Source organism: Saccopteryx bilineata, chromosome 6 (assembly GCF_036850765.1).
Source record: "Saccopteryx bilineata isolate mSacBil1 chromosome 6, mSacBil1_pri_phased_curated, whole genome shotgun sequence".
NCBI lineage: Eukaryota > Metazoa > Chordata > Mammalia > Chiroptera > Emballonuridae > Saccopteryx > Saccopteryx bilineata.
In genome coordinates this window covers 200,134,162-200,247,897 of record NC_089495.1, presented here as the reverse complement: position 1 = coordinate 200,247,897, position 113,736 = coordinate 200,134,162, and the positions used below count along the sequence as shown (strand labels likewise).

At 51.3% G+C, this 113,736-nt stretch overlaps 2 protein-coding genes and 1 pseudogene across 3 annotated transcripts; all 3 read right to left on the bottom strand.

The window, feature by feature from the left end:
• Positions 1-1,857: 1,857 nt before the first annotated feature.
• LOC136309545 (protein-glutamine gamma-glutamyltransferase 2-like) lies at positions 1,858-77,618 on the bottom strand. 2 transcript variants are annotated; one of them, XM_066237862.1, is made up of 13 exons: positions 77,486-77,618; positions 25,910-26,089; positions 22,829-23,071; positions 19,402-19,520; positions 17,787-17,915; positions 16,584-16,761; positions 13,855-13,990; positions 13,044-13,147; positions 11,314-11,556; positions 8,977-9,309; positions 4,283-4,443; positions 3,089-3,225; positions 1,858-2,371 (listed from the first exon to the last, which is right to left on the bottom strand). In XM_066237862.1, the coding sequence occupies exons 1-13, from the start codon at positions 77,493-77,495 to the stop codon at positions 2,065-2,067; spliced, it is 2,280 nt and encodes a 759-aa protein (XP_066093959.1). In that variant the 5' UTR covers positions 77,496-77,618; the 3' UTR covers positions 1,858-2,064. The 2 variants fall into 2 exon arrangements, with proteins under 2 accessions (XP_066093959.1, XP_066093961.1); XM_066237864.1 differs by lacking the exon at positions 77,486-77,618 and adding an exon at positions 28,893-28,904.
• LOC136308246 (tubulin-specific chaperone A pseudogene) lies at positions 39,055-39,600 on the bottom strand (annotated as a pseudogene).
• On the bottom strand, positions 48,819-77,570 carry LOC136309547 (protein-glutamine gamma-glutamyltransferase 2-like). The gene is made up of 13 exons (XM_066237866.1): positions 77,486-77,570; positions 74,030-74,209; positions 71,531-71,773; positions 68,122-68,240; positions 66,289-66,417; positions 65,091-65,268; positions 60,901-61,036; positions 60,090-60,193; positions 58,357-58,599; positions 55,907-56,179; positions 51,254-51,414; positions 50,059-50,195; positions 48,819-49,331 (listed from the first exon to the last, which is right to left on the bottom strand). The coding sequence occupies exons 1-13, from the start codon at positions 77,493-77,495 to the stop codon at positions 49,181-49,183; spliced, it is 2,064 nt and encodes a 687-aa protein (XP_066093963.1). The 5' UTR covers positions 77,496-77,570; the 3' UTR covers positions 48,819-49,180.
• Positions 77,619-113,736: the final 36,118 nt, after the last annotated feature.

Sequence of the window (113,736 nt, the reverse complement as noted above, 5' to 3'; positions counted from 1 at the left end):
AGGATGTGGAGGCACAGAGAGGTTGAGAAACAGCCTGAAGCCACACTGTGAATCCGTGGCAGAGCCAGGCTTTGATCCTGTGTCAGTGTGATTCCATAGCCCGGGCCACTAGTGGGCGGTCCAGCTTTCATGGTGGGCCAATCGCAGCGCTGTTTGGTTGCACGGTAGGGACCAAGTTGACCAGCACTGCAAAAGTGGGCGGTTTTTATAAAAAGTTTGAAGACCCCTGCCAGTATTTATATAGAACATACATCCATCGGCTCATTTTGTGATGCTTTTCTGTGCAAAGCAGCAAGTTCTAAGTGCATCAGCGTGACTGTCCCCAGGGCCCCCTCAGGGCTTTGGGGGGCCCTGGAGGCTTTGACTGCACTCCAGTCAGGGAGTGCTCCCTTCCTCCCTCACCCAGCCTCAGGGAAGCCAGGTCCCCGGAGAGTGTGGGTGATGAAGTCCGAGATGACAACCCGCGGGCTCCCCGCGCTGTCTTTCAGAGCCCTGGTCCTGCAAAGAGGGGGCGGCCGAGCGGCTGCATCAGCAGCTGAGGCTCTTGCGAAGCCCAGGCATTGCAGGGGGAAGGCTCATGGGTAGGACAGGGGCCTCCGGACTCTTTTCCCATAGAATTTGGGTCTGACGGGAGGTGCCTGGAATAGGTGTGGGACCTGGGTAGGGCTGGGAGCAGAACGGTGGTCCTGGTCATGGTTCCACTCATAGAAACGCCCTGTGCAGGTGGCCTAAGGCTCTGTGCAGCTCAGGGTAGGACTTGCTGTCATTGGCAAGGCTGGGTCAGGGCATCGGAGTACAGAGCTCAGAGGGCCTTGGACATCAGTTGGTTTAGCCATGCCACTGACCGGTGGGGACGCCTGTCCCAGGGAGGAGAAGCCAGCAGCTGGCTGGGTTTGGATTGACCCTCTCTAATCCTTTCCCACTTTTTTCTTTTTCTTTTTTCTGAAGCTGGAAACGGGGAGGCAGTCAGACAGACTCCCGCATGCGCCCTACCGGGATCCACCTGGCACGCCCACCTGGGGGCGATGCTCTGCCCCTCAGGGGCGTTGCTCTGTCGTGACCAGAGCCACTCTAGCACCTGGGGCGGAGGCCAAGGAACCATCCCCAGCGCCCGGGCCATCTTTTGCTCCAATGGAGCCTCGGCTGCGGAAGGGGAAGAAAGAGAGAGACAAAGAGGAAGGAGAGGAGGAGGGGTGGAGAAGTAGATGGGCGCCTCTCCTGTGTGCCGTGGCCGGGAATCGAACCCGGGACTCCCACACGCCAGGCCGACGCTCTACCACTGAGCCAACCGGCCAGGGCTCCTTTCCCACTTTCTCATCCCAATGGGCTCCTCTTGGATCAGGTCCCCAATGGCCCCACCTGGCATTCTCAGGTCAGGGCTGGTGTCACAGACCAAGCACCGGACTCGGAGTCAGAGGCCTGGGCTCCGTTCCCATGCCTTCACAGTGCCCAAGCTTTCGAATAGCCACAGGCCCTCCCATGCAGAACGGGCCACCCCTCTGTCTGAGGCTCAGTCTCCTCACTGAGAAAGCAGCTCCCACTCTGCAATTTCCTGTGGCAATTATATGGGTTGGCAGCTGTGTGAGCACCAGCAAGGAGAGGAAGCACCTGATGCATAGTAGGTGCTTCACATTAGTGAGGAGGGTGGGACTGTGGGCCAGAGCTGCTGGGATGTGGGAGGAGCTTAAGCCTAGCCTATGCTTGGGACCCACCCCAGCCCCACCAGTGCTGGCTATCCCGAGGGCTCCAGGGGCAGGGCATAGTCCAGGAGGGGACAGGACGCACAAAGATGTTGAGTTCCTTGATCAGGCCAATTGCACACTGTTTTTTTTATTCTGTTCCAAGGGCTATGACTACATCAGGCAATACAATGGGTGATAGGTGATCCGTTGCTTTCCAAATGGCATCTGGGCTGGAGAGGGAGACCCGAGTCCCTTCTCCCCCATCCCCAGCCCAGTCCACCGGGGTCAAGGCTCCCCCTGCTGAGGCACGGGACATTGCTCACAAGTAGTGGGGTGGAGGACCAGGCTCAGGGGACAAGATGGGCCAGAAGTACATTCTATTCTAAACAGCACCCCCCCGCGCCCAGGGAGAGCATTCCTGCCTTGGGATTGGGGGTCCAATGAGGGGCAACTTTTTCTCATTAGCTTGGGATAAATCTTGGGGGTCCGGGTGAGGGCTCTTGGTTGGCTGAAGAGGGACATGGCTCAGGAGCTCCTTAGGATGGGGGCCAATGATGATGTTCTGGTAACCCTTCACGGCCTTGAGCTTGTTACTCTCGAAGTTGACCACCAGCTTGTGGCAGCCCACGTGGAGAGGCAGCAGGTACACCCTGACCTTGGCCACCTCCCCCGCCTCCACGCGGTATGGGCTGTGGAGAGAGAGGAGGGGTTAAGGACACACCCAGGCCTGGTCCCCATGATGTGGTCAGGCCAGGATGACGCCTGACTACTCAGAACTTGGCACAGAGCCTCTGTACCCCACAGATGTACCGCTTAATGAGGATAATCACGACAGTAATACTGGGCCCACTCACTGCTCTCTGAGGGCCTGGGCAATCTGTCCTGCTTATATGGCGGGGCCTGTGTGTGTGTGTGTGTGTGTGTGTACACTCAATGCACACATGGGAGTGGATGGTGTGCCTGGGGTAAGAGGTCAGAGTGCATGTGATCGGGTGACATCAGTGAAAATGCATTGAACTGTACATGTGTGATTTGTGTTTCTTACTGTATGTTGGTTACATTACAAGAATAAAGTAGAAAAGAAGAAGTGTACATAGATTTGTTCCTAGGACCCACGTAGGGACATTCAGGGTGCAGGTGCTTGTGTTAGGTCAGGGCCTGTGCGTTGGGGGACAGGTGCTGCGTGGTGGAATGTGTACTTGTTCAGGTTTGTAAAGACACCACGTGGTGTGGGTGTTAGAGGATGAGCAGGTGGGAACTCGGCCCTGAGGTATTTAGGAGGGGACACAGGTGTATTAGCAGCCATGTGGGAGATGAGAGGACGGGTTATGGGCCAGTGTTTGGTGGCCTCCATCAGCCTCTGCTCTCTGCTCCCAGGTCCCCAGGCTGGAGTGACCCACACTTACAGCTCCACGGTCTTCTGACCCTTGGTCAGGCCAGCGCCCTCCACAGTGAAGGTGCAGCCTTCGAGGGCCACAGCGAGTGGGTTCCGCAGGGACACCTCGGCCACCAGCTTGCGGTTCTGCTTGGGCTTTCCCAGCACCTGGGACAGGGCACAGCACAGATGTAAGGGGCGGCACTGTGGGGGGGCGCCCAGAGCCCCTCGAGGGCAGGGGCGATCCCAGCTGGGCCACCGCTGTATTTGCTGCAGTTTGGTCCAATGTTTGCTGAGCAAAGCTATGGCCACTCTCGCTTCCTGCCTCTGTGCCACAGTTTCCTCATCTGCAAAACACGGGTGGTGATACCAGCCCAGGCCTCCTTCATGGACCTGCAGGGAGGCTCCATGCAACCTGAGGGGGCATAGCAGCTCCTTTGTTCTAGGGTGTGAAGCCAGCTGATCTCTGCCTCTTCCTCACTGTGTGATGGCTGCAGACGTCACTGCCCTCTCTGAGCCTTGGTTTCTTCATGGCAGGGAAATGCCTGGCCGCAGGGTTCTCATAAGCATTACTGAGCTAATAACGTGCACACTCCTAGCTACTGGGACACAGTGCTCCCTCCCTCCCCCTCCATCCTTTATCTGTAGCTGCTGCGCTTGGGGGTTTAGGGCTGTGGCTCCTAGAAGGGAATCACCACGATGCCCATGTGGACGGTGGCAATGGCCAGCTTTTATTGTGCCCTTATAATGCAATGGATACGGCTCTACATGTTTGTGGATGCACATTTAACCCTGATGACACCATCTTACAGGTGAATAAACTGAGGCACAGAGGGGCAAAGTCACATGCCCAGGGCCACCCAGCCACAGAGCCAGGCAGTCAGATGCCAAGGTCTGTGCCCTCAACTCCTCCACCCTCCGGTCCCACCAGGGCCCCAGGCACTGGGGATCTAGTTTTAGGAGTTTAGCTCTGAAGAATCCGTGATTCTGAGATCCCTAAGTTCCATGACCTTCCCACTCTGAGACTCTAGGAGTCATTTCTAGAAGCTACAGAGTTCCAAATCTTGTGGCTTCACAAAGCTTTTCTTTGATAAAGCCGGAATTTGAGGATCCCTGAGGTGTCAAAGATTTGAGGGTGCGGGGACACCGGTGCAGGAGGCCAGCCCACTCCCTGCCCTGGGCACACCCTGTGCCCCGCCCCACCCGTGCCCAGCCCGTCCCTTACCCGGATCTTGATTTCTGGATTCTCCAGATAGATGTCCCTCTCGGCCAGCAGGTAGATGTTGGCAGCGGGCTCGAAGAAGAGGCCCTGCACCTTGATGAGGTTCGACTCGGTCAGGTAGTCACAGTACTTCTCATAGAGGATGTTGAAGGGGACGCTCTTCTCTGCGGGGTGGGGGGGGGGGCACGTTCAGGGACTGAGACTCAGCCCCCGCCTCTCCCCTTGCATTCCAGAGGGGCGAAGAATGTGCCCGCTCTCACTGGTTGGTGAATGGCAGGGCGCATTCCGGGCCTTTCCCCCACCTGCCCTGGCGCTGGCCTGCCAGGGAGGAGCTGGGCAGGGGAAAGCCCAATAGGCCTGGGTTCAAATTCTGCCTCCACCCTTTGCACATGGTGATGCTGGGCAAGTCACTCCACTGTTCAGGACCTCACTTTCCCCCCACGAGGTTGGCAAGAGTGTATGCCTTTTATAGATGAGGAAATACTTCTCAGATCAGGAGACCCGGCCCTGCTTGGCTACTGACTGGCTGCATGAGCCTGAGAGTATGACCACCCAGCCCTGTTCTTCCTGTTTCCCCAGACAACCAGCACCCTTAGCTCTGGCAGAGGTAAGACCAGAGGTCTTTGCAGAGCAGAAGCCTCACAGTGGTGGGGGAGGGGTAAGAAAAAAGGCAGCAGGATCAGCTCCTCCCACTGCAGAGAAAGGAAGTGTGAGTTTAGCCCATTTTTCTGACAAGAACACTGAGGCCTGGAGGCACCAGGGGGTCTGCCTGTAGGAGGCAGGAAGGAGCAATGAAAAGAGCACAGGACTGAGACTGCAGGCCTGAGCCAGGCCCAGCTTGTCCCCTCGGTCACAGAGACACTTGGGCAGATCCTTCTGTCCCTCAGACTCCACTGTCAAACAGGAGGGTGGAGGGACAGTCCTTGGGCCCCTACAGCCCTATCAACCTCTCGTCATGTCCCAGGGCCATGACTGGGACGCTGTTGCCTCTTTTCTGCCACCTGCCTCCCCCCCCCCAGTGACCAGCCATTCACATGATTTTTCACACATCTGAGTGTATCCTAATTATTCACTCATTATTTTTCTTTCAAATCCACTCACTTTGTATTTTCTAAACCAGGGAAAATTTTTATCATTATTTGCAGCAAACCAGTCCCGTCTGCCATAAATAGATGGTAAGCGGTAAAAATAAACACAAGCTAAGTCATGCTTATTCAAATCCTGTGAGAAGTAGAAGGTTTGCAGTTTGGAACCTGAGCTGACAGTTCACAGGGGAGGTTATTGAGGGCTGGGATGCTGAGACCCCGATTGCCCGCTGGGGGACGCCCCCCGGGAGGTCAGCTGAAGGCCTGTGAGGCCCGAGAGAGCCACTCTGTCACCATGAGTCAAGGTCGGGCTTGGCAGGCCCCCTGATGCCCCACCTACCACCCTTTGGGAAATGCTGCCTTGGGGTGCCCGGCCCTGTAGCCATTCACTCCCAGGATGGATCTGCCCGGCCTCTGATCGGATGACGACGTGGGCTGGGGGGGGGGGGGGACACACAAACCAAAGTCCTTCCAAAAAGGACAAAAAGCAGTGAGAATTCCTGTGGAGCGAGTGCAAAATCTGACCAGCTCACAGGAAAGAAAGAAAATATTGTCCCCCAGGAGCGTGGAGGACATGGCCCCAACTATTGACTTTTCCAGGAGGCTGAACCAGGGTGGGGCAGGACTTTTGAGGATTGCTTTCTGGTGGGACACAGCCTGGCCTTGGGCCAGGTGCTAACTGGGGGGAGGAGACATGTGAGCTCATCTCGGTAATTCCTTAGATGATGTGCCCTGTTCTGGAAGGTGCCGTGGGCAGATCACCAAGGCCACACTGGCTGCATTCCCGGTGACCCACCTGGAGGGGGGAGGGAGGGGAGGGAGAAAGGGTGGGCAGGAAGGCGGGGAGAGAAGCAGCAGGGCAAGGAGACAGGGATGGGGTGGGGCGGTGACTGGATTCGGTCCTGCTGCCCACGCCTTGGCTTCCTGGTCATTCATTAGCACACGGAAACCCCCGTCTCATCATCTCAGAATAACGCGCGACTCGGCCAAAGTGTGAGGTCTTCCAGGGTGAAGTCTGTCGCAGGTTGAGCTTGGCATTAGGGTACCCTGCCTAGCCCCGTCTTGCAGCCTGAGGATCACACACAGGACCGCCACCCTCCTCGGCTCTGTCCCTACAGCCTGTGCCTTTCCTGGGTCAGTGATGTCACCAAAGGGACCCCTTTTGCGGACACATCCCCAGGAAGGGAAGACACACGAACAAGCTTGGCTGAGGCCTCGGCAGAATGTGGCCCCAGGGGCCCGGTGCTGTCTGGGAGGCGGTGAACACGGCAGAGGCCCAGGAGAAATCGGTGTGGCATCACCGGCCCAGGCTGAAGTTCACTTCATGCCACACATTCCAGGAAGGACACTTCCTCCCTTTGAGGTGGTTCTGAGCCCAAGAAGGAAATGACATGCACGCATTCTAACAAAGGGACTAGTCTAGGAGCTCCTCAAAGAGAAACCAGCCTGACCAGGCAGTGGTGCAGTGGATAGAGCATCAGACTGGGATGCGGAGGACCCAGGTTCAAGACCCTGAGGTTGCCAGCTTGATCGTGGGCTCAACTTGTTTGAGCAAAGCTCACCAGCTTGGACCCAAGGTTGCTGGCTCAAGCAAGGGGTTTCTCAGTCTGCTGTAGCCCCACGATCAAAGCACATATGAGAAAGCAATCAGTGAACAACTAAAGTGCCATAACAAGAAACTGATGATTGATGCTTCTCATCTCTCTCAATTCCTGTCTGTCTGTCCCTATCTATCCCTCTCTCTGACTCTTTCTTTGTCTCTGTAAAAAAATAAAGAAAGGGCCCTGGCTGGTTGGCTCAGTGGTAGAGCATCGGCCTGGCATGCAGAAGTCCCGGGTTCAATTCCCGGCCAGGGCACACAGGAGAGGCGCCCATCTGCTTCTCCACCCCTCCCCCTCTCCTTCCTCTCGGTCTCTCTCTTCCCCTCCTGCAGCGGAGGCTCCATTGGAGCAGAGATAGCCTGGGCGCTGGGGATGGCTCTTTGGCCTCTGCCCCAGGCGCTGGAGTGGCTCTGATCGCGACAGAGCGACGCCCCGGACGGGCAGAGCATCGCCCCCTGGTGGGCAGAGCATCGCCCCTGGTGGGCGTGCCAGGTGGATCCCGGTCGGGCACATGAGGGAGTCTGTCTGACTGTCTCTCACCGTTTCCAGCTTCAGAAAAAATACAAAATAATAATAATAATAATAATAATAATAAAATAAAATAAAATAAAATAAAGAAAAAGGGGAACCCGAGTTGGAGATGAGAAATACCCAGCAGCCCACAGCCTGTCCGCAGAATTGCTGGAACCAGAACTTAGAAGTCCTGACCACCCCACACACCTGACGCTTATGGCCTGGATGCCCAGGTCCTTCTCAGTCATCAAGGTTAGCAGGGACTCAGGCACTACTGAGCCCAGCGCTGAGACCACCATCTAGCACAGAAAGTGGTCAAGAAAGGTCCCTGGGACTTGGGGGAGACACGCCTGTTTGCACTTCTGCTCAGCGAGGAGGGAAAGCCCTTCCACAACCAGGCGCGGCCACAACCCTCTCAGCGTCTCGGGATGATTTTAAGGAGGATAACCAGGCATGGTGACAGAGATGGGCACCAAAACGGACTAACCAGGTCATCTACTGACCTCATTTTACCCCCAAGCATGGCAGACCCGGAGCTAAGGAGTGAGGGGAAAGGGCTCTGCCTCACAGGGGGGCCGGCCCAGGCTCTGGGACATTTACAGGGAGACGACCAAGGCTCGGAGGAAAACCCTTCTCTCCACACAGGAGTGGACAGTCTCCCCTGTCACTGTGACGGCTACACTGTCCAGGATGGTGGATTCTGGCCACATTTCAAGTGCTCAGTAGCCACATGGAGCTAGCCACCACCGCTCTGCCAGCACAGACACAACAACCCCAGGGTCTTGGAGAGTTCTGTGGGCAGCATTGGTCTAGCCAGGGGTCGGCAAACTCATTACTCAACAGAGCCAAATATCCACAGTACAACAATTGAAATGTCTTTTGAGAGCCCAATTAATTAAAGTTAAACTATATAGGTAGGTACATTGTTATTAACTTAATTAGGGTACTCCTAAACTGGCCTTTGCTAAACACTCAAGGGGCCAAAGAGCCACATGCAGCTTACAAGCCACAGTTTGCCGACCCAGGGTCTAGACCCTCATCTCTTGGAGGCAAAGAACCGCCAGAGGGGAGAGGCTCCCACGCTGGGCGTGACATAGCCGGAGAGAGAGGAATTTGCTGGGAGAGAGCACTAGGGAATCTGGGGAAGCGGTCAGGAGTCTCAAGAGCATGAGATGGAAGAAAACAGCATATAGTTGCTGAGAGTGCAGGTTCGAGTCTCAGTCCTGTCGCATCCTGACTGTGTGGCCTTGGGAAAGTTACTTAACCTCTCTGTGCTCAGTCTTCTCACCTGGAAAATGGGGGAGGCAATAAAAGACTCCAGCTCTCACTTCTGTTATAAGAATTAAATGGGTTGATATCTATAAAGTGCCTAGGACAGGGCCTATGAATGAGGGGGATGCAAGTGTCGCGGAGGCAAATTTTACACACTACGCGCTCAGGGAGCGACCTAGCACGTCGATCTGTGATCAATAACTGGTCCAGGAACACAGGGCCTTACCGGAAAAGGGCTCCAGGGAGAGATCGAGCAGCTCCTGGGAGGCACACACGGGTCCTAGGAGCCCGGTGTAGCTGACAGTGTGGGCGCAGAGCAGGAGGCGGCAGGCACGGTCCAATGCAGTGTTGTTGGTGATGTGGGCAAAGACTTCAAAGTCACTGCCCATTTTCACGTTCTGGGCCACACGGATCCGCATGGCCACCCCTGTCTGCTCCTTTTGGGTCTGCTCCGTTTGGGTCTGCTCCTTTTGGGTCTGCTCCGTTTGGGTCTGCTCCTTTTGGGTCAGCTTGTTCAGGTGGTTGGCCCTCTGGAAAGCCGCTCTCTCCTGTGGGGACCCTGTGGGAGGAGGCAAGAGAGCTTCATGGCTGGAACCTGTTCCAATGGGGAGGAGGCTGAGTTAGAGCAGGGGTCCCCAAACTACGGCCCACGGGCCACATGCAGCCCCCTGAGGTCATTTATCCAGCCCCCGTCACACTTCTGGAAGGGGCACCTCTTTCATTGGTGGTCAGCATCCATATCCTGTGCTCCTGGAGTACTGTATGTAGCAGCGTCGCTCACGTACAGTACTACTTCCGGTGACGCGGATTGCACGCGTCACGGCTCTGGAAGCTCGTCATATCACTTGTTACTGCTAGCAGTGACAAATATGGAACCGGACATTGACCATCTCATTAGCCAAAAGCAGGCCCATAGTTTCCATTGAAATACTGGTCAGTTTGTTGATTTAAATTTACTTGTTCTTTATTTTAAATATTGTTTTTGTCCCCGTTTTGTTTTTTTACTTTAAAATAAGATATATGCAGTGTGCATAGGGATTTGTTCATAGTTTTTTTTTTATAGTCTGGCTCTCCAACAGTCTTGAGGGACAGTGAACTGGCCCCCTGTGTAAAAAGTTTGGGGACCCCTGGGTTAGAGCATCCTGGCCTCTCAGATTCCTGGTGACTCAGAGCAGCCCCAAAGGAACTCCTTCTCTGCATTTCTGTGCCAGGAAGAGACAAGAAGGTTTTCTTCATTTTCCAAAGTGAACTCCTATGCATCCCTCAAGACCTAACCGAAAATGACCCCTTCTCCAGGAAGCCTTCTTATTCACTCCTTCCCCAGGATGAATCCGTCTTCTGGAGTCTCAAAGCCACCTATGGCCAGTTACAGTGTTTTAGCTCACCAAGTTGTTTCCTGTGTATGTGATTACCCTCTTGAGCTGCTTGAGGACTAAGGCTGTGTTTATGTATCTTTATGTCATACCCAGTGCCTGCAATAGTATCTGCACAGGGATTACTTCTCCCAGAATTCCTTTCCCTCCACCTGAGGAGTGCTCCAGCAGAAATGACTGCCTTTCCTTTACAATCAGTTACCTCTCTCCTATGCTCCTTTTATTATTCCCCCCCCCCCAAGTGTTGTGAAGTACATATCTCTTTCTTCTCTCAAACTATCAGCTCTAGACCTTTGAGAGGCCTGGAAAAGCATCGTTTTCTTTTATCCTTTCCACCTAGAGCATGGCCACTTAATAGCCCAACCACCCAGTCAGCCCTGGAAAGTTGGTGGGAGTCAGATTGGGCAGGGACTGCGGTTTCTTCGTCGTCTCTATGAGCCCCACTGTGCTCCGGCACACAGTAGGTACTTATAAAATACCTATTGTATTGGATTGGCGGCCAGTGGGCTCAAATCTGATTTTAAAAATAAGCCCCATCCATTTGCCCCTACTGATTTAACATTAGTGGCAGAAAGAAACCTCGTTTTTGTATCTGGTTGAATCCATCTTATCTTTACATTTCTCTTGGTCCATTTCCCTTTCCAATAACCCCTTCCCGTCCACCTTCATGCCCACTTTCTCAGCTGTACCGGAAATCCTGCAAAAATAGACATTACTACGTTCTAGGACCCTGTCCTCCGTGGCCGTTCTGGATTTCCAAGCCTCTCTCGTACACATACGTTGCAATGAGAAAGTGACATTGTCGATCTACACGTGTAGGTCCTGCTATTAATACACAACATGGGCATAACTGATTTTCTGTTCTGATGCAGGCTTCTCCTATATAGCAGTCATCTCCAAAAAGCAAGGCTTAACGACCAACTGGAATCTTGTTGTGGAACATAGAATTCTTTCCCTAAACCAATAATCCTCCAACATCGTCTTCCAGTGTGTTTGGTAAGATGCACTTGGAATTTTTTGGAATGGAAAGTAACCCACAAGTCATTTATGGTGGTATGCAGGCTGCCAGGTAACACAGACACACACAGACACACACAGACACACACACACACACACACACACACACACACACTGGGCTGGTAAGACAGGCGACTGCTCTGCAGGGCAGTGTGGAAGGCTCGGGCACCTACCCTCCGGGTACTTGTAGGTGTGGGTGATGTCCTCCCGCACGTCACGGCCCACACTCTTAGTGCTGATGTTGAGCCCCACGATCACGGAGTTACTGGAGGACATGTGCATAGAACCATCTTTCTTCCGGATCCAGTTCACCACATCGGCGTTGACCTCAGCAAAGACAAAAGGTGCGTCGTACTTGGTGGTCAAGTCGCCTTCCTTGATGGCACGGACGGGAACCGGGCCACAGCAGTATGTCCCTGGTTGGGGGGAGAGAGGAGGAAGGAGAGATGCGTCGGGATGAGGGTAGGATGGTACCTTCCAAAACCTTCCACAGTTCAGCCTCACATGGTAAAAAGTCTTGAGACCATAAAGCCCTTTGAGGATTCCGCTGCTAGAAAAGCAGCATAGGGTAGGAATTAAGCCTGGATGGAGACTCTGGAGCCGGGCTTTTTAGTTCACATTCCAGCTCTCATTAGCTGTGTGATGTTGTGGTAGTTACTTAACTTCTCTGAACCTCAGGTTCACGTGGGGATGATATTTATACCTACTTGATGAGCATTTGCATACACTAGATACTAAGTAAGTGCTAAACAAAATAGAAGGCTATCGCAAAGCGCCCTAAGGAACTGAGGGAGCCAAGCAGCTGGCCTGTATTGGAGAAGGCAGGGCTTCTGTCTGGTGTTAACAACTTGTTTATCTCAGTGTGGTTCACAACTGCCTCCAACCGGCCACAAATTTGCAAGTTGAGGACCAGAGGCTGCGTAACTCTATTACAGTGTCTCCATTTGCTGGAACATGGTAACATGAAATTAAAATTCAATCACAGAACACTACCTGATGGAGAAATGCCAGTGACATGCAGAGATGTGACTGAGCCAGCATAAAAGGCTACATACAGCCAGAGTTCTCAACCCCGGGGTCCATGGACCCCCTCAAGGCGCAACAAATAGAATTCAGGGCTCTGTGAACTTGGATGGGAAAAAAATGACATCTTTATTTCGCACTGTACTTTGATAGCCCTTCCTTCCATTGTGAAAGCGGACACACCATAGTCTTCAGTGCCCTATGACTCACCGCCCATAAAACCACAGATATTTTCATATCGCTCTGGCATTGTCACCAATCCCAGGAGTTAATTGTTTAGGCTCACCTCTGCCACTAAGTTATCAAGTTCATTACTTCTATCGTGAAATCTTGTTATGTGAAAAGTCTGTACTATTATTATATTACAAATTTATTTTTCATTTTTTTTGGATAACTGTATTTGAATGTCATTGCTTAACTTTGTAAATGCTGGGTATTCTATTCTATGAGTTTAAAAATTTTAAGTTGAGAAAGGATTTATTCCCCAACTTTGCTTTGGTGCTCTCTCTCTCTCTGTCTCTCTCTCACCGACGCACACATATACAAACAAGTATATAATTGGAAACTACTGGAAGCTGTGTGTGAATGTTAATGATGCTTCTTTGAAGGGAGAGGACTGCGTTGCTATTTGATATTTTCTTTATGTTTGTCCTTATTTTCTGCTTTTCACAATGGACGGAAGTGACTATTCAAATGGTAAAGGAGCGTATTGTAAAATATCAGTGAATTCCCCCACCCTCGGGTGGACCAGTCAGTGATCTTTGGAGTCAGCCAGACCGGGTTAGAAAACCAGCCCCGTGCTTTCCAGCTGAGGGACGCACGGTGAGTGCTCTCTGAGCCTCAGTTTCTTCATCTGGGAAATGGGGACACACCGACCCACCTTCGCTCTTCTCCTGGGGCGTGGGGTCGAGGGCCTGCCACCCGTCATACCCCGGCTGCAGGTCCGGCCTGGTCATCCACGACTCCACCCAGCAGTGGTAGTTCCTGTTGGGAAACAAAGCCAGACGTTGGCCAGGACTCACACTCAGACTGTCAGTCCTTCCCAGCCCCCACAGTCTACTCGCTGTGTCCTCCATGGAGCCCAGCATGGCCCCTGACACTCTTCTGTGCTCTTCCTCCTGGGCCCTCGCCAGCTGCTCACTCCTGCACTGAGAGTCATTCTCAATGCCTCTCCTACATCCCTCGCCTCACAGTGGCTCCTCAAGTTCAGCTGAGAGGACCTCCTAATCACTTGTCTCCGCCCTTTCTTTGCCAGCCTCTGGAAACAGGTTCCGCCTTGGTTCTGGACTCATCACCGGCAGCCTGGACCCCACCCCAGCTCCCACCTCCGATCTCTCCCTCCAGACCTTCTGCTCCTAGGTCATCATCATGTCCCTCTCCCAGTCTGAAGCCTTTGGTGCGGTGACAGCCACTGTCTTTGAAAGCCCAGAGCCCCACCCTGGTGTGCCACACTCCCTCTGACATTCTCCCCGACGCCCTTCACGCATCAGTGTGCGTCACTTTCCCTCCAACTGGCCCTTGCTCATGCTGTCCCCTCAGCCTGCAGAGCTCTCCCCACCCCTGTTTCACCCTGTCCAAATCCTCTTCAACCTTTAAACCCAACTCAAATGTGACCTCCTCTCAGAAGTCTTCCCAGGTTTCCTCTCCAGAAGACCTCTAAGCCCTACCCCCTACCCTGGGCCCCACCTCACCAGATCGACTCGCTCTCGTCATGCTGGATCTCCCCACACTCATTGTGGACGTACTCAATGAGCAGGTTGCTGTTGTGGTCGTGGGCCGAATTATAGTTGGTCACAACTCGGGAGGGGATGCCCAGGCAGCGCAGCACTGAGGGGGAAGGAGGGGGACACAATGCAGAGAGGGATTAGGGACTGGGCTGAGGATCTGGAGACATCTTCCCTGCTTTGGGACTCCACATGCCCGTCTGTACCCCAGTGAACAACGTACCCACTGTCCAGGTGGTAAGGGTGTGTGCCATCCCTTTACCTGGACAATGGTACCACCCTGCTAGTCGTCCCTGTCCACTCTATCCCCTTCATATCACAGCTAATAGAAGACTAAAATACAAATCTGACATCAACACTCCTCTGCTAAACTTTCAGTGGCTCCCCATTCAGTGGCAGGGGTGTGACCTCTGCCCGCCATGAGCCAGGGCAGCAGCCTCCCAGATGGCCCTGGATTCTGGCCCGGAGTGTGGGAGCTGGGGAGGGCAAGGAGCAGTTTTGAATCTCCACCTCTTGTTTGGTTCCTGTGCCCTGAGGCTTGGGCAGAGGCCAGACTCATTGCTGCCCTTAGCGAAGGCTGGTATCCAACCCTAGGCCTAGCTCAGCCATGCCACCAGACTCATGTTCCCACTGCTCAAGGAGCAAGACATCACTCCTATCCCCAGGGACGGTGTCCTGGGAAGCCTCGTCAGCACGGTCTAAGGCCAGGAGGCTGCCCCAGAGTCAAGCACACCTGGTTCCAAGCTGTGCCGCTCGCCAGGTGTGTGACCTTGGGCAAGCCACTTCCCCTCTCTGAGCCTCCACTTTCTCCTCTTAAGAGGAGCTAATAATAGCAACTTGTCAGGATGTTGTGGTGATTCAGACAGGCGCTGGGTGTGGGCGGTCTCGTCTGCCCAGTGTCCAGGGTGGACCCGCAAAATGTGTCACAGCGCCCATCACTGCCATCGTCTGTCGGGTCAGTGTTGGCCAGCTCGCAGACATTGAGAAAACGCCCCAGAATTCGGCTGAGGGATCACAGCTTCCCCTGAAAACCTCTAACCCGAACCTGACCTGAGCCAGATGCTCAGGGACATCTTCAGGTCCCACAAGCTTCCCGTGAATTAGTCAGTCACCATTGTCTCCATTCTACAGGTGAGGAAACCGAGGTCTGAAGACAAGAATTCTCTTCTCCAAGGCCACCCAGGGATTGGAGGTAGAGCTGGGGTCAAAGCGAGCAGTCAGACTCAGTGCCCATGGAATTAGGGTTCCCAAAGAAACCCTGGGATGATGGGAATAAGACAGCCCCCATCTGCCCAGCTTCTCCTGGCTTTATCACATACCTCTCCTGGGAGGAGGCTGCAAGGACCCCGACTCAGCCTTGGCCATGGGGAGAGGATAGCCACGGGCAAGGTCAGCAGCTAACCCTGCAGGCGGTCACAGCCTAGGGTGAAGGAGGCGTGTGCAGGGGAGCTTGGGGACCCAGGCTCGGGTGGTAAGGTGTCTCCAGGAGACCCATGGGGTTCTCTGAGCAATCGTCTTTTTAGGCCCTTCCGAGGGTGGGGGAGTTTCCGTGGGAAGGGGGAATTCAGAAGTCATGGGGCAGACAGTCGTGGTGATGGGGAAGGAAGAGCAGTGACAGTCTAGCTGGGACCCAGAGCCAGGCTGTCCCCACCCGCCCGCTAGTGTGCAGGACAGTGCGAGCGCTCCAGGGACTCTGTACTGGGCCTGAGCACTGGTCTTGGAGTCAGAAAGACTGAGAACCCAATATCAGCACCTTAGATTTTCTGAGCCCAATAATAATAATCATTGTAATAATAGGCAGCAGCAACTGTATAAGTATTTGCTGTTGTGCATCTGAAATAATTTTAAATATTTCACATATGTTAACTCATTTCATCTTCACCACTACCCCAGGGTAAAGGCACTATTATTATGCCCCTGTTATGTATAGTGATACCGAGGCTCAGAGGAGATAAGTGACTTATGCAGGGACACACCGACAGTAAGGAGCCATGCTGGGGTTTGAATTCAGGCCTCGACTCCAGATTCTAGGTTTCCAACCGGCATGCGACGCTAACCCATTTCATAAGCACCCTCATCACCCTGGAACAATCTTCAGCCTTTTTTTTTTGGCTAATTTGTTAGCGATTTCCACTGCCTCCACCCTTTCCTTTGCTTTCAAATTGCTTCACCTTTTCCTCCTCTGCATTTTAGAAAGTGCTTTCTCTTTCTGGACATTGACGATATTCTTATCAACTTATTAATAGGTCATACTTAGTAAGACCAACACTGGGCCAAGTTCGGTTCTGAGCAGCTTTATGTCACACCCATCCTGGGAGGTAGGTCCCGTCATTGTCCCCCTTTTTACAGAGGAGACAACTGAGGTTCAGAAAGAAGAAGTCCTTTCCTCAAGGTCTCGGAGCAGATGAATGGAAAAGTGGGGATTTTCAACTCGGGCGTATCTGGCTCCAAAGTCCGTATTCTCAACCTGAGCCTGGGCTGCCTACCATATGATATTCTTTATTGTTGGAAAAAGGAACAGAGAGGCACAGCCACTGGCTCCGGGCCATACAGCAAATTGATAGCTTTGGTGGCAGAGGTAGGACAAGACCAGGGTCACTTGATTCCCATTCCAGGGCTCTCTGTGCTCCCCTTGTAAGGTTCACGGAGCTGAGGGAAGGTTCCAGGCCTTCCCCACACCCCAGTGTGCAGCTCACCCGTGCAGGCCACAGCAGCGAAGACCCAGCACTGGCCGTACTTGACCTTCTGGCAGCCACTTCTCTTCCAGAGCTGCAGGATGTCCACACTGCCGATCCAGGACATGGGGCAGATGCCATCCATGTAGCTGCCTTTCCAGCGTCCCTGCAGCACACCCTGGTCGTCGTTGCAGTTGACCTGCAACAAGCAGGGCATCAGAGGGACCACGTCTGGGGAGAGGGCGGTGGCTGCGGCAGGTTGTGTGCAAGTTCAGCATTTAGTGAAAGGCAGGGAAGGGAGTGTCAGGCTGAGGGAACAGCAGGTACAAAGGGACCAACGTGTGACAGACTGTGGTACATCGGGATAGTTGGGGCTGGAGCCTGGGATACAGGAAAAAGAAGGGGGAGGTAGGAGGTAGAGAGAGGTCAAGGTCATGAAGGCGATGCTGGAGATGTGAATTTGTCTACGGGCAACGAGAATGACACAGCCTGATCTGAATTGTACATAGGCCAGTTCTGGCCCCTGCCCTGATTGTGTCATTCCCCCAACTCCCATTCTTTCAAGAATAAATCCAGGCTTCTGACCACCCCACAAAGCCTGTGTGGCCTGGCCCCCGCCCAGCTCTGCAGCCCTGCTAGCACCCTGCCCACCGCTACCCCCCATACCCGCTCACTCTGTTCTGCCACACTGGCCTCCTTTCTGCTCCTCAAACCTGTCAGAGTTGGATCCTCCTCAGGGCCTTTGCACAGGCCATACCCGCTGTCTGAATACTCTCCTTCTAGTCATTATATCAACTCAGGGATTGTCACTTAGGGAGGTTCCCCTGACCCCTCACTGAGGTTAGGCCCTGCGGTCAGACACTCTCACATCTGGGTCCCTTCAGCGCCTACATCATTATTTATGACTACGCACTAATTCACATGACACGCTGGTTAATGTCTGCCTCCGCTCATCCTCCCACTAGAATATAAACTCTATAAAGTTACCGACCACACATGTCTTATACCCGACTGTTTCCCCAGTGCCTAGGACATAGTGGCACTTGATAAATATTTACTAAATGAATGAATGAATGAATTTATTTGAGGAATTACATGGCATTACTGTCATGTGAGTAAATTTTCTCTTTTAAATATAAAGTCTCTTAGCTGAGACTCACCCATCTCCTAGGTATCCCCACAGCACCCTGTCATGGCCTGGGGTGGGCCATGCTGCTCACTCACCATGGCGCTCACCACCCGGCCCACATAGATGGGACTGCTGCGGCGGGAGCAGTCATGGCCACTGTTCTTATGGAACTTGGGGTTGACATCCAGGAGCAATAGGCAGGTGTCTAGAATCTCATCTTCAAACTGTATCAAAGGAAACAAAAGAGGAGTAGGGGAAAAGGTGAGAAGTCACCTCCTCCAGGAAGTCTGCCTTGAAGCCCAGAAGCTGTAGGAGCTCTGTCTCACACAGACTGGCAAGCTTAGGTGAGGTCTAGCCCATCTCTGTGGTGCCCGCTTCTCCTGGACCAGGAGGGAGGTGTCAGGTAGAACAAACATCGAGTTGTAAGGATGGGAAAGGGGGTGCCTGCATTTAGGGCTTGGTTGGAAGGTCCTGGGAATTTGGAGTAAGGACGACAGAGTGGGGAGCTTAGCGTCTGTGGGACTTCCCTACCCTCAGAGTCACCTCAGGCCCTAGTTCCCACTTCCGCTAAAGCCTGATTCACCCTGCAGAGCAGATGAGTGTCCCCTCCTCCCCCACCACACCCCCTCATAGTGCTCTGATTGGAACTGATGTAGATTATAGAGATATACATCTAATCTCATCACCCTTCTGTTTCTGCGACACTCAGAGTAAAATCTAGAGTTTCCCCTGCAAGTCCCTTTGTGATCTGTGCCTGGGGAACCCCCTTGTTGATCTCATCTCTCCTCACTGTCACCCACTCTCACTTGGACCTCAGGGCCTTTGCACTTGCTATTTCCTTTGCTTGCAGTGCTCGTGCTTCCACTCTGTATGGCTCACACCTTTACATCCTTAGAAACTCAAATGTTATCTTTATTAAGAGTAGGACGCCCTCCTTGTCATCTCCATTGGACCACCCATCTGTCATGTTCAAAGGATCTCTTGTCTGTTTCCTGTTCCCCATCTCTGTTGTCTTGTCCCAAACCAGGTCTCACCACAGGTCTCCCTCCATGGCTTCAGTCCTTCTGTGGCTCCCTGTTGCCATCAGCCTGACAGGAAGACCAGTTTATAGCCTGAACACGGCTGAATTCTCCCACATCGCCTCCTGTGGCCCCTTCATAAATATGGTGCTGCCGTAGCTACAGCATCTCCAAGCTTTTGCTCATGCGCTTCCCTTTGCCTAGTGGACTATGCGCCCAGGTCCGTCAAAGCCCCGCCCAAGTGGAGCCTATTTCAGGAACTGCTGCCCTGAGCCCCGTGGACAGTTATTCCCTCCCTTCACACCAGGACGTTGAGGGGCCAGGGGTGACGTGATTCCTGCTCATGACTCTTCTCAGCAGTATTTCAAAAATTTTTGTAGGAGGCTGGATGGTCGAGGCACAAAGCACTGGTTCGGAGAACCAGCCCAGGCTGGCCTGCTGGGGGATGGGCAACCTCATGGAACAGGAAGGAGCCGTCCAGCTGAGGTCAGACAAGACCAGCCTAGACAGCCATGCCCGGGCTGACCCAGAGGTTTATGAGAAAGAATGAATGAGACCTTGAATCCTGACAGCATGGGGGCGGACGACTCTGAGACCCAGCCAATCACACCTTTGCAGTTTGACGGCCTCAGACCCACAGCCCAGCACCAGTGGGTCTGAGATGATTCGTGGGGACAGGGTATGGCCCTACCTGCCCGAAGTTCCAAGGTATACTCTTGATGAAATTGGCCGAACCCTGGTAGATGAAGCCCTGTTGGGTGAGGACGTATTCCTGCCGCTCCTCCTCTGAGTCCAGGTACACAGCGTCCGCTGCGGGAGCGAAAGAAGGGGCCTCAGATTTGGTTTGGTGACCCCAGGGTCCCCGCAGACATGGCAGCCGTGGTGCCAACTCTCCAGGGCCAGGTTGGCGTCTCAGGGACCTCTCTATCTTTTAATCTGAAAAACTAGTCATTAACGAATAATCCCACGTCAATAATGTAAGGTGTTATCAATTAGTGACAGCAGTTGCTGGCTGTCTTTTATCCAACATTTGTCAAGTGCCAGGAGTTGTGATAAGCATGTGGCATACATTAACTTGCTTATTCTCCACAAGAGCCCTCTGCGGAAGGGATCCATGAAAACCCCACTTTACAGATGGAAAAACTGAGGCTCACGACAATTTGCCAATGGGAGAACTGAGGCCAAAATAAGAGGCGGAGGAGCCCTGGACAGGAGTCAGGAGCCCCCTAGCTCTGATCCTAACTTGGCTGTGCGACCCTGGGGAGGGCACCTCTCCTTCTCTGCCCCCCTCCCTGTGTGCCCTGTGAGTACATGTGATCACATATCTGAGAACTGCCTTGTAAGCAAAAGCCCCGAGCGAGCGCAAGGCTGGAGCATGATTCAGGGTGGAGCGGAAGCCAAGAAACGGTGACAACAAATCCAGAAAGGTGGGGTCCTATCCGGCCAGGGACTCTGGGACAGCCACCTGTAACAGGTGGCAGCTGATGCCTTGATGGCATTCTAAGCCGAGGACCAGGGACAGCAAGGTCGCTGCTGGAAAAGGCGGAGCACTGAGCTCCCTGTGACGGGTGAGGACAGAAGAGGGGACCGAGGGTGCCAGGGCTGATGGCAGGAGGTCTAATGTCAGGCTGGCCTTTGCCATCTCTATTTCACAGATGAGGAAACTGAGGCTGGCAAGGGGAAATTCAGAGCCACATTATGCCTTTAGTGGGTCAAAAGATATTTTATGCTGCCTTGGATTAATGATAAACATATTCATATTCTATATTAAGGCATATTCTCTGGCCTAAACATTGACTGTTTTCTCCTGATTGTAAAAGCAATTAGAAAAGCAATGAACATATTTTTACAGGTCCCTGAAAGTATGGTGACCCCAGGCCCTGTGCCTACCGAAGTCAATCTGAAACAGCACATTCACACTCCGGCCAAGGCTGGGCCTCCAGTACTGCTGCCCGGACCCCCAGTCCCCCAACCCCTCGCGCCCCTGGGCTCCATCGATTCACGTGCAGTGACCAGCACCCCACTCCTACTGCATGGAGGACGGCCAATGTGGAAATGGCTGTCTTATGTATCCTACTCTTTGGTTCCAGAAATGGGGCAATAAAAATTAGCCTTATGATAAGCCAACTATGTGGTTATAAATCAGTGGCAGTCTGAGAAAAGGAAAGAAAGAACTACCCACAGTGTGTTCCCATCTGAGTCAGGTTTCCATCTCATAAGGGAGGGGGCACTGGGGACAGAAGCCTCACATAGAATTGGCATGTGATCCCCTCCATGATGGAGCATGGGGACAGGAGGGTCCTATTTCATAGGCAGACCCTGCCCTTTGCCCCAGAGGGAGCACAGTGTCCTTGCCTAGCGCCCCTCCCCCACAGAACCCAACTTCCTGCCTCCCAATCACCAGCCCCACCTCTTCCTCAAGGATCCCGCCCTGGGATGTGGGTCAGTGTAGTCACTGTTCTGCTTGGCTGACCGCCACGCCAACCCATTGGGCAGGGAGGGGACAGTTCAAGAGGAAGGAAGACATCCCCAGAACCTTGCACCCTGTTCTCCGGACTCTGAAATCCCACAGTGTTGCGAAGGGGGGAGGTGGTGGAGACACCGCCTGTTCCTGATCTGCGGGCTGGGCTGCCCACCAGCTGTAAGCGCTGTAGATTGTCCAAACTCAAAACCAGCATCCGGGGGCGTCCAGCAAGGTCGAGTCTGTCCTGAGAAGCCATTTCATGTGGTCATGGGAGTGAGGGTGCTCTTTACAACACCCTCCCTGTAATGAGCCACTGGGAAGAAATACCAGCTGCATGGGCAAGATCCAAGCACTGGGGCCGCTTAAAAAGAATGAGCCGCCGACGACACAGATGAGTGTAGAAAGGTCGTCAAGACGGGTCGTAGAGCAAACAACGCCCAGCAGCTGTTGTATACGTGGGGTCCTTCTATGTGTAAGAGAGGCAGAGCACCTCAGGAAGGCGGTGACGTGTCCAGGCACGTGCACCCTAATCTGAGGGGATGAGCCCTCCACCATGGCTAATAATGGGGCTCCCCGGGGAGGGGAGTCCAGGGCTTGCTGTTTCTCTGTAATGCTTGAGGCTTTTATAATGGGGACGTCCTCCTGTCTTACGGTTATAATGAGAAATAAAAGCCCAAGTATGTAAAGGAGAAAATTAAAAAAAATCTTTCTGCTCAAATAGGCGAGAAAATGCCCCAAAATAGAGAAGAAAATAAAATGAAGCCGTGTCCCTGTGAGAAGCTGGCTCTCTGGTGCCGCAGAGGCCAGACTGTCTGCCCTGGGCCCTGGCTTTGAGGGGGACACCCAATGCCTAGGCGGAGGCCCGCCCGCAGGCATCTCTCTCTGCTTTGCTGTGTAGGAGCAGGAAGGAGACAGCTCTGGCTGCCTTGTTAGTCAGATGGGGAACCTGAGGCCCAGGAAGTGCCGTGGCGGCCCCGTGCCTTCTCCCATCTGCTCGAGTCGGCCCCAGTCCTTCCCCGCTCTTCCCTCTGACTCTAGGTCTGTCCAGCGTGGTCCTCGTGCTTACTCAAGGAGCTGCCAAAAAAGCCACTCAACTTCCCTGAGCTTCGTGTCCTGTCCGTGACACGAGGACGCCGACCTGTCCCCTCGGGATGGAGGGGGAAATGATGGCGAGCATGGGATGAGGAGACACTAAGATAACACTACTGCTCCCGCCCACCTCTCCTGGCTACCCCACCCCTCCACCTGCCTCAGTTTCCCCTTCCCCCCAGCCAGCCTGGTGAGATGTAAAACAGAGCCCCGTGGCGGGGAGCCGTGGCCCTGGGCACCCCATTCCTGAACCGGGATTCTGAGCCCAGGCCTCCTCCATGCCAGCTCAGAGTGCCATGGGAACATATGGGTCTAGACATGGGATGAGGTCACGTGGTAGCCGTGAGGCTGTGGGCAAGTCCTTTTGCTTCTGCTAGTCTGTCTCCTTTGCAAATGGGAAAAAGTGTCGTAATCTAGGGTTTGGGAAGCAGTGCATGGTGCTGCACAGAGTGGGCCTCACTCATCCACACTCATGTCTCTTCTGCTCCGTTCCCCCGCCCGTGGCCCTCATGGGTGGGTCTAGTCCTGCCCATCCCCACCCTCCCGTGGGCACAGTGCGACTCACCTGGGCACCAGGTGTTGAAGAGCAGGGTGAAGTTGCCTATCACGTAGCTAGAGCCCTGGTAGCCGGTGGAGGTCTCCAGGCTGAGGTGGTAGAGGCCGATGGGGGCGTGGGCCGGGGCGCAGAGCTGTAGCAAGAGGACACGGTCCTGCTGGTCCACCACAGAGGCCGTCCAGGTGCCCCCCTCCACAGCGTCGGAGAGTGGGAAGCGGGCCTTGGTCCCAGCCTCCTCGCTGGGGGCTGGGCCTGCAGAAGGAGAAAGCAGCGACCATGAGCCAGGGGTGGGCAGGCAGGGAGGGAGGGAGCCGCGGGTCCTTGGGCCTGGATTCAAGGCCTAGTTCTGCCACTAACCATTGAGAGAACTGCAGCGAGAGATTTCATCTCCCTGAGCCTCGGTGTGCCCATCTGTAAAGTGGGGATCGAACCCCAACCTTGCAGGGTAGTTTTGTGGCAATGCATGGAAACCTGCAGGTCCTCAAGCAGTCCCATCCCTCCCGGGAGGGGGTCAGAACGGCAGGGGGCAGGGTCTCCATCACACTGCTCTGGGCTGGCATGACACTGGACACGCCCACCCCTCGCAGTTTGCCCACTGGGAGCATGGACAGGAATCAGGTGGGTGCTCCCCATGGACCCTCCTTTCCTGCCTGGCTCCTCCACCTGCCTGCGTCCTTCTTCCCGTTCAGAAAAAGAAGCCCAGGCTCTGAACAGGATGTGACCCTGGTCCTCTGCCATCCCCACGGAGCCCGTCTGAAGCCCCCTTGCTATTGGACCCACAGACCTCTAAGTGTCTGTCTCCCCAGCTCCCCTCCAGCCTCTGGCCGCTGGACCTCCATGGGTAGCTCTAGGAGTGGTCACAGCCGTCACTCATTCCTCGCTTCTCCTAGGCCCCCTTGGAATGGGGAAACTGAGGCTGAGAAAGAAGGGGCTACCCGGCTGCCCCAGGGGCGTATGGCAGAGTTAGCACCCGAACTCAGGTTTCTGGTCTCCAGGCTGCCCCCAATGGCACCTCTCATTCCCAGAGGATGCTCCCCAGTGGGGGTCTCCAGGCTCAGGAGGCAGGGAAAAATGAAAGCAGGAAATCTGGGGCTGTCCAGGCTGGTAACTCCTCCACCATCCCATTTCACAGAGGAAGAAACTGAGGCCTGGCAGGCACTGGGAGGTGCCTCCTGTGGGGTCACAGTCATGAATAACTTCAACTCTGGGGTCGGCTTTGAATTCTATTTTGCCCCTGCTCACTGGGTGACCTGAGCAAGTAACTTGACCTTTCTGAGCCTCAGTGTTCCCATTTGTAAAATGGGAACTCCTTAGGCTTCCAAGATGGGCACATTTAGAATGAGCACAGAAACAGTAGGTGCTCCATAGATGAGATTTCATCATTTTACACTTGACACTTCTCAAAGCACCACTGTCCTATACTCTGAACTGCCCCTTTACAGAAGGGGAACTGAGGCTGGGAAGATCAGATACTAGCTGGAGGTCCCTCCATTTATTTATTTATTTATTTATTTTAAAAAAATTTTGGTATTTTTCTGAAGTTGGAGACGGGGAGGCAGTCAGACAGACTCCTGCATGCACCTGACCGGGATCCACCCCGCATGCCCACCAGGAGGTGATCTCTGCCCATCTGGGGTGTTGCTCTGTTGCAACCAGAGCCATTCTAGCGCCTGAGGCAGAGGCCACAGAGCCATCCTCAGTGCCTGGGCCAACTTTGTTCCAGTGGAGCCTTGGCTGCCGGAGGGGAAGAGAGAGACAGAGAGGAAGGAGAAGGGGAGGAGTGGAGAAGCAGATGAGCGCTTCTCCTTTGTGCCCTGGCTGGGAATCGAACCCGGGACTCCTGCATGCCAGGCCAATGCTCTACCCTTGAGGCCACTGGCCAGGGCCATGGGGCCCCTCCATTTAAAGATTTTATTTATTCATTTTAGAGAAGGGGGGAGAGAGAGGAGGGGGAGGAGCAGGAAGCATCAACTCGCATATGTCCCTTGCCTGGGCAAGCTCAGGGTTTCGAACCGGTGACCTCAGCATCCAGGTCGACGCTTTATCCACTGCGCCACAAGAGGTCAGGCTGGACCATTCCATTTAAAGGGGCCCACTGGGTGCTGGGTGTGTGGGTCCCCTTAGGCGGTGGGTGTGTCCCTGCCTGGATGAAGGGGGAAGGAGGGAGGAAAGGGATGAAGGGACATCCCTGCCAGTCTGTGAGCCCAGATAAGCCTTATCAAACGGCTTCCCAGGTAAATGCAGACCCCGGCCAGGTGCTACAGGTCCTGTTTGCTTCCCCGGCTGCCCTCAGGGACCTCAGATCAACCTGGCCTTTTTGCCCTTGGGCTGGAGTTCCAGTCAGTTGGCCCTTCACTGACGTTGAGGGAGTGGTTCCCACCAGAAACCAAAGCAAGTGATTTGGCATTCAAGGCCACTTTCCCAGGATTGGGAACTGGGCATCTGGAGACAGGGTGGCTGGGGCTTAAATGTCCCTTTGCTCATCGCTGGAGCCCCTGGAGCAAGATCAGCAACAGCTGCTAACGTCTATAGGGCACCCCCCTAAGTCTGGCCCTTCTTCCTTCACCATGACTGCTTTTCACATGATAAAACTAAGGCTCAGAGAGGGTAAGTAACTTGCCTCAGGTCACAGAGCAGGTAGGTAGCCCAGTCTGCACCAGAACCCAGGGTGTTCATGCAGCCCCGGAGCCAGAGGCAGCCTCCCAAGGGCTGGAGTGAGCTGGGTTCTCTCCAACATCCAGACCTGATCTGGGCTTGATCCCAGAGGACATGGATTTTGGGAAGCAGCTATTGATAAAAGTTGGAAAGGTCGTTTTGATGTGGGAATGAAAATGCAAGATCTTGACCCCAACTCTGATGACAACAGGTTTTTAGGAATCCAGGTGTCCAAGAGCACAGACTTATTTAACAAAGCCGGGTGACATCTCTCAACTTTCCAGACATCAGTGCCCTCATCCCTGAAACGGCACTAGTGACCAGTGGGAGGTTTCCAGGGGGCAAAGAGGAATGGACCCCCCTGTTCCATCATCTCTCAGGGAACAATGAAATCAGAGAACAAGACAAGATCAGGGTGGAGGGGTGTGTACTTACCAGTCACAACACTGAAGGTGAAGCTGTCCACGCCAGCCTCGTAGTTTCTGCCCTCAAAGTACAATGTGAGCCGAAAGGGCTGGCCCCGCCGCACCACCAGCCTCTCCCGGCACAGGTCAGCCGTGTGGTGGTCACGGCCGTTGGCTTCCAGCTCCAGGTCCCATCTCTCCACAAGCAGATCTACAGAGACAGGGAAGGGCGTGAGCCTGGGTGGCCTCCCTCAGTCGCTGTGACTCCCAGCACGCACCTTGGCTTAGCGCAGTGCCAGGTGAATAATAAATGATTAGTACACGCGAGCTATACTGCTGTGACTGGTGGTGGTGATGGAGGTGGTGGTCGGGGTTCTTTTGATTAAAGCAGGGGTGGTATTTAGTACAATTACCCAGGTATTGCCTTTCAGTTACAATTTCCCATTGATGGGAAATACAGAGGACCCTAGCCAGGACCATGGTAAACAAAGAACCAACACAACCAACACTTACACTCAGCAAACTAAACTGCAAGAAACAAAAATGGGAAAGTTGAAGGGAGAACCTGTAGATGAAGAGGAATTTAAGGGACATTCTAACCCCTTGTGCTGCGTGAGTCTTATTTAGATGAAAAAAAAAAAACTATTTAAAAACATTTATTACTTACATGAGACCACTGGAAATTTGAATACCGAGGCAGTAATGGTAATACTGAGGAATTTTTGTTATTTGTTTATGTCTAAAGAAGAATCTATAGAGACATATACTGAGATATGTACGATGAAGTAATAATGCTTCCAAATACGTAATGGGGGAGGCGTCATAGGGGGGTGAGGAGGTTAGTGCTGGTGGAGATTGATGAGAATATACACATTTATTACACCATTCTCTCTACTTTATGTATGTTCAGTATTTTCTATTCAAAAAGGTGTTGAAAATGGTAGGGATTCTGGAGTCTTCCGGACCTAGGTTTCAGTTCTGCTGTCCCGCTGTGTGACCCTAGACGGGTGTCTTTCCCTCTCTGTGCCTCCTTTGCTGAAGCCTCAAGGACTGCCATGAGTTAAGCTGAGGATGTGGGGTCACTCTTTCCCCAGGGTCTAACCCAGGGCAGGAGCTTCATATGTGAAAGTTCTATTTATATTTTCAGAGGGCGCTGAAGACAAGGGCAGGGGTCGGGGTGATCAGGTGGGTAGGAGTCTCAGGCAAACACAAACCTCATAAACCTAGGCAAGCTCAAGGGCAAGATTGGGGACGTGGCCAAGGCAGACTCTCAGAGTTGTGGGGCCCTTGGGGACTATGTGGGCCAACTGAGGCCCAAGGGTAGGGATCACCCAAAGTCACCCTGTAAGTCAATCCTGCCACTGGGCCATTGACTCAAGTCACCTGCCTCCTGCCACAGAATGTCCCAATGGTGAGGGGCACATTGCCCAGAGGCTACAGAGAGAGACACCACGGGGCCCAGGGTCCACGGCAAATGGCCGCTTTGGGAAGCAAAGCCAGGGTGGTAGATTCCGGAGCCTGCACTAGTAACCACGTCACTCACAGCTCAGGGTTTGTTCCCATCCTCCCTGCTCCTCCCTTCCTCTCTCCCGTGAAGTCTTGTGTTATTCTCCAGCTGGGGAGGGGCATCCAGAAGCTGACCACTAGCAATCACAGCAGGAAGGACGTCCACAAGAAAGCAAGAACTTCCGTGGCTGCTTAAGCAGGAAAGAGAACCCTGCTGTGTCCCTGGGAGACCTCAGAGAGATGGGCAATCCCTGCTCTCAGGCTATTGTCCGAAGAAGGCTCTCTGAAAGTCGTGCCCGGCTCCAAAGGTGCAGGAACACGAGGCTCTGGATCATGGGATGTCTGCACTGAGGAAGGACCCGAGGTCTTCCCATCGGGGGGACTCCTGTAGGAAGTGGCCCCTCTGGCAATGGGGCAGGAGGCTCATCACAACAGGCATCTACAAGCTCTAGGTCCCATGGAGCCCCACCATTGGGGACAGCAATAAAAGCTGCACTAGGGACAAGTGGCCACATTGGCAATATGTCCCAGCCAGCCTTGAGTTGGTTTTTGATGCCAAACATTGGGAACTGGGTCTCAGAGAGGGACAAAGGAGGCCTGAGATGACAGCGCAGGTCAGGCAGGTGCATAGTTCCTCCCACTCATCCCTGCTCCGGATGCCCCATGTCCCTCTCCACCTTCCTTCTCCCCGCAGCTCCTTCCTGGGACAGCAGGGGTGCAGAGGTCATTTGCAAATGGCCTTGACCCAAGAGCCAGTCGGGATGCTGGCTCCAGGAGCATCACTGCAGGGACATCCTTCATTGTAGAAATTCACTCCCCTAGGATGGTGGTGCTGCCTGTGTGTGTCGGAGGTGGGTGGGGATGGCAGGTAGGAAATTAATCGAGCCCCTTCTCCACTCCTCCTCATCCTCACAGATGTGCCAAGGGCTGGCACCAGCACCCATGTTTTACAGAAGGGAAAACTGAAACTCAACAAGTGGCCAAGGACGAGGGTTGCAGAGCTTGGGAGCCGGAAGGGACCTGACAGAACATGCCTGCTCTCAGCCACAACCCCACTGGATGCTGGAAGCTTCTCTCTGGCCCCTGGGTCCAAGTAGTGAGCCAGGTTTGGCATGGCACTACTAGGGGCAGAGTGCACACCTCACAGCTGGCTAAGTGTTCTGAGGCCAGGCCAGCCACCCCTGCACAGCTTATGGCACGTGACACACAGCAGGGACCCAGCCCGATTAACTATGGACACCAGCAATGGACCCGCTGGCACAGTACTTTACAGTTTACAACACACCTTTATGTTCCATTGCCTCATCTGACCCAGGGAGGCAGGGGTTAATGATTCTGTCCTGGGGATGGGGAAACCGAGGCCCCAAGCCAGCCAGGACTCACATTGCTCTCCAAGATGGAGCCCCAGCCTGTCCTGACCCCCACTGCATGGCATACCATGGCAACCAGGGAGGGACAGCGAGGCACAGAGGCCCCTGAGTGGCGGCAGCTCTGACCCTGATACTCACCCTCAGCCATGATCGGATGCTGGTGCTGTTTCCTCATACTGGTCATGGGACTGGTGGTAGGACCTCCAAATGCAGACCACAGGTAGCGGGCAATGTGGAGGAGGCTGAGAGCAAAGAACTTATAGCCCGCTTTGGGGCGGGCCCGGGGCGGGGAGGGCGGGGCGCGGAGGGGTGGAGCGAAGGCGGGGACCAGGTTAGGCTGCTATTGTGGGGTCTGAGCCCATGCTCTGGGCGGGCTGTTGGCTGGGGCAGGAACCCTAAGGAGGGAGGGAAGGAGCGGTGGCCAGGCAAAGCTGGGCAGCAAGGACAGGGACAGATAATTAGATCAGGACACACAGACACATTTCGATCCACAGCGTCAGACCTTGGGACACAGAGACACCTGATCAGAAAAATACATGCGGATACAGACATACAATCAGAGACAGACAGATGTGTCTACACAGACAGACACACTTCCACAGATACACAGACAAACCTGGACATACAGTGACATGGACACAAAATCCAACCAGGGCGCCCACAGACACGCAGAGATGCGGACACTCGGAGATGGCGCACATGCGCACTCACTCATGCCGCCATGCAGACGTGCCTACAAAGAGAGGCACACCACACCTCTTCCTGGAGCTAACCCAGATCATCTGCCCGTCTCATCCATCCTCAGTCCATCTATCATCTCTCCATCCATGCACCCATTTATCCATCTATCTATCCATTTACCCACTCATCCACTCACCCCTTCCATTACTCACCCTCCCTGCTCCCCATCTTGACTCCCTTCCCCTTTCCTCTCTTAGTTACAGACCCACTTGTGCCAGAAAGGAACAAAGCCAACTTTCCAGAGACTTAACCTCTGACCCCTCCCTCCTACCATCCTGGTAGCGTGGTCCGCCAGATGCCTATGCTTCTTCTCTACTGTTTCGTCACCAAAGGAGGAATGCACAAGACCTGATGAGTCTTAGAAGAAGTTTATTCGTGCATCTGCACACAGACGGGCTGGGACCCTAGCAGTTTCAGCAGTGAGGGGAGGAGAAGCCTCATCCTATATAGGACTGACTCTGGCTGTATTTCTTGCCCCCGGAGGTGGGGGACTTCTGTTACCTGTAGTGGTGAAACCATGGAGCAGGTAGAGACTAATGACCAAGCAACAGAATGTCTAGATAAGTGAAAATGGTATGTGTGTGTGGGGGGGGCATAACTAACTGGCAGGATGTCCGACGGTCAGGCCAGGTTAGATATTAATCAGGATTGCTCAGGTGGAGAGTTACGGGAACTGCCCTCTGCTGGGTCACATCAAGTTCCACCTGGCTAGCTGAGGCTTTTGTTAGGGGGTCCTGGACATGACCCTAACACCCACCATGAGTCCTGAGCAAGGAGGGTCCCCCGAGAGACAGGGGCCTGCGGGCCTCCCCCAGCCCCTTTTATGGAATAAGTTCCATAGATATTGATGGGCGTGGGCTCCAGAACTGGCCCCGGTTTCCATTCCTGGGTGACACAGTGCAGGGAACAGACCTGGCAAGAGCTCAGAGGAAGGAGCAGGGCGATGAACACAGTCAGGAAGCCTGGGTTTGAATTCCCACTCTGCCGCTGATCAGTTGTGCGGCCACGGGCAGGCATTTCGGTTCTCCAGGCCTCAGTTTCCCCCTCTGCCAAATGGGGGAAAGAATTTGTCCCTAACAGGCCTGGGGTAAGAATCAATCAAAATGACTGAGGCTGGGGCCTGACCTATGGTGGCGCAGTGGATAAAGCGTCAACCTGGAACGAACCCTGGAACGAAAGCTAAGGTCGCCGGCCATAACCCTGCACTTGTCTGGTCAAGACATATTTAGAAGGTGATGCTTTTTGCTCCTTCCCTCCTTACACTCTCTCCTCTCTAAAAAATGAATGAATGAATGAATGAATAAATAAATAATTTAAAAAGTTAAAAAAAATGACTGAGGCTGGGCACCTAGTATATAGTGAGCACTTGGTAACTGGGGGTCCTTGAGTTTTGGAGCAAAAAATGCCAAGTGTCCCAGAATGTGGCCCCAAGGGACAAGGAACTCAAGGAGAAAAAGGGGCCTGGGGACCGTGAGGCTTTGCAGACTGTATGGTCCCCAAGGGTCAGCCCAGCCCTAAATGAAAGGATAGATTTTGCATTTGTTCATTATTTCCTTTGAAAATTACATGTTCTTCTGCACCGGGTGCTGATTTTCCTTTAACACGCCCCCTCCCCGGAGCTCCCTGGGGGACAGGAATACAGTCAGCAGGTTGTTTCTGGTGCAGGCGTGGGGCTTGACACGGAGCCCCGGCCTGTCCCTGACTCAGCCGCTGCCTTCTCTTCCTTCCTCCCCCCTTTCCAGAGAACCATGACAACCTGAGTGATGCAGTGTCTTGAGCAACCCCAGGACAGGACCAGCCGGGGTCAGGACTGGCTTCTGAGAAGTGGCAGGCAGAAGCCAGAGCCCAGGCCAGGCCCAGAGACCTGGATTTCAGGCTCGGGGACCCGGGGACCCTTGTCTCACTCTGTGTAAAGGAAGAGGGTGCAATGGTTAGAGCAGGCAATACCTGAGGTCACTCTTGGCTGTGTGACCCTGGGCAAATTATGAGACCTCTCTGAGTCTCAGTTTCCTCCACTATAAAGTGGGTATAATAAGATTCCTCGCCTCTGGGACTGAGAGATAATGTCTGTTTTCAATGCTGAGCACATGGTAAGTTCTCAATAAATAGTACCTAACACTTTCTAACGAGGATGCTAAGCGGCAGGACTCCCTGCAAAAGGGAGGCTTCTCTGTGTAGGTGAAGCAGGTTGCGAACAATGTAGAATATTTGAGGAGTGCTCGGAAGAACTCTCTGCCTCCCAAATAAGGCTTCTACCCAAGGACAGGGAGGCCTGGACCCTGTCATTAGAGAAATCTGTCCTTCACTTTTGTAAGGATTTCCAGGCCTCAAGGTAGAGACAAAGGTGAAATTTTTTTAGGTTACTCCATAAGCAGGCAGATGTCCCATTGAAATCTCACAGTGTAATCTTTGTCATTTGTTAAATAAGGGAACGGGGCTCAGAGGGGGTAAAGTGACTGGCTCAAGGTCACGCAGTCAGGAAGTGGGGCATAGAGTCTAGCCTTGGTTCAAAAGCTTGCACGGACTCTTCCACACTTCAGGGGTCAGTCTACACTCTGCCACACACACCCCTTCACCCCTGAGGTGCCGTTTCAGAGGCCTTTGTCATGAGTCCTCCAGCCCTTGGCAAGGGAGGCTCCAGGGACAGCGATCTATGTTTCTGATACATGGTGTCTGGTTCCAGCGGATATTCGATAAATGTTTGTGACATGAGAGAGAGACAGGGAGGGAGATGAGTCGGAGAGAGCTGAAGGGAGAATAGAAGGAAGGGAAGGAAAAATGATTAAGGTTCAGAGAGGTTGGGGAAACTGCCTGAGGTCACACAGCATAATTGGGCTCCCAGGCCCTGGCTCAGCTGAGCAGTTCCCCAAGGATGAGGGGCCCGTAGGCGAGAGGTGGCCCCGGACAGCTGAGCTGAGGGGAAGAGAGGCCAGAACGTCAGTGGGTGGGACTGTGATAGGGCATCTGAAGATTTTCTACCCACTGGTGACTAACGGCCGATGAGCAGTGTCTGGCATGAGCATGTCCGAGGGAAGGACCAGGCTTCCCTGAGGTAGGATGGACTGAGGTAGGCGTGAGAACAGGGGAGTGGAGAGAAGGTCAGGAAGTAGGTGTGACTTTGCACGTCTCTTGAGAGGGAGTGTGGCTGGTGGCCTGTCGGAAGCAGGATCTATGATCTTCAGGTTGCGGGGAGCAGAGAACGGTGTACTTGATCAGGGTGGCCCTCCCAATGTTTCCATTCTGCAGATGAAAAAACTGACTTATGCATGGTTGATGGATACATAAATTTACCAAAACTTCCAAGCTGCCCTTTGCTGTTCTGTTTGTCTATCTGACCCCACCCTTGCTGAACTATCGCACCTGAAACAGAAAAGTTCTAGGAAGCTGCTCAGCCACCCCGAGGAGAAGCATTCCAAGAAGCCGATATCGTAAAACTACAGAAGGCAGCGTACCAGAACTGCTGATGCAACACACACTTGCTCAAAGCTCTCCCTTAACCCTATACAAAATTTGCCTCAGAATCTGGGTGCACTTCTCCTGGAGGAGTGCCCCGGCAGGTTTTTCTCCTCTAATAAAGCCTGCACACCTGGTGTTCGAGTGCCGTCTCATTCTTACATCTGGTGCCGAAACCCGGGACAGGGTACTAACTGCCTGGATGATCCCTCTTTGCCGTCCAAACTTACAACCAGGGAAGCAATGGGCAGCGGCAGCTCGTCCTGGGCTTACTCCCTGATTCTGTTTGGACGTGTAATTGTAGGTCTAACCCTGTCCTGAACCCCTGCTGGACCAGGAAGATAAGGAGTTTTTTCCTTCCCCTTCCCCGGTTGGCCTCTAAATTTCTCTCTAAAAACACCCCTTTCTGGTCGGACGGCTTTCTCTGACATGCCTCACATTTTGAGGGGTTTGACTTTCAGTCTCAGTGGACTGCATGGAAGAATAGGCGCCTAGCCAAACCTCTCCACTCTCTCGGACTTCTCGTCCTCAGAGCTCCCTGACAGGTGGTGACAACCTCTATCAGGGACGACTCCCCCACACAGAGATTCTCTCCTCTTGGGACAGTGACAAAAGGCAGGGACGCCCCCTCTTGCTCACCTGTCTCCACTATGGGCTCTTCAGAGTCTAAGCCTTCTGACCAGACCCCTCTAGGATGTCTCATAAGAAAACCTCACTAAGTTGGGCCTCTCTGTCCTTAAACCAAAAAAACTCATTTTCTTCTGTAACCTGGCACGGCCTCAGTACAAATTAGACAATGATTCCCATTGGCCTGAAAATGGGACATTCGATTACAATATCCTAAGAGATCTTGACAACTCCTGCCACCGGACGGGGAGGGCAACAGAAATCTGACCTTGCCCAAGTTGAGCGCCGCCTAGGGTCCTTCTCCTCAGACTCGGACACTTACATGAAAGAATTCAAATACCTTACACACTCCTATGACTTAACCTGGCACGATTTAAGTATTATTCTCACCTCCTCTCTGTTGGCCAGTGACAAGGACCGAATATGGACCACTGCCCAACAAATTGTAGATGAGGCAAACAGTAGGAACAACCTCCCCATGGGTCATCTAGCAGTTCCCTCGGACGATCCCAATTGGAATTACCAGCTCAATCATGCTGATCGAAAACTCAGAGATCAAATGATTGATTACCTACAACAGGCCCTCAGCAAACTTGCCAATAAGGCTGTTAATTATGACAAAATTAAGGAAATCATTCAAAGGCCCCAAGAGAACCCTGGGGAATTTCTGGAACGCCTATCCCAGGCTTTTCAAAAGTACACTCGCCTAGACCTAACAACTCCAGCAGGGACCACCCTCTTACACTCACACTTTATCTCCCAATCTGCTCCAGACATCAGGCGCAGGCTTAAGAAACTTGGGAACAGGCCTGAGACTTCCCAGAGAGACCTCTTAAATCTAGCCTTTAAGGTCTTCAATAATCGGGAGGACACGGAGAAGGAGGAACAACAAAAGAGGAATCAGGAGAATTACCTAACGCTAGCGAAGGCCCTAAAAGGGAACCCTGCTATGGGCTCAAAGACCAAACCCTTCCAGGGTCAGTCTTTTATTTACTTATTTTTAAATTTCATTTTTTTTCAGGGTCAGTCTTTTAAATCCGGGCCACAGGATCCTCCAGGTCCTTGTTACCGTTGCAAGCAGCCAGGCCACTGGGCTAAGGAACGCCCTAACCTTCGACCACGGCCAGGGCCTTGCCCGCATTGTCACCAGGAGGGTCACTGGGGAGTCGATTGCTCCAGTCGCCAGAGAGGGATCAGGTCAAACCTCCCCACTAATACCCAGTCAGTGACTGATTTCCTAGGCCTGGCAACGGAGGACTGAGGAGGCCCTGGGACACCGGCCCCAGTACGCATCACCAACAGTGAGCCCAGGGTAACACTTCGTGTAGCGGGTAAGGTAATCTCCTTCCTCATTGACCCCGGGGCCGCCTACTCCACCCTCCCTGAATTCGGAGGACCTCTGAGTCCCTCTAATACCTTTATAGTCGGGGTCTCAGGTCTACGCACTAGCCCTCTTATAACTCCACCACTTACTTGCATACTAGGACAGACATCATTCACACATCAATTTCTAGTTATTCCACAATGTCTCACTCCATTCCTAGGACAGGACATCCTAACTAAACTCAATACTACACTCCAATTATCTCCATTTGGCTCTACTCAAACATCACAACAACAAACTTCCAATATTCTCCTTCTGTTGGCCAGTGGTTCATCACCTCACCTTACTGACTCCCCATTTCTCTCCCCTCCCCTTCCTTCCGCTCTAGTAGACCCATCGGTTTGGGACATTCAACACCCATCCATAGCTAGACATCATACTCCTGTCTAAATCTCCCTTAAGGATCCCTCCCTCTTTCCTAATGTACCCCAATATCCCAATTCCCACAAACACCTCCAAGGACTAAAACCCCTTATCACAAAATTCCTTAATGCAGGACTTCTTATCCTGACCAGTTCACCATACAACACGCCTATCCTTCCGGTAGTCAAACCCAATGGCACTTATAGGCTGGTGCAGGACCTGCGAGCCATTAACTTGGCAGTTCTTCCCATCACTCCCGTAGTTCCTAACCCCTACACTATCCTATCTACCATACCCACCAATACTACACACTTTACAGTGTTAGATCTTAAGGATGCCTTCTTTACTATTCCCTTACATCCTGACTGTCAAAATCTCTTCGCATTTACTTGGACTGATCCTGACACTTTACATTCACAACAGCTAACCTGGACGGTCCTACCTCAGGAATTCCGGTATAGCCCCCACTTTTTTGGACAGGCATTAGCTAATGACCTCAAATCACTAACTTTGTGCCAGAGCACCATCTTACAGTATGTGGATGATCTTCTTTGCAGTCCATCCTTGGAAACTTCTAAATTACACATCATTCAACTACTCAATTTCTTAGCTCACCTAGGCTACTGGGTAGCTCCCGCTAAGGCACAGCTCTCCCTATCACAGGTCATGTATTTGGGGCTACAGTTGACCCCAGGACAAAAGGCTATCACCACTGATAGAAAACATTTAATATCCTTCATACCAATACCCTCTACCAAAGAGGAGCTTCTCTTCTTCCTGGGAATTGCGGGTTTCCTCAGAGCATGGATCCCTAACTATAGTCTGTTAGCAAAACCTCTCTATGAGGCCACTAAAGGGGACCTCACCGAACCTCTAGACCCTAAATTCCCAATACAAACACCCTTCACCAAACTCAGACAGGCTCTCCTTCAAGCACCTGCCTTACAGCTTCCAGACTTAAACTCAGAATTCATACTCTATGTTATGGAAAAACAAGGGCTTGCCCTTGGAGACCCTCCTTAGCACCAGTCACTTATCTCTCTAAACAGCTTAACCCCACTTGTAAGGGATGGGCACCCTGCCTCAGAGCTCTGGCAGCCGACGCCCTGTTAGCCCTTGAAAGCAAAAAGTTCTCATTAGGACAAAGGTCATCATCAGGTCTCCTCACAACCTACAAGACCTTGTTATTCATAAGGCCTTAGCCCATTTATCACCCTCTCGATTACAACAAGTTCATATCATCTTTCTTGAAAATCCTGAATTCTCTTTTCAACCCTGTTCTAGTTTAAATACAGCCACACTCCTCCCTCCATTCTCCTTACCCCCAGCACTTTGCTGCATTGAAACTCTCACACGTTTTGCTACCCCCTTTTCTCACCTCACTCCTACACCTCTTTCCACTCACCCTCTTCATTGACAGGAGTGCACTTAAGACCAGACAACAGTCCACTCCGACAGGCTGTGCAGTCATCACCGACCAACACCTCATCCTCGAGGCTCAGCCCCTACCACAGGGTACTACCTCACAGCAGGCTGAGCTTATAGCTCTTATAAGAGCTCTGACTCTCAGCTCTAACAAAATGGCTAATATTTACACAGATTCAAAATATTGCTATCATATTCTTCACTCAGCTGCAGCTATCTGGAGGGAGCGCGGATTCCTTACTACCAAAGGCGATCCCCTCCAAAACCACACGTACATACAAAGTCTTTTCAATGCAGCCCTACGTCCCAAACAAGCAGCCATTATTCCTTGCAAGGGACATCAAAGAAGCAGCTCTCCTATATCCACTGGAAATGACTTAGCCAATCAGGTAGCCAGGAAGGTTGCCACCCAGTCTCCTGACTCACAAATTTACTTCTTCATCTCACTTACTCCACAGTATTCCACTAAGGAGAAAACCACTCCTCTCTCCCACAAAAGGAGGAATGGTTTCTCAAGGACGGTAAACTCCTCCTCCCGCAATCCCAGACTCAGACCATCTTACAGTCCATACATGAGTCTTTCCACGTAGGCTACCAAGCTCTTCTAGTCTACATCTCCTCCTTCCTCACGGGTAATAGTATTTCTACAATTTTGAAACGCATAACCTCATCTTGCCATGTCTGTACCTCTTGCACCTCACAGGGAGGAATACATCCCAAATCTTTCCCTGCCCACCAGGCTCGGGGACAACTACCAGCCCAAATTGGCAAATAGACCTTACACATATGCCTAACTATAAGGGATTCAAATACCTCCTCACCATAGTAGATACCTTTTCAGGATGGATTGAGGCATTCCCCACTAAACAGGAAGGTGCTGGCACCGTTGCCACCATCCTAACTGAACACATTATTCCCCGATTTGGCCTTCCTTCTGTGCTTCAATCTGACAATGGCCCTGCCTTAATTTCTCACATTACCCAAACCCTCTCATTTTACCTAAAACTTAAATGGTAGTTACACATTCCATACCATCCTCAATCCTCAGGGAAGATCAAACAAGGAAACCAGGTCCTCAAAAATCATCTCACAAAACTCATTCTAGAAATACACCTACCTTGGACTTACCTTCTTCCCTTAGCCCGCATGAGAATTCGAGCTATGCCCAAGAAACCAGTGAACCTAAGCCCCTTTGAGATTATGTACGGTAAACCCTTCGTCTTAGACTCTAGTCCCCTTACACCCTCTGATCCGGCTATAGGGTCCTACTTTCCTGCCCTGGCTCACATACGAGCCACCCTACACGCTGAGGAGGTCAACAAACTGCTACCTCAACCTTTCCCCACAACTAAAACACATTTTTCCCTTCTGCCCGGAGACCAGGTGTACAAGAGGACTCGAGGAAAAACACCACTCCAACCAGTTTGGACGGGACCCCACACAGTCATCCTGAGTACTCCCACAGCTGTTAAAATAGAAGGAGATACCCACTGGACTCACCTCTCTCATATCAAACCCTACCTTAGCAAACCTCCTAAATCCTCTCTGTCCACCCCTACAGGACCTCTAACTCTCAGACTCTCCTCTATTCCGGAGGAAGGAGCCCGCTTCTGTGCCGAGTCGGCTTAGCTCTCTACACTCTCCTGTCATTCTCTTGCTCCCAATCCTGTGGCCAACGGCATGTCTGGAGATTCTTTGTAAATGAAACGTTGGGCCTTCACATCCACCACAACCTCCACGCACAGTTGGAACTGCGGATTGTTCCCACGCAGGGTGCCAGTCTTCCATAACTGTCCCAATTCTATTACAAAATCTCCAATCCCTACAAAAATCTACCTCCTCAGATCCTACCTTATGTTTTCCCCATCTACAAAGCAAACCTCACTGCTCTGCCAGGAAATCTGGACCCTGGGGGGCATGCCCTGGGGGACCCAAAGAGGCCATAACCACTAGCTGTGAATTCTCACTCCTTCCCCCTACAGACTATTTCAATTTCACTCTAAATGACCCCTGGGCCCCATTTTGGGAGAGAGGCATAACAGCTTCTATCTTCTGATCCTCATCATCGCAGAACCTCTCTGGAATACTTTCTTTAAACCGACAATGGGTGAGGGAAAAGTCTTCTACAAAACTTCTAGAGGAGCTAATTCTATCCTTACCCATGAGGATAAACTTAAAACACAAGCATCTAACCCCTACTCCCAACCTTTCTCATGGCTAGGACTCATCAAGCAGGGCATCCAAGTTCTCAACCTCACTTCTGTATACAACACTTCTCACTGCTTTCTCTGTGCCTTTTTTTTTTTAGACGAATTCATTTATTTGACACATTAAATTAGACAAAGAAAAATATATGTAATTGCATAAAAAGAATCACATTCTCATACTACTTGAACACATAGAAGGTCAAAAATAATAAAATGGAATGAATTCCAGGATTAATTGCAAAAACACAATGTCCAGAAGAATGTCAGGCTTCTAACTTCACTGACTCCAGTACTGAGCGTGCTTCCTCATACTCCTCAGCCTCCTCCAGCTCCTTTTCATTCTCTAATGTCTGCAGAAGATCGGCATATGCTGCTTCCAACCTGTGCTGGCAATCTGGGATCATCATCGGGGACTCTTGCAGGATCTCTGCCTGTTTCTTAATGGTATAATTTTCATCATCTTCAGCTTTCATTTTTTCAATCTTTTCTTCCTGTTGTTTTGCTTCTTTTTCATACATCATTTTTTCTTTGGCCAATCACTTCACCACGCCGGTTTTGATCTTGATCTGCCTCACGCGAGGGTCGGCCATGGTCCTGGGAGCGCGGCGGGAAGGAGGGCGGAGAGCCGGGGTAACGCGCGCGGCAAGAGAGCCTCTCTGTGCCTTTTTAAACAAGCCTCCCATCACCACGGTTCCTTTACCATACCCACTCAACGCCACCAAAATTCCAGACCCATTTTATCTCTCTGGAGTTCCTCTCTTCTTAGAAGACCCCACTTCAACCCTGAATGTCTGCTACACTAATCGGCCCACCCCATCATGTAATAATATTATCCCAATCAAAACTTCTCTAACCAACCCTAACGGAACTCACTTCTGGTGCAATAGAACTATTCTAAAAACGGTGAACGCCTTTTCCCCCCTCCCTCTCCCTTGTGTCCCGGTAATAATTGCACCACAATTAACATATTATGGAGAGGAAGAATTCTCAAACCAGCTGAGGACAGGTAGAAATAAACGGGCTGCCTTCCTCCCGGTCCTCCTTGGCCTTACCCTTGCCACCTCTATAGCGGCTCTAGGGATAGGCGGGGCTGGCCTGGGCCATAGTATTATATATGGACTACTAACCAACTAAAGGCAGACCTGGAACAGGCCCTTGATAATTCAGCCACCTCTCTAGCCTCCCTCCAGAGACAACTGACCTCTCTAGCTCAGGTCACCCTACAAAACCGAAGGGCTTTAAATCTACTAACAGCTGAGAAAGGCTAGGTACTTGTCTCTTTTTACAGGAATAGTGTTGCTACTACATCGACGAGTCTGGCCCGGTTGAGGAGAATGTCAACTCTCTCCAAAAACTTCAAGAACGAATCCGCAGTGGTTGGGCTGGTGCCAACCCCTACTCCGAACAATGGTGGAAAAGCCCCTTGTTCTCCATGCTAGTACCAATTATAGGACCAATCCTAATTCTGTGCCTAATACGAATACTTGCTCCTTTCTTTATCAAGTTCCTACAGGCCCAAGTGAGAGTAATCTCCAGGATTACCTACAATCAAATGCTTTTGCAACCCCTACTCCAACTGCCCCAGGGAGAGGTCCCCGAAGGAGGCCCTAATAGGGGTAACAGCAGGAGGTGGCTCCAGAAGAAGGCTGATCCAAGCCAAACCTCCTTCCTGGACCTCACACCCCCTTATTTTTCTTTTTTTCTTTTCTTCCCCTCACCTCTTTTTCTTTTATCACACCACAGAGTTGAGAAAGGATGGATACATGAATCTACCAAAACTTCCAAGCTGCCCTTTTGCTGTTCTGTTTGTCTGTCTGACCCCACCCTTGCTGAACTATCGCACCTGAAACAGAAAAGTTCTAGGAAGCTGCTCAGCCGCCCCGAGGAGAAGCATTCCAAGAAGCCGATATCGTAAAACTACAGAAGGCAGCGTACCAGAACTGCTGACGCAATGCACCTTGCTCCATCGTCACAAATGCATCTCCCTCCCCAGTGTTTCTGTCCCCTGCGCAGGCTCTCAGCTGCCACTCTGCACTGAAGCTCTGTAAGCTGTGAGCTCTGAAGTTCACCCCACTGAGGGGTCAGTTTCTTTTCTGCAGAAGCCCAATCACAGCCCAGGCTGGTGGAAAGAAGAGGAGCCTTGGACACCTGGTCTGAGCTTGCCCCGCCCCTACTGAGACCCTGCAGGGGAAAGTTAGGGCTCCTGGGCGTGGCACCCAAAGGCCCTGCAGGTCTGGCCCAACTCACCCTCCTATCGCACCTCCCACGTTTGTCCCCTGTGGTCTGCATTCTCCTAGCCCCCAAATGCAGGCTGCAATTTTATCCACCTTCAGGAGTTTCCTGAAGCTGTGGCCCCTACCTGGGATGTCGCCTCTCTTCACCCAGCAGAATTTCACTGGGGCTTTAAGCCCCACCCAAAAGGCACCTCCTCCCGGAACCCACCTAGGGCAAGACTTTCCCCTTGCCCCAGAACCATGAGACACTGTCACAATCTGCTTGTCTGAGTACCAGGGTGTGTGCTTCAGTGGCTGCTCAATAAATGTTTGTTGAGTGAATAATAGAGAGAGAGAGAGGAGAGAGAGGTCCAATCCTGGGTCAACCTCTGGGGATTAGTCCGGCTCAGAGCCTTGGCTATCAATTTGCGGTGCCATTTGCCTGGGGCAGGACCAGGAGCCGAGGTGTGGCGCTGGGGCCTCTCACAAGCCTGTTTCCTCCATCAACAAGGTCTGAGGCCGGCTTACTCTCCAGTCACACCTTTGACAACCCCAGGAGTAGGAAGACCCTCAGCTGAGCCTCAGAGACCTGGGCAAACAGTTTTCCCTAGGCCGCTCAGCAAGTCAGGGCAGAGCTGGGTGCTCCAAACTCTCTAGAAAAGTAAATACTGGCCCTATATATACGGCTGTCCTCCATTTCTAAATGTAGAAGGCTGCTCTTACTTAATTTGCAAATGGGAATTGCATCGTACCGGGCAGTGGGATGGAACACGAGGCTTGCGTGGTGTCCTCGGCGGTGAGCTGGTGGTGTATGGGCTGCCACGGAGTCCAATGGCTCGAGGTTCCAACTCTGGACCCCGCTTATTGGCTGTGTGGACTCAAAGTCTCCAAAAGGAAGCTCCTTGCAAAGAGAATAAGTTGATTCTATTATTGTTGTCACCATTAAGAACTTCCATTTCTTAAGTGTCCAGACTTAACTCCCCAGGGAATGGGTAGTTTAGGATTTTTGGAGAGCAGAGTTCTGACTGTTTCAGGCAGTGAAATCTGCTTTACTCATAGAAAAAGCTGCTTCAGACCCTTACTCACAACCAATTGTTACTAACTTGGTGTACAATATTAATCAAGATGTAACATCCTAACCAACCTCTCGAGAGACGGCAGACACTGTTGCCTCCATTCTCGTTGAAAACATCATCCCACAGTTTGGACTGCCGGCTACCATCCAGTCAGACAACGGCCCGGCCTTCACTGCCCAAATAGTCCAGCAGGTTGCTACCTCTCTTAACATTACCCGGAGACTCCACATACCCTATCACCCTCAATCGTCGGGTAAGGTGGGGAGGGCCCATGGCATCCTGAAAGGTCAGCTAAATAAACTTTACATTGAGACCAGACTCTCCTGGCCAAACCTCCTCCCCCTGGCACTCACCAGAATCAGAGCAACTTCTCCCGCCCGGGGGTGGGGGGTGGAGGGGGAGGGGTGGTGATTTATAGCATTGGTAGGATGGTGGTGGGTTGATATGTCATGGTGAAATTTCATTGGTTGACAGATTTTTTTCAAAAGGCTCCTGGACCGTTTCTTTTGGCGGTCATGGGTGTGGGTAATTTCAGCCAAAAGTCCCTGGACCCGGTTCCTCCTGTGACCTCCCCCCATTGCCACCGACCTCACAGTCACCACTATCACACTTCTAACATCAGAGATGAGTTTGGCCTGGCGTTCAACTTCAGATGAGTAAAACCATTCAGTGTGTACCTGTGTCTGGCATCTTTTGCTTAATGTGTTTGTGAGATTCAAGTAATTGTTGCACTTTTATTAAACTATGTGCTTTCCCCTTCTGATATTTCTCCTTCTGATACTGTTACTTCGAATGATTATACCTGTACCGCAATGTAAACATCCATCCTGCTCCTGTCTGACTTTTGGGCCTTGTTCAACTCTGGGGCACTATGGAAAAACGCTGCTATGAACATTCTTGCACATGTCACCGGGGGACCCACCGACGGGGCATTTCTGTTGGGTGAACATCCACCAGAAGAATTTGCTGCCTCGTGGGAATCAATGAACGTTCTGCCTTGGGAGATACTAAGGATGGTTTTCCACGTCCGCTTCTCTCTCCACCGCACAGGAACGTGTGTGTGTGTGTGTGTGTGTGTGTGTGTGTGTGTGTGTTGGGGGTGGAAGGGGCTTCTCAGTTTACCCGATCTGGTGAGCAGCCATGTTAGAACACCATGGTTTTTATTTTCCTTTGGGGGCACCATCTTTAAGAAAAAGAATATAAAATTGTGACTATGCAATCGGGTCCGAATCGCTGGAGATCCTCACACTTCGGATTCCTTTCTCCTGAGATTTCTCAGAAACGCTTCCGTGGAAATGCTTGGCGATAGCAACCTGGCTCTCCCTGCTGGGAACAGTCAGCAGCTGGCTCTGTGCACAGGGGCCCATGCGAGGAGGGGCCCAGATCCTCAACATCCTAGGAAACACCCCTGCCTGGTCCTTACCACCTCTGGCCCCATCCCCCGCCTTTCCCTGGCCGGACTCGCCGTCCTTAGGCGCTTCCACATCAGCTTGCTAAAGGGGCTCCTTCGCTGACTTCCTTGTCTAAGCAGACCCTCCAAGTTCATAAGTCCACGTCGGGGGACAGTCAACCACAGAGCAGGAGGCTCAGGGCAAATGCTGTGGGCCCAGCCAGCCGGCTTGGTGTCCTGGCTCCACTATTTTCTAGCTGTGGGACCTGGGAGCTGTCATGGAGCCTCTCTGGGCCTCAGTTTCCTCACCGAGGGCGCGGAGAAGGGAATGCCAGCTCCGGCCCCAGCACGAGGTGAGGGCCCAGCAAGGTAAGGCAGGTGAGGCGTCCAGAGGATGCCGGGCGCCCTGGCTCTCAGGACGGTCGTGTTGGCCGCACTGTCCGGCGCCCCAGGCCCTCCTGGCACATCTCCCTTCACACCGGCGACCTCCTGTCTCCATATATTTGCCTATTCTGGACATTTCGTATGAATGGAGGTATACAAGATGCGGTCTTTGGTGACTGGCTTCTCTCATGGAGTGTGATGTTTCCAGGTTCGTCCATGTTGTAGCATGTGTTGGTACTCCACTCACTTTCATTGCTGGATAATATTTCATGTTATAGATATAACTACATTTTATTTAAACATTCATCAGTTGATGGACTTTGGGGTTGTTTCCACTTTTTGGCTGTTATGAGCAATGCTGCTATGAACATTCGTGTACAAGTTTTTTAAGTGGTCACACGGTCTCTCTTCTCGTGGATGTTTATACTTGTAAGACCGGTGGCTGAGGCCAGGCAGGTTCACATTGGATTCGGGCAGACGGCAGAGGAACTGTGGAGCCAGAAAGCATCGGGATCAGGAACACCTCCCCTCAAAGTGGTGGTGGTGGCGGTGGCTGAGGGTGGCTGAGGGAGTCAGGGAACCGCACCCCCGTGGTGGGAGGCAGGGAGACTATCGGGGAGAATCGCTACAGAGGGAGAGAGAAAGCAACCCTAGCTTTCCTTTATTTTTTTTACAGAGACAGAGAGAGTCAGAGAGAGGGACAGACAGACAAGAATGGAGAGAGATGAGAAGCATGAATGATTAGTTTTTTGTTGCAACACCTTAGTTGTTCATTGATTGCTTTCCCATATGTGCCTTGACCGTGGGCCTTCAGCAGATGAAGTAACCCCTTGCTCGAGCCGGCGACCTTGGGTCCAAGCTGGTGAGCTTTATGCTCAAACTAGATGAGCCCGCACTCAAGCTGGTGACCTCGGGGTCTCGAAACAGGGTCCTCCGCATCCCAGTCAGACGCTCTATCCACTGCGCCATCGCCTGGTCAGGCACCCCTAGCTTTTCATAGAGACACACTCGTGTCTTTCTTTAACGTGCTCAGGCACTAATCGTGCAAAGTGCTTGCAGCCGGGAAAGCAGTGAGTAAGCCTAACACAGCTGTGTATCCTTAAGAGTGGAATAGTTGGGTCATGTGATAGCTATGTTAATGAGCCCAGCCTTCCAGCTCTGGCTTTCCCAGACCCCTGCAGTACTGACGCTGAGAGGGAAACACTTGCCATTTCCATTGTCCAGGGTCCGAGGACCAAGTCCTTCCTTCCGCTTTCCAGGCCTTTCTGTGGGACGCCATGTTTGAGAGCCAACTGGATTCTAATTCCTGCTCTGCCATCAACTTGCTGGGTGACGTCGAGTGAGCCGTGCAACGTCTCTGAACTTCGGGTTCCCCTTTGGAAAGCGGGACGATCATCCCTACGGCCTGTTCTGAGGATCAGCTGAGAGCACGAAACCCAGCTTTACGTTTATCCGTTCAGCATATTCACTGCTGACCGCTGCGCCGCGCACTGTTCACAGCCAGTGAGACCCGAGTCTGTTACAGCCTTGTGTTTACATGCGCAGCGTCCTGTTTAGACCTCGCCCATCCCTGGAGGCCTAACCCCACTGGTGTCCCGTCTCCAGAAGGAGAAATGGAGAGAACTCTGCAGCTGAGTCCCCCTTCTTTGTGGCCCCTTTGGACTTAATTTTAGAAGCTTCGCGTACAGAATTTTATTGAAACTTTATTGAAGTAGAATATTCATACAAAAATAAGACATATATATATTGCACATTTTTATAGGCTGAATGTGCCAGTCTACCCAGCATCCAGAGGAAGAAAATTAAAACCATTCCAGTCCGATCTTTCCCGCCCACCTGAAAAAACAGTCCTGACGTCTGACACACAGATGAGATATGCCTGTTCGTGAACTTCGTGTGAGTAGCACCGTGTTGACAACAGTCTTTTTGTGTCACCTCCCTTTGCTTAACTTTGGGTCTATGTCATAGATGCATCGTGTTGCTTGTCTTTATAGATCCTGTGTTCTCAAGGCTGGGCGCACCACTTTTAAGGGGGTTTCTTTTTTTTCCATTGCTTCTGCTTTTAATGGGACCCTTTGGACTTCGGCTCCTGAAACAGAACATGGTTTCCCCGATGTGTGTTTTGGTGTCTGTCCCCAGGCCTATGGCGGAGGGCACCGGGGAGGCCAGGAGAGTGAGCTGACCCCGGCTTGGCCTCACGGTGCACATGCTTCCCTGCCTGGCCCTCCCCCCTCAGCTTCTCCTCCTTAGATCCTATCAACATTCTGTTCTTCTGGGCTTGGCTGGAGGCCAAGGGATGAGCTGGCCGGCATTCTAGGCAAGCAAGAGCAGCTGCAGCGCAGAGGAACCTGAAGGGTGGGGAGCTGGCCCCAATCAAACTTCCCCACTCCACGGCGGTCATCAGGGCTTGTATGGAGGCTTCTGCCCCGTGCATCCTGGGCCAGATTGGGTGGAAATCGGGCCTCCTCTGGGCTAGGCTGTGCTCTGACTCAGGCAGGCAGGCAGGCAGGCAGCCTGGATTCAATCCCAGCTCTGCAGTGATCCCTGTAAAATGAGGGAAACAAGCTGAGAAGGTTGAGGAGTAAATAACAAAGCACTTAAAGGTTTCTGACCTGGAGTGAAGTCGGCTATGAGGGTGGCAGGAGCCAGGAGCAGCTCAGTATTTTATATGCACTGTTTTCACTGAACTTACACATTGGTCCTGAGAGTAGACATTGTATCATCTGTTGGGAAAACAGCTGTGTTAGGCTTGCTGGCTGCTTTCCCGGCTGCAAGGATGTTGCAGGATCAGTGTGGGCACGTGACACAAAGCCACCTGGTGTCTCTGTGAAAAGCAACGGGTGCTTTCCCTCCGTGGCAGTTCTCCCAGATCGCTCCCCCACCACTGCAAGGTGTGGATCCCTGATTCCCTTAGCCGCCACCAGTCACCGTGACCCTAGGGGCGGTGTTCCTGATCCCAGCCCTCCCCTGTGGAAAGTGTTTTTCTTTGCTTATTTGCTCATCTGACTCTGTGAGCCTCTGATAAATGGGGATGGCACAGCGCTTTCTGGCTCCACTGTTTCTCTACCATCTGCCCGAATCCACTGTGAATCTGCCTGAATCCACTGTGAATCTGCCTGACCGTGGCCACAAGCATTACATCATCCTCACTCAACAGATAAGGATGTGGAGGCACAGAGAGGTTGAGAAACAGCCTGAAGCCACACTGTGAATCCGTGGCAGAGCCAGGCTTTGATCCTGTGTCAGTGTGATTCCATAGCCCGGGCCCCTGACAGCAGAGCTGAGAGCCGAGGGTGAACAGGGAGCCAGACTGTGTAAAGCCTTGAACGCAGGTCAAGTTTAGACCTGGCTGGACCCGGTGAGAATGAGCTCACCCACCCACCCACCTTCCTCAAATCATGACAAGAACCAGACCAGACCTTGTTTGAATGTAAAAAATAAACTTTTATTTCAGTGTTTGCTCCCTGGGGTTCAAAAGTGTATCTACTGCCTGCTTGGAACTCAAAAGCATCTATAAAACTGTAGAGAAACATAGCAGTATTTATATAGAACATACATCCGTGGGCTCATTTTGTGATGCTTTTCTGTGCAAAGCAGCAAGTTCTAAGTGCATCAGCATGACTGTCCCCAGGGCCCCTCAGGGCTTTGAGGGCCCTGGAGGCTATGACTGCCCTACAGTCAGGGAATGCTCCCTTCCTCCCTCACCCAGCCTCAGGGAAGCCAGGTCGCTGGAGAGTGTGGGTGATGAAGTCCGAGATGACAACCCGCGGGCTCCCCGCGCTGTCTTTCAGAGCCCTGGTCCTGCAAAGAGGGGCCGGCCGAGCGGCTGCATTAGCAGCTGAGGCTCTTGCGAAGCCCGGGCATTGCAGGGGGAAGGCTCATGGGTAGGGCAGGGGCCTCCGGGCCCTTTTCCCATAGAATTTGGGTCTGACGGGAGGTGCCTGGCATAGGTGTGAGACCTGGAGAGGGCTGGGTGCAGAACGGCGGTCCTGGGAGGGCTGGGTGCAGAACGGCTGTCCTGGTCATGGTTCCACTCATAGAAACGCCCTGTGCAGGTGGCCTAAGGCTCTGTGCAGCTCAGGGTAGGACTTGCTGTCATTGGCAAGGCTGGGTCAGGGCATCGGAGTACAGAGCTCAGAGGGCCTTGGAGATCAGTTGGTTCAGCCACGCCACTGACCAGTGGAGACGCCCGGACCAGGGAGGAGAAGCCAGCGGCTGGCCAGGTTTGGTTTGACCCTCTCTAATCCTTTCCCACTTTCTCACCCCAATGGGCTCCTCTTGGATCAGGTCCCCAATGGCCCCACCTGGCATTCTCAGGTCAGGGCTGGTGTCACAGACCGAGCACCGGACTCGGAGTCAGAGGCCTGGGCTCTGTTCCCATGCCTTCACAGTGCCCAAGCTTTCGAATAGCCACAGGCCCTCCTGTGCAGAACGGGCCACCCCTGTGTCTGAGGCTCTGTCTCCTCACTGAGAAAGCAGCTCCCACTCTGCAATTTCCTGTGGCAATTATATGGGTTGGCAGCTGTGTGAGCACCAGCAAGGAGAGGAAGCACCTGGTACATAGTAGGTGCTTCACATTAGTGAGGAGGGTGGGACTGTGGGCCAGAGCTGCTGGGATGTGGGAGGAGCTTAAGCCTAGCCTACGCCTGGGACCCCCCCCCCCCAGCCCCACCAGTGCTGGCTATCCCGAGGGCTCCTGGGGCAGGGCATAGTCCAGGAGGGGACAGGACACACAAAGATGTTGAGTTCCTTGATCAGGCCAATTGCACATTGTTTTTTTTATTCTGTTCCAAGGGCTATGAATAGATCAGACAATACAATGGGTGATGGTGATCGGTTGCTTTCCAAGTGGCATCTGGGCTGGAGAGGGAGACCTGAGTCCCTTCTCCCCCATCCCCAGCCCAGTCCACCGGGGTCAGGGCTCCCCCTGCCGAGGCACGGGACATTGCTCACAAGTAGGGGGGTGGAGGACCAGGCTCAGGGGACAAGATGGGCCAGAAGTACATTCTATTCTAAACAGCACCCACCCTCAGGCAGCACACACCTGCCCTGGGGTTTGGGGTCCACGTATGGGGCAACTTTTCCTCATTAGCTTGGGATAAATATTGGGGGTCAAGGTGAGGGATCTTGGCTGGCTGAGGAGGGGCTGGGCTCAGGAGCCCCTTAGCGGGGGCCGATGATGATGTTCCGGTAACCCTTCACGGCCTTGAGCTTGTTACTCTCGAAGTTGACCACCAGCTGGTAGCAGCCCACGTGGAGAGGCAGCAGGTACACCCTGACCTTGGCCTCCTCCCCCGCCTCCACGGGGTCTGGGCTGTGGAGAGAGAGGAGGGGTTAAGGACACACCCACGCCTGATCCCCATGATGGGGTCAGGCCAGGATGACGCCCAACTACTCAGAACTTGGCACGGAGCCTCTGAACCCATGAATGTACCGCTTAATGCGGATAATCACGACAGTAATAACTGTACCGACTCACTACTCTCTGAGGGCCTGGGCAATCTGTCCTGCTTATATGGCAGGGCCAGTGTGTGTGTGTGTGTGTGTGTGTGTGTGTGTGTACACTCAATGCACACATGGGAGTGGATGGTGTGCCTGGGGTAAGAGGTAAGAGTGTGTGTGATCGGGTGACCACATGCATGAAAATGCATTGAGCTGTACATGTGTGATTTGTGTTTCTTACTGTATGTTGGTTACATTACAATAAAGTAGAAAAGAAGAAGTGTACATAGATTTGCTCCTAGGACCCACATAGGGACATTCAGGGTGTAGGTGCTTGTGTTAGGTCAGGGCCTGTGCGTTGGGGGACAGGTGCTGCGTGGTGGAATGTGTACTTGTTCAGGTTTGTAAAGGCACCACGTGGTGTGGGTGTTAGAGGATGAGCAGGTGGGAACTCGGCCCTGAGGTATTTAGGAGGGGACACGGGTGTATTAGCAGCCATGTGGGAGATGAGAGGACGGGTTATGGGCCAGTGTTTGGTGGCCTCCATCAGCCTCTGCTCTCTGCTCCCAGGTCCCCAGGCTGGAGCGACCCACACTTACAGCTCCACAGTCTTCTGACCCTCGGTCAGGCCAGCGCCCTCCACAGTGAAGGTGCAGGCTTCGAGGGCCACGGTGAGTGGGTTCCTCAGGGACACCTCGGCCACCAGCTTGCGGTTCTGCTTGGGCTCTCCCAGCACCTGGGACAGGGCACAGCACAGATGTAAGGGGCGGCACTGAGGGAGGGCGCCCAGAGCCCCTCGAGGGCAGGGGCGATCCCAGCTGGGCCACCTCTGTATTTGCTGCAGTTTGGTCCAATGTTTGCTGAGCAAAGCTATGGCCACTCTCGCTCCCTGCCTCTGTGCCTCAGTTTCCTCATCTGCAAAACACAGGTGGTGATACCAGCCCAGGCCTCCTTCGTGGACCTGCAGGGAGGCTCCATGCTACCCAGAGGGGGCATAGCAGCTCCTCTGTTCTAGGGTCTGAAGCCAGCTGATCTCTGCCTCTTCCTCACTGTGTGACGGCTGCAGACGTCACTGCCCTCTATGAGCCTTGGTTTCTTCATGGTAGGGAAATTCCTGGCCGCACGGTTCTCATAAGCATTACTGAGCTAATAACGTGCACACTCCTAGCAGACTGGGTCACAGTGCTCCCTCCCTCCCCCTCCATCCTTTATCTGTAGCTGCTGTGCTTGGGGGTTTAGGGCTGTGGCTCCTAGAAGGGAATCACCATGATGCCCATGTGGACGGTGACAATAGTCAACTTTTATTGAGCCCTTATAATGCGATGGATGCAGTTCTACATGTTTGTGGATGCACATTTAACCCTGACGACACCGTCTTACAGATGAATAAACTGAGGCACAGAGGGACAAAATCACATGCCCAGGGCTACCCAGCCACAGAGCCAGGCAGTCAGATGCCAAGGTCTGTGCCCTCAACTCCTCCACCCTCCGGTCCCACCAGGGCCCCAGGCACTGGGGATCTAGTGTTAAGGAGTTTAGCTCTGAAGAATCTGTGATTCTGAGATCCCTAAGTTCCATGACCTTCCCACTCTGAGACTCTAGGAGTCATTTCTAGAAGCTACAGAGTTCCAAATCTTGTGGCTTCACAAAGCTTTTCTTTGATAAAGCCGAATTTGAGGATCCCTGAGGTGTCAAAGATTTGAGAGTGCGGGGACACAGGTGCGTGAGGCCAGCCCACTCCTGCCCTGGGCACGCCCTGTGCCCCGCCCCACCCATGCCCAGCGTGTCTCTTACCCGGATCTTGATTTCTGGATTCTCCAGATAGATGTCCCTCTCAGCCAGCAGGTAGATGTTGGCAGCGGGCTTGACGAGGAGGCCCTGCACCTTGATGAGGTTCGACTCGGTCAGGTTGTCACAGTACTTCTCATAGAGGATGTTGAATGGGATGCTCTTCTCTGCGGGGTGGGGGGGGGGAGCACGTTCAGGGACTGAGACCCAGCCCCCGCCTCTCCTCTTGCATTCCAGAGGGGCGAGGAATATGCCTGCTCTCTCTGGTTGGTGAATGGCAGGGCGCATTCCGGGCCTTTCCCCCTTCTGCCCTGGCACTGGGCTGCCCAGGGAGGTGCTGGGCAGGGTAAAGCCCGACAGGCCTGGGTTCAAATCCTGCCTCCACCCTCTGCTCATGGTGATGCTGGGCAAGTCACTCCACCATTTAGGACCTCACTTTCCCCCCACGAGGTTGGCAAGAGGTGTATGCATGTTTTAGATGAGGAAATACTTCTCAGATCAGGAGACCCGGCCCTGCTTGGCCACTGACTGGCTGCATGAGCCTGAGAGTATGACCACCCAGGCCTGTTCTTCCTGTTTCCCCAGACCACCAGCACCCTTAGCTCTGGCAGAGGTAAGACCAGAGGTCATTGCAGAGCAGAAGCCTCACAGTGGTGGGGGAGGGGTAAGAAAAAAGGCAGCAGGATCAGCTCCTCCCACTGCAGAGAAAGGAAGTGTGAGTTTAGCCCATTTTTCTGACAAGAACACTGAGGCCTGGAGGCACCAGGGGGTCTGCCTGTAGGAGGCAGGAAGGAGCAATGAAAAGAGAACAGGACTGAGACTCTGCTGGCCTGAGCCAGGCCCAGCTTGTCCCCTCGGTCACAGAGACACTTGGGCAGATCCTTCTGTCCCTCAGACTCCACTGTCAAACAGGAGGGCTGGAGGGACAGTCCTTGGGCCCCTACAGCCCTATCAACCTCTCGTCATGTCCCAGGGCCATGACTGGGACGCTGTTGCCTCTTTTCTGCCATCTGCCCCCCCCCCCCCCCCCAGTGACCAGCCATTCACATGATTTTTCACACATCTGAGTGTATCCTAATTATTCACTTATTATTTTTCTTTCAAATCTGCTCACTTTCTATTTTTTAAACCAGGGAAAATTTTCATCATTATTTGCAGCAAACCAGTCCCGTCTGCCATAAATAGATGGTAAGCGGTAAAAATAAACACAAGCTAAGTCATGCTTATTCAAATCCTGTGAGATGCGGAAGGTTTGCACTTTGGGACCTGAGCTGACAGTTCACAGGGGAGGTTACTGAGGGCTGGGATGCTGAGACCCTGATCGTCCGCTGGGGGACGCCCCCCGGGAGGTCAGCTGAAGGCCTGTGAGGCCCGAGAGAGCCACTCTGTCACCATGAGTCAAGGTCGGGCTTGGCAGGCCCCCTGATTCCCCACCTACCACCCTTTGGGAAATGCTGCCTTGGGGTGCCCGGCCCTGTAGCCATTCACTCCCAGGATGGATCTGCCCGGCCTCTGATCGAATGACGACGTGGGCTGTGGGGGGGAGGGGGACACACAAACCAAAGTCCTTCCAAAAAGGACAAAAAGCAGTGAGAATTCCTGTGGAGCCAGTGGAAAGTCTGACCAGCTCACAGGAAAGAAAGAAAATATTGTCCCCCAGGAGCACGGAGGACATGGCCCCAACTATTGACTTTTCCGGAGGCTGAACCGGGGTGGGGCAGGACTTTTGAGGATTGCTTTCTGGTGGGACCACGGCCTGGCCTTGGGCCAGGTGCTAGCGGGGGGGGGGGGGGGGGAGGAGACATGTGAGCTCATATCGGTAATTCCTTAGATGATGTGCCCTGTTCTGGAAGGTGCCGTGGGCAGATGTGATCACCAAGGCCACACTGGCTGCATTCCCGGTGACCCACCTGGAGGGGGGAGGGAGGGGAGGGAGAAAGGGTGGGCAGGAAGGCGGGGAGAGAAGCAGCAGGGCAAGGAGGCAGGGATGGGGTGGGGGCGGTGACTGGATTCGGTCCTGCTGCCCACGCCTTGGCTTCCTGGTCATTCATTAGCACACGGAAACCCCCCATCTCATCATCTCAGAATAACGCGCGACTTGGCCAAAGTGTGAGGTCTTCCAGGGTGAAGTCTGTCGCAGGTTGAGCTTGGCTTTAGGGCACCCTGATTTTGGCTTTAGGGCACCCTGCCTAGCCCAGCCTTGCAGCCTAAGGATCACACATAGGACCTCTACCCTCTTTGGCCCTGTCCCTGCAGCCTGTGCCTTTCCTGGGTCAGTGATGTTGCCAGAGGGACCCCTTGTGCGAACACATAACCAGGATGGGAAGAAAAAGGACAAGCTTGGCTGAGGCTTGGAGGAACGAGGCCCCAGGGGCCCGGTCCTGTCTGGGAGGCGGTGAACATGGCAGAGGCCCAGGAGAAATCGGTATGGCATCACCGGCCCAGGCTGAAGTTCACTTCATGCCACACATTCCAGGAAGGACACTACCTCCCTTTGAGGTCGTTCTGAGCCCAAGAATGAAATGACATGCATGCATTCTAACCAAGGGGCTAGAAGAGCTCCTCAAAGAGAAACCAGCCTGACCAGGCGGTGGCACAGTGGATAGAGCGTCGGACTGGGATGTGGAGGACCCAGGTTCAAGACCCCGAGGTTGCCAGCTTGAATGTGGGCTCATCTGGTTTGAGCAAGGCTCACCAGCTTGGACCCAAGGTCACTGGCTCAAGCAAAGGGTTACTCTGTCTGCTGTAGCCCCACGGTCAAGGCACATATGAGAAAGCAATCAATGAACAACTGAAGTGCCACAACGAGAAACTGATGATTGATGCTTCTCATCTCTCTCAATTCCTGTCTGTCTGTCCCTATCTATCCCTCTCTCTGACTCTTTCTCTGTCTCTAAAAAAAATAAAGAAAAAGGAACGCGAATTTGTACAAATGAGGAACCGGAGGCCTGGGATGGAGACGAGAAATACCCAGCAGCCCACAGCCCGTCTGCAGAATTGCTGGAACCAGAACTTAGAAGTCCTGACCACCCCACACACCTGACGCTTATGGCCTGGATGCCCAGGTCCTTCTCAGTCATCAAGGTTAGCAGGGACTCAGGCACTACTGAGCCCAGCGCTGAGACCACCATCTGGCACAGAAGGTGGTCAGGAAAGGTCCCTGGGACTTGGGGGAGACACGCCTGTTTGCACTTCTGCTCAGCGAGGAGAGAAGGCCCCTCCACGTCCAGGCGCGGCCACAACCCTTTCAGGGTCTCGGGATGATTTTAAGGAGGCATGGTGACAGAGATGGGCACCAAAAGGGACCAACCGGGTCATCTACTGACCTCATTTCACCCCCAAGCATGGCAGACCCGGAGCTAAGGAGCGAGAGGAAGGGGCTCTGCCTCACAGGGTGGCCGGCCCAGGCTCTGGGACATTTACAGGGAGACGACCAAGGCTCGGAGGAAACCCTTCTCTCCACACAGGAGTGGACAGTCTCCCCTGTCACTGTGACGGCTACACTGTCCAGGATGGGGCGGATTCTGGCCACATTTCGAGTGCGCAGTAGCCACATGGAGCTAGCCACCACTGCTCTGCCAGCACAGACACAACAACCCCAGGGTCTTGGAGAGTTCTGTGGGCAGCATTGGTCTAGCCAGGGGTCGGCAAACTCACTACTCAACAGAGCCAAATATCAACAGTACAACAATTGAAATGTCTTTTGAGAGCCAAATTTTTTAAACTTAAACTATACAGGTAGGTACATTGTTATTAACTTAATTAGGGTACTCCTAAACTGGCCTTTGCTAACACTCAAGGGGCCAAAGAGCCACATGCAGCTTACAAGCCACAGTTTGCCGACCCGGGGTCTAGACCAGGCGTCCCCAAACTACGGCCTGCGAGCCGCATGCGGCCCCCTGAGGCCATTTATCTGGCCCCGCCGCACTTCCAGAAGAGGCACCTCTTTCATTGGTGGTCAGTGAGAGGAACATAGTTCCCATTGAAATACTGGTCAGTTTGTTGATTTAAATTTACTTATTCTTTATTTTCAATATTGTATTTGTCCCCATTTTGTTTTTTTACTTTAAAATAAGATATGTGCAGTGTGCATAGGGATTTGTTCATAGTTTTTTTTATAGTCCGGCCCTCCAACAGTCTGAGGGATAGTGAACTGGCCCCCTGTGTAAAAAGTTTGGGGACCCCTGGTCTAGACCCTCATCTCTTGGAGGCAGAGAACCGCCAGAGGAGAGAGGCTCCCACACTGGGCGTGAGATAGCCGGAGAGAGAGGAATTCGCTGGGAGAGAGCAGTAGGGAATCTGGGGAAGCGGTCAGGAGTCTCAAGAGCATGAGATGGAAGAAAACAGCATATAGTTGCTGAGAGTGCAGGTTCAAGTCTCAGTCCTGTCGCATCCTGACTGTGTGGCCTTGAAAAAGTTACTTAACCTCTCTGTGCTCAGTCTTCTCACCTGGAAAATGGGGGAGGCAATAAAAGACTCCAGCTCCCACTTCTGTTATAAGAATTAAATGGGTTGATATCTACAAAGTGCCTAGGACAGGGCCTATGAATGAGGGCGATGCAAGTGTCGCGGAGGTAAATTGTACACACTACACGCTCAGGGAGCGACCCAGCACGTCGATCTGTGATCAATAACTGGTCCAGGAACACAGGGCCTTACCGGAAAAGGGCTCCAGGGAGAGATTGAGCAGATCCTGGGAGGCACACACGGGTCCTCGGAGCCCGTTGTAGCTGACAGTGCGGGCGCAGAGCATGAGATGAAAGACATGGCCCTTGGCGGTGTTGTTGGTGATGTGGGCAAAGACGTCAAAGTCACTGCCCATTTTCAAGCTCTGGGCCACACGGATCCGCATGGCCACCCCTGAATACTCCTTATGGGTCAGCTTGTTCAGGTGGTTGGCCCTCTGGAAAGCCTCCCTCTCCTGTGGGGACCCTGTGGGAGGAGGCAAGAGAGCTTCATGGCTGGAACCTGTTCCAATGGGGAGGAGGCTGAGTTAGAGCATCCTGGCCTCTCGGAGTCCTGGTGACTCAGAGCAGCCCCAAAGGAACTCCTTCTCTGCATTTCTGTGCCAGGAAGAGAAAAGAAGGTTTTCTTCATTTTCTGAAGTGAACTCCTATGCATCCCTCAAGACCCAGCCCAAAATGACCCCTTCTCCAGGAAGCTGCCTTTTTTTTTTTTTTTTTGTATTTTTCTGAAGCTAGAAATGGGGAGAGACAGTCAGACAGACTCCCGCATGCGCCAGACCAGGATCCACCCAGCACGCCCACCAGGAGGCGACGCTCTGCCCACCAGGGGGCGATGCTCTGCCCCTCCAGGGTGTCGCTCTGCCGCAACCAGAACCACTCTAGTGCCTGGGGCAGAGGCCAAGGAACCATCCCCAGCACCCGGGCCATCTTTTGCTCCAATGGAGCCTCGGCTGTGGGAGGGGAAGAGAGAGACAGAGAGGAAGGAGAGGGGGAGGGGTGGAGAAGCAGATGGGCGCTTCTCCTGTGTGCCCTGGCCGGGAATCGAACCCGGGACTTCTGCATGCCAGGCCGACGCTCTACTACTGAGCCAACCGGCCAGGGCCCAGGAAGCCTTCTTGATCACTCCTTCCCCAGGATGAATCCGTCTTCTGGAGTCTCACAGCCACCTATGGCCAGTTACAGTGTTTTAGCTCACCAAGTTGTTTCCTGTGTATGTGATTACCCTCTTGAGCTGCTTGAGGACTAAGGCTGTGTTTATGTATCTTTATGTCACACCCAGTGCCTGCAATAGCATCTACACAGGGGTTACTTCTCCCAGAATTCCTTTACCCCCCCCTCCCTGAGGAGTGCTCCAGCGGGAATGACTGCCCTTCCTTTCTGATCAGTTACCTCTCTCCTATGCTCCTTTCATTTATCCTCCCCCCTCAATTGTTGTGAAGTACGTATCTCTTTCATCTATCAAACTATCAGCTCTAGACCTTTGAGAGGCCTGGAAAAGCATCTTTTTCTTGTTTTATCCTTTCCACCTAGAGCATGGCCACTTAATATCAATAGCTCAACCCTCAGTCAGCCCTGGAAAGTCGGTGGGGGCCAGATTGGGCAGGGGCTATGGTTTCTTCATCATCTCTGTGAGCCCCACTGTGCTCCAGCACACAGTAGGTGCTTAGAAAAATACCTATTGTATTGGATTGGCGGCCAGTGGGCTCAAATCTGATTTTAAAAATAAGCCCCATCCCGCCTGACCTGTGGTGGCGCAGTGGATAAAGCGTCGAACGGCAAATGCTGAGGTCGCCAGTTCGAAACCCTGGGCTTGCCTGCTCAAGGCACATATGGGAGTTGATGCTTCCAGCTCCTCCCCCTTCTCTTTCTCTGTCTCTCTCTCCTCTCTCTCCCTTTCCTCTCTCTCCCTCTCTCTCTCCTCTCTAAAAATGAATAAAAATAAATAAATAAAATAAGCCCCCTCCCTTTGCCCCTACTGATTTAGCATTAGTGGCAGAAAGAGGCCTTGTATTTGTACCTGGTTAAACCCATCTTATCTTTACATTTCTCTGGTCCATTTCCCTTTCCGGTGTCCCCTCCCTGTCCACCTTCATGCCCACTTCTTCTGCTGTACCGGAAATCCTGCAATAAAAGATGTCACGACGTTCCAGGAACCTGTCCTCCGTGATTGTTCTGGATTTCCAAGCCTCTCTCATACACATACGTTGCCATGAGAAACTGAGATTGTCAATCTAAAGGTGTAGGTCCCGCTATTAATACACAACATGGGCATAACTGATGTTCTGTTTTGATGCAGGCTTCTCCTATATAGCAGTCATCTCCAAAAAAGCAAGGCTTAACGACCAACTGGAATCTTGTTGTGGAACATAGAATTATTTTCCTAAACCAATAATCCTCCAGCACCGTCTTCCAGTGTGTTTGGTAAGGTGCACTTGGAATTTTTTGGAATGAAAAGTAATCCACAGGTCATTCATTGTTGTATACAGGCTGCCAGGTAACACAGACACACACACATAGACACAGACATACACACACAGACACACACACACTCACAGACACACACACACAGACACACACACACACACTGGGCTGGTAAGACAGGCGGCTGCTCTGCAGGGCAGTGTGGAAGGCTCGGGCACCTACCCTCCGGGTACTTGTAGGTGTGGGTGATGTCCTCCCGCACGTCACGGCCCACACTCTTAGTGCTGATGTTGAGCCCCACGATCACGGAGTTACTGGAGGACATGTGCATAGAACCATCTTTCTTCCGGATCCAGTCCACCACATCGGCGTTGACCTCAGCAAAGACAAAAGGTGCGTCGTACTTGGTGGTCAAGTCGCCTTCCTTGATGGCACGGACGGGAACCGGGCCACAGCAGTATGTTCCTGGTTGGGGGGAGAGAGGAGGAAGGAGAGATGCGTCGGGATGAGGGTAGGATGGTACCTTCCAAAACCTTCCACAGTTCAGCCTCACATGGTAAAAAGTCTTGAGACCATAAAGCCCTTTGAGGATTCCGCTGCTAGAAAAGCAGCGTAGGGTAGGAATTAAGCCTGGATGGAGACTCTGCTGCCGGGCTTTTTGGGTCACATTCCAGCTCTCATTAGCTGTGTGATGTTGTGGTAGTTACTTAACTTCTCTGAGCCTTGGTTTCACGTGGGGATGATATTTATACCTACTTGATGAGCATTTGCATACACTAGATACTAAGAAAGTGCTAAACAAAATAGAAGGCTATCGCAAAGCGCCCTTAGGAACTGAGGGAGCCAAGCAGCTGGCCTGTATTGGAGAAGGCAGGGCTTCTGTCTGGTGTTAACAACTTGTTTATCTCAGTGTGGTTCACAACTGCCTCCAACCGGCCACAAATTTGCAAGTTGAGGACCAGAGGCTGCTGGGTAACTCTATTACAGTGTCTCCATTTGCTGGAACATGGTAACATGAAATTAAAATTCAATCACAGAACACTACCTGATGGAGAAATGCCAGTGACGTAGAGAGACGTGACCAAACCAACATAAAAGGCTACATACAGCCAGAGTTCTCAACCCCGGGGTCCACGGACCCCCTCAAGGCGCAACAAATAGAATTCAGGGCTCTGTGAACTTGGATGGGAAAAAAATGACATCTTTATTTCGCACTGTACTTTGATAGCCCTTCCTTCCATTGTGAAAGCGGATACACCATAGTCTTCAGTGCCCTATGACTCACCGCCCATAAAACCACAGATATTTTCATATTGCTCTGGCATTGTCACCAATCCCAGGAGTTAATTGTTTAGGCTCACCTCTGCCACTAAGTTATCAAGTTCATTACTTCTATCGTGAAATCTTGTTATGTGAAGTCTGTACTATTATTATATTACAAATTTATTTTTCAATTTTTTTTTGATAACTGTATTTGAATGTCATTGCTTAACTTTGTAAACGCTGGATATTCTGTGAATTTAAAAATTTTATGTTGAGAAAGGATTTATTCACCAACTTTGCCTTGGCGCGCGTGCTCTCTCTCTCTCTGTCTCTCTCTCACCGACGCACACATATACAAACAAGTATATAATTGGAAACTACTGGAAGCTGCGTGTGAATGTTAGTGATGCTTCTTTGAAGGGAGAGGACTGCGTTGCTATTTGATATTTTCTTTATGTTTGTCCTTATTTTCTGCTTTTCACAATGGGCGGAAGTGACTATTCAAATGGTAAAGGAGCGTATTGTAAAATATCAGTGAATTCCCCCACCCTCGGGTGGGCCAGTCAGTGATCTTTGGAGTCAGCCAGACCGGGCTAGAAAGCCAGCCCCGTGCTTTCCAGCTGAGGGACGCACAGTGAGTGCTCTCTGAGCCTCAGTTTCTTCATCTGGGAAATGGGGACCCACCGACCCACCTTCGCTCTTCTCCTGGGGCGTGGGGTCGAGGGCCTGCCACCCGTCATACCCCTGCTTCAGGTCCGGCCTGGTCATCCACGACTCCACCCAGCAGTGGTAGTTCCTGTTGGGAAACAAAGCCAGACGTTGGCCAGGACTCACACTCAGACTGTCAGTCTCTTCCCAGCCCCCACAGTCCACTCGCCGTGTCCTCCATGGAGCCCAGCATGGCCCCTGACACTCTTCTGTGCTCTTCCTCCTGGGCCCTCGCCAGCTGCTCACTCCTGCACTGAGAGTCATTCTCAATGCCTCTCCTACATCCCTCCCCTCACAGTGGCTCCTGTAGTTCAGCTGAGGGGGCCTCCTAATCTCTTGACTCCGCCCTTACTTTGCCAGCCTCTGGAAACAGGTTCCGCCTTGGTTCTGGACTCATCACCGGCAGCCTGGACCGCACCCCAGCTCCCACCTCCGATCTCTCCCTCCAGACCTTCTGCTCCCAAGTCATCATCATGTCCCTCTCCCAGTCTGAAGCCTTCGGTGTGGTGACAGCCACTGTCTTTGAAAGCCCAGAGCCCCACCCTGGTGTGCCACACTCCCTCTGACATTCTCCCCGACGCCCTTCACGCATCAGTGTGCGTCACTTTCCCTCCCCCTGGCCCTTGCTCATGCTGTCCCCTCAGCCTGCAGAGCTCTCCCCACCCCTGTTTCACCCTGTCCAAATCCTCTTCAACCTTTAAACCCAACTCAAATGTGACCTCCTCTCAGAAGTCTTCCCAGGTTTCCTCTAGGAAGACCTCTAAGCCCTACCCCCTACCCTGGGCCCCACCTCACCAGATCGACTCGCTCTCGTCATGCTGGATCTCCCCACACTCATTGTGGACGTACTCAATGAGCAGGTTGCTGTTCTGGTCGTGGGCCGAGTTAAAGTTGGTCACGACCCGGGAGGGGATGCCCAGGCAGCGCAGCACTGAGGGGGAGGGAGGGGGACACAATGCAGAGAGGGATTAGGGATTGGGCTGAGGATCTGGAGACATCTTCCCTGCTTCGGGACTCCACATGCCTGTCCGTACCCCAGTGTACAACATACCCACTGTCTAGGTGGTAAGGGTGTGTGCCATCCCCTTACCTGGACAATGGTACCCACCCTGCTAGTCGCCCCCTGTCCACTCTGTTCCCTTCATATCACAGCTAACAGAAGACTAAAATGCAAATCTGACATCAACACTCCTCTGCTAAACCTTCAGTGGCTCCCCATGGCCCTCAAGGTCAAGGCCAGACCTCCAGCTAGGTCCCTTGGCCTTGCAGGGTCTGGCCCATGATTGTGCTCCAGCACATTTGCTCTAGCCACACTACCCTCTTAACTGCTCCTCCAGCACTCCACGCTCCCACCGGCCACAGGGCATTGGCATATGCTGTTGCCTCCTCCAGGAACACTACCTTGCCAGATTTAAATTGCCCCATCATTTGCATTCATGCTAAGACCGGGGATTTATCATCATTCCCAGTGTATGAACCTATGAGGGCTCTTTAATTAGTCCTCCGAGGGTAGTGAGGGGTCTGTCCTATTTTGTATCCCTAAAGCCCAGCATGGGCCTGGCACGGACTATTTTGTCAAACGGGATGAAGGTGTGGATGAAGTGGAGAGAGGAGGAGGAAGGGGGAGGGAAGGAATGACAGAGATTCAGAACGGGCAGCTAAGAGTGAAACAGGCAGAAGAACGAACAGCAGCCAGGAGACCTTCCATTTAAGCCCCAGCTGTTTCCAGCTGTGTGGCCTGGGGACAGTCCCTTCACCTCTCTGGGCCTTGTTTCCTCTTCTATAAAATGGGGCCAGCGTATATGTGCTGTGCGGGAGGGTGTTGGGACACCACCGCGGTTGAGGAGGCCGTGCATTTATGCCAAAGCACACAGAGAGGCCGTAGCAATGCATCCACAGGCCGAGCAGGAAACCCTGGGCATGAGTCTTGCCCCTCGGCGGTGCTGGGTGTTCCTGATAGATGGCATTATAGGAGCTTCTACTCTGTCATTTTATATGGGCTTTTTAATGTATATTGTAAAAGTAACATATCCTCAGGGTAGGATAAACAAAGCAAATATCTAAAAACAAAACAAAACTGCCCTACTAAATGTAACCTATAGGATTTTTGTTTCACTTTTAGTTTTTATTTTTTTTCCCCGAAAGAGAGAGAGAGAGACAGAGAGAGAGAGAGAGAGAGAAGACAGAGACAGGAAGGGAGAGAGATGAGAAGCATCAACTCATACTTCTGGCACCTTCGTTGTTCACTGACTAATTTCTCAAATGTGCCTTGACTAGGAGCTCCAGCCGAGCCAGTGACCCCTTGCTCAAGCCAGTGACCATGCGGTCATGTCTGTAATCCCATGCTCAAGCTGGTGACCGTGACCTCAGGGTTTTGAACCTGGGTCGTCAGGATCCCAGGCCGATGCTCTATTCTCTGCGCCACCGCCTGGTCAGGCTCATTTTTAGTTTTGGTTGAGGTTGAGTCGCTGAGTCAGGGGGAAGGGGCAGGGGTGTGACCTCTGCCCGCCATGAACCAGGGCAGCAGCCTCCCAGATGGCCCTGGATTCTGGCCCGGAGTGTGGGAGCTGGGAGGAGGGCAAGGAGCAGTTTCGAATCTCCACCTCTTGCCTGACCTGTGGTGGCGCAGTGGATAAAGCGTTGACCTGGAAATGCTGAGGTCGCCGATTCGAAACCCTGGGCTTGCCTGGTCAAGGCACATAAGGGAGTTGATGCTTCCAGCTCCTCCCCCCTGTCTCTCTCTCCTCTCTAAAAATGAATAAATAATAAAATAAATAAATAAATAAAGAATCTCCACCTCTTGTTTGGTTCCTGTGCCCTGAGGCTTGGGCAGAGGCCAGACTCACTGCTGCCCTTAGCAAAGGCTGGTATCCAACCCCAGGCCTAGCTCAGCCATGCCACCAGACTCCTGTCCCCACTGCTCCAGGAGCAGGACATCACTCCTATCCCCAGGGATGGTGTCCTGGGAAGCCTCGTCAGCACGGTCTAAGGCCAGGAGGCTGCCCCAGAGTCAAGCACACCTGGCTGTGCCGCTCGCCAGCTGTGTGACCTTGGGCAAGCCACTTCCCCTCTCTGAGCCTCCACTTCCTCCTCTTAAGAGGAGCTAATAATAGCAACTTGTCAGGATGTTGTGGTGATTCAGACAGGCGCTGGGTGTGGGCGGTCTCGTCTGCCCAGTGTCCAGGGTGGACCCGCAAAATGTGTCACAGCGCCCATCACTGCCATCGTCTGTCGAGTCAGTGTTGGCCAGCTCGCAGACATTGAGAAAACGCCCCAGAATTCGGCTGAGGGATCACAGCTTCCCCTGAAAACCTCTAACCTGAACCTAACCTGAGCCAGATGCTCAGGGACATCTTCAGGTCCCACAAGCTTCCCGTGAATTAGTCAGTCACCATTGTCTCCATTCTACAGGTGAGGAAACCGAGGTCTGAAGACAAGAATTCTCTTCTCCAAGGCCACCCAGGGATTGGAGGTAGAGCTGGGATCAGAGCAGGCTGTCAGACTCAGTGCCCATGGAATTAGGGTTCCCAAAGAAACCCTGGGATGACGGGAATAAGACAGCTCCCATCTGCCCAGCTTCTGCTGGCTTTATCACATACCTCTCCTGGGAGGAGGCTGCAAGGACCCCGACTCAGCCTTGGCCATGGGGAGAGGATAGCCAAGGGCAAGGTCAGCAGCTAACCCTGCAGGTGGTCACAGCCTAGGGTGAAGGAGGCGTGTGCAGGGGAGCTTGGGGACCCAGGCCGCGGGTGGTAAGGTGTCTCCAGGAGACCCATGGGGTTCTCTGAGCAATCGTCTTTTTAGGCCCTTCCGAGGGTGGGGGAGTTTCTGTGGGAAGGGGGAATTCAGAAGTCACGGGGCAGACAGTCGTGGTGATGGGGAAGGAAGAGCAGTGACAGTCTAGCTGGGACCCAGAGCCAGGCTGTCCCCACCCGCCCGCTAGTGTGCAGGACAGTGCGAGTGCTCCGGGGACTCTGTACTGGGCCTGAGCACTGGTCTTGGAGTCAGAAAGACTGAGAACCCAGTATCAGTGCCTTAGATTTTCTGAGCCCAATAGTAATAATCATTGTAATAATAGGCAGCAGCAGCTGTATAAGTATTTGCTGTTGTGCGTCTGAAATAATTTTAAATATTTCACATATGTTAACTCATTTAATCTTCACCACTACCCCAGGGTAAAGGCACTATTATTATGCCCGTTTTATATATAGTGATACCAAGGCTCAGAGGAGGTAAGTGACTTACCCAGGGACACACAGATAGTAAGGAGCCATGCTGGGGTTTGAATTCAGGCCTCGACTCCAGATTCTAGGTTTCCAACCGGCATGCGACGCTAACCCATTTCATAAGCACCCTCATCACCCTGGAACAATCTTCAGCCTTTTTTTGGCTAATTTGTTAGTGATTTCCACTGCCTCCACCCTTTTCTTTGCTTTTAAATTGCTTCACCTTTTCCTCCTCTGCATTTTAGAAAGTGCTTTTTCTAAGTGCTTTTTCTTTCTGGACATTGACGATATTCTTATCAACTTATTAATAGGTCATACTTAGTAAGACCAACACTGGGCTAAGTTCAGTGCTGAGTAGCTTTATGTTACACCCATCCTGGGAGTTAGGACCTGTCATTGTCCCCCTTTTAAAGAGGAGACAACTGAGGTTCAGAAAGTAGAAGTCATTTGCTCAAGGTCTCGAAGCTGGTGAATGGAAAAGTGGGGATTTTCAAGTCAGGCGTATCTGGCTCCAAAGTCCGTATTCTCAACATGAGCCCAGGCCGCCTCCCAGATGATACCCCTTGTTGTTGGAAAAAGGAACAGAGAGGGGCAGCCACTGGTTCTGGGCCACACAGCACATTGGTAGCTTTGGTGGCAGAGGTAGGACAAGACCAGGGTCTCTTGATTCCCATTCCAGGGCTCTCTGTGCTCCCTTGTAAGGTTCACGGAGCTAAGGGAAGGTTCCAGGCCCTCCCCAGACCCCAGTGTGCAGCTCACCCGTGCAGGCCACAGCAGCGAAGACCCAGCACTGGCCGTACTTGACCTTCTGGCAGCCAGAGTTCTTCCAGCGCCGCAGGATTTCCACACTGCCGATCCAGGACATGGGGCTGATGCCATCCACGTAGCTGCCTTCCCAGCGTCCCTCCAGCACACCCTGGTCGTCGTTGCAGTTGACCTGCAACAAGCAGGGCATCAGAGGGACCACGTCTGTGGAAAGGGCGGTGGCTGCGGCAGGTTGTGTGCAAGTTCAGCATTTAGTGAAAGGCAGGGAAGGGAGTGTCAGGCTGAGAGAACAGCAGGTACAGAGGGACCAAGGTGTGACAGACTGTGGTACATCGGGGATGTTTGGGGCTGGAACACGGGATACAGGAAAAAGAAGGGGGAGGGAGGTTGTAGAGAGGTCAAGGTCATGAAGGCGATGCTGGAGATGTGAATTTGTCTACGGGCAACGGGAATGACACAGCCTAATCTGAATTGTACAAAGACCAATGCTGGCCCCTGCCCTGATTGTGTCATTCCCCCAACTCCCATTCCTTCGAGAATAATTCCAGGCTTCTGACCACCCCACAAAGTCTGTGTGGCCTGGCCCCCACCCCTCTCTGAGGTCCTGCTTGCACCCGCCCCTCCCACCCCACCCCCGCTCACTCTGTTCTGCCACACTGGCCTCCTTTCTGCTCCTCAAGCCTGCCAAAGCTGGACCCTCCTCAGGGCCTTTGCACAGGCCATACCCGCTGTCTGAATACTCTCCTTCTAGTCATTATATCAACTCAGGGATCGTCACTTAGGGAGGTTCCCCTGACCCCTCATTGAGGTTAGGCCCTGCGGTCAGACACTCTCACATCTGGGTCCCTTCAGCGCCTACATCATTATTTATGACTACGCACTAATTCACATGACATGCTGTTTAATGTCCTTCTCCGCCCATCCTCCCACTAGAATATAAACTCTATAAAGTTACCGACCACACATGTCTTATACCCGGCTGTTTCCGCAGTACCTAGGACATAGTGGCACTTGATAAATATTTACTAAATAAATGAATGAATGAATTTATTTGAGGAATCACATGGCATTACCATCATGTGAGTAAATTTTGTCTTTTAAATATAAAGTCTCTTAGCTGAGACTCACCCGTCTCCTGGGTACCCCCACTGTGCCCTGTCATGTCCCAGGGTGGGCCATGCTGCTCACTCACCATGGCGCTCACCACCCGACCCACATAGATGGGACTGCTGCGGCGGGAGCAGTCACGGCCACTGTTCTTATGGAACTTGGGGTTGACATCCAGGAGCAATAGGCAGGTGTCTAGAATCTCGTCTTCAAACTGTGTCAAAGAAAACAAAAGAGGGGTGGAGGAAAAGGTGAGAAGTCACCTCCTCCAGGAAGTCTGCCTTGAAGCCCAGAAGCTGTAGGAGCTCTGTCTCACACAGACTGGGAAGCTTAGGTGAGGTCTGCCCCATCTCTGTGATGCCCCCTTCTCCTGGACCAGGAGAGAGGTGGCAGGTAGAACAAACATCGAGTTGTGAGAATGGGAAAGGGGGTGCCTGTATTTAGGGCTTGATTGGAAGGTCCTGGGAATTTGGAGTAAAGACGACAGAGTGGGGAGCTTAGCGTCCATGGGACTTCTCTATCCTCAGAATCACCTCAGGCCCTAGTTCCCACTTTCCCTAAAGCCTGACTCACTCTGCAGAGCAGATGAGTGTCCCGTCCTCCCCCACCACACCCCCTCTTAGTGCTCTGATTGGAACTGATGTAGATTATAGAGATATACATCTAATCTCATCACCCCTCTGTTTCTGCGACACTCAGAGTAAAATCTAGACTTTTCCCTGTGGCCTACAAGTCCCTTTGTGATCTGTGTCTGGGAAACCCCCCACTTTGATCTCATCTCTCCCCACTCTCACCCTGACCTCAGGGCCTTTGCACTTGCTATTTCCTTTCCTTGCAGTGCTCGTGCTTCCACTCTGTATGGCTCACACCTTTACATCCTTACAAACTCAAATGTTATCTTTATTAAGAGTAGGACTCCCTCCTGTCATCTTCATTGGACCACCCATCTGTCATGTTCAAAGGATTTTTTTAAATTTTTTTAATTTTATTTATTCATTTTTAGAGAGGAGAGAGAGACAGAGAGGGAGAGAGAGGAGAGAAAGACAGAGAGAGAGAAGGGGGAGGAGCTGGAAGCATCAACTCCCATATGTGCCTTGACCAAGCAAGCCCAGGGTTTCGAACCGGCAACCTCAGCATTTCCAGGTCGACACTTTATCCATTGCACCACCACAGGTCAGGCCAAAGGATTTTTTGTCTGTTTCCTTCCCTATATCTGTTGTCTTGTCCAGAACCAGGCCTCACCACAGGTCTCCCTCCATGGCTTCAGTCCTTCTGTGGCTCCCTGTTGCCATCAGCCTGACAGGAAGACCAGTTTATAGCCTGAACACGGCTGAATTCTCCCACATCGCCTCCTGTGGCCCCTTCATAAATATGGTGCTGCCGTAGCTACAGCATCTCCAAGCTTTTGCTCATGCGCTTCCCTTTGCCTAGTGGACTATGCGCCCAGGTCCGTCAAAGCCCCGCCCAAGTGGAACCTATTTCAGGAACTGCTGCCCTGAGCCCCGAGGACAGTTATTCCCTCCCTTCACACCAGGACGTTGAGGGGCCAGGGGTGACGTGATTCCTGCTCATGACTCTTCTCAGCAGTATTTCAAAAATTTTTGTAGGAGGCTGGATGGTCGAGGCACAAAGCACTGGTTCGGAGAACCAGCCCAGGCTGGCCTGCTGGGGGATGGGCAACCTCATGGAACAGGAAGGAGCTGTCCAGCTGAGGTCAGACAAGACCAGCGTAGACAGCCATGCCCGGGCTGACCCAGAGGTTTATGAGAAAGAATGAATGAGACCTTGAATCCTGACAGCATGGGGGCGGACGACTCTGAGACCCAGCCAATCACACCTTTGCAGTTTGACGGCCTCAGACCCACAGCCCAGCACCAGTGGGTCTGAGATGATTCGTGGGGACAGGGTATGGCCCTACCTGCCCGAAGTTCCAAGGTATATCATTGATGTACTTGGCCGAACCGTTGTAGATGAAGCCCTGTTGGGTGAGGACGTATTCCTGCCGCTCCTCCTCTGAGTCCAGGTACACAGCGTCCGCTGCGGGAGCGAAAGAAGGGGCCTCAGATTTGGTTTGGTGACCCCAGGGTCCCCGCAGACATGGCAGCCGTGGCGCCAACTCCCCAGGGCCAGGTTGGCGTCTCAGGGACCTCTCTATCTTTATTCTGAAAAACTAGTCATTAACGAATAATCCCACGTCAATAATGTAAGGTGTTATCAATTAGTGACGACAATAGCTGGCTGTCTTTTATCCAACATTTGTCAAGTGCCAGGAGTTGTGATAAGCATGTGGCATACATTAACTTGCTTATTCTCCACAAGAGCCCTCTGCGGAAGGGATCCATGAAAACCCCACTTTACAGATGGAAAAACTGAGGCTCACGACTATTTTACCAATGGGAGAACTGAGGCCAAAATAAGAGGACCAGGGACAGCAAGGTAGCGGCTGCTGGAGTAGGCGGAGCACTGAGCTCCCTGTGACGGGTGAGGACAGAAGAGGGGACCGAGGGTGCCAGGGCTGATGGCAGGAGGTCTAATGTCAGGCTGGCCTTTGCCATCTCTATTTCACAGATGAGGAAACTGAGGCTGGCAAGGGGAAATTCAGAGCCACATTATGCCTTTAGTGGGTCAAAAGATATTTTATGACTGCCTTGGATTAATGATAAACATATTCATATTCTATATTAAGGTATATTCTCTGGCCTAAACATTGACTATTTTCTCCTGATTGTAAAAGCAATTAGAAAAGCAATGAACATATTTTTACAGGTCCCTGAAAGTATGGTGGCCCCAGGCCCTGTGCCTACCGAAGTCTGAAACAGCACATTCACACTCCGGCCAAGGCTGGGCCTCCAGTACTGCTGCCTGGACCCCCAGTCCCCCAACCCCTCGCGCCCCTGGGCTCCATCGAGCACGTGCAGTGACCTGCACCCCACTCCTACTGCATTGAGGACAGCCAATGTGGAAATGGCTGAGTCTTATGTATCCTGCTCTTTGACTCCAGAAATGGGGCAATAAAAATTAGCCTTATGATAAGCCAACTATGTGGTTATAAATCAGTGGCAGTCTGAGAAAAGGAAAGAAAGAACTACCCACAGTGTGTTCCCATCGAGTCAGGTTTCCATCTCATAAGGGAGGGGGCACTGGGGACAGAAGCCTCACATAGAATTGGCATGTGATCCCCTCCATGATGGAGCGTGGGGACAGGAGGGTCCCATTTCATAGGCAGACCCTGCCCTTTGCCCCCAGAGGGAGCACAGTGTCCTTGCCTAGCGCCCCTCCCCCACAGAACCCAACTTCCTGCCTCCCAATCACCAATTCCACCTCTTCCTCGAGGATCCCTCCCTGGGATGTGGGTCAGTGTAGTCACTGTTCTGCTTGGCTGACCGCCACGCCAACCCGTTGGGCAGGGAGGGGACAGTTCAAGGAGAAGGAGGACATCCCCAGAACCTTGCACCCTGTTCCCTGGACTCTGAAATCCCACAGTGTTGCGAAGGCGGGAGGCGGGGGAGACACCGCCTGTTCCTGCTCTGCGGGCTGGGCAGCCCACCAGCTGTAAGCGCTGTAGATTGTCCAAACTCAAAACCAGCATCTGGGGGCGTCCAGCAAGGTTGAGTCTGTCCTGAGAAACCATTTCACGTGGTCATGGGAGTGAGGGTGCTCTTTGCAATACCCTCCCTGTAATGAGCCAGTGGGAAGGGGAACCAGCTGCATGGGCAAGATCCAAGCACTGGGGCCACTTAAATAGAATGAGCCGTCGCTGATGCAGGTCCTCAAGACTAGTGGTCCCCAAGCGTTTTTGGGCCACGGACCAGTTTAATGTCAGAAAATATTTTCACAGACCGGCCTTTAGGGTGGGACGGATAAATGTATCACGTGACTGAGACAAACGTCAAGAGTGAGTCTTAGACGGATGTAACAGAGGGAATCTGGTCATTTTAAAAAAATAAAACATCGTTCAGACTTAAATATAAATAAAACAGAAATGATGTTAAGTTATTTATTCTTTCTCTGTGGACCGGTACCAAATGGCCCACGGATGGGTACCAGTCTGCGGCCCGGGGGTTGGGGACCCCTGCTCAAGACGGGTCGTAGAGCAAACACAGCCCAGCAGCTGTTGTACACGTGGGGTCCTTCTATGTGTAAGAGAGGCAGAGCACCTCAGGAAGGCGGTGACGTGTCCAGGCACGTGCACCCTAATCTGAGGGGATGAGCCCTCCACCATGGCTAATAATGGGGCTCCCCGGGGAGGGGAGTCCAGGGCTTGCTGTTTCTCTGTAGTGCTTGAGGCTTTTATAATGGGGACATCCTCCTGTCTCACGGTTATAATGAGAAATAAAAGCCCAAGTATGTAAAGGAGAAAATTAAAAAAAAAAAATCTTTCTGCTCAAATAGGTAAGAAAAATACCCCCCAAATGAAGACGAAAATAAAATGAAGCCATGTCCCTGTGAGAAGCTGGCTCTCTGGTGCCGCAGAGGCCAGACTGTCTGCCCTGGGCCCTGGCTTTGAGGGGGACACCCAGTGCCTAGGCGGAGGCCCGCCTGCAGGCATTTCCCTCTGCCTTGCTGTGTAGGAGCAGGAAGGAGACAGCTCTGGCTGCCTCGTTAGTCAGATGGGGAAACTGAGGCCCAGGAAGTGCCGTAGCGGCCCCGTGCCTTCTCCCATCTGCTCGAGTCGGTCCCAGTCCTTCTCCGCTCTTCCCTCTGACTCTAATTCTGACCAGTGTGGTCCTCACGCTTACTCAAGGAGCTGCCAAAAAAGCCACTCAACTTTCCTGAGTTTCGTGTCCTGTCCGTGACACAAGGACGCCGACCTGCCCCCTCGGGATGGAGGGGGGAATGATGGCGAGCGTGGGATGAGGAGACACTCAGATAACACTACTGCTCCCGCCCACCTCTCCTGGCTACCCCACCCCTCCACCTGCCTCAGTTTCCCCCTCCCCCAGCCAGCCTGGTGAGATGTAAAACAGAGCCCCGTGGCGGGGAGCCGTGGCCCTGGGCACCCCATTCCAGAACCGGGATTCTGAGCCCAGGCCTCCTCCATGCTCAGCTCAGAGTGCCATGGGAACATATGGGCCTAGACGTGGGATGAGGTCACGTGGTAGCCGTGAGGCTGTGGGCAAGTCCTTTTGCTTCTGCAAGTACATCTCCTTCATAAATGGGAAAAAGTGTCATAATCTAGGATTTGGGAGGCTGTGCATGGCGCTGCATAGAGTGGGCCTCACTCATCCACATTGATGTCTCTTCTGCTCCGTTCCCCCACCCGTGGCCCCCATGGGTGGGTCTAGTCCTGCCCATCTCCACCCTCCCGTGGGCACAGTGCGACTCACCTGGGCACCAGGTGTTGAAGAGCAGGGTGAAGTTGCCTATCACGTAGCTAGAGCCCTGGTAGCCGGTGGAGGTCTCCAGGCTGAGGTGGTAGAGGCCGATGGGGGCGTGGGCCGGGGCCCTGAGCAGCAGCGACAGGACACAGTCCTGCTGGTCCACCACAGAGGCCGTCCAGGTGCCCTCGTCCACAGCGTTGGATAGCGGGAAGCGGGCCTTGGTCCCGGCCTCCTCGCTGGGTGCTGGGCCTGCAGAAGGAGAAAGCAGGGACCATGAGCCAGGGGTGGGCAGGCAGGGAGGGAGGGAGCCGCGGGTCCTTGGGCCTGGATTCAAGGCCTAGCTCTGCCACTAACCATTGAGAGAACTGCGGCGAGAGATTTCATCTCCCTGAGCCTCGGTGTGCCCATCTGTAAAGTGGGGATCGAACCCCAACCTTGCAGGCTGGTTTTGTGGCAATGCATGGAAACCTGCAGGTCCTCAAGCAGGCCCATCCCTCCCGGGAGGGGGTCAGAGCGGCTGGGGGCAGGGTCTCCGTCACACTGCTCTGGGCTGGCATGACACTGGACATGCCCACCCCTCGCAGTTTGCCCACTGGGAGCATGGACAGGAATCAGGTGGGTGCTCCCCATGGACCCTCCTTTCCTGCCTGGCTCCTCTACCTGCTAGCGTCCTTCTTCCCGTTCAGAAAAAGAAGCCCAGGCTCTGAACAGGATGTGACCCTGCTCCTCTGCCCTCCCCACGGAGCCCGTCTGAAGCCCCCTTGCTATTGGACCCACAGACCTCTAAGTGTCTGTCTCCCCAGCTCCCCTCCAGCCTCTGGCCGCTGGACCTCCATGGGCAGCTGTAGGAGTGGTCACAGCCGTCCCTCACTCCCCGTTTCCCCTAGGCCCCCTTGGAATGGGGAAACTGAGGCTGAGAAAGAAGGGGCTACCCGGCTGCCCCAGGGGCCTGTGGCAGAGTTAGCACCAGAACTCAGGTTTCTGGTCTCCAGGCTGCCCCCAATGGCACCTCTCATTCCCGGAGGATCCTCCCCAGTGGGGGTCTCCAGGCTCGGGAGGCAGGGAAAAAGGAAAGCAGGAAATCAGGGGCTGCTCAGGCTGGTAGCTCCTCCATCATCCCATTTCACAGAGGAAGAAACTGAGGCCTGGCAGGCACTGGGAGGTGCCTCCTGTGGGGTCACAGTCATGAATAACTTCAACTCTGGGGTCGGCTTTGAATTCTATTTTGCCCCTGCTCACTGGGTGACCTGAGCAAGTAACTTGACCTTTCTGAGCCTCAGTGTTCCCATCTGTAAAATGGGAACTCCTTAGGCTTCCAAGATGGGCACATTTAGAATAAGCACACAAACAGTAGGTGCTCCATAGATGAGATTTTCATCATTTTACACTTGACACTTCTCAAAGCACCACTGTCCTATACTCTGAACTGCCCCTTTACAGAAGGGGAACTGAGGCTGGGAAGATCAGATACTAGCTGGAGGCCCCTCTGTATAAGGGGCCCCCTGGGTGCTGGCTGTGTGTGGGTGTGGGTCCCATTAGGCGGTGGGTGTGTCCCTGCCCAGAGGGAAAGGGGAAGGAGGGAGGGAAGGGATGAAGGGACATCCCTGCCAGTCTGCGAGCACCAGATAAGCCTTATCAAACGGCTTCCCAGGTAAATGCAGACCCCGGCCAGGTGCTGCAGGTCCTGTTTGCTTCCCCGGCTGCCCTCAGGGACCTCAGATCAAGCTGGCCTTTTCACCCTTGGGCTGGAGTTCCAGCCAATTGGCCTTTCACTGACCTCGAGGAAGTGGTTCCCACCAGAAACCAAAGCAAGTGATTTGGCATTCAAGGCCACTTTCCCAGGATCGGGAACTGCGCATCTGGGGACAGGGTGGCTGGGGCTTCAATGTCCCTTTGCCCATCTCTGGAGCCCCTGGAGCAAGATCAGCAACAGCTGCTAATGTCTATAGGGCACCCCCCTAAGTCTGGCCCTTCTCACTTCACCATGACTGCTTTTCACATGATAAAACTAAGGCTCAGAGAGGCTAAGTAACTTGCCTCAGGTCACACAGCAGGTAGGTAGCGCAGTCTATACCAGAACCCAGGGTGTTCATGCAGCCCTGGAGCCTAAGGCAGCCTCCCAAGGGCTGGAGTGAACTGGGTTCTCTCCAACATCCAGACCTGATCTGGGCTTGATCCCAGAGGCCATGGATTTTGGGAAGCAGCTAGCGATAAAAGTTGGAAAGTTGTTTTGATGTGGGAATGAACACACAAGATCTTGACCCCAACCCTGATGACAACAGGTTTTTAGGAATCCAGGTGTCCAAGAGCACAGACTTATCTAACAAAACTGGGTGACATCTCACAACTTTCCAGACATCAGTGCCCTCATCCCTGAACGGGACTGGTGACCACTGGGAGGTGTCCAGGGGGCAAAGAGGAATGGACCCCCCTGTTCCATCATCTCTCAGGGAATAATGAAATCAGAGAACAGGACAAGCTCAGGGTGGAGGGGTGTGTACTTACCAGTCGCAACACTGAAGGTGAGGCTGTCCACGCCAGCCTCGTAGTTTCTGCCCTTAAGGTACAACGTGAGCCAAAAGTACTGGCCCCGCCGCACCACCAGCCTCTCCCGGCACAGGTTAGCCGTGTGGTGGTCACGGCCGTTGGTTTCCAGCTCCAGGTCCCATCTCTCTACAAGCAGATCTACAGAGACAGGGAAGGGCGTGAGCCTGGGTGGCCTCCCTCAGCCGCTGTGACTCCCAGCACGCACCTTGGCTTTTAGCGCAGTGCCGGGTGAATAATAAATGATTAGTACACGCGAGCTACACTGCTGTGACTGGTGGTGGTGATAGTGGTGGTGGTGGGGGTTCTTTTGGTTAAAGTAGGGGTGGTATTTGGTACAATTACCCAGGTATTGCCCTTTAGTTTCAATTTCCCATTGATGGAAATACAGAGGAACCGAGCCAAGAACCATGGTAAACAAAGAACCAACACAACACTTACACTCAGCAAACTAAACTGCAAGAAAAAAAATGGAATAAAAAGTTGAAGGGAGAACCTGTAGAGTTATAGGAATTTAAGGGACATTCTAACCCCTTGTGCTGCGTGAGTCTTATTTAGATGAAAAAAAAACAAACCTATTCAAAATCATTTATTACATACATGAGACCACTGGAAATTTGAATACCGAGGCAGTAATGGTAATATTGAGGAATTTTTGTTAATTTGTTTATGTCTAAAGAAGAATCTATAGAGACATATACTGAGATATGTACGATGAAGTAATAGTGCCTCCAAATACGTAATGGGGAGGGCGTCATAGGGGGGTGAGGAGGTTAGTGCTGGTGGAGACTGATGAGAATATACACATTTATTACACCATTCTCTCTACTTTATGTATGTTCAGTATTCTCCATTCAAAAAGGTGTTGAAAATGGCAGGGATTCTGGAGTCTTCCAGACCTAGGTTTCAGTTCTGCTGTCCCGCTGTGTGACCCTAGACGGGTGTCTTTCCCTCTCTGTGCCTCCTTTGCTGAAGCCTCAAGGACTGCCGTGAGTTCGAGCTGAGGATGTTGCGTCACTCTTTCCCCAGGGTCTAACCCAGGGCAGGAGCTTCATATGTGAAAGTTCTATTTATATTTTCAGAGGGCGCTGAAGACAAGGGCAGGGGTCGGGATGATCAGGTGGGTAGGGGTCTCAGGCAAGCACAAACCTCATAAACCTAGGCAAGCTCAAGGTCAAGATTGGGGACATGGCCAAGGCAGACTCTCAGAGTTGTGGGGTCCTTGGGGAGTATGTGGCCAACTGAGGCCCAAGAGTAGGGATCACCCAAAGTCACCCTGTAAGTCAATCCTCCCACTGGGCCATTGATTCAAGTCGCCTGCCTCCTGCCACAGAATGTCCCAATGGTGAGGTGCACAGTGCCCAGTGGCTACAGAGAGACACACCACGGGGCCCAGGTTCCACGGCAAATGGCCGCTTTGGGATGCAAAGCCAGGGTGGTAGATTCCGGAGCCTACACTAGTAACCATGTCACTCAAAGCTCAGGGTTCGTTCCCATCCTTCCCGCTTCTCCCTTCCTCTCTCCCCCAAATTCTTGGGTTATTCTCCAGCTGGGGAGGGGCATCCAGAAGCTGACCACTAGCAATCACAGCAGGAGGGACGTCCACAAGGAAGAAAGAACTTCCGTAACTCTCCACCTGAGCAATCCTGATTAATATCTAACCTGGCCTGACCGTCGGACATCCTGCCAGTTAGTTATGCCCCCCCACACACACACAAACACAGTTTTCACTTATCTAGACATTTCGTTGCTTGGTCATTAGTCACTACATGCTCCATGGTTTCACCACTACAAGTAACAGAAGTCCCCCACCTGAGGCTGGTTACTTGTAGTGGTGAAACCATGGAGCATGTAGTGACTAATGACCAAGCAACGAAATGTCTAGATAAGTGAAAACTGTGTTTGTGTGTGTGTGTGGGGGGGCATAACTAACTGGCAGGATGTCCGACGGTCAGGCCAGGTTAGATATTAATCAGGTGGGGGACTTCTGTTACTTGTAGTGGTGAAACCATGGAGCATGTAGTGACTAAGGCTGGGGCCTGACCTATGGTGGCGCAGTGGATAAAGCGTCAACCTGGAACGAACCCTGAAACGGCTGCTTAAGCAGGAAAGAGAACCCTGCTGTGTCCCTGGGAGACCTCAGAGAGATGGGCAATCCCTGCTCTCAGGCTATTGTCCGAAGAAGGCTCTCTGAACATCCCGCCCAGCTCCAAAGGTGCAGGAACATGAGGCTCTGTGATCATGGATTGTCTGCACTGAGGAAGGACCCGAGGTCTTCCCATCGGGGGCACTCCTGTAGGAAGTAGCCCCCCTAGCAATGGGGCAGGAGGCTCATCACAATGGGTGTCTCCAAGCTCTTGGTCCCACGGAGCCCCACCATTGGGGACGGCGATAAGAAGCTGCACTGGGAACAAGTGGCCACCTTGGCAATACGTCCCAGCCAGCCCTGAGTTGGTTTTTGATCCCAAACATTGGGAACTGGGTCTCAGACAGGGACAAAGGAGGCCTGAGATGACAGCGCAGGTCAGGCAGGTGCATAGTTCCTCCCACTCATCCCTGCTCTGGATGCCCCATGTCCCTCTCCACCTTCCTTCTCCCCGCAGCTCCTTCCTGGGACAGCAGGGGCGCAGAGGTCATTTGCAAATGGCCTTGACCCAAGAGCCAGCCGGGATGCTGGGTCCAGGAGCATCACTGCAGGGACATCCTTCATTGTAGAAATTCACTCCCCTAGGATGGTGGCGCGCCTGTGTGTGTCGGGGGCGGGTGGGGATGGCAGGTAGGAAATTAATCGAGCCCCTTCTCCACTCCTCCTCATCCTCACAGATGTGCCAAGGGCTGGCACCAGCACCCATGTTTTACAGAAGGGGAAACTGAAACTCAACAAGTGGCCAAGGACTAGGGTTGCAGAGCTTGAGAGCCGGAAGGGGCCTGACAGAACATGCCTGCTCTCAGCCACAACTCCACTGGATGCTGGAAGCTTCTCTCTGGCCCCTGGGTCCAAGTAGTGAGCCAGGTTTGGCATGGCACTACTAGGGGCAGAGTGCACACCTCACAGCTGGCTAAGTGTTCTGAGGCCAGGCCAGCCACCCCTGCACAGCTTATGGCACGTGACACACAGCAGGGACCCAGCCCGATTAACTAAGGACACCAGCAATGGACCCGCTGGCACAGTACTTTACAGTTTACAACACACCTTTATGTTCCATTGCCTCATCTGACCCAGGGAGGCAGGGGTTAATGATTCTGTCCTGGGGATGGGGAAACCGAGGCCCCAAGCCAGCCAGGACTCACATTGCTCTCCAAGATGGAGCCCCAGCCTGTCCTGACCCCCACTGCACTGGCATACCATGGCAACCAGGAAAGGACAGCGAGGCACAGGGGCCCCTGAGTGGTGGCAGCTCTGACCCTGATACTCACCCTCAGCCATGATCGGATGGTGGCGCTGTCTCCTCAGACTGGTGATGGGACTGGTGGTAGGACCTCCAAATGCAGACCACAGGCAGCGGGCAATGTGGAGGAGGCTGAGAGCAAGGAACTTATAGCCCGCTTTGGGGCGGGCCCGGGGCGGGGAGGGCGGGGAGGGGAGGGGCGGAGCGAAGGCGGGGACCAGGTGAGGCCCCTATTGCCGGGTCTGAGCCCATGCTCTGGGCGGGCTGGCTGGCTGGGGCAGGAACCCTAAGGAGGGAGGGAAGAAGCGCTGTCCAGGTAGAGCTGGGGCAGCAAGGACAGGGACACATGATTAGATCAGGACACACAGACACATTTCGATCCACAGCATCAGACCTTGGGACACAGAGACACCTGGACAGAAAAATACATGCGGATACAGACATACAATCAGAGACAGACAGATGTGTCTACACAGACAGACACACTTCCACAGATACACAGACAAACCTGGACATACAGTGACATGGACACAAAATCCAATCAGGGCGCCCACAGACACGCAGAGATGCAGACACTCGGAGATGGCGCACATGCGCACTCACTCATGCCGCCATGCAGACGTGCCTACAAAGAGAGGCACACCACACCTCTTCCTGGAGCTAACCCAGATCATCTGCCCATCTCATCCATCCCTCAGTCCATCTATCATCTCTCCATCCATGCACCCATTTATCTATCTATCTATCCATTTACCCACTCACCCCTTCCATTACTCACCCTCCCTGCTCCCCATCTTGTCTTCCTTCCCATTCCTTCTCTTCCTTGCAGACCCACTTGTGCCAGACAGGAACAAAGCCAACTTTCCAGAGACTCAACCTCTGACCCCTCCCTCCCACCATCCTGGCAGCATGGTCCACCAGACACCTATCGTTCTTTCCTTACTGTTCTGTCACCAAAGGAGGAATGCACAAGACCTGATGAGTCTTAGAAGAAGTTTATTCGTGCATCTGCACACAGACGGGCTGGGACCCTAGCAGCTTCAGCAGCGAGGGGAGGAGAAGCCTCATCCTATATAGGACTGACTCTGGCTGTATTTCTTGCCCCCGGAGGTGGGGGACTTCTGTTACCTGTAGTGGTGAAACCATGGAGCATGTAGTGACTAATGACCAAGCAACGAAATGTCTAGATAAGTGAAAATGGTATGTGTGTGTGTGTGTGGGGCATAACTAACTGGCAGGATGTCCGACGGTCAGGCCAGGTTAGATATTAATCAGGATTGCTCAGGTGGAGAGTTACGGGAACTGCCCTCTGCTGGGTCACATCAAGTTCCACCTGGATAGCTGAGGCTTTTGTTAGGGGGTCCTGGACATGACCCTAACACCCACCATGAGGCCTGAGCAAGGAGGGTCCCCCAAGAGACAGGGGCCTGCGGGCCTCCCCCCGCCCCTTTTATAGAACAAGTTCTATAGATATTGATGGGCTTGGGCTCCAGAACTGGCCCCAGTTTCCATTCCTGGGTGACACAGTGCAGGGAACAGACCTGGCGAGAGCTCAGAGGAAGGAGCAGGGCAATGAACACAGTCAGGAAGCCCGGGTTTGAATTCCCACTCTGCCGCTGATCAGCTGTGCGGCCACGGGCAGGCATTTCGGTTCTCCAGGCCTCAGTTTCCCCCTCTGCCAAATGGGGGAAAGAATTTGTCCCTAACAGGCCTGGGGTAAGAATCAATCAAAGTGACTGAGGCTGGGGCCTGACCTATGGTGGCGCAGTGGATAAAGCGTCAACCTGGAACGAACCCTGAAACGAATGCTAAGGTCGCCGGCCGAAACCCTGCACTTGTCTGGTCAACACACATATGGAAGTTGATGGTTTTTGCTCCTACCCCCCCTCACTCTCTCTCCTCTCTAAAAAATGAATGAATGAATAAATAAATAATAACAATTTAAAAAGTAAAAAAAAAAAAATGACTGAGGCTGGGCACCTAGTATCAAAATACAGTGAGCACTTGGTAACTGGGGGTCCTTGAGTTTTGGAGCAAAAAATGCTAAGTGTCCCAGAATGTGGCCCCAAGGGACAAGGAACTCAAGGAGAAACAGGAGGCCTGGTGTCCATGAGGCTTTGCAGACTGTATGGTCCCCAAGGGTCAGCCCAGCCCTAAATGAAAGGATGGATTTTGCATTTGTTCATTATTTCCTTTGAAAATTACATGTTCTTCTGCACCGGGTGCTGATTTTCCTTTAACACGCCCCCTCCCCGGAGCTCCCTGGGGGACAGGAATACAGTCAGCAGGTTGTTTCTGGTGCAGGCGTGGGGCTTGACACGGAGCCCCGGCCTGTCCCTGACTCAGCCGCTGCCTTCTCTTCCTTCCTCCCCCCTTTCCAGAGAACCATGACAACCTGAGTGATGCAGTGTCTTGAGCAACCCCAGGACAGGACCAGCCGGGGTCAGGACTGGCTTCTCAGAAGTGGCAGGCGGAAGGCAGAGCCCAGGCCAGGCCCAAAGACCTGGATTTCAGGCTCGGTGACCCGGGGACCCTTGTCCCACTCTGTGTAAGGGAAAGGGGTGCAATGGTTAGAGCAGGCAATACCTGAGGTCACTCTTGGCTGTGTGACCCTGGGCAAATTATGAGACCTCTCTGAGCCTCAGTTTCCTCCACTATAAAGTGGGTATAATAAGAGTCCCTGGCTCTTGGACTGAGAGATAATGTCTGTTTTCAATGCTGAGCACGTGGTAAGTGCTCAATAAATGGTACCAAGGTGTGGTGCTGGGGCCTCTCACAAGCCTTGTTTCCTCCATCAGTAAGGTCTGAGGCCAGCTTACTCTCCAGTCACACCCTTGACAGCCCCAGGAGTAGGAAGACCCTCAGCTGAGCCTCAGAGACCTGGGCAAACAGTTTTCTCTAGGCCGCTCAGCAAGTCAGGGCAGAGCTGGGTGCTCCAAACTCTCTAGAAAAGTAAAAACTGGCCCTATATATACCGCTGTCCTCAATTTCTAAATGTAGAGTTCTGCTTTTATTTAATTTGCAAATGGGAATTGCATTGTACCGGGGAGAGGGATGGTGGTGTATGGGCTGCCACGGAGTCCAATGGCTCGAGGTTCCAACTCTGGACCCCTCTTATTGGCTGTGTGGACTCAAAGTCTCCGAAAGGAAGCTCCTTGCAAAGAGAATAAGTTGATTCCATTATTGTTGTCACCATTAAGTGCTTCCATTTCTTTTCTTTCTTTCTTTTTTTTTGTGGCAGACAGAGAGAGTCAGAGAGAGGGACAGATAGGGACAGACAGACAGGAACGAAGAGAGATGAGAAACATCAATTTTTTGTTGCAATTCTTTAGTTGTCCATTGATTGATTTCTTTTATGCGCCTTGACCGGGGGGCTACAGCAGACCGAGTGACCCCCTGCTTGAGTCAGCGACCTTGGGCTCAAGCTGATGAACCTTGCTCAAACAAAGAGAATAAGTTGATTCCATTATTGTTGTCACCATTAAGTGCTTCCATTTCTTTTCTTTCTTTTTTTTTTTTGTGGCAGACAGAGTCAGAGAGAGGGACAGATAGGGACAGACAGACAGGAACGAAGAGAGATGAGAAACATCAATTTTTTGTTGCAATTCTTTAGTTGTCCATTGATTGATTTCTTTTATGTGCCTTGACCGGGGGGCTACCGCAGACCGAGTGACCCCCTGCTTGAGTCAGCGACCTTGGGCTCAAGCCGATGAACCTTGCTCAAACCCTATGAGCCCGCGCTCAAGCTGGTGACCTCAGGGTCTCGAACCCAGGTCCTCCATGTCCCAATCTGACGCTTTATCCACTGTGCCACCGCCTGGTCAGGCAAGTGCTTCCATTTCTTAGGTGTCCAGACTTAACTCCCCAGGGAATGGGTAGTTTAGGATTTTTGGAGAGCGGGGTCCTGACTGTTTCAGGCAGTGAAATTTGCTTTACTCATAGAAAAAGCTGCTTCAGACCCTTACTCACAACCAATTGTTACTAACTTGGTGTACAATATTAATCAAGATGTAACATCCTAACCTGACATAACAGCCCCCAAAGATAAGACATTAAGATATTAGGGCAAAGGTAGGAATTCCAATACGATTATGCTGAGTGAAAGAATCCAGTCATGGAAGACCACATATGATACGATTCCATCTATATGAAACGCCCAGGATAGATAATGCCATAGAGACAGAAAGTAGACGAGCCGATGTCAGGAACACCAGTGAGGGGGCATGAGGAGTGAGTGTTCATGGGTAGCGGGTTTCTTTTGGGGGTAAAGAAAATGTTCTAAAATTAGATTGTGGCGATGGTTGCACCAATCTGTGAGTATACTAAACCACTGAATTGTACACTTTCAATGAATGAATTTTATGGGGTAAGAATCACATGTTAATAACATGATTTTGTAAAAGGCTGGTTAAAAAAAACATGCCAGCAATAGAACACTGGGAGCCTTTGCCACTAGTGTCCCATTCTCTAATCAAATACTTAAGGGGGCCTGACCAGGCGGTGGCGCAGTGGATAGAGCGTCGGACTGGGATGCGGAGGACTCAGGTTCGAGATCCCGAGGTCGCCAGCTTGAGCGCAGGTTCATCTGGTTTGAGCAAAGCTCACCAGCTTGGACCCAAGGTCGCTGGCTCAAGCAAGGGGTTACTCAGTCTGCTGAAGGCCCACGGTCAAGGCACATATGAGAAAGCAATCAATGAACAACTAAGGTGTTGCAACAAAAAACTAATGATTGATGCTTCTCATCTCTCCATTCCTGTCTGTCTGTCCCTGTCTATCCCTCTCTCTGACTCTATCTCTGTCTCTGTAAAAAAAAAAAAAAAAAAAAAGCAAAGAAAAAAAAAGAAAACAAACAAAAAGTATGTAATTTAAAAAACAACAATAACAAAAACCTAAGGGAAATACTTATCATGTGCCCACGGGGTGTGTACAGGGGGGGAGTCTTTACAGCATTATTTGTTATGGTAAAAACTGGCCATAACTGAAATGCCCAACAAAGGTGGAGGGATAAATAAATCATGCCTGGGAATATTACGCAGCAAATAAAAAACAGAAGAGGTAAGCCTCTGCCTATGGATGCAGAAACCACCCTGAGTCATAATTTTAAGCAAACAAAGCAAATGAATGGAAAGACATTATGTCTGGGATGATTCCATGAGACTGTTTATTTTCTTTAAGAACAGAAAAAGCAAATACATGTAAAATATATAAATGTAACGAAGAAAGTTTGGAAAAAACCCTCCAGACGGCTGACAGTGGTGGGAAGGGTTTTAGGGGCCATGGCGGGGGGGGGGGGGGGGGGGCAAGTCGTGGTGATTAAAGCTGCCCTGGGAGGTGAGACACATTTTAAGTGGGAAAACTGTTTTTATGTACCTCTTTGGTCATTCAAGATGAATTTTTCAAAAGAAAAGAATAACCTGTTTTACACTTAGAATTGAGCTTTGATAAAAATAAATGGAAAGACTTCAAAAGAAAGAAATGCTAGCAAAGTCGGGAGAAAAAGTGCACGCATGATAAAAGAGAAAATTAATGTGTCAAAAAAAAAAGGAGAAGAAAGAAAACCACCATCACCCCATTAAAAAAAAACTTTGTCAATGTTGGCACAGTCTTACAAAACCAAACCCACAAGCACAGCGCATGAATTAAGAGGAAATTCACCACTCCCCCACTCCTTGGCTGGGGGTCAGTTCCTACATCTGAAGTTCAGAATTTCAAAGAACGTACAGCGAGTTCTTACTTCACAACCCTATTTATGTTTTAATATGTTTCTGAGGCACCCCTACACACACACACACACACACACGTGCGCGCGCACGCAATCCAAGAAAGTGCTTGAAAAATCTTTTCTTTGTTAAAAGAAGGATCAGAGAGGTGAGATGACTTGACCTAGGTCACTCAGCTTGAAAGGGGCAGAGTAAGTGCTCCCAAGTGTGTGCTTATCACTGGCACTGCTAGAGTGTCGAGCAAGGGTAGGTAAGCCGTGGGGTGGGTGGCTGGCCACACTCCCATGGCCATTCAGGCTGCCGGAGGGAGACAGAGGGAATGAACCAACCCAGTGTGTAAAGCCTTCTCCTGCCCCTCCCCGCCTTGAGCTGCGTCATTGGTTGCATCTGCCTGGCACACTCATTTTAGTCAATAAGCCTGGAACACACTTTCTTTCATGGAAATAAATGACTCGCTAAGCGGCTGAGCATGTTTAGATTAAACTGACCACTGGTTTCTCCTATCCAGTGTGACGAGTTCAGTGAGTGTCTGCCTAAACTGAATGCCGAGAAGGTCTGAAGTCACACTTCGAGGGACCCAGTTAATCTGAAACCTGAATTTCACATCCGGGGAAAGGGGATCCTTCGTCAGCACATCCAGACACAGAAACAGGAAGTGCAAGCTCATTGCTGGAAGGGGCAGCCGTCAGTTTCCAGGAAAACAAAGCCCAACATCTACAGGCCTCCGCGATGGATGGAGCCCGCTTTGGGGAAACAGCTCCTCCACCACTTTGCTTCTGGAGAATGACATTTTTCTGCAGGCTTAGTGGCGTTATCCATCAAGCAAGCGGCCCTGCACAAGTCTAGTTAGAGGCAAGCCTGGGACCCAAACTCAGCCAATCCAATTCTCTCCTGGGACTTTAAATCTTTTTTTTTTTTTTTTTTAATTTTTTACAGAGACAGAGAGAGAGTCAGAGAGAGGGATAGACAGGGACAGACAGACAGGAACAGAGAGAGAGAGATGAGAAGCATCAATCATCAGTTTTTTGTTGTTCATTGATTGCTTTCCCATATGTGCCTTGACTGGAGTGCTACAGCAGATGGAGTAACCCCTTGCTCAAGCCAGCGACTTGGGTCCAAGCTGGTGAGCTTTTCTCAAACCAGATGAGCCCGCGCTCAAGCTGGCGACCTTGGGGTCTCAAACCTGGGTCCTCCGCATCCCAGTCCGACGCTCTATCCACTGCGCCACCGCCTGGTCAGGCCTGGGACTTTAAATCTTATGGCTCCGACACAAGTTCTATAATACAGACATACTTCATTTTATTGCGTTTCGCTTATGCTGGGCAGATACTGCATTTTTACACACGAAAGATTTGTGGCTTGAGACCTGCATTGAGCAAGTTGTATTGCTGCAGAGTGCCATTTTCCACCAGGTTCACATGATGGTTGGCATTTCTTAGCAATAAAGTATTTTAAATCAAGGTACATACATTTTTTTCTTTAGACACAATACTATTGCACACTTACTAGACTACTATAGTGTAAACGTAACACACACACATATATATATATATATATATATATATATATATATATATATATGGGCACTGGGAAAACCCTAAGTTGGGGTGACTCACTTTCTTGTGACGTTCGCTTTATTGTCATGGGCTGGAACCCAACCTGCAGTGTCTCCGAGGTCTGCCTGTAGTGGTTCAAGTTCACTGGCTCATTCCCAGAATGCTTTCATTCCCTGTCCTTTCCGAAGCGGGACTTGTTAGCTTTTGGTCTTGATTTTTTTCAAGTTGGATTTATTGAGTTAAGTTACAGTTTACACACGCTCCTCCCTTTTCAGGTGTTTAGTTCTGTGAGTTGACAAATATACCCAGTCGTGTTACTGAACCAAAACCATGACATAGAACATTCTCATTACTCCCAAAAGTTTCCTCCTGCACGTTGGCAGACGATACTCTCCTGCCCTCCCTTGGTCTCTGGCAACCATTGACCTGGTGACAGTTCTTATTGTTTTATCTTTTCCAGAATGTCATAAAAATGATATCCTATAGTATATAGCCTTTTGAGTCTGGATTCCTTTACTTAGCATAATGCATTTGATATTCATTCATCCATGTCGTTGTGTAACAGCAGTTTGGTCCCTAATTTACAGCTGAGTGGAATTCCACTGAATGGATGTACCACTGTTTATTTACGCATTAACCGGTTAAAGGCCATTTGGGTTGTCCTGGGCATTTATGAATAGAGCTGCTGTGAACACACACCTGTGTGGACATATGTTTTTGAGTTTTTTCAGATACATATATGTGAACCATCTCCGTGTCCTTCTGATTGATTTGGGGGGGGGGAGGGTGGTGGTGTTGTTGAGCTGTCCTGAGTCTGTGCCTGTTCACTTCACCAAAGAGCTGAATAGAGACCCTTACATTTCCCTAATTTGAGTTTTCCAGCGACTCTGTGGAGTTTATAGTTATTCTCCTCATTTTCCAGGGGAATGAATCTGAGGCTCTGAGAGCCCAAGTAACCTTCCCTGGACCGCAGAGATGAAAGTCATAAAGATCTCCCGGCTGCCTTTCTAAATCCCTGGTCACCTTGGTAGGAGGCGAGCAGCTTCATCATGTGGGTTCCAACCAAAGTTTCTTGTCTGACAGTTGATAAATGAGGGCCTCGCTCCTTTTCTCTGGGCCTCAGTTTGCCCATTTGAGAAATGACAAGGTTAAACCAGATAATGAATTTCTGATGCCCTAGGGGTCCCCAAACTATGGCCCGCGGGCTGCATGCGGCCCCCGGAGGCCATTTATCCGGCCCCCACCGCACTTCTGGAAGGGGCACCTCTTTCATTGATGGTCAGTGAGAGCACATTGACCATCTCATTAGCCAAAAGTAGGCCCATAGTTCCCATTGAAATACTGGTCAGTTTGTTGATTTAAATTTACTTGTTCTTTATTTTAAATATTGTATTTGTTCCCTTTTTTTTTTTTTTTTTTTTACTTTAAAATAAGGTATGTGCAGTGTGCATAGGGATTTGTTCATAGTTTTTTTTATAGTCCGGCCCTCCAACGGTCTGAGGGACAGTGAACTGGCCCCATGTGTAAAAAGTTTGGGGACCCCTGCCCTAGAGCCTGTGATTTCCACATGCTGAGACCATTAGATTGCGTGGCCTTATCTTCTGATAAACAATCGCAGGAAATGGAGCGACTTGGGCATGGGAGCCCAACCCACAACCCACAGCCCGAAGCCCACAAATGACTTCCTGAGCTTGCACCCCAGCTGGATGACCCCCAGAAGAGCAATTTTCAGTCTCTGTCTTTCTGGCCTAAGAAAAAAATCCCCTTGTCACATTGGATTAGCATCACGCCTCGGCCAAGCATCTTCGCGGGGAGGCAGGCCCCCTCTGTCTTCCTCGATGTTTTCAGAATGTTCAGGTTTCTAAACAAGACTTGACAGGTGAGATCCTCCTTTTTCTTTGTTTTTAGGGTTTAAAAAACAAACTAACTAAAATGAACCACTCTATGTGCATCCTGGAGGCTCAGATTGGGTTAACCCTGTTCTTTCCTACCCAACAGTGGGGCTGTTGACATGCTGAGGGGGTGGCGAGGTGGGGAGCGGAGAGTGACTGATACCTCATCTCGGAGCAGGACAAGTCCTACATCAGGACCTCCCTTCTCCTCGGGCCACTACCCTCCCTGGGTGCTCAGGGTGGTCTCCACGGCTACCAGGAAGCCCGGAGGCAGAGCTGATGGAAGGCTTTAGGATCGATAGCTCCCAGCCGCTCACCCTGATGCAAACACCTTCATGTCTCTGCTCCTCAATCTTCTCACCCAAATAATGGGGATAATGAGGGTACCGACCTCCCAGGCTCAAGGCTAAGTGAGCATGGCCGAGCATTGGGCGCAAGGAAAGGCTACACAAATGCCGGCTGTTGTCCTGACTCTTAGTATTTCCAAGGGCTTCCGGGCCCTCGGTTCCATTTGCTCCCTCGAATCAGCTCTGGGCGCGGGCGAGGGGGGAGGAGTGTGCTGGTGCTGTCTGTCGTGCACCAGCTGCATGCCAGCTCTGTGTGAAAAAGACTGATGCACGTTATGGCTTTTTCTCAACTTGTTTCAGCCTCCACTGGCCCCACAAGACCTTGAGTTGTTTTCGCAAGGAGTTCTCTGTTCGCATGATGAATAATAATAGTTCTGTCCCCTTATTTCCGAGTGAGGGTCAGGGAGAGCCAGTTTGTCCGAAGTGACTGGTGACTCTTTTGGAGTTGAGACAGCTGCTGGGGTCAGTCAAAGTGGGTTCATTCTCAGTCTGTTCCTCCTTCCCGTAGGCTCCCAGCCCCATGCTCTAACGCATCCGGCCAGCGGAACCCAACAGGCCACCTCCGCTCCCCACCTCCCGCTGCCTGCCGCCCCTTCTTGACTGTCGTCAACTAGCCTCGGGGATGGTGCATAGACCAACAGCTCCGAGACACCCCTTGGGGGCCTTGTTGGAGCTCAGAGTGTAGATCTACTGGGGCTCCCCAGGGGCATCCCCAAAGGGGCCGAGGTCAGCAGGACTCTGGCCTTCATTAATCCCCTGTTCCAGGTTCACAAGGGGCAGCAAACCCCAGGTCAGCCACTTCCGATGGCTTTTATGAAACTGACGGACTTGCATAGGACCTGCCCGCCTAGCTCCAAAACCGTGCGTTTTGCAAAGTGCCTTTTTCCTGTAAGGAGCCAGCTGTTACGTGGGTGGTAGGAAGGACATGGGAAGAGGAGAGAGGAGGCTGGTGTCAGCATCCCAGCAGGAGAGGTTGGAGGCCTGGGCTCGGGAGGCCGTGGGCCTGGTTCACGCCTCTGTGTCTCTGCCCATGCTGTTCCTTGTGCTTGTCTATCCTTCATCGCTCCACCCCAGAGTCACATGTCCCGACGACAGCCGCCACATTAACAGCTGCGTGGTCATGATTCGCTAAGCACTGACTGTGTGCCGAGACCCGTGTTTTCCATCCATCATCTCCTTCGATTCCCGCGCCATTCCCAGGAGGAGCTCAGCCAGCCCTGTGACCTTAGACACTGTCTCTATGTGGGTGACTCACACACTTACATCTTCAGCTCTGTCCTTAACTCCTGAATCCCAGACCCAGCTTTCTGGTCGCCTCCTCTACGCTCTGGTTTCTCTCGCCCCCAACCTGGTTTTCCCAGTCTCCCTCTCTCAGTGGATGACAACGCCACCGTTCCATCTGCTCAGGCCCGAGACCTTGGAGTCACCCCTAACTCTTTATCCCCAGCCCCCAACTCAGGCCCCACCCTCAATATGTCCTGATAGCTCTGCCTTTAAAATACCTCCAGGATCCAACCCTTTTCGCAACCTCGACCACCACCACGCTGGTCAGAGCCACTGGTGTCTTTCACCTGGAGTAGGTCTCCCTGCTTCTTCCCTTGCCCTGCCCTCTCCTCCACCCCAGCCACACAGCAGCCAGAGGGAGCCCTCTAAAAGGTAAGTCAGATCACGCCACTACTCTGCTCAAGAACTTGCAGTGGCTCCCCATGTCACTCCGATTAAAGCTCAGGTTCTTTTTTTTTTTTTTATAAATAAATTTTTATTTTAATGGGGTGACATCAATAAATCAGGGTACATATATTCAAAGAAAACATTTCCAGGTTATCTTGTCATTTAATTCTGTTGCATACCCATCACCCAAAGAGAGATCGTCCTCCGTCACCCTCTATCCAGTTTTCTTTGTACCCCTCCCCTCCTCTTCCCCCTCTCCCCTCTTCCCTCCCCCCACCCCCCGTAACCACCACACTCCTGTCCATGTCTCTTAGTCTCGCTTTTATGTCCCACCAATGTATGGAATCCTGCAGTTCTTGTTTTTTTCTGATTTGCTTATTTCACTCCGCACAATGTTATCAAGATTCCACCATTCTGCTGTAAGTGATCTGATGTCATCATTTCTTCTAGTTGAATAGTATACCTTGGTGTATATGTGCCCATCTTCTTTATCCAGTCTTCTATTTTTTTTTTTACAGTGATTAAAAGCCTTTAAGCAAACTCTTGGCCTAAAGCCCAGGTTCTCATCAGACCCCCAATAATGCCATGGCCTGGCGGTGTTGGTCTTTGACCGTCTGTCCTGCGTTCTTTCCCTGCTCACTCGGCTCTCACCGCTCCGGCCTCCTCTCCATTCCCTTGGCACACCGGCAGGCCGTGCTCTCATCTCAGAGCTTCTGTGCTGGCTGTTCCCCCTGCCTGAGATGCTCTTCCCTGCTGAGGGGAACTGGAAAAGGCGTGGGTGCCTGAGAAGTGCGTGTTTCATCGACAGAAGTGTGTGAGCTTAAAAGACACTCATTAATGCTGGGTGAAGATTTGACTCGCACACATTACATGCTGTGTGACCTTAAAGATTGCTTAACGTTTCTGTGTCGCAACTTCCTCTTTCGCTGAACTAGCCTTATCAGTAAGCTGATTGCCTCACTGGGGTCTCTGATTTGTCACAGATTGTGGGCACAGAGACATCGTGCTTTTAGAGGCCAACTGCTTCATTCTTGCCATTCTATAGCTAGGGACACTAAGGCCCAGAGAGAGCTCCCATGGTCTAGGGATCCATAAAGAGTTAAAGACAGAGCTGTGAGGGTGTTCTTTTTTAAAGAGATTACTTTATTTATTGGATAATTTATTTATGGAACATTTATTGAGCACCACTGTGGGCCGAGTCGTGAATAAGACACATCTCCTATGGTCAAGGAACTAACTCTCAGATCAGTTGAGGAAGTAGATGCTCACTCTACAGATATACAGTAATTCCCATAAATGGTGTTTGGAGTTGCGTTGTGAGAAAGTTCGAGGCCCGAGGAAACCGAGATGGGAGAGAAACCTTGTGTGGCGGATCAGGGCAGGCTTCATACAATATATGTTTTTTTTTGTGATTGTCTTCTTTCAACTGGCATAATGCTTTCAAGGTTTGTCCATGTTGGTGCATGTGTCAGGATTTCATTTCTTTATATTGCTGGATAAAATTCCATTATGCAGATAGACTGCATTTCATTTCCCCATTCACTGCTTAATAGACATTTGGGTTGTTGCTACATTTACGCCGCTGTGAATAATGTCACTCTGAACATTTGTGCCCATGTTTTTTCTACGAATGTATGTCTTAATTTCTCTTGGGTATATACTGAGAAGTGGAATTGCTAGATTATATATATGGTAACTCTATGTTAGTTTCTTGAGACGCTGCCAAACTGTTTTCCAAAGCTGTTGTACTATTTTACATGCTCGTTAGCTATGTATACATTTCTGTTTTCTCCAACATGATGACTGATCATCAGAAAAAGAGAGAGAATCATCTCCCTCGATCTAGTTACACTATTCCTCGACCTAGTTATGCTATTCCTACTCATGCAATTTAAGGCAGACCTCCTGGCTCTATGGTGACTGTAATTATGAAGGAGATTCCAAAATTAGTGTTTTTTTCTCATCTTGTCAGTTCAAACACACACACCCTCCCCCGCCCCTCGTGGCTCCCAACAACTTTTTTTTTTTTTTTTTTTTTCCACAGAGACAGAGAGAGATCAGAGAGAGGGATAGATAGGGACAGACAGACAGGAACGAAGAGATGAGAAGCATCAATCATTAGTTTTTTGTTGCGCATTAGTTAGACTGACACCTTAGTTCAGGGGTCGGGAATCTTTCTGGCTGAGAGAGCCATGAATGCCACATGTTTTAAAATGTAATTCCATGAGAGCCATACAATGACCCATGTACATTACACATTATCCAATAAAAATTTGGTGTTGTCCCGGAGGACAGCTGTGATTGGCTCCAGCCACCCACAACCATGAACACGAGCGGTTGGAAATGAATGGGTTGTAATATATGAGAATGTTTTATATTTTTAATGTTATTATTATTTTTATATAATTTTTTTAAAGAATTTATTTATTTATTCATTTTAAAGAGGAGAGAGAAAGAGAGAAAGAGAGAGAGAGAGAAGGGAGGAGCAGGAAGCATCAACTCCCATATGTGCCTTGACCAGGCAAGCCCAGGGTTTCGAACCAGCGACCTCAGCGTTCCAGGTCGATGCTTTATGCACTATGCCACCACAGGTCAGGCCAACGTTATTATTTTTTTATTAAAGATTTGTCTGCAAGCCAGATGCAGCTATCAAAAGAGCCATATCTGGCTCCCGAGCCATAGGTTTCCGACCCCTGCTTTAGTTGTTCATTGATTGCTTTCTCATATGTGCCTTAACTGTAGGCCTTCAGCAGACCGAGTGACCCCTTGCTCAAGCCAGCAACCTTGGGTCCAAGCTGGTAAGCTTTTGCTCAAACCAGATGAGCTTGTGCTCAAGCTGGCGACCCCAGGGTCTTGAACCTGGGTCCTCAGCATCCCAGTCTGACGCTCTATCTACTGCACCACCGCCTGGTCAGGCCCAACAACATTTTATTGAGGTAAAACATTGTTATGTGTCAACTTGCCAGGGCCACAGCAGGATGGTTTTTTTAGATGGGATTAACATTCAAATTCCCACTGAAGACTGAGAAAAGCAGATTACTCTCTGGAATAGGACTGGGACTTTATTTTTTTATTTTAATTTTTTTGTGTATGAGAGTAGGAGAGATACAGAGACAGACTCCTGCATGTGCCCCGATTGGGATCCACCTGACAACCCCACCACCCCACCCCCACTGTCTGGGGCCGAGGCTGACATGCTCGCATCAATTATCAACTGAGACACGGCTGTGGGATGGAAAGAGAGAGAAGGGGGAAGGGGAAGGGTGGAAAAGCAGATGGTCACTTCTCCTGTGTGCCCTGACCAGGAATGGAACCCAGGACTTCCACATGCCGGGTCAATGCTCTACCTCTAAGCCAACCAGCCAGGGCCAGGGCTGGGCCTTTAATCAGTTGAAGGCCTCCACAGACAACTGACCTCTCCTGAGGAAGAATTCTACCAGCAGACTGCCTTCAGACTCAAACTGTAACATTAGCTCAGCTCAGGGTCTCCAGCCTACTGGTCTACCCGCAGGTTTCTCTCCACAATTGTATGAACCAACTCCTGAAAATACTCCGCCATACACATAGACAGGCAGCCAGATCTTTCTTTCGCTATGAATATGTATGTATCTCCTGTCAGTTCCGTTTCTCTGGAGAGCTCTAATCCAAGCATGTATGGAAAAAAAGGTGCACGTGAGTGTACAGCGTGACGATTTTTCACCAACTGAACATGACAGATCAAGGAACAGGACATGACCATCATTCCCAGAAGTCCTCCTTCTGCTTCCCTCTAATCGTGAACCCCGCAAAGGTAACCGCTACCCTGACTTCCAACAGCCTAGCTCGGTTGTGCTGGCTTTAGAAACTTGTAGAAATGGCGTCATTCAGAACGTACCCTTTTTTATGTCTGCCTTCTTTCACTCGACCGCACGTTCGGGCGAGGCTCACCTGCACGGGAGCCTGTGATTGCAAACATGCCGTCCTCCTCCCTGGGAGAATTCCGTCGCGTGGCTCACCCCAGTTTACGGATCCATTGAGCTTGGTGGCCATCCCACTGTTTCCAGCGTGGGACTCCTGCAAACCTACTTGCACATGTCTTTCAGTGAACACGTGAAACGTTCAAGTTGGGTACCAGCCCCAAAGTGTCATTGCCACAGCCCCCATTTTTTTATAGCAAATATTCTATGCTTGCTCTCATTTTAATTGTCTGAAATGACATTCATAGACGATAATCTACCCACACACATATATGTCATTATGTAGCTCAGCCTGTAATATAAGGGAGTTAGAAACAGGAACTCATTTATAATAAAAACCTTGTCTATTTCAATATGTTCTTGGGCACAACGACTCAAGAAGCTATAATAAACCAGTATATACCCGTAATGAATGAATTTGAATTCCAGAGACGTAAGCAGATCAGACATTATTATACACAAGAAGTGCAGGAAACTGACAGGGAGAAGATGCAGGTGGAGATTAAAATAAAAACTGCTGTTAGGGCAAGACATGGCAGACCTGACTTATTTGTGCGTGATAGCAGGGAGAGAGACATAACCTTCCCGGAAGTCGGGAGAACCCGACAAGACTCATTGCAACCTGCCCGGGGCAGAGAAGAAGGAAGGTGGGCCCCCAAGTGTGATGATAATTCTCACTTTATGACACCGGACAGGGCAGTGCTGATGTCTCACAGGAAAACACGTCTTCCTTAGAGCCCCACTCCTCAACAGAGGGCTGCCTTACGTCTTCAGACCTTTAAAAATAAAAAGCCCTTGGTGATCACGGCCCTTATTACATACAGGTGACAAACGGATGAATCACAAAAGGAAGCCTTCCATCTACGCCATCTATGGGGACAGTTTCTGAGTAAGGCTGAAAAATAATAACTACTGACCTGTGGTGGCGCAGTGGATAAAGTGCTGACCTGGACCACTGAGGTCGCCGGTTCGAAACCCTGGGCTTACCCAGTCAAGGTACATATGGGAGTTAATGTTGCCTGCTCCTCCCACCTTTCTCTCTCTCTCTCTCTCTTTCTCTCCTCTCTAAAATGAATAAATGAAGTCTTAAAAAATGTTTTAAAAAAGAAAAACAGCAGGCAACCCCCAAATAAATCATCTCAACATGTGATTTTCCAAACATAGATTCAAAAACTATTATTTTTAAGACAATACAATGAGATTTCTCACATCTCTAATTTACTAGTATTTGACTCTAAGCCTGCAAAAATGGAGTTGCGTGTCTCCTCTATTAAATGTTTGTCATTGGTGTCACTGTTTTCAGTGACTGCATTGATACCCTGGGACCCTTTCCCTCTAAATACACAGTTGGTGATGGCCTAAGGCCATGGTTGGCAAACTCATTAGTCAACAGAGCCAAATATCAACAGTACAATGATTGAAGTTTCTTTTTCTTTTTAAAAAAAATTTTTTTATTTATTTATTTTAGAGAGGAGAGGGAGAGACAGAGAGGGAGAGAGAGAGAGGAGAGATAGAGAGAGAGAAGGGGGGAGGAGCTGGAAGCATCAACTCCCATATGTGCCTTGACCTGGCAAGCCCAGGGTTTCGAACCGGCGACCTCAGCATTTCCAGGTCGACGCTTTATCCCACTGCGCCACCACAGGTCAAAGTTTCTTTTGAGAGCCAAAGTTTTTAAACTTAAACTATATAGGTCAGGGGTCCCCAAACTACGGCCCACGGGCCGCATGCGGCCCCCTGAGGCCATTTATCCGGCCCCGCCGCACTTCCAGAAGGGGCACCTCTTTCATTGGTGGTCAGTGAGAGGAGCATAGTTTCCATTGAAATACTGGTCAGTTTGTTGATTTAAATTTACTTATTCTTTATTTTAAATATTGTATTTGTTCCTGTTTTGGTTTTTTTGTTTTTTTACTTTAAAATAAGATATGTGCAATGTGCATAGGGATTTGTTCATAGTTTTTTTTTATAGTCTGGCCCTCCAACGGTCTGAGGGACAGTGAACTGGCCCCCTGTGTAAAAAGTTTGGGGACCCCTAATATAGATAGATACATTCCTTATCGAGGTAGCGCTGCACGTGGTATTTTGTGGAAGAGCCGCGGTCAAGGGGCCAAAGAGCCACATGTGGCTCACGAGCCGCGGTTTGCCGACCACTGGTCTAAGGCATTGACTAGACAGGCTGGGCAGAAAGAGACCTATTCAATAATTGTGTTACTATCCTTACTGCATTTATGCTTCCCCATCAGTAACAACCTTTTCCTAAGTTAGGTTTTTCATGTCACTTCTTATAAAAACAAACAAAAACTTTGAGTTTTGTGATGTGCTAAAGCCCAACCTGCATGTATATATTTGTTGTGAGTTTTTGCCTGATGGACACTTGGAAGTTGTGAGGGTTGTAGGACAATTTTTAAAAGCATCAGACTGTTCTCTGCATTGTGGAATGCTCAGCATGCTTGGTCCTTGCCCCCCTAAATGTCATGAGAACCCCCCAATTATAGCGGCAACCAAGAATGACCCCATAACTTTGTAAAATGCCCCTTAGAGAATCCTACTTTAAACCTGCTTCATCTCAACACTGCCCTCGTCGTCCCAAACTCAGTTGGTGGCATTTGGGTTCAAGTACAGAGGTTCTCAGTTATTCAATATATTTCATCTTCTTCTGTTTGGCCCATTCGCCCGGCTCCTCAAGGTCTTTGGACATTCCAGTTCTGATATCCAATGTCTTATCGCCCCTCCAGACCACACTGTGTTGAACAGGATGGGGCTGGGGACAGAATCCCATGACATTCCACCCAAGACCTTTCCTCGAGCCAGCAGTGAGCTGCTATCTGGCATCTTCTGGCTTCTTGTTATTTTTTGACATTGTAGGAAGCAGCTGGGGTTTCATCAGCTTGTTCTTAAAATGCTTAAACGTTAGACCTCCATAGGTGTGGGACAAGGACAACCCCGAACAGAGAAGTGGCTTGCCTGGGAAAGTTGGCCAATGAGAAGGGCCATGGTACAGCAGGCTGCCCTCGGGCTGACCCACTCCGGCCATTCCTCTGATGGCTACTCAGAAGCCCAAAGCGGGCTGTGCACTGCTCTGATTTGGCCTAAAAAGGGGTGGAATCCGAGGGGCCAGTCCCAGCCAAGTTCACAGTGTCCGCAAGCCTATTTCAGCATCTGGCTTGGCTCTGGAGAACGGGCGGGGAGCCAGTGGTCTGGGATGGTGTGGGCTGAGCGGTCTCATCAGATGAGACACACCAACCAGCGGCTGTCTGCGCAGGCGTCTGGGACAGAGCGGTGCACAGAACCCCCGCATGGCTGGCCTGTTCTCCGGCCCCATGTTCCAGCCCTCCGTTCCCCCACCTGCAAAGCGACAGCGATCCCGCCTCCCTTGCCTACTTCTCAGAGGCATGCTAAGGAGCCAACAAGGAGAACCAGACTGTTTAGGCCTCCTAGAACATTCCAAAGGCGTTGTCTTTTACTCTAAGATGGGAGCCACGGAAGGAGTTCGAGCAGAAGAGACGAGGCATCTCCCTTAGGTTGTAGCAGGAGGCTCTGGGTGCGGCGTAGGGGATAGGTTAGACTTGGGGAGGGGGTACTTTACGCCGCTTGGTGAGTGTGAGGGTCACTGCATGGACCCAGGCAGGAGATGACGGAGGTGGCGAGACAGGGTCAGATTCCAGACGTATCTCGAAGGTAGCAGCACCAGGCAGATTTGCCAGTTGAACGTGCCAGAGAAACGCATGCGAGATGATTGCGAGGCGCTGACCCTAAGAAAGGAGAGGCCTGTCATTTTCTGGGGTGGGATGGCCGTGGGAGGAGCTGGTTTGCTGAGTAAGAAGGGAAGTTTAGTTCAGGACTTCTGAAGTTTGGGTCGTCTCGAACGTCCGCGTGGGAATGTCCAGCTGAACAGCATTACATAAGTAAATCCCGTTGCTTCTCTCTGACTTCCGCAGCTCGCCCTGGACTGTCGGGTGGTTTGGTCAAACATCGGGGTCTGCCTCCACAGCATCTGCCCCTCCACCCCTCCCTCCGCCCCCTCCTGCCCCTCCTGGCGCCTCAGTTTCAGCCACACTCAACGGTAGGCGCTTTCTCCCTGAGATGCTCTGAGTAGATCTGGAAACCCCAAAGTGAGTTCTGAGTTCTCAAGGTGGCCTGTGTTTAAAATCAGATTATTCCTAGCATGTAAAAATCCATTCAGATGGGTTTTTTTTTTTGTGGGATTTGGTAACAAATACACAGAGCTTATTTTACTTAAGCGGATTCTTGTGCTTACAGAAGGGCTCTGAAACCCATCCCTACCGCTGCAAGGGGAGGAATTATTACTGAGTCCGTCTCTGATCCTGACTCCTGATCTGTGAAATGGGCGTAAGGTCTTTGTCTGGGCCGAAGGGAAGACAAAGTCCGAGTGACATTCAGAGCTGTGTCTTCCTGCCCAGACTCAGAGTCTGACAGGCTCTGGGCAAGTTGTCCCAGGTCCAGCCCTACCCACTGATTGTGTAAAAGCAACCCCTCAAGAACAGACGGCCCTGGCTCCTGGCCGCCCCGAAATCAAGGGCGTAGAAATGGGCAGTGGCTTTCCGGGTCACATAGCAATGCAGGTCTGAGCTGAGGCTGGGACCCGGGCTTCCCTGACCCCAGATCAGGGCATTGCCTTGACCCCCATCCAACCCCAATCATATGTTCATACTCTCAGAGGCTCTTTTTTAAAAAAATTTTTTATTTATTGATTTGAGAGAGAGAGAGAGAGAGAGAAGACGGGGAGTGGAAAGCATCCACTCATATGTGCCTTGACTGGGCAATTCTGGGGTTTTGAGCTGGCAACCTCAGTGTGCCAGATCAATGGCGCCACCACAGGTCATGCCTCAGAGGTTCTTACCGTAAAACAGTACACAATCCCAGTCAAAGAAACCACCTGTCCACCTCCCTTGCCCCGAGCCTCCCTCTCCCCTCCTTCCTCCCGCCCTGGACACTCTCCCTCTCTGTCCTGCCGCCCTGGTGTTTGGCATTACTCAGGCCCCATGAACTGGGCTTTCAGAGAAGGGTGTGGACTTCTGGTCTCCCACAGGTCCATGTACCTATGTGAAAACTTATTATTATTATTATTTTTAATTTTTCCAAAGCTGGAAACGGGGAGAGACAGTCAGACAGACTCCCGCATGCGCCCGACCGGGATCCACCCAGCACGCCCACCAGGGGGCGATGCTCTGCCCCTCCAGGGCATCGCTCTGTTGCAACCAGAGCCACTCTAGCGCCTGGGGCAGAGGCCAAGGAGCCATCCCCAGCACCCGGGCCATCTTTGCTCCAATGGAGCCTCGCTGCAGGAGGGGAAGAGAGAGACAGAGAGGAAGGAGAGGGGGAGGGGTGGAGAAGCAGATGGGCGCTTCTCCTGTGTGCCCTGGCCGGGAATTGAACCCGGGACCCCTTCCACATCAGGCCGACGCTCTACCACTGAGCCAACCTGCCAGGGCCATGTGAAAACTTATTAAAGAGCACAGGCTGTGTACCAAATGCTGTTACAAGTGGATAATCACTTATCCAGTCCTCTTAGCAACCCTACAAGGTAGATGCTACAATTAACCCCATTGTACAGATGAGTAAACTGAGGCCCAGAAAAGCTAACAGGCAAACTGGGATTCAAAAACATGGCCATCAGGCCCTTAACCACCATATGGTGTTATCCAGAAATCTCACCCTGGTCAATTCCTGTGGTCACTGTTACAGGCAACCCCTTAGGCTCTAGCCCCTGCTAGTCCCTGGTCTGGGAGAGCCAGGCCTCTGGAGGTGGCCGGCGGGGAAAATACGTTCCTGCATTTTAAAGCAGGGAAGGCCAAAATGGGGCCAGGTCAGCATCAGGACAGGAGACTGGAGCCAGGATGGAGTCGTCCCAAATACCCCAGGCTGAGGCCTGGCTGTGCAACGGGCTGGGCTGGCTCTGTAGCCAAGCAGGAGTGGCCCCCAGGGAAGGGCAGGCCCTGCAAAACAAGTCCCCTCCCTCTGCCAGCTCAGCCTGCCCAGCCCTGTTGGGGGCCTCAATGGCAAAGCCACCCTCCCTGGGCCCAGGCTGGGCTTGTTCCCAAGTGTGTGAGTCCCCAGCCTTGGCTGGGTAGCTCCGTTGGTTACAGCATCGTCCTGCTACGCCAAGGTTGCAGGTTCGATCCCCAGTCAGGGCACACACAAGAATCAACCAATGAATGCATAGATAAGTGGAACAACAAATTGATGTTTCTCTCTCTCTCTCCCTTCCTAGCTCTCTAAAAATTAATTAATTTAAAAATAAAGTGTGAGGCCCCCAGATCTGCACCCCCAGCTCCAACCTTCTCTCCTAAAAAGATACCCCTGTTCTCTCCTGACACATATTTTGGCCTTTTATTCTTTCCAGGGCAAGAGATAGAGAGAGGGGCCCCAGAATGCCTGCAAGGACTTTAAATTGTCCACTTAACAACTGGGGAAACTGAGGCAGCCATCAGGGAAATGACCTACCCAAGGTCAATTATTAGCTAGTAAAGTGACAGGCCTGAGACTCCAACTCAGACCTGCCTGACTGTGAGTCCAGGCTCCACAACCCGGCAGGGCGTCACAGAGAGGGTGGGCGGAAGCTGGGAGGGTGTCAGCAGCTGCCCCAGCCTCTGCCAGATGTTCCCATGATGTCAGGGCCCACACAATTCTGGTAATGAGAGAATTAAGGCATGGTTCTTCAGTGCTCAATCATTTCCTTAGGAAAAAAAAACCAAAACCAACAAACCACAAATGAAACAAAACCAAAAATCAGACAAACCATGAACTTAAGTTGAACTTATTTCCATCCTTCCCCTTACAATGGAAGCTACAAACTTAGATGGGAAATCTGGGGTGTCTCCATCCATCCATCCATCTGTTTATTCATTTATCCATCCATTTATTCATTTACCCATCCATTCATTCATTCATCAAACATTTACAGACCTACCTACTTTGTTCTAGGCTGTGTGCTGGGTGTTTGGGATGTAGTCATGAGCAAGCCAGTCTCGGTTCTTCTGGAGACAGACAAGTCAAGAGACAAACACAAAAATGACCAGATGCAGCCAGGTCTGTGTTGGCACAGGAACAGGAGTTGTGGGTGCCCAGAGAAGGCACTATATCCAACCCAAGGAGGAACATGGTCTAGGAAGGCTTCCAGGAGGAGGTGTGATGGTGGAACTGTGCTTTGAAGGATGTGTAGGAATCAGCCAGGCAGGCAAATGAGAACAGTGGGCGCAAAGGTCTAGAGGAGCAGGAAAGAGCAACTTCTCTAAGGAACGGCCAGATGGCCAGTCCTCTCAAAGTAAGGCTTAGGGAAAGGTGAATGAAGCCAACCCACGAAGACCTTCTAGGACCACCGAGCCCTGATGCTCATGTTTCTGAGTCCCTCAGACAGGCGTCAGGAAGATGCTAGGGGGTGCTGGGGACTGGGCCAAGGACACTCAGCAGAGATGGGAAAGCTGAAGGCCAGGGAGTTTCTCTGGAACTTTCTAGAACAGACCCCTGAGCTTCTGACACATTCACAGCTCAGGGCCAGGTTGGCTACTTCTCTGAACTTGTATTTTCTATTTGAGGCTTCAGCAGGCAGTGGGATCCAGAATGTTTAGAGTTCGAAAATGCTGAGGAAATGATAAACATTAACCCTCACTGAGACCCACCCACCGCAGGCCTGGCCTGAATCAGACCTTCACAAGTGCCATTTCTTTTTCTTTTAAGAGGAAGGTATTGCGGTGACACTGGTGAACGTCGCCATGTGGGTTTCAGGAGCCCAATTCTGCAACACATCACTGTGCACCGTCTTGTGTCTTCACCTCCACGATTGCAGTCTTCTTTCACCACCATGCACCCCCACACCTTTCTCCACCCCCCCAACCCCCAACAGTCATTACACTGTCGTCCTTCCTTGTCCAAGACTCTTTCTTTCTGTCCTTTTGGCTCTATCCCACTGCCCCTCACACCCTTGACAGCTGTCAGCCGGCTCCCTGTGTATAAGTCTGTCTCTATTGTGCTTATTAATTAATTTCATTCATTAGGTTTCACATCTGACTGAAACAATACAGTACTTGTCTTTCTCTAACGGGCTATTTCACTTAGTATAAATATCACTGGGGAACAATTTTTTTTTTTCATTTTCTATTGCATGAGGTTTTAGAACTGTTTCTATATATTTCTGCATCACTGATTCCAAATCTGAAATCCGTTTTTGCTGCATGCTCTAGTTTTTAATGCAATTTTAATTTCTTTTTGTTACAGTTAATGCATTGGTTTTTAAATTGGAGTTAAAGGGCAACGACTCTTGGATTGAACATAACCACAAGGCAATTAATGTTTTACAAACATCAGTTTTACATAATTGTAGTGATTTTTAAATGTAAAAACTTATTATCTGATAAAAAAAACCACCCTCTTATTTTGTTTTAAGATTGAATCATGGCTTCTTGGAGTAGTCGTAAATGACACCTTCTGTTATATATGTGGCTGTTACACACTTCAACGTCAAAGGCATAATATTTCATCATTTGTGACATGCATATATTGCCTATTTTCAAGTTCCCCTTGATCATCAAGACAAGAATTGGGCTCCTCATATGTGTGTCATAATTGTGAGGAAATGCTTCGTGACTGGACAAAAGGAAAACGCAAAGGAATGCCTTTTGGTATTCCCATGGTTTGGCGTGAACCTGAGGACCACAGCAGTGACTGTTATTTCTGTCTGATCCATACAAAGGACATCAGTAAGAAAAAATGGCATATGATTGCATATCCTAATATTCCTTCAGCAATACGGCCTATCCCACACTCTGAGACACTCCCAGTTCCAGTTTTCAGTGGTTTTATTTCTTCTAAGGAGAAAGAAAGTAAACATGGTATTTTGATAAGATGCATGAGGAAATGGTTATAGAATCTGAAGGGTCTTCTTCTGATGCCAAGCAGTCATTAACCCCTCAGCAGTTTAGCCAACCCGAATTGAATGACTTAGTAAGAATGACAGAAAAATTGTCCTCGACTTTCTGAAGTATGAGGAGCATAACTGGATCATTTGTGTGGATCTTAAAATGGTAAATTTCCTGCTAGGACAACAGAAAGGTTTCACAAAATATCCTTGCTTTCTGTGTTTGTGGGTCAGCCAAGCTTGGGAAAAACAATGAACACAGAAGGAGTGGCCAAAACGTTAAGCTCTGGAAGTAGGGATGCAAAATATTGTGAATGAACCTGTAGTTAATCGAGACAGGATCATTTTTCCCCCACTTCACATCAAACTTGGCTTAATGAAGCAGTTTGTTCAGGCTTTGAATAGAGAAAGTGAATGCTTTCAACATATTATTTCTGCTTTTCCTGCCTTGTCTTTCGAGAAGATAAAAGTAGGTGTATTCGATGGACCTCAAATTCGAACCCTCATACGTGACGAAGAATTTGCCAGGAAGATGAATAAGGAGGAGAAAGCAGCATGGCAGTCTTTTGTGGCAGTTACAAAGAACTTCCTTGGCAACAAAAAAGCAGAAAACTATGAACTTCTGATTCAAAGGATGCTGTTGGCTTTCCGCGACATTGGATGGAACATGAGTGTTAAGATTCACTTCCTGAACAGACCTTGATAAGTTTCCCGAAAATCTTGGAGCTGTAAGTTATGAGCAGATTACTGCTGGAGCATCAAACGAGATTGTCCTTCAACAAGTATACAAACACAAATTTTTGCCTGAATAAAATTTAAATAAGTTTTGAGCAAATTTTATGATTAAAATAAGTGTTTTAATATGTTCTATTTTGAAATTGTAGACAAATTCTGATACAATCATATCTTTTAGTGTATTAGTGTATTTACTGCATTATATAAATTATTATATTTTCACAAAGATGATGCCCAAGAAGACATTCTACTTCATTATGTTAAATTAAATGTTGAAAATTTTACAATAAGATGAAAACCTAAAATCTTGAATTGCAAAAAAAAACTGTAGCTTACAGAGAAAAACTAATGTCAGATTTGTGATCAGCACACTCGAATTAGGTAAGAACAAGTGCTTTTGTGGATGCAACAAAAATTTTGTTCCCCGGCGTATTCTTCCTGTCCATCCACGCTGTCACAAAGAGTAGGACTTCCTTCTTTGTCACGTCACCATTGTGTAAATATACCACAGATTTCCCCCCCCCCCACTCATCTACAAATTATAACCACCACGAGATATCACCTCACACCTGTCAGAATGGCTGTCATCAACGCATCAACAAACGACAAGTGTCGGCGTGCACTGCGGGTGGGAATGCAGACTGGTGCAGCCACTGTGGAAGGCAGTACGGAGTTAACTCAAAAAACAAACCCTGGAGCTGCCTTACGAGCCAGTGATTCCACTTGTGGGAATCCGAAGAATCCTGAAAACACTCATCCGAAAGGTTATAGGCAGCCCTTTGTTCATTGCAGTGCTATTTGCAATAGCCAAGACCTGGACACAAGCACCATTTCTAATTCTTGTCACACCTACTGCAAAGGGGGCCAGGGAGGTCAAGGAAATCGCCGGGAGCCACACAGGTGGTCAAAAGCAGAGCTGGTGTTAGACCCAAGCGTGCATCTGACTCAAGCTTCAGTGAGCTGTGAAAGAGGTCCTGAGCGAGACCACTGTCTTAGATGGGGCGTCCAAGGCAGAGCCTGAGACAGGATTTATGCAAACGTGGTTTACCAGGGAGTGTTTTCAGGAAATACCAGCAACCCAGAGGGGAAGTGAGACGGGGCAGGGCAGGAGGTCAAGAAGGGCATGCCAGCTAGGCGTGCCAGGCAGAAGGTGCTGAGACCAGGGTTCCCATTACAGTGTACCCAGACCTTGGCGAGGAATGGGGTGTACGCACACCCAGGAGTGGGCAGGGGACACAAGTTCCCAGGCACTTTCAGCCCCCGCTGGGCAGAGGCGAAGGGGCTTCTGACAGCCTGAGCATCCCAGGACACAGAGGCAGGGACAGCTTGCTGGAAGAGAGTCCCCTCAGGAGCCGGTGTGCAGCACACGGGAAGGACTCCCGAGGGTACGGGCAGAGAACAGCCTGCGGGCTTCTGCTACTGGCCTGAGGGAAGCTGAGCCACCGTCCCAGTCCCCGGGCCAGGCCCTGAGCGCCCTCCTCATCTGCATCATCCTGTCTCCACATGTTTACACACTGTGCACGTTCACTCAACCAACAGTCACCGAGACCTGGCAATGCGCCTGCCACGTGCTAAGCTCTGGTGACACGGTGTGCATGGAACAGCCTGGCATGGTCTCTGCCCCTGTGCAGCTAAGAGCCAGGCCGGGTACACAGAAACCAGATCATCACTATGAAAAAACACGGGCTCTGAAGGGAAAAAACACGATTCTATGAGAGATGAGGAACTTGACCTAAGCCAAGAGTATCAAGGGCAGCCTCCCAGAGGAAGCGATGTCTGAGAGGGTCTGGAGGAGGAAAAGGCACACACAGGCGATGGGAGCCGCTTCCAACGCTTCCCACCAGGTGTCTCTGCCCACGAGCTCCTGTGGGAGGTGAGTCCTGCTCAGGACACGTGGACAAGCCAATTCCCTGGGCCGAACCTGTTTCTTCACCTGTCTGAGAATGCAGCAGAAGAGACTTGGACTTCCAGCCGTGACCTGCAGCTCAAACCATTCACAGGGAAACGGGATCAGCAGCCATCTCTGGACTCTCAGTGGCCTCTGTCCCTGGGAGCCAGCACCTTCCTCCTTGTGACCTCTGGACGGTGACCTCTGGGCTTGTTGGCCTGACCCTGAAGTTCCTCATGTCTGATGCCTGTGTTGCAAAAACAATTGCCAGTTCCCTTGAAGTCTGTCCGGGCTCCCTCGGCCCAGGCAGCTCTTCTTGCCTGCCCAGGAAATGCCAGCCCCCTGGGGAGGCTGAGCTGGACCTTCCCAGAAACAGCTCCACTTCTGGAGAAAGCCTGGCAGCAAACCTGGGTCCTGGATTCAGAGCCGACCGGGCCTTGGTGTAAGTCCTTGGACAGCCTGCGACCTTATAGCCATCATATCTAATCCTTCTGGAGCCTTTCATCCTTCGATGCAAACCAAGTTCATTAATTCAAATATTTTCTGAGGACCTACTATGTGACAGGCACTGTTGTAGGCACTAGGAGAGAGAACAGTCAAAACAAAACACAAGCCAAAAACTAAAATCCTACCCACGTGGAACTCACATTCTGCTAAGGGAGTTGACAACAGACAAAGAGACGAACATGTACTACAATGTCAGGTGGTAGAAAGTGTTTGCAGAAAAATGTAGGATAGAAGCTATTAAATAAGACAGGGACATCAAGAAGGTATTTGTCTGAAGCAGTGATTTTGAATAAAGACCTGAAGGAAGTAAGAGAGGCAACTAGATAGTTTTCTGGAAAAGGGTATACCAAGCAGAGGAAAAGCAAGTGTAAAGGTCCTGGGGCAGGAATGTGCTTAATGTGTGAGAAATAGCAAGAAGGTCAATACGGCCAGAGTCCAGTGATGGAGATGGAGAGTGTGTTGGACAATGGGGTTGCAGTAAGGAGTGTGTGTGTGTGTGTGTGTGTGTGTGTGTGTGTGAGAGAGAGAGAGAGAGAGAGAGAGCACAAAACCTGAGATTCATAGTATCTTTCTTTCACTTTCCCTTCCCCATCTTGGTATCATCAAAATTGAGAGGAAGAAACACAGGTGATTAAATGGTTTAAACTGGCAGATACAGTAACACCTCAGTGAGCACACTGTGCAAATCTATGCAATGAACATTCCAGATGAGGTGGAGCCACCAGGGCCCAGGAAGTGATAAGTGATTTCTCTGGGGGCTCCAGCTGCATTCTTGCCCTCCCTGCAGGTCAGAGACTTCCCGGGAGGAGGGGCAGGGGAGGGGCAGGCAATCCCAGAGGGAGCCAGAGCCTGTGCACAGCAGGGCTTTCTCTCTCTCTCTCCCTCCTCCATCCTCCCGCACTGGTCAGAGGCAGGAACAGCTACTGTCCCATTTCGCAGAAGAGAGAAGTGAGGGGAAAAAAATTACTGGGTCTCATTGGGTCTCCTTAAGTCAAACTTAGAGAATTTTGCTGAAAATTTTCCAACTCATCCTCAGGCCTTTATTTATTTATTTTCTAAAGGGTCACCATTTTTTTTTTTTTAAGATTTTTTTTTTTTTTTAATTTTTTTAGAGGGAAGGGGGGATGGTAGGTAGAGCGGGAAGTGTAGTAGTTGCTTCTCGTCTGTGCCCTGACCGGGGAAGCCTGGGGTTTCGAAAGGGCCACCTCAGCATTCCAGGCCTGTACTTTATCCACGGCGCCACCACAGGTCAGTCCTCAGGCCTTTTAGTAAGGCAAACTTTCCGTAAAAGGCCAGGCCATCATCACAAGGCGGGGGCTGACGAGCTCAGTGAGCAAAAATAATCACACTGGGCTGTCTAATCGCACATTCCGACCTGATGCCTCTAGGATAATATACCTTTGAAATGTCAGAGTCATTTTCTCTTCCTTCCTGACCCTTCAAAGGCACAACTGCCGGCACCCCCAGCGAGCACTAGACCACAGGACCCCTCACTGTTACCTCGTCCCCTGCACACCATCCACCTCTGTGTGCTGCAGATGTCGATGTTCACTATCCTGGACCCACCAGTGTAGAAGTGTCTGTTTCTCCATTTTCCTTCCAGGCGACCCCAGCGGTCTCCCCACTCTGTGTTCTCCTGCCTCCTTAACCCAGCCTACGCCCGGACCCCCTGCAGCCCGCGCCCGGACCCCCTGCAGCCCACGCCGGGACCCCCCGCAGCCCGCGCCCGGACCCCCCCCCCGCAGCCCACGCCCGGACCTCCTGCAGCCCGCGCCCGGACCCCCTGCAGCCCAGACCTCCCGCAGCCGCGCCCGGACCTCCTGCACTCCCTCATATCTCCTCCTTTGATCCTAACGTGTAAGAGAAGCTGCAAAACTGTCATTTTCTGGAGCATTTGAGATCTTGCTCCTGGCGTATGTTACCAGTTTGACTCAAATAAACTCTTTAAAATTCTTTACAGGTTTAGACTCGTTTCTTTTTTTAAAAAAATTTTTCCAGCCTGACCAGGCAGTGGCGCAGTGGATAGAGCGTCGGACTGGGATGCAGAGGACCCAGGTTCGAGACCCCGAGGTCGCCAGCTTGAGTGAGGGCTCATCTGGTTTGAGCAAAAAAAGCCCAGCAGCTTGGACCCAAGGTCGCTGGCTCCAGCAAGGGGTTACTTGGTCTGCTGAAGGCCCACGGTCAAGGCACATATGAGAAAGCAATCAATGAACAACTAAGGTGTTGCAATGCACAATGAAAAACTAATGATTGATGCTTCTCATCTCTCTCCGTTCCTGACTGTCTATCCCTGTCTATCCCTCTCTCTGACTCACTCTCTGTCTCTGTAAAAAATAAATAAATAAAATTTAAAAAAATTTTTTTCCATTGATTTGAGAGAGAGAGAAGCATCAATTCATTGTTTCCCTTAGTTGATCCATTTAGTTGTGCACTCATTGCTTGTTTCTTTTTTTTTTTTTTTTTTTTTTTTCTGAAGCTGGAAACAGGGAGAGACAGTCAGACAGACTCCCGCATGCGCCCGACCGGGATCCACCCGGCACGCCCACCAGGGGCGACGCTCTGCCCACCAGGGGGCGATGCTCTGCCCATCCTGGGCGTCGCCATGTTGCGACCAGAGCCACTCTAGCGCCTGAGGCAGAGGCCACAGAGCCATCCCCAGCGCCCGGGCCATCTTTGCTCCAATGGAGCCTTGGCTGTGGGAGGGGAAGAGAGAGACAGAGAGGAAGGCGCGGCGGAGGGGTGGAGAAGCAAATGGGCGCTTCTCCTGTGTGCCCTGGCCGGGAATCGAACCCGGGTCCTCCGCACGCTAGGCCGACGCTCTACCGCTGAGCCAACCGGCCAGGGCATTGCTTGTTTCTTGTATGTGCCTTGACTGGGGATCGAACCTGTGACCTCTAGTGTGCTGGGTCAGTTCTCTATCCTCTGAGCTACCTGGCCAGGGCCTAAATAGATTTTGTTTTATTTTAGGTTTTGTGGTCCAAAAAAGTGGTAAGCAGGGCAGCCCGATCTGATTAGGGTTAGGGAGGGGCAGTTGCTGCTCCTCGGCCTCTTGAGTCTGGCTCTGGGCTCATTAGCTTTAGTCTTTCCCCACTGAGGACCACTTTTGTGCTTTCTATGGACATGGCTGGACACAGTGGTGTTGGTCAAATAAGTTTGTAAATATATATGTTTGCTCGCTTATAGTTTGTATTGGGTGTGGGGAACAGGCTGTAGGCTGGCCGGGTCATTATAGCCTAAGGCTTAGTTTTAAGACTAAGCTTTTCCCCACACCCTTGACTATTGCATGATGTGAGGTGGTGTACTCTCATCACTCTCATGAGGAATCCCATTATGCCTCAGATAAGTGACTTTGTATCAGAGACTTCCTTATTTGTATATTGGATTAAAGGTTTTGATTTCTACACTATAAAATGGGGGCAGACCGGGAGCTTGCTCTCTCTTGGTTCCTGAGATTAGCATTAGAGAAGAGAGCAGAGAAAGAAAGGAGAACAGAGAAAGACCACGTGGAGGGGATGAGAAGCAGCCAAGATGGCGGAGGGCTGAAGGAGAAGCCAGTCTGTGCAGAGTTTGTGCAGAGAGGAGATGGGAAACAGAGGTGAGTAAAGCTGGTGAGGTTAGAAACCTTAGATTCTAGGAAACTCGGATAAGTCAGTAGCTTTGTGAGCACTGAATGAGTGGGTTTTGGAACCCAGTGTGTGTTTTTTACTTGCCTGCTGGGTACAAGCTAGGATTAAAGCTAATGCCCCACCAGTTCTTGGCTCCGTTGTTTCATTACCGTCTGTCCAAATCCTATGCGAACCTGCATGGGCCAGGCAGCTGTGATGGTGTCTGTGGCTACTGGCCATACAAGTAGCCTTCTACACTTGAGTTTACACACGGTCAGTTCAGAAGCTGCCTCCTCCTGGCTCTGATTTTCAAATCCAAATCCTGGGAAAAGAATCTTATTGGTGAGCTTGGGTCACATGACCATGTCCTCGTCCAACCAGCTTACTGCCAACAGGTCTGAGACATAGCAGAAGTAGAGAAATAATGGGTGGGGGCCTTGGATATTCACTCTTAGGGAAGGGAGAAGGCTTTCCAGGAAGAGGGCACCGCGTGGGCAAAGGCTGAGAGGCAGGGAATCAGAGGCTTTGTGTGGAGAATCCCTGTGGCTGCTTGAAAGGTGGCCCCTGCAGCCATATTCCCACCATTGTGCCTGGGGGTTCAGATGTCCCCCAGAAAAGAAAGCCACAAGTGAACCAGAGTCAAACCCCTTTTCCCTCCCCACCCAGGCTTGAGTGTCTGAGGTGTAGGTGGGAATGGGGGTAAGGGAACAGGGAGAATGAAATCAAGAAATAACAACCTTCACAGGGGCGATAATGACATTTTAACTTGAGACAGGGCTGTGGAGGCGTATGCAAATTTCCGTGCAGATCAGATGTAAATGAGCCTGCCCGCTCTAGCTTGGCACACCTGGATGTGGTTCAGTGACAAATCCTAACAGGCACTGCAAGGCTGGGTGATTGATTATCAAAGCCAGCTGGGATGACAACGGCACTCCCCTCCTGGGAGCTGGAGAAGTGCGATTCTTTCTAGAGTGCCCTCTGATAGGAGACCCAAGGCACAGCCCTCTCTAGCTCAGGAATGGCAAGTTTGGGACACATTTATTACCTCTATCCCAGCTGGCATCCACGACAGACATGATTAATCAATCACAGAAGTTTTTCTTACTGAGCCAACCAGGTGCTCTAGGCAGTCCTTACTTATCGATCAAAGTTGGCATTCGTTCATTCATTCATTCATCCATCCATTCATCTAACAAATTTGGTTGAGTTTCTTCCCTATGCCAAGGATACACTGAACAGGCAGATTCAATTCCTACTCTCATGAAACTCACAGTTTAGTAAGCGATGGGTAGAAGCACTAATAAAATACTGCAAAGTGGCAATGGAGTGAGATAAATGCCATTGAGGTACGTGGTTTTTATAAAAGGGAGTTCTGACTCATTCAGAGTGGCCAGGAAAGGCGGGACCCTGTTGCTGGTATCTGAAAGATGAGGAAAGCTTAACTAGTTGAAAAGGGGGGGGGAGGGGAGAGAACATTCCAGGCCTTGAGACAAGAAAGAGCTTATCAATGCTATACTGAGATTCCTTTGATCATTTTTTGTTTGTTTGTTTCTTACGTGAGAGGAAGGGAAACAGAGACAGACTCCCGCATGCACTCTGACTGGGAGCCCACCTAGCAACCCCCCTTCAGGGGCAAGGCTCTGCCCAGGAATCGAACCGGGAACTTCCACCGCAGGTCCAACACTACCGCTGTGCCAACCAGCAGGGGTCACTTTTTGCTTCTTTGTATCCCTTCTCTGGCTTTTTATTTAAATAGCTGTATTGACATAGAGTTCACATACCATACAGATGCATGCAACCACCATTGTCACAGTTGAAACATTTTTATGATCCAAGAAAGAAATCCTTGACCCTTTATGTATCCACACCCTCTCACCCCACACCCTCAGCTCTAAGCAACTGCTACTCTGATTTCTGTCTTTATAGATTTGCCTGTTCTGGACATTTTATATAAATAGAATCATACAGTGTATAATCTTTTATGACTGGCTTCTTTCACTCAGACTAAATTTTATATGGTTCATCCATGCTCTGTATAGATCAGTACTTAAAAAAAATTTTTTTTATTGAACATAAAATTTGCCATTTTAACTATCCTTAGTGTATAATTCAGTGGCATTAATGACATTCACAATGTGCAACCATCATCACTATCTATCTCCAGAACTTTTTCATCACTCTGAACAGAAACTCTGTACCTATTAAACAGTCATTCCCCATTCTGGCCTCCTCCCAGACCCTGGTAACCTCTAACCAACTTAATGTCTCTATGAATTTGCCTAGTCTAGATATTTCATAGAACAGAATCATACAATATTGATGCCTTTTGTCTGTGTTAATTCACTTAGCATAATGTTTCGAATGATCATTCATATTGTGGCATGCATTAGAACTTCATTCTTTTTTATGGCTGGATAATATTCTGTTTTATGTAAATACTACACTTTGTTACCCATTCATCTGTTGATGGATACTTGGGTTAATTGCTACCTTGTAGCTATTGTGAATAATGCTGCAATGAGCGCATACAAGTACCTCTTTTGTTTCGTTCTGTTTTTAAGATTTCATTTATTGATTTTTTAAAAATTTTTAATATTTTTTTTTTTACAGAGACAGAGAGAGGGGTAAACAGGGACAGACAGACAGGAATGGAGAGATGAGAAGCATCAATCATTAGTTTTTCGTTGTGCGTTGCAACACCTTAGTTGTTCATTGATTGCTTTCTCATATGTGCCTTGACCGTGGGCCTTCAGCAGACCGAGTAACCCCTTGCTCCAGCCAGCGATCTTGGCCTCAAGCTGGTGAGCTTTTGCTCAAACCAGATGAGCCCTCGCTCAAGCTGGCGACCTCAGGATCTCAAACCTGAGTCTATTGCATCCCAGTCCAACGCTCTATCCACTGTGCCACCACCCAGTCAGGCTCATTTATTGATTTTTGAGAGAGAAAGGGGTGGGGGAAGAGCAGGAAGCATCAACTCATAGTAATTGCTTCTCACAATTGCCTTGACTGGGCATGCGCGGGGTTTCAAACCAGCGACCTAAGCATTCCAGGTTGATGCTTTATCCACTGTGCCACCACAGGTCAGGTGAGTACCTGTTTGCTTCCCTGCTTTCGGTTCTCTGGGGTGTATACTTAGGAGTAGCATTGCTGGATCATTCTATGTAGACCTTAGAGGAACCATCAACCTTTCCACAACATTTACACATTCCCACTAACAACGGACAAAGGTCCCCATTTCTCTACATCATCATCAACATATGTTATTGTCTGCTTTTTTGTTGATAGCCATCCTAGTAGGTGTGAGGTGGTATAATTTGCATTTCCCTAATGACCAACTATGTTGAGCATCCCTTCATGTGCTTGCTGGCCATTTGTATATCTTCTCTGGAGAAATGTCTATTCGAGTTCTTTACACGCTTCTTAATTGGGTGTTTATCTTTTTGTTGTTGAGTTGTAGGAGTTCCTTATATATTCTAGATGTTAAACCCTTATCATATATATGATTTACAAGTATTTTCTCCCGTTCCGTATGTTCCTGATAATGTCCTTTGAAGAACAGGTGTTTTTCATTTTGATGAACTCCATCCAATTGGTCAATTTCTGCTTTTGTTGCTTGTGCTTTTGGTGTCACGTTATTTTACGTTCTGCAAAGGTCCCTCTGGTTTCTGCTTGGAGGACAGGTGAGAGGGGCCCAAATGGCTGCCGGATGCTGTTCTAACCGTCCCAGGGAGAGAGGATGGAGGCTGGGATGAGGGTAGGGAAGGTGGAGGGAGAGAGAAATGGAAGATGAGAGAGAGATTGGTTGGGGGTGTCAATTTAGAAGCTCTGAGGAAATTCAGGGAGAACTTGCAGGTTTCCAGCCTGAGCACTTGGATGGATGGTCCGTGAACAGAGAGGGAGGCGGGGCTGGGAGGGCAGATCAGGAGCTCCACCTGCAAGATGACACCAAGGGCAAATCGGTCTGGCCGCTCTCTCCATTTCACAGATGGGGAAAGTGAGGCCTAAGGAAGTATAGCGGTTCATCCAGGGTCTCCCATCACACCCTAGACAGAGGGGCTGGGACTCCAGGAGTCCTGCCACCCAGCCGGAGTGGCTGCCACCCAGCCAGAGCACTTACTCTCTCTCCATGGGGCATGGGCTCTGGCCTCAGAGAGCTATTTTTCAGCTGGGACAGGGTGCGGTTTTAGGCCAGATGAGTTTGTCCTGGGCTGGCAGCCAGTTCACAGCCCCCAGAGAACAGAACAGCTCTGTTTCATGAGGGCAGCCTGGGCCCTGACCTTGGCCAGCTGTGCTGTATGGGTCTGCTGAGGGTATAAGAGAATGGGGTCATTTGAGGGTATAAGAGAATGGGGTGCCCACCTCAGAGTGTCTGGCAAGGGAGGGGCTCATCCACTTTCTTGGATTTGGCATCAATTAGACCCAGGCCTGGATTCTGAGGTTCCCTTCCCTATCCCCTTCCTTACGGTGTGACCTTGAGCAAGTCTCCTCCCCTCTCCACGCTTCATCTGTAAAATGGGGACAGACTAGGGTATGATTTCTGCGGCCCTCAATGTTGTAGTAGACATCAGATGAGGAAACGGACCAAAAAAGGTACTATGAAAACTCTGAAGTGCCTAAGCCTGGGCCCAGCCCTCCTTGTGAGCCACGCCCCTGCCCAGTGGACTGCTAAGGCTGGGCTCCTTCACCAGACAGACATCCTGCTGGAGAGGAAGAAGGCTGGGTATGGGGTTCAGGCACCCAAACCTCTTATTATCCTGGCCCAGCAGACTTGACCAACCCATTGGACAGATGGGGAAAACTGAGGGGCACTCATCTGCTCAGAGTCACCAAGCTGTTAAGCCTGGATTCAAAGGCAGGGCTCTCTGAGTCCAAAGATGAAAAAAGATCCTTATCCATCCAATGTCCCCATTAAACAGGGTAAGTTGAGAGCCAGGGAGAGGAAGCAACAGGCCTGGGGTCACACAGGCTGTCAGCAACAGGGCAGGAGTGGCGTGTGAGGTCCCTGCCTCCCAGGCTGGGCTAAGCTACCTCTACCATCCCTTGACCACCGACCCCTAGAATGGAAAACGGGCTCCCGTCACAGTGGGATATTCATAGTCACTGGCAGACTTGGGGTTCCTTGTCAGCCATCTTCTTCCCACCAGAATAGGCCGCAAGCTTTCCTAGAAATTCCACAGAGGGACCTTGTACCTCCACAACTCAGAGAAGTCTCCCAGGGGCTGAGGCTTTACTGACACAGAGCTATGTTGTCACTAGTGGGGAATCTTGGGGGAAAGGTCGACCCATGCCCCCACCATGAGCAGATTAGGACAAATATCCATATAGCAGGTCCCCTTGGCAACTGGGGACCCAGGAAACAAACTAGGAAATCTACATGACTCGAAGAGTGAAAAACTCTTTGGGAATTTACTGGTGGTCTCTGGAGAAATCTCTTCCTTGATTTGTCAGGTAATGAAAGCAGGGATCAGCTGGGCTGGTCCCCAATTATAATACCAGATACCATTTAATGAGCACTTACTATGTGCGAGGC

What these genes read in the sequence shown, in the direction of transcription:
- LOC136309545 (XM_066237862.1), bottom strand. An exon ending in TACCTTGGAACTTCGGGCAG is followed by an intron (nt 17,916 to 19,401) that starts GTAGGGCCATAC and finishes CCTTTGATACAG; the next exon opens with TTTGAAGATGAGATTCTAGA. An exon ending in CGCTGCTGTGGCCTGCACGG is followed by an intron (nt 13,991 to 16,583) that starts GTGAGCTGCACA and finishes CTTCCCCCTCAG; the next exon opens with TGCTGCGCTGCCTGGGCATC.
- LOC136309547 (XM_066237866.1), bottom strand. An exon ending in CACCTTCAGTGTTGCGACTG is followed by an intron (nt 71,774 to 74,029) that starts GTAAGTACACAC and finishes CTCCTTCTGCAG; the next exon opens with GCCCAGCACCCAGCGAGGAG. An exon ending in GACGAGAGCGAGTCGATCTG is followed by an intron (nt 60,194 to 60,900) that starts GTGAGGTGGGGC and finishes GTTTCCCAACAG; the next exon opens with GAACTACCACTGCTGGGTGG.